General features: G+C 46.5%; 2 protein-coding genes and 1 long non-coding RNA gene across 5 annotated transcripts; 2 read left to right on the top strand and 1 right to left on the bottom strand.

Moving 5' to 3' along the window:
* Nucleotides 1-5,056: 5,056 nt before the first annotated feature.
* Nucleotides 5,057-59,666, top strand: VANGL1 (VANGL planar cell polarity protein 1). Of its 2 annotated transcripts, none has more exons than XM_025872508.2 (8): nucleotides 5,057-5,185; nucleotides 14,171-14,374; nucleotides 21,703-21,835; nucleotides 25,727-26,334; nucleotides 45,639-45,772; nucleotides 47,625-47,757; nucleotides 48,506-48,740; nucleotides 52,588-59,666. In XM_025872508.2, the coding sequence occupies exons 2-8, from the start codon at nucleotides 14,304-14,306 to the stop codon at nucleotides 52,846-52,848; spliced, it is 1,575 nt and encodes a 524-aa protein (XP_025728293.1). In that variant the 5' UTR covers nucleotides 5,057-5,185; nucleotides 14,171-14,303; the 3' UTR covers nucleotides 52,849-59,666. The 2 variants fall into 2 exon arrangements, with proteins under 2 accessions (XP_025728293.1, XP_025728294.1); XM_025872509.2 differs by lacking the exon at nucleotides 5,057-5,185 and adding an exon at nucleotides 5,776-6,119.
* A 7,288-nt stretch (nucleotides 59,667-66,954) lies between these two features.
* Nucleotides 66,955-134,609, bottom strand: CASQ2 (calsequestrin 2). 2 transcript variants are annotated; one of them, XM_025872607.2, is made up of 11 exons: nucleotides 134,179-134,609; nucleotides 110,016-110,100; nucleotides 107,223-107,323; nucleotides 106,106-106,217; nucleotides 93,898-93,971; nucleotides 88,227-88,357; nucleotides 86,571-86,616; nucleotides 79,975-80,029; nucleotides 71,152-71,252; nucleotides 69,007-69,081; nucleotides 66,955-67,404 (listed from the first exon to the last, which is right to left on the bottom strand). In XM_025872607.2, exons 1-11 carry the CDS (start codon nucleotides 134,410-134,412, stop codon nucleotides 67,189-67,191), a joined length of 1,230 nt encoding a protein of 409 aa, XP_025728392.1. In that variant the 5' UTR covers nucleotides 134,413-134,609; the 3' UTR covers nucleotides 66,955-67,188. The 2 variants fall into 2 exon arrangements, with proteins under 2 accessions (XP_025728392.1, XP_073752180.1); XM_073896079.1 differs by lacking the exons at nucleotides 106,106-106,217; nucleotides 107,223-107,323.
* Nucleotides 104,725-123,828, top strand: LOC141373396 (uncharacterized). The gene is made up of 3 exons (XR_012379309.1): nucleotides 104,725-104,773; nucleotides 117,252-117,366; nucleotides 123,740-123,828. It is a non-coding gene; the product is annotated as an uncharacterized lncRNA (long non-coding RNA).
* Nucleotides 134,610-143,219: the final 8,610 nt, after the last annotated feature.

The following is a 143,219-nucleotide window of genomic DNA, read 5'->3' as shown; positions in this document are numbered from 1 at the left end:
CTTCGTGGAGAATACCCGGATGCCCTTGACCTCTGACACCCACCCTGTGCGCTCACCTCTGTCTCCACCTGTGCAAGACTTGTCCTTCCACCTGTCTTCCAGGTTAGCTTTTCTTTCTGAAATTTCAAAATCTAAGATATCTTCTCCTGGGTCTATAAACAGGCTTGAGGGCTTCCGCTGTCGAAACAACACAAAAGTGGCACCTGCTCACCTCTGCCTGTCCCTGTCTTATCTCTCTGCCTCTCAGTCTGCATTTCTGCACCCGCTTCTTGCTCCTTTATCTACTGCATTGCCAACTCATCTCCAGAAACTGTATGCAGCCAGTCTCCTCCCAGTACTAAACCCACACCACCAGAAAGCAGGATAGCTTCCGGATTAAAGATGGGGTATCTGTGGTCAGCCAGTCTGGGTTCAGAGCCCAGCCTCACCTCTTAGCTGCTGTGTGATCTTCTGCAACTTATGCCACTTTCCTGTGCTTGAGTCTTCTTCTCCGTAAAATGCAGATGATATAATACCTAAACGGTGAGGAATAAATAAGACCTGTAATATACAAAGTTCTATTACTGTTTACACCTACACATCCCCACGGCACCGACATTCAACATGCCTAAAACGGACCTTCCCTTCCCTCCTTGAATTTCTTCCTCCGGGTTCCCCACCTGCCTAGGATGGTGGCATCTGTCATTCGGGTTCCCTGTGTCTCACCAGCCCCTGACTGGGTCTTCCTGCCTTCACTCCTTCCTCCGAAAATCACGCTGCATGCCTCAAACCACCTCATCTTACTCCCAATTACCTATCAGATAAAGTCCAAACTTCCTGATTCACCACGTAAAGCCTTCAGAACCATGGCCTCTGCCCCCTCTCTCAAGCTGTGTCCACCCCTCTCCCACCCACCCCAGCCCTGCTTCTTCCCTTAGGCACACCCCTTCCCACACTGCTTGCAGGTGCATGCCGCTCCAACATCCAGCCCTTCCCGTCCTTGCCCCATGACACCACCGGCACCGGAGTACCTCCAGATCTGCAGTCCCACACTGCACCCTCCCTGCCCTGCTCTCCACCAGCTCGTCAGCGCTGTATGCTGCCATCTGATACGACCTCCTGGACATGCTCTGTCACACTTCTGTGCCTTTGCCCAGAACGTTTCCTCCCTCTTTACCGGCCAAGTACTCATCCTCCAACTTCTGCTCCCAGGGTCACGGCCAGGGGAAGCCATGCTGCTTCTGCAGGCTGAGCTGGCTCTTCTTTCTGTACACCCACAGTTCCCATCCCATGTCTGGGTCCATCACAGGGCTCTCGTATTGGCTGCAAGGCTGTAAGTAGCAGCCTCGTCCAGCAGCTGAGCTCCTGCAGGAGAGTGAGGTGCACACACACACATCCCTTATCTCCTGTCCTACTTTGTTTCCTCCTTAGGGCTTGTTACCATCTGCCCCCAGTACACATGGTGTTCATTTGTCCCTCTCTCTCTCCCCTCTAGAATATACACTTTGGGAGGGCGGAAGCTTTTGTCTGCCTAGAATAGTGACCAGCACATAGTAAGTACTCAGGAAATATTTGTTGCGTTATCTGTGTATCCCTGGTAGTTCATACATTGCCTGGCTTGTAGTAGGTACCAAGTGCATGTTTTTGAATGAATGGACGGGTGAATGAGTGCTTTATCGTGTTGCTAGCCTGTTTAAAAAAGTTCAAACACTAGAGTTGGACTCAAAATTCTCTACCTTCTAATCGGGCCACTCCGTTTTGAATGCTCTGTGTCTTAGTGTGAGTGCTTATCTTGAGCCTAACTGCTCTTCCACTGCCCTTGACCATATCTCAGACACTGGTCTCCCCACACCCCTACCCATACTCCAAACAGAAATACTATTTACCCATTTATTCAACTCATATTTATTAAGCACTTGAGATAAACCAATCTCTGTTCCAGCCATGCCATCTATCTCTGTTCATTCTACTTCTTTCTTTCCTCAAGGTAAGGACAAGTTGACCATGACTGACCATCCAGGCCCCTGTGACTCTCTCCTTCAACACTAATGACCCACATTTTAGCACCCCATCACTGGCATTATTAACCTAAATAATATGTGGCTTTTACATATGTGGCCTTCACAGAACATTTCCCTTTAAAGAATCAGCACTTTATAACATTTCAAACATTTTGGATGGAAATCCTTCTAATTTTTTTTTTCCAATTTTCCTGTCTTCTTAGAGTACTATATACCGAATATCCACGTAACCTTTATAACTCACGCTCATTGCTATTATTCTGTGATGTGACAGTGTGCCAAGAGAGGTAACTGGCATTTAGGAATTGAACAAGCTTCCCTTTGCAGGCCCTGGGGTCTCCTGAGGTCACCTCCTGCTCTCTGTTGTTAAGTGTCTAATCAACCGTGGGTTTAGAAATCAGATGATGAATTTATTAGAATGGTTTGTAAACAAAGTGTAAACAGCATCTAAGTGAGGGTGTGAGAGATTCTCCTACCTATAAAGTCTGTCCACTTCAAAGCATGGAATTTGTACAGTCTATTTTGTTGATTAGAGGCCTTGCTCATGTAACTGCTGTTTTTCAGGTATATTCAGAATCCTTAAGGTTGGGTAAGTGACTTCTTAAAAAGTGTGTCTTTAGTGCATTTAACATTTTGCATATTTTCTCCTATTGTTAACTATCTTGATGTGCGTGTCATAACTTTTCAATTAGATTGTTCCCTGATTAGATTATTAACTTCCCAAAGGCAAGTGGTATTTTATAGTCATTCATTCATTTGCTAGGCTTTTTTTTTTTTTAAGCAACTACTATGTGGAAAGATCTTTGATGGAAAAAAGATAAATAAGATGTGGTAGCTACACATTATTGGGCAGTGCGATAACCAATACAAGGTAAGAAGGTGAGTATAGAAACCCAGAGTGCTGTGTGAATTCAAATAGGGGAGAGGAATGTTTTCTGCTTGTGAGAACCAGGGAAGGCTTTGGGAAGAGATGGCATTTGAGTCGGATGTTGTCAGACAGGGAGAATTTTAGTGAGTAGCATTCTACGCATGAGAATGGGCAGGAAGGGAGAAATACACGCATGAATTTGTGAAACATATATAGTCATGCTGGAGTCTTGAGAGCACCCAACACAGTACTGCACTTCCCTAGTTGAGTTTGGAACAGATGGAGAAGTGAAACAATGGAGTGGCAGATGGAACCCACAATTTTACCTTCATTACTAATTCAGGTTATGCTGGAGAACTCAACTTTAGGCAAGAGCTAAATAAGCCTGACCCACTTGCTGATAGAAAATGGGAGCCAGGGCAGGTCTCCAGGTTATACAGACCATCCTTTAGCTCCTGACAAGTTTTCTAGCTCTTACCTTTTACACGTGGATACTTGAGGTTGTCAAATGAAAACACAGAGTAGATGGCTTTTAAATGTGAATTTATTGTCTTAAAATAGAGTTTATTTTGCACTACCCCCTTTCCCACAAAAGCACATGGTAAGGTAGCTAGATTTCATAAACTATACTGAATTATAGTCACTTCCCATCAAGATTTAGTGAGGATCTGTGTATTTCATGGGGGTTACTCAGGAGCATCATAACCAGGAATGGAAATCCCTGGCCTGTTGTAACCTTGAAGGATCCACATTTTCAAGATGAAAGACACACGTTTTTATAAAGCTCTGTATTTCTGCACCTGAGCACGACGGATAGACCACTGGCTTTACCCTTAGGAAGCTGGCTACCGAGTCAGCAGCACCTGGCCTCTGGAGACAGGTAACAGGTGGGTGAGGGGTGGGCAGGTGTCCTGGGTTGCCAAGGGTGAGCAGTGAAACCTGGTGGTAGGCTGGGGGTGGGGGTCAAGGTTGGCACATTGAACATGTGATGTCCTCTGAAGAAGTGCGATATATGGGAGAGGCCATGGGGACTACAGGGATGCGAGAGAGAGGTGGTGAGGGGACAGTGACAGCTTTGGGGGCTAAAGTTCCCCAACTAAGGCTAGCTCAGGGTGGGCGTGTGTTTCCCTGCACCAGCTGCCCACAGTACTTGGTTAGACATGTCTCTACAAGAGAGCTCATCATGTAAGCAGCTTTGGGTTCCAGCCAGATTCCAGACTCTCCACAGAGATCTCTAGCCCTACCCACACAAGACAACTAAGTAAGAAGAATGCAAATATTCAGAGAAACAGTTGACAACTGTTCAGTGCCTATTGGGCACCAGCCACTGTCCATAATCTTCACCATGATCCTGCAAGTTTGCCATTCTCATCCTCTCACTTTTTGGACAGGGAAACAGAGACTCAGAGATGGAAGCCGACCTGAATGAATCAGGACTGAAACCTGGGGCTGCCTGCCCGCCTTCAGAGGTGTGCTCTTCCAGCAGTTTCCAGAAAAACGGGGGCGGCGGGGGGAGCGGTGGCAGTGATGGCTCTCTTAGAGGAGGACAAGGGAGAGGGTTGGCTGTGGGGGGTCTAGGTGCGTGTGGTTATTTGTGGGGTCATTTACCGGGCTGTTTGTGAGTTTAAGTGTGAGTAATGCACATTGGTTGAGGTGTGGGTGTATATGGATATTTGTAGTTCAGGTCTTGGAATGTGTGTATATGAGTGTGTGTGTGGGGGGGGGGGTTAGTCCCTGGGCCGAATGAATGTATGTGGGTCTCTAGTGAGGGCAAACAGGCTTGGATTTTGTGTATGATTGTGAGTGTGTGAGTGTGTGTGTGTGCGCGCGCGCGCTTGAGGGTACAAGTATGTTGGTGTGCAGGGCGGGTCAATCCGGGCCATGTGTTAACTATGTGTGAATGAGTGTGTGTGTGTGTGTGTGTGTGTGTGTGTGCGAGGTCAGTCCCTGGGGTCTGTGTGTGCATGAATGTGCACGAGCGGGTGTGACTGTGAGCGTGCCGCGGGTGTGGAGAGACGGGGGGCCTGGTGGGGGCGGAGGGGGGCGGGGAGACGCCGGCCGGCCCCGCCCTCCGCTGCAGGTAGGCCGGGCCCGCGGCGGGGCCGGCAGCGCTCGCTGCTCTTGGCTCGCGGCCGCGCCGGGCTCGCAGGGCTGGGCTCGGGCTGCGGGGCGGCGCCGGGACAGGAAGCGGAAAGCGGCAGTGCAGCGGCGGCGGCGGCGGGGCTCTGCCTCTGAGGAGAGCCCAGCGCAGGCCGCAGAGCCGGGGCCGCTGTGAGCCGAGAGCGCGGGCCGCGGAGCCCGCACGGCCGGCGCAGAGGTGAGTCCCGCGAGAGGCCGGGCGCGGGGTGCATACCTCCCGCGGAGAGACGCCCCCGCAGCGGAGCCCCCGTGCCCCCACCCCGGACTGGGACCCCGGGTCCCCGCCCTCCTCGCCTCCAGCCGGGAGCCTGCTCCCCGCCCACGCCCCGCACCCCGATCGTGCCTCCCGGGATCCCACTCCTCTCCCAAGCCCGCGAGGTGCGCCCCTCTTGCCCCGGCCCCTGCCCGGCGTTCGCTGCTGCGCCCCACTCCCCGGGCACTCCCTCCCCACGCCTCGGACGCCGCCTTCTGCCCTATCCGCACTTTGGGGTGCGCCCCGGGGTGCGCGTTCCGGCCGGCCGGCGGGGAGGGGCCGACGTTCCCGGGGCACCCGGGTGGCCTTACCGGCCCTGCGGGCGGAGGCCGGGCCACCCTCTGCTCCCCGGGAACCGGGCGCGCACCGCGGTTCCCACTCCACCGCGGGGCTCGACCCGGTAACCGCCAGCCTCCGGAGCCGCCCGGCCCTGGGCCAGAAACCGGCACAGAGCCGGCCTGTGTTCACACCTCGCTTACAAAATTGAGCCGGCCCGGCAGGCCTTGGGGGGGAGAGTCCGGTTGCGCCCGGGAGAGCGCAACAGGCAGGTAGGAGTTTACTTTCAAAAAACGCCGGGGTGGAGCAGAAGGCGTCCGGCAAGTCTCTGCCCGAGGTGTCCCAGTTGGAGGAAATCACCGCGCCGGGGCAGCCTTCGCCACGGGCAGGATCTCATTTCCTCCTGCAGTCTTTGAACTGTCCCAAGCAACGCGCCCAGAGAAGTGTGAAGCTTTATAAAAATTTAAACGCGTCGCCGGTGGAGGCAGGCGTGGGGCGGAGCCGTGGCCTGGCGGCCCGGAGATGAGCTGGTGAGCCTCGGAGCTGAGAAATCTCTTGCTCGGTTTTCACATCTTCAAACCAGGTATAATGGCCCAGCCGAGAACGTGGTGTGAGCCCGTTTAGCTCCTCGTTAAGCGATGTCAGAGCGCTTTATTGTGATGATTGTGTGGCTGTCGCGTGCATTTTGTGAAACCCTTGGACCGGTCTCTGGTTGGAAATGCATGTATTATTAGACCTTTATGCCAAAAGCTAGCAAGCTGTAAAGAATCTGGCATTTTCTCTGATATGTTTATAAATTTTACAGAGTTGCTGGAAAATATTATAGCTTGTGTCACCCATCAACAATGCTAATTAGCATTCCTCTTCCTGGGGGTGGGTTGTTTGAGTACACAGCTCCTAGGCTTTTTCAGTGATATGGCAGAAACTGTCTAAAACCAGGGAGAAGTAATTAGTCATTTTATGTAACCACTAATTAGAGTTTTTATAGTTGAATTAAATTAGTGTGATATAGCTGGGGCTTTGATTTCTGGGAGGAAACTGTTTTATTCTGCAGTTCAGAGAAATAACACTCTTCACCAACCCATGGGCATTTAGCATTCCTAAACATTGGTGTCTCTCAGGGTAATTAGTGAAACATCGAGTGTGAAGTTTTCACTGTTACAGCCTTGGCAGTGTGACTTGGTTGCAACTTAATTTGTAAGTAAAATGGGAGAAGAATTTGGAGAATGGCATATTTGTAAGGACAGCTTGCCATGCAGGACATTTTTATTGTCTTAGGTGTTTGAGCAATGGGACAGAACCATAAAGGAAAGTTTCCATACAAGCCCCGATTCCGTGTCACCCCAGTCTGCTGAAGAATAAACAGGTGTTGAGTGAGAAAGGTGTTCTTCCCTCCACCCCTCTAACGCACACAAACACACACCCTGTTTGTTACCCCAGACCTCACATCACATGCATGCTTATCACATTGTATTTTAATAGGCAGTGTCTACCTTTGGGCTGAGAACTCCCTACAACTGTTTCAGATTCTTTTCTCCCAGACTCCCCACAATGCTTGGGCCACTGAACCTGTGAGCCAAAGGTGAAATTGCAAAATTCTTTGTGGGTTACATGTGGTTTGGGACAATTTGTGATTGTTGCCTCCCCTCCGATGTGTAAGTAAACAGTTCTGGTAGTTGCTACATTGCTCTCCATTTTCCATAGTTTCAAGCCCTGGTTCCTTCACTTACTGTGACCTTGCTTTCCTTAACTGTAACTTGACGTGAATACTTGTTATCCCTTATATGGCTTGTTCTGAGGATGAAGTGAGCTATTACATGCAAATGATTTAAACAGCCCACAACACATAGGAAGCACACGATGAACTGTAGTCTGTTTTATTATTAGTGCCATGCTCTCTCTCTTAAAGTGAATTAGCTGTGGCTAGGGGACTAGCTGTGTAACGGGCATGAGATGTGGGCATCGTGCTGTGCCATTTTCCAGAAGGTGGACAAGACAGGTTTAAGTGGACTTGGGCCTGGACCATGTTTTTGCTAGTGGCTTTGGTCTCGCCTGAAGCTTGATGAAAAGGTGCGTGCTGCTCTCCCCATCGGGGTCTTTTATTGGACAGCGATCATTGGACTTGGCACCATGGGATTTACAGAGGAGGTAGTACTTGTAAAATCGATTTTTTGAAGCTTAAAAATCTAGCAGGGGATAAGGGGGTCACTTGAAAACAGATCTCCATCACAGAACCCCAGACATGTTAACCATTCACAGCTCTTCAGAAATCTATACCCAGCTGCTGGGGGGTGTTTCAGAGGTAATTAGGGCCTGGAGCCAAGAGCAGTTATTCTAGGAAGGCAAGTTGAAATCATTGGCAAAACAGGTAAAATGAGGTTGACCTTTTATTTGCTTGTGTACAGTGGCCCAGGATCATTCACTTATAAGAGGTCTATTGTAATGCAAGTATCTTTGGGTTTGTCACAAATGCCACAAGCCCTCTGATCCCCACATAGTGGCCAACCTGGTTGATGTTTTATGGTGTATAGACCCCAAGTTCCGCAAAATGTTTTACAAAGCTTGCCATCCTTCTTCCCACCCTCCCTTATAACCCCAGGGTCCTCCAAATAAATGCAATAAAACACAGTTTTTTTCTGATCTGTCTGATATTCACTTCCAATCTGGGACTAGTAAAAGGAGGCCCAAGGAACAGAATGGAAATCACTAGATTAGCTACAGTTAATGGTACTCATTCAGGGTAGAGTAGCACTGACCAAACAGTGTATGTTAAGTGTAATGCAAGGGACACGGAGGTGTTGTGCTATACCAAGATAGTCTTCCTAACTGGAGGAATTTTACTTTACTGATAAATAATAGTGCCTAACCGTTGTGCCTTCTGTGTGCGAGGCACTGTTCTAAATGACTGTGAATTTTCTCGTTTGATACCCACCACGAGCCGATAAGGAAAATAGAATTCTGTTGTTAGAGTTAGGGAGACGGTACAGCAAATTTAAGTAACTTGATTTGAGGTTATACAGCTGATACATACCAGAGCCAGGATTTGAAGGGTGACAGCATTAACTCCAGAACTTGTGTTCATTGCTTCTCCTCTGTCGAAGAAGAGCTGACCTCGAACAGAATTACTTCAGTTTACATGTTCCCCTTGAGTGCCATGTAACCAAAAAGGGGTACCTTGAGAAAAATGTGCACTGCAACACATAATAAAGATAATAATTAGTGGGAAAAAATAATTAATGTAGTAAACCCTTTAGCATTGTATGTATGATAAACAGTAACATGCACAGTCTACATAAGCACGACTGTACCATAAACTTCTTTCCCTTGGAAGTACCTCCGCTGCGGAAGGAGCAGAACGAACGGCTCTTTAAATGCAGTGTGCGTCTCTCTACCCCTCGCGAGGTAACTTTCTACCTTCCAAACCAGAGTTCCCTTAATTACTTAATAGCTGTCGGCAGAGCCGTTGATGCTTTTATAATTTCCTTTTCGTCAAGGTTAACTTAACGTTTACCACTGTCATTACCATAGCATGTTATTTCCCCCATATGATTTTCCGAACACTGTGTTTTTCTTTTAAGTAGTAGTCAGGTCTGTTTTATGTGGGTGAACTTAACTTTGGGGAAAGATTCTCTTTGAGGCCACTGATCTTCGCTTTAAGAAAGTGTGGCAAGCGGGGTTCCCTCTCACCTTCTTGCCTGGGGCCCCCAGAATTGAAGATGCTGCCATGCAGGCAAAAGCGCACCTGTCTCAGCACTGCCCTCTTGGCCTTTGGGAGATGTGAATTGACCAGCTCCGGCCCCATCCTGGCGTTTGGCCCCAGCTTCCCCCCAAGCAGGGCCTGTAGCTGCTAATACACCAGGTGCTGCAGGGGTGAATGGCAGGAAGGCAGGGGGAGGCGGCTGGGCAGGGTGCCCTGGGCAGCAGCCGAACTGAGACTGCTGCTGACTTTTACTTAGTGTGTCTGGAATAGAAACTTCGCTGCTGAGTGAGACTGTCATGTGAGCCGAAAGCCGGTGGTTCTGACATCGCTCCTAACCTCATCTCTGCGTTGCTGTCCTCTCCTGGCGAACTGAGAATGGAAGATGGGCAGCCTCTAAGGTTCCCTCCCCAGCGGATATGTGGCCTCCCCAGCCTGAGGTCTGCCACCAGAACCCCTTCCTTGGCCCACGTTTATTGGGTGCCTGTTAACGTTCTAGGAGCCGGACAGACCGCACTGAACGTGGTCCCTGCCCTCTGGGAGCTGACCGTCTCTCTGGGAGCCAGACGTGAAGTCATCACGCCCCTGTGGAACTGGAAATCGTGCTCTAAAGGAAAAGTACAGGGTGCTGTGAAGGGGCCTCCCGCAGACTGGAGGATCCGGAAGGGCCTCTTGAAAGAAGCAGGATTTAGTTGAGAGGGATGGGTACGAGTTGGACTAAAGAGGGCATGTGGGCAGGATCGTCATTATACTGGGCTCTGCGGCTACAAAGAGCCCGGTGCCTCGAAGGGCCTGGCGCCCGAGAAGGAGAGTACAGTTGGCCAGGTGGGCAGGGCCCTGCGGACCAAATGGAGGATTTTGTGTTTTATTCCAACTGTCGTGGGACACCATGGAAGGGTTTTAAGCAGAGAAGTGACATTCACATTGTGATATGGAAGATCACCCTGGAAGCTGCCCAGCTGCCCGGTGTGGGTCATCTCCGGAGTTAGGATGAGAGAGGAGGGCGAGTTCCAGATTCCAGGATCCATATTTACACCTTTATATGAACTGTCCCGTTCAGGCCAGTGCACCAACCTATCTATCTATCAGCCCGGGGAACCTGATTCCTTTTCATTACTTTATTATCTTCCTGATAAGGCATCCCTCTGACCTTATTTGAGTTCTGCTAATTTCTTGTGCATACAGCCAACTGTCTCATCAACATATCATTGCAGTGATAAGCTTCACGATGGGGGCATCTGTTAACTCTTTCCACGCTCTTTCATTGGCCCTTAAAATGAGCCCTCTCTGGATTTTGCCAGGTGGCTTCCCGTTGCTCATGCTGAATCCTTCCTCGGATCCCGGTCAGGAGTTGACAGCATGACTTAGGGGAAGGAGCCTGAGCCTCAGCCTAGACCGGAGACCGGATTCCATGGGGAAACCTGCAGGCTTTGTAATAGGCCCTGCCCTCTGTCCAGGGAGCCTAGGGGAGGTGGGTGGCTGAGCACCAGGAGAGTGAGGGGAGGCCCCTGAGGACAGATGACACTTAGTGGCAGTGGGATGTGTGGGAATCACGGGAGAGAGAGAGAGAATCAGAAATGGCACGGGGCTGCGTGGACTGGTTTGATGGGATGACTATACCCCCCTGGCAGAGGACACTGGAAAGATAGTCCAGGACTCCAGAGAGCACTCGTGGGGATGTTGATAATCCCAGGGGGAACAAGAGGCAGCTGGGTGGGAGATGCGCACTGGGGATTTATTCTTTCAGTATTCCTTGAGTACCTATTACGTGCAGAATATCCTACGGTAGGTAAACGGTAGCTCCCGTCTCCAAGGGGCTTATGCTGGAGTAAATCCATGGATGGGATGGAGAAGAAACAACGGGCGAGTTTTGAGCCCTAAGGGATAACTTGATGGGGGAGAGGGAGGGAGTGTTGGGAGCTACCGCTCTCAGTTGGGAGATACTCACTGACAGTGGTAGCATCAGCGCTGTCCTGTCTTAGCGGATGGCCGGCAGCGGAAAGCTCTGGGAAGACAGGGCGCCGTGTGCGTTCCCTTGTCACTGCTGTGTCCCAGCATTGCTTAGCGTGCTCTCCTTTGGCTGCTTGCTAAATACAGAGAGAGATGACTGCAGAGCTGAGATCAGAAGGTCTAGGGAAAGGAGGACAAGGGTGTGACCTTTGGATTTGGCCCACTTAGAGCTGTTTCAGCGGAGTGTTGAGAGAGAACTGGGGTGACCGTTGAGAGGGAGGGGATGGCAGCATATACACACCACCCCTTTGAGGAGTACAAGGTAGGACTTGTGGGAGAACCCGCACCTGGGTGCTGGTAGAGCCTCTCCCCAGGGGGCACTTGGGAGCCCGTGATTTCCTTTGAGGGGACGTGTCTGGGGTTGTTTTAATGGATGGCCAGAGATTTTAATGAGGACTTGGAATGATGTCCTCTTGCAGAGGGGGAAGGGGAATGTAGCCTGGGTTACCATGTGCCTTACGTAGGGAGCCTGGTTTATTGCTCTCACTGACCTAGGAAGAGCTCATGTTAAATGGCCTCATTTTATGGGGGGCGGGGCAACAGTGGCTCAGCAATGTCGCAACCACGAAGCATGAATAGCACCAGGCCAGGTCTGCAGGGCCTGGGTCATCTGCCTCTGAGACACCCCAGCAGCATTTAGCCAGAATTAGCTGGAAGTGGGGCCGGGAAGGGGGATGATGGGAGAGCCGGACCAAGGGCCTTCAGGGAAAGAGGCTCATGCTGGGCAGGTGTGGGGATCTTGGCTCACCTCCTGATGTAGGTGTCAGCCAGGTACAAAACAGATGAACAAGCAGCAAAGCCCAGAGCAGAAAGGCGGTGAGAATCGAGGGCGCTGGCAACTTGCTGAAATTGCTGGTTGAAAACGGTGGGGGTGGAGTTGGGATCAAAGAGGATGAGTGGCTCTTGCAGTCTTCTAGGAAAGTGGAAGTGGTCCAGGAGCAAAACTCAGCATTCTGAAAAAAATGCCACCACATTGGTTTGCACAGTCAGCCCACAGCCTAGGGGCTTCATTTGCATTTCCAGGCGGGAAACTGCCTTGCTTGGTTGCATGGCTAGTGAGCAACCCCCCGGGGGCTGAGATACGCCCCGTGCTGTCTGCACAGGGGCTGCCGGAGCAGGGCCAGTGGGGCCCCAGCTCTGCCCCTGCTCCTGTCCAAGGTTTCCTCTTGCTGAGAACGACGAGGAGGGACATCAGCTTTCAGAGCCTGAACGGGGAGTCCTGTAGCCACAACTCTCACTTACCCACTGCCCCTGGCGCCCAGGCTGGGCTCGCCTGCAGCCGGAGCCCCCTTGTTTCTCCCAGCAGCCCTGGGACTCACACTTTACAGTGCAGGTTTTCAGAGCACTAGTAATCTGACCAAGGTTACATAACCAAATACGTGGGGAAAACCGGGGATTGGAACCCAGCTTCAGATCCTGTCTGTGTTTCCCTTCTCAGATCAACCCTGTGATTTATCCCAGTTTGACAGATGAGGAGTCTGAGGCTGCAGAAGGCAAGTGGCTTCTCCTGGGTCGGATCAGACGGCGAAGCGTTCTGGCTAGACCCCACTGCTCGCCTGGGGCTCTTGATGGCAGAGGAGGAAGGGAACCATGAGTCACGAAACCCAGGACAAGGGAGGCTAGCTCCCGTGGTCACAGCGCCTGGAAGTGACTGCACCTCACTTCCAGGCAGAATGAACGCTAAGGGCAAAGGCCTCTTAAGTGGTACTTGAGGCCGGGAGCTGTGTTGGTGCGTGGAGGTGACCAGGAGATCTGGCTCCAGGCCTGCAGGTTGCTGCAGTGGGGGGTTCAGGGAGCCTCGGCCCCCTCCCAGGAGGGGTAGGGCTGTGGCATTTGTGGCTCCTTTGTTCTTTCACACTTACGTCACTGGCTCTGTTTGCAGTTTCAGCCCCCAGGGGAGGAGGGGGGACACTGGAAGGAGCAACCCTGATGGGCGGACACCAGCACTGGGGTGCAGGATGCCGGGAGAGACAAACTTGTGCTTCTCAGGCCTTTAAAAGTGAAGGGTTTTTTAGCACGTGGGCCTCAGGAAAGTACTTGGAAGTGTTTCCAGTTTATTTTTATTGCAAAGCAACATCTAATGGAAATGGGAGGGGGGTAAAGACCCAGGAGCCTGCAAAGAATAAACCACCTGCTTCCCTTCCTTTTCTGATGTTTCCTCTTAATCGCCGTGTTTACATAAGCCTTTTATATGATTGTAACTATAGGATCAGGGCCTGTCTCCAGTCCCGTAGTCTGCTTTTTAAAATTTACTATTATGTTGTAAAATTTCCCTTCTTCCCGATTATTTTAAACAGCTCTATGCTATCTCTCTGGGCGGAGGAATCGTGTTTTCCTTACCTAGTCCACCGCTTTGGGGGCAGTTAGGTTATTTCGCGCTTTCTCCCGCTGTAAACAATGCCGTAACAGTTTTTCTTAAAAAAAAAAAAAAAAAATTTAGTTCCCTAAGAGAAATCTCAGGACTTTGGATTCCTGGTTTAAAGAGATAGAGAACTTTTTTTTTTTTTTTTTATTGTCTTTCGGAAACTATGAGCAAAATCCCTTACAAACTGCTTGCCTGGGTATTGTTCTTGTAACAGGCAAACTGGCGGTGGGGGCTGGGCACTGTGTGGGCTGTCGGGTGGGAAGCCACTTCCTCCAGCCTGGACCCATGCAGCGGGGCTGTGTCCGGGAAATGGCCAAGGGCCGGGTCTCTCCCACGTCTGGGAGGCCCAGCCACTGTGGTAGGGGTTTAGCCTGCCTAGCACCTCCCTGTCTCCCTCCCAGACACCTGGGGAAGCACTTAGCATTCAGATGCTCCTTCCCTGCTCACTTGTTCTGTAACAGAGACCCCAGAGGGGAGGTGGCTACTGTCATTTATCTTCTAGAATCTTTGGGTTGCCTTTGAAAGTTGATGATCTTTTTTTTTTCCTCCCTGCTTTTCCTAGAATTTGTTCCCGTCGAAGAGTGGCTGCTGGATCTCCAGACCCTTTTTGGCTTTAGGAGTCTAGTGGGTGGAAATTCTCTACCTCTGAGGAGAAACGGTGCTGCTCCTTCCTCAAGAGTGAGCTCCCCATTGCTATGGATACCGAATCCACATATTCTGGATATTCTTACTATTCCAGTCATTCGAAAAAATCTCACAGACAAGGGTATGTAAGCTCTTGATTGTTCCACATTTCCTTTTGGGGGAAACTCGCAGGTCGGTCCAGCTTTCTCGACTCACTTTGCAAGTCGTAAAGCCGGGTGGTGGGGCTGTCGATGATGGAGGATCGGTCCACAGCTGCAGGAGAAGCCGGGCTTTAAGAGCATTTAACAAGCGCTGGGAGTAACTATACCACCAATTTACATTTTATAGCTGCCATCACAGTCGATGACCTTAATTTCTCACAATTGATTTTAAATTAAAGTTTCTCCCTGCAGTGGAAATGTTTGTCATTTCTAAATACTTCTCATGGATGACAGTTCTCCCAAAGCTTTACCAAGAATGTAAATGAAAGTTTAAAAGAAAGTGTTGATTTGTTGCTTTGTACCTCAGATTGCTGACTCATTACCCATTAGGCGTTTGCCCTGAGGTTTATACACTAGGTGGTGGAATTGGCCCAGTGCCATATTTCTCTCTGAAGAAAACCCGCCATCCGGGGTGATGGGGGCCAGGCTCCCCTCCTCTGTGCAGCATGCCCAGGTCTGCACTGGTGTTCGTAGGGCCTGCTCTACTACAGACCTACGGAATGTTTGGTGAGTAAAGGAGCGAGGGAATGAATGGATGGAGAGGTTAAGGAGCCAGTTGGTGAAGTTGTAGTGCTGCCTCTTACTTAGCCTCCTCATCCGTGAAATGGGTACAGCCGTCTCACAGGGCTGTGGAGAGGATTCAGGAAGATTGTGCATATAAAGCATTTAACACGGCCCACAGGTAAGAGGTCACTAACCAGTGACTGTATTAATGCTATTAACGGCTGTGGCATTTCAGCACCGCATTCAAAGGTCCCAGCTGGCCACAGCCCAAAGGCCCAGCTGCGGTCACAGCCCCACGAGGGCTGGGAACAGTGGTTGTAAGTGGCGTTTCCCTGACCAAGCAGTTCCTCACATGGGTAGCTGAATGCAGAGCAGGACTTTGTTTTGTAATGCAGCAATAAAGTTGGTCCGAGGGTTGTGGGTTATTGTTAAGCTGTAATGCAGCAATAAGATGTGTCGAGCTAATTGACTTATTTATGTGAGCCCGTCTGGGTGTACGCAGGCAGCCAGAGGTCTGGAAGGGTATTCTCCGAGCTGCCTGCAGTGGTCACCCACAGCAAAGGGGCCAGACACGAGATGGTGACGGATGAGAAGTTTTGTTTTTGCTTTATCTTTCTGTATCTGTTCAGCCTTCCACAAGGGTGTGGCTTGTAATTAAAAATCTGAACGGAATAAAAGAATGTAAAACAACCATTTACACAGATTGTTTAATGACCTGAGAAATCATGTTTATGAGGCCATGACATAAAAAACAAGAGTGAAAACTTTGTGCCTTATAATAGTTCTATATTTTTATGAGAAGATGAATGGTAACATTGTTGGCCATGCCTGTCCTGTCTCTGAGTATAGGATTATTAAGATAATGGGTGGGTTTTTTGTTTTTTGTTTTTGAAACCTCCATTATTTTCTAAGTTTTCACGTATTGGTCTTAAAATCATAAAAATGTGGGGAAAGGATGTGAACGGGCTCTTCTCGGAGCCTGGGTCAGCCTTTCTGGCAGCGTGCTGAACAGAAGCCTGCTGAGGGAGGCCTCAGGTGACAGGCAGAGCCCAGGTCTCTGGAAAGTCAGAACCCCTCTGGTGATCAAAGATTCCTCACAAATTTCAACCAGCGGGTGAACATGTCAGTTTCATTCTAAAACACCAGAAGTAGCCATTTGGAATCATCCAGTTGGAGAAAGCCATGCCCTTGTCAGCGTGCCAAGCTTCTCTTTTCCACACAGCAGTGACAGAAGTAGGAATTTGGGGTGCTGCTGGTGCTTGGGGATAAATCAGGGATGACGCATTACAGGATTCTGAGGAGGAACCATCTCTGGTCTCCTCTGCCTCACATGGGTCCTAACTATTCTATGTCAGGGCCCCAGGCTGTGCTCCATTCTTTTCTCAGGCCTCTTGGGGCCCCCAGAAATTGATCCAGCAGGGTTCTTATGGTGACTTTAAGAGACAATAATTCCCAATTAAAACGGCGTGCGGAACTCTTAGTGCCTTCTTGGACCCATGTGGAAAGTACCTGGCAAATGATAGTACAAGCTGAGCCTTTTAATAAAGTAATCAAGGAGTGTTACTGAATGCCTACTCAGAAAAGCTCTGGGTGGAAGGGATGGCCATCAGAGATTCTGTGGGTTCTTGAGGACAAAACAACACCCACATGCGGTGAATTCTCTGAGGGCCTTGTAAGGCGAGGTAGTGAACTACGGGGCAAAGCTCACAGTCTGTAGATGGTGCATGCTGGGGAGCACTGTGTCAGGGCATTAAGAATATTAAGCGGTAAGAATGCACCTCACCGGTGTGTAAGCAGGCCCTAGCCTCAGTCAAGGGTACGGTATCCCCCAGGAGGGTCCCCATGAAGGCTGTTCTGCTCAGGGGTTTGTCAGGAATTTGAATGGAAAAGTAGGAAAGTGGAAGGACCTTGCTTTTTGGTAATTGTAGCAGGCCTCTCACCCAGAGAGGAATAATGAAGTGCACCAAATTTGATATGCCCAGTGACACCGTCATCAGCTTTGGGGGGCTGGCTGGGATCCAAACAGATGACAACTGACTTTTTTCCAACAAAGAGGTCAGCGGTCTGGTTTTGTGATGTCGGATCTCTCCAGAGGGTGTCCAGTTAGTCAACTTGCTGGGAAAATGGCGCGGACTTCAGCTGACTTCACCTTACCTTTTGAGCCTGGAGTAGCAGTTTTTGCATCACATACGGCAGTGTCCTGTGATGCTAAGGAACACTTGGCAGGCACCTGCGAGGACCCTCAGTCCCTGGCCTCCAATCTCACGGCAGTCCTAGAGCCGTGGGGAGGTGGTGTCCCCATTCAGCAGGTGATAAAATGGGAGGTACAGAGAGGCAGTGTGATTGCCTGACCTTATGAGGCTAGCAGGTACCCTTAGCAGGCTTCGGGCCTGACTTGTTGGCCCTTTGGAAGCCCAGGATTCCCCCCCCTCCCCCGGGGCTGTGCTAAATGGAGAACAGCAGGGGTATCCTGTAGGGGGGCTGGGGGGCGGGGAGGACTCATGTGACTAATGTGCTGAAATGCCCAAAAGAGGGCAGCCGGAGTGCCGAGAGAATTGGCGCTTGTGTTCCCAGGCGGCCTCGGAGTCGGTTTGCCCTGTGCCCGGCCCTCCCACCCGGTCCCTGCAGAGCCAGCGGAAGCAGCCAGACAGCCCCGCCATCAGCAGGGCAAGGACAGGTAGTGGGTGGTGCTAGAGAAGGAAAGGGAGGGGTGACTGGTGGGGCCGGCTTTCCCCAAATAGAAGTAGACCAACAACAGAAACAGAGCTAAATGGTCTTCCCAGGAAATGCAGACTGTAATGGGAAGGGAACAGGAATTGATGGGGCTTCTGGCTGGAACCAGGGGGTTTTACAGCAGCCCCCAAGGGCCCAGCTCTGGAATCGCCTAAATAGATGCGTTTACACACACACACACACACACACACACACACACACAGACACACACACACACACACACACGCAGGTACAGACACCTGCCCGGGCCTCCTGCCTGCTGTTGCTTGCTCTTCCCACCCTCTCGCCTGCACACAAACAAGCACAGATACACTGGTCTGTACCCTTCCGGGCAGATGTTGCATGAAGACAGACTCCAAGGTAAAGATAGAGCGGTTCCTGTGGCTGACATGCCTGCCCGGCAGGGGCACCAGCGATCCCGACCACTCAGGCAGAGCTGGAAACACTCCCCAGTGTGCATGGGTTTGTGACAGCCCTTTTGTGGTTTGATAGCCGTACCCCCACCCCCCCCATGTCTCCTGTTTCCACTCTTAGATCCCATGAACAGGTTGTCTTCACCACTGGGAAGCCCCCTCCCAGAGTCCACTTGGCACTTGCTTGGAGTCCCAGTGTTGGGAGCTGTCAAGATGAACATGTGGGCTCCTTGTGCAGTGAAGCAGCCATCCTGTGGTCCGAGCTCTGCCCCCTGGACAACACGGAATGGCAGTGTTTTTGTTGGACTTCTCTATTTAGTACTGGCTCAGACGCCTTCCCGCAGCAGTAATTCACAACCCGTGATTTTTATAAAAGTTGTGTGAGAGGTCTTGCTCCTTTGAGAACAGGGACCGGCACAAGGCTGATGCTGATGCTGATGCTGAGCCCTGATGCTGAGCCCTGATGCTGATGCTGATGCTGAGCCCTGACGCATGCTGGCCTGAGCCTCCTCCCCAGCCTCATCCACTTAATGCTATTTTAATGAAGAAGCTTTTCTACACCTCAGCATTGTGTGGCTGAGCATAATGCTCCCGTTATTGAGCCCCTGCTGTATACAGGCATTTCATAGACAGCCAGACCTCCAAGCACTCAAGTGGAAGAACCTTGGGGAAAGTTTCCTGGACCACCTGCATCCTGATCACCTGGGGTGCTGGTGAAAATGCAGATTCCTGTTATCTCCCTTCCAGAATTCCCTAGGAGTGGGGCCAGCTAATCTGCACTTAAATCCCCACCCCAGGTGGTGTCTCTGCACACTCAGGTGTGAGCAGCACTGGTTTCTGGTTTCTGGCTCTGGGGGATGAGAAGACCTTCCCTTCCCGGGGTTATCAGATAATAGGCTCCTATCTGGCTTACCAGATGTCACCAAGGGAATGGTTCAGGCTATTGTGTCTTCTTTGGATGCCGTTGGGCCCTTTAAAAGCCCGGTGGGGTGGGCCAGGGGTCAGAGTGATGGCTGGCCCTGGAGAGGCAGTTTCCAGCCCTGGGTGTGTCCCCCACCTGCTTTCTGCCTTGGCCGTGTTCAGGCTCCAGCGCTTGGCATTCAGTGAAAGAATTTTGGTTTCCAGTGGAATTTGTGCTGTCACAGGATTTGACCCATGGGACTAGTGAATAGATAGATGGGGTTAGGGGAGCACATGACTTGGCTGATGACAAAAAGAGTTGATAGCTGGGGGAACAGTTAGGGGTGATGGAGACACAAGATAGAAGAGGAGGCTCCTGGGTCTGGCCGATGGAGGCCCTGGGAAGCAGGGGTTCTAGACTTCGTCCACACAGATCATCCCGAAGATGGCCCAGGCACCTGGGAAGCCTCTCCCAAATTGTTTATTGTTTCTCACACTGAGACCTTTTGAAGTGATTGTCTTTGGCAGCCCAGAGCTTTGGACTCATTGCATTGTGCTGTCCCAAGTTCACAGTGCATCTGTGACTGCCAACGGTAGCCCCACAGGCCGATTTCAGAGCTCCAGCGGTTCAGCTAGAGGGTGTCAGGACGAGCGTTAGAAACATTCAGGCTGCCGAATCTTCCCCAGTTGCTCTTCAGATCAGCGCAGCACAGCGGGTGTAAATCAAGGTGGTGGGGGCAGACCTGGGGTCACATCCTGCTCTACCACTTACTACGACTTTGGCAAATCAGTCAACCTCTGTGAGCCTTGGTTTCTTCATCTCTAAAATGGGGACAAGACTCCTGTCCTCATAGAGTTATTGTCCGGATCGAATGAAATTAATATCATAGAGCACCTAATAAAGTGCTCTCTAAATTGGAGTGGGAAGTGGAATGATTGGCATTGATAGATACATCTCTAGTTAAAACAGATTTTCTGCTGCCCCCCGCCCCCCCCCCCCCAGTTACCTGGTTAAACTAAAACACCCAAGTCGATCGGAACACATGTATTTCTAGACTCTAATTTAACAATAGATCAGGATGATAAGTGATGCTCTAGAAATTAGAGATGCTCCCAACTGAAAGTTCCTGGGATCAAGGATGCCTCCCTGCTCTTTGAACGAACTAACCAATGCTTATCCTGGAGAGGGGCTCTTAAGGTCGGAGTTTGCCCATAGGAAGACTGCATGTGATTTTATTGGCTAAGTAGCAGGTTATTAGGAGACATGCCGTGGAGGGGAAGGAGTTGGACTGTGTGTTAATAGTTCCTTGTACATCTCCTCCGAGGCCCCTGTACCGAGCTCTGCATACATTATCTATGTGGTATTATCATTATCCCCATTTCACAGAGAGGAAACTGAGGTTTTCAGAAGTTGAATAACTTGTGCAAGGTCACACATCTAATAGGGGCGGAACTGAGATCTGACTGTTGTCCCCGAAGTCTGTGTGTGCAGTGCTCTGTCCTGCCCAGGGTTGGCGGTGGCCCCGGGCGGGGAGGGGCGGGGGGGACTTGGGAATGAAAGCAGGTGTTTGAAGGGAGGACTGGTGTCAAGGCAGTCTCTAAGACAGGGGACATTGACAGACAGGCTCCTTCTCTGGGGGCTCCTGGACTGACTGTTCACAGCTGGGGCACAGGAGTGCCAGTTTCCATCGGTGGTTAATGGCTAGGTTGTGACTTCTGAGCTTCCCACAGCGATTGATTCCTTTCGTAATTTCAAGATTGACCCCGTGGCAGGGTGCTTTCGCAGTTACCCTGGAAGACCACCCAGGCAGTTCATCTGGGGTAAAATGAGGCAGCAGCCTGCTTTCCTTAGGAAGCCTGAAAATACAGACACACGCACACACGCACCTCTTGGTGTCATTTGTCCTGGCTTTTATTGTTCCTCTGGGTGCCTTTGAATTCAGCCAGAATCTGTGGGAATGACTTTCAGTTTGAATTTGTAGGAGTGAGAGGTAAATGCTTCTTTGTACTGGTTTAGAATTTCCTTTCTTCTCAACTTATCCAAAGGTGTAGGGTGACAATGTGTCCCAGATTTTTTTGGACAGACCAAGTGTAAATATTTTGCAGTGTTGTCCCCACAAGAAAGCCCTAGAAAATAAATTTAGGCATATTATAACCAAATCAAGTCAGGAATTTTACAGTAAAATGTGCCTCAGCTACAGAAATTCTAAAATTCATAATTTTAGGCTTTGAAAAAAATCTTTTTTTTTTTAAGATTTTATTTATTTATCTGACAGAGAGAGACAGCGAGAGAGGGAACACAAGCAGGGGGAGTAGGAGAGGGAGAAGCAGGCTTCCCGCCGAGCAGGGAGCCCGATGTGGGGCTCGATCCCAGGAACCTGGGATCATGACCTGAGCCGAAGGCAGACGCTTAATGACTGAGCCACCCAGGCGCCCCTGAAAAAATCTATTTTTAACTCCACTGTTGAGGGAGGAGTGACAGTCTTTGTTTTAGGTCTTGGAATGGCAGAAAGAAAATACTAAGTAGGGGGTAAAAATTTGCTTACTCCTTGCAGGGGTGGCTTCGATGGGTATTGGCACCGTGTGTGTGTATATGCGTGTGTAGAATTTTTCTAACTCAAAATGAAATGTATAATACATTTCAATGAGAGGTGATTCACACAGTATGAATGTGCTAGCTGATTATCATTTTTTTTCAGGGAGAGAAATAGAGAGAGACACAAATCACCCCGGAATAAAGATGGCAGAGGGTCAGAAAAATCTGTCACCATTCAAGCTCCCACCGGAGAGCCCCTGTTGGCAAATGATTCTACTCGGACGGAGGAAGTTCAGGTAAGGATCAAAGGCAGTCTGTAAGCACACTGCCCCTTGATCAAGACTCTTTTCAGTAAATGTTTTCCTAAGTCTTGTTGCAGTAGGTTCTCTTGGGTTTTTATCTTTATTTTTCTAGCATGGTAATGAGTTTCTCTATGTCTCGTGGTTTCTTGTTGGTCTAAGGACAGCCTGTTCTGCCATTGGCTACCTCGGGGGTCCTTCTGAACTGTGATTGGTTGGCCTGCTTTGAACAGTGTTGGAAAGAAGCCCGCCGGGCTGATGACAGGGCAGAGAAAGGGAAAGTTACAGGCTGTCGTCTCCAGGGATGTGTTCCAAAGTGGAACAGGAAGCCAGGGAAGGAAACTCTTCTCCAGAAGCCTCAAGGGCTGTGGGGAACAAGAGGTTAAGACAGCCCAGACTGACCACTGCGAGGTATATGAAGTAAATCGGGGGTCTGTACACTGAGATGCCTGACAGGAAAACTGGTTGAATGAAATAGGCCCTAGCCCACAGAGAAGGGGCCAGAACATATCGGGCAAGCTTGGGGGGTGAGCAGCAACCTGGGTGGCACATCGTTGTCGGGGCTGTGGCATGCAGCGTTGGGGTCTGTAGCAAACTAGAGAATGCATCTCCTCTGTCAGAGGAATGGCAGCTCCCCAGCTCCAGACTCTTATTACCGCTCAGGAATGCGGGAATTCAGTGCTCCTGGATCTAGTGGTATTTAAGAAAAGCTGGAAATTAGGATTTTATGTGAAATCACCCAATTTTTAAATATTGGCAATGTGTGTTAATCTTTAAAAGACACTGTGTGGGTTCTTCTTGCTGAGTCCTAACTGGCGGCCCACCTGATCTAAATAAACATCTGAGTTGTCCTCAGAAACGTGTGCATACCCTCCACAGCTCTTGAAATATATGCGTGGCTAGCCATGGCCCCATATAAACCTATGTATGCTCACACCTGCAGGTACACAGACATACGCATTTATAAGCAGATAGATGGACTAAAATTGGAATTCCTCAGAGCACACAAGGTGCTCTTGGGACCCAAAGCTCAGCTGTGGGATGAAGGTGGAGTTTGTCCAGTGATGAGTACATGTCGTTAGTCCTTACCCTTGCACTACCTGCCATAGCTCTGGGAGGGCCAAAGGGATGGTTGGATGGTTGGGGCTAATCCTGAGATTTGGACCACCTTGAAGTGCTGCAGGGGGTCAGTCTTCTTCTAGATGCGGATTCAGAGGTGCAGGGGGCCCACTGTGAAGGCATTTCTTTGCAGCTTCTCTGCGTCTTGTAGCCCACCGGGAAGCTGTATTGGGAAGCTGTTGGTGTTTATGCCAAGTTGATGTGAGGAGAAAAGCATAGAAATGGGCATTTGGAGGCTGTGTTTCTCAGTAGCTCTGTGACTGTGGGCAGTCCGGACCTTTGTGGGCCTCAGGCTCTTGGGTATCAGATTAGAAGATCGTAGATCCTTTCTGTTCTAAGAACCCCAAGCTTAAGAGGACCCTTTGGACATTACATTTTTTAGGCCCAGATGTACATCCATTCTCAAAATGTAAAGGGGATTTAGTTAGCAACTCTTGGGTGGGAAAAAGGGTGAAGAGCTAAATCATAGCAGTGCAGTGGTCAACAAAATGACCACGAGATACTAGTAATTATTACTTCCACATTGATTAGCACCTGAATATGAGGCCCAATACAAAACATGGCATCTGGTATTGGCCCTATACTCTTCCAGAGTGTTACAAAGTAAAGTATTTTATGAACTTACCTTCCATTACGAGTACTGTCGATCTTTGAATTTGTGGCTATTTTTTCCCCTATTGGTGATTTTTTTTTGTTTAATTGAAGTAAATTTACCCACAGAGACATGAACAGATCTAAAGTGTACAGTTTGAGAAGTTCAAACAGCTGAATAAACCCATGTAACTCACATTGTCAAAATATATATGTATATTTTTTTATTACTCTACAAAGTTCTCTTATGTTCTTCCCAGTCAGTTCCCGTCCCCATCCCCACCTTTCCAAGATAAAAACCCTGTTTTGATCTCTCACTGTAGATTAGTTCTGCCTGTTTTAGAACTCAATGTAATTGGGATCATATTCTTTTGTTTCGGACTTTTCTCCGTCAGCATAATGACTTTGAGACTTATCCATGTTTTGGTGAGTTTTTAGCAATTCATCCTTTTTTATTTTTGCTGAGGAGATTCTGTTGTATGCATTTATGACCCGTTCTCCTGGTGGATAGATACCTGAGGTGTGCCATTTGGGGCTGTCATGAACAAAGCTGTTAAGAACATTCTGACACAGGTTTTCTTGCAGACATATGTTTACATTTATTTTGGATAAAAACCTGGGAGTGGAATTTGCCGGATCATACAGTTGAGCATATATTTGAATTTATATGACGCTGCCAGACCCATTTTCAAGAGCGATTGTACTATTTTATACTTCCCTCAGCCGTGTGTGAGAGTCTTGGTGGCTTCTGTCTGTTGTCCTGCAGAGTCGTTTCTTTCATGGTGTGTGACACTTGTCACTTTCCAAGTTGAAGAACTCTTTGTTCCTAGGTCAAGACCTTTGCCACCGCCACCATTCCTTGCTGTAGCCTATACATTCATAAATCATATTTTTCTGATCATTACTAGATTTAAGGTTATTATTTGTGGGATCCCTGTCTTGCTGATTCAGCTGTCAACTTAAACTGCATTTTTCTAAGTTGGTGTCTTCCACATGAATTTCACCCGGCTTGCCCCTACATCAGACTGTTTTTTCCAAGCTAAATCATATACACAAATCTCTGAGGCAAAACCTCTGTGGACCCCGTGTGGCTTTTCATTGCCTTCTTGTTCTCTTGTTGCTTCGTAGTGGAGTCAGGGTTGCCGGCAAAACAGCAGAATTGTTTAAAAACCCTAAGAACTGGATCTTGTTCATTAAAGGGACTGATCGGTCCTACTGGAAACTACCTCAGAGGTTATAAAGAGAGAGACAGGAAGAAAGTCAAAGACACATTGCAATAGCCTGGGAGTTCTGTGCCCTCGATGTTCAGTGTGTCATGAGAACGTGTGTTTTCGGGGAGGAATTTTTGAGCTGTCCTGGCCAGTGGTATTTGAATTTGCTTAGCTTGCTCAGTGAGAAACATGGTCAAGGAGTGCTTGACACTGATAATTATAAAAACAAACAAACAAACAAAAAACCAGCTATGGGTCAGCTGTGATTTATACGTACAGCTTTTCAGAGCTGCTGGAGGGTATTGTAATGCCCCACTTCCAGAAGTTGGACTTTGTCAGCCTTTTTAACCCAACCATGAACTAAGAAGAGAACAGCAGAGTCCTCTTCCACCTCGCAGCGGGATTGCTTACTGCAGGGCCCAGGGCCTCTCAGGAGATTCCAACATGGGGGATGATCATCAACATTAGAGTAATGAAGCCCCCCAACACACCCACCAAAAGGTTAGACTGTGTTTTCTCTGTTTGAAAAGGTGAATATAACATACAGCTTGAAAGGGACGCCTGGGTGGCTCAGTCATTAAGCATCTGCCTTCGGCTCAGGTCATGATCCCAGGGTCCTGGGATCGAGTCCCACATCGGGCTGGGCTCCTTGCTCAGTGAGGAGCCTGCTTCTCCCTCTCCCTCTGTTGCTCCCCCTGCTTGTGCGCTCTCTCTCTCTCTCTCTCTCTGACAAATAAATAAATAAAAATCTTAAACAAACAAACATATAGCTTGAAAAACTTCAGCAAAGCTCGTCAAGGTTCACAGTTCCTGTATTTGAAGGGTTCAGCTTCCACGTTCTAGGCTTGCCCATGGGTGTGGTTTGGTTCAGGGAGGCGGGCCCTCCATGTCCGAGGGCTGGCTTCGTGGCTTTTACCAATGCCCTGCCGCCTGTGACTCTTCGCGCTCACTGTCCTCTCTCCATCAGGATGACAACTGGGGAGAGACCACGACGGCCATCACAGGCACCTCAGAGCACAGCATTTCGCAGGAGGACATTGCCAGGATCAGCAAGGACATGGAGGACAGTGTGGGGCTGGATTGCAAGCGCTACCTGGGCCTCACTGTGGCCTCGGTCCTTGGACTTCTAGTGTTCCTCACCCCCATCGCCTTCATCCTTTTACCCCCCATCCTGTGGAGGGACGAGCTGGAGCCTTGTGGCACCATTTGCGAGGGACTCTTCATTTCCGTGGCGTTCAAGCTCCTCATTCTGCTCATCGGGACCTGGGCGCTCTTCTTCCGCAAGCAGAGGGCCGACGTGCCGCGGGTGTTTGTGTTCCGTGCCCTTTTGTTGGTCCTCATCTTTCTTTTTGTGGTTTCCTATTGGCTGTTTTACGGGGTCCGCATCTTGGACTCACGGGACCGGAACTACCAGGGCATCGTGCAGTACGCCGTGTCCCTGGTGGACGCCCTCCTCTTCATCCATTACCTGGCCATCGTCCTGCTGGAGCTCAGGCAGCTGCAGCCCATGTTCACGCTGCAGGTGGTCCGCTCCACCGACGGCGAGTCCCGGTTCTACAGCCTGGGACACCTGAGGTAAGGGGCACGTTCGAGAGGCAGAAGGGATCGCTGACTGACATCGTGCTGGCGGATAGCACGTGAGGGGTGACGACAGGTGCCAGGTGCCGGGACCAGGGTCTGACTCCCTTCAGGTTTTGGGAGGAGCTGTGTGTGTGTGTGTGTGTGTGTGTGTGTGTGGAAGGAGGGGGTGTGTCCGTGTCCATTGACTTTCCTGACTGCTGGGTGAGGTGACACCATTGCTGGCTTCATCCAGGTTGGAGTCTTATTGGGCCAGCTCTCAAGCTTGGCAGCTCCCAAAAGTGGTGGAGGGGGGTGCATTGTGATGGCTGCTGGCCTTGCCCCTGAAATTGGCCTTTGAACAGTACACAAAGTGACCAGCCCCTCCAGTTTGCTCAAAATGCTACATCTGGTTTACACCCTTGTCCTGGTAGGATTGCTCATCCCTCCTTTTTTTTTCCCCTACTCTCAGAGGTGTCCTGGTTTAGGCACTAAATTATGTGGCCACCCTGGTGACCCTCAGTAAAGAATCAAGTGCAGTTTAGAGACCCCGAACTTTTGGAGAGTTGAGTGTTTTGGAAATGTATACACGTGATAAAGTTAGAAATATATCAAGATGTCATACTTTAAATCTATGCATATCATCTATTTTGTGGGTAACTAAAAAAGTTAACTAAAAAAAGGTAACTAAAAAATAAAAAATCATATTTTATTTTATTTATTTTTATTTATCCTGAGGTAAGCACTTTGTATAGATTGTCATGTTTAGTCTTCACAGAACCGTTTGATTTAGGTAGTATTCATCCCAGTATTACAGAGGAGGAAATGGAGCACTAGGGGATTTAAACAATTTGTAGAAAATAACATGGCAGGCCTCGTTTAGGATTTACCCAGTTGTCATGAAGCTGGGCTTCAGTTAATGCCCCCATCATGGCCTCTCTCACTTTGTTTCTCTCGAGGGTTGGGTTTTTTGGTTTGGGTTTTTTTTTTTTTTTTTGGCCATTAACGTTATTTCCATTTTATTTTATTTGTTTGCTATTACAAGCACAACTGTTATGATCAGGATTGTTCTTGTTCAGGATTCCTGGTGCACATGGGCAGGAGTTTCTCTAGATGGTCTTACTTAATATTTCCTGGACCCTTTTTCTGTCTGTTTTCTGCCACAAATTGAGGAGGGGGCCAAGGACAGGGGCTGGGTCTCACTCTCATTGGATCCCCAGTGCCTGGCCTGAAGCACGGCATGCAGTTGGCACTCACGTGGCTATCGGTGAGTGGATCACCTGGGATGACTGGCTTTGCCATCTCGTTGGGCTCTCCTGCCTCCTCCACCGATCCGCGCCGATGTGTGTAACCTGCTTGACACACGGTGAGCACTTAGTTAATTGTGGCCATTACGGCCTGTGATCATGTAGCTGGCAAAGCAGCCAAGACTGGCAAGGGCACCCTACTGGGTATCAGAACAATGGGCTTTGTCATATTTTTGGCTGGGACACAGGAAGGTGGCCCAGCCCTGGTTCGGAGTTGGGTCACACTGCCAACCATCTCGGTGTTGTCACGCCCCCTCTTTCATTCCTCTGGCCGAGCTTGTACCCCCTGAGGACCGGGTGGTTTAGCACTAGAAGCGGCTGCCATCCTGACCGGTCCTTGGAGGGACTCGGTGTCTGAGTCACACACTCCGCCCAGCAGAATCATATGTCTCCGAGTCCTTTGCAGATGCCTGTGGGGCTCTGAAGGCAAGGAAGTCCCTGCTGCTCATTCAGCTCTGCTTTCTTCACCCCTCCCCCCGTTTTTGGTGGAGAATGACCAGCAGACTTGCATTAAAAATCTGCCACAGGGACACCTGGGTGGCTCAGTCATGTCATTAAGCATCTGCCTTCGGCTCAGGTCATGATCCCGGGGTCCTGGGATCGAGCCCCGCATCGGGCTCCCTGCTCAGCGGGGAGCCTGCTTCTCCCTCTGCCTGCCACTCCCCCTGCTTGTGCTCTCTCTCTCTCTCTCTCTCTCTCTCTCTGACAAATAAATAAATAAAATCTTTTTAAAAAAATCTGCCACGTCCAGAGCCCAGCATTGGGGCCACCCGAGGCACAACGCTGGCTGCCTTCAGAGCTCTGTCTGGAACTCCTGGGACTCCCTGTCCTTTGGTGAGAGACCAGTGCCCTGCTGTGCTTGGACAGTTGCCCTCACAGGCCTGGGTGCGGGTGACAGGAGCACCGGAGGACCAGGCAGTGGCCGTGATAGAGCCAGTGGGAAGCGGCCTATCCCAGGACTGGACTGGTTTTGCTCAAGCTGAAGGGGGTGGAGAGAAATCTAGCTCTGGTTGCAGTAGAGACGAGTGATATTTGGGACTCTTAATGTCAGTGGCCAAGACGCTGGCCTCCACCCTCATTGGCGTGAACCCCATCTGTGGGGTGGAAAAGCAAAGGGCATTGTCTCCCCTTGGGTTGTCCAGGTGGTGGGGCTGATTACCCACCCCCAGCCCCACGGCTCCCACTTGGCCCCTCCTCCAAGGCTGGACGGGAGCAGGGATGGGGAGGGGACAAACCAAACAGCCCGGGTGCAGTACCCTGTGCTGTGTTCAGAAGATTGACAGTAGCCTTGGCACCTCACCACACAGCTATGCTGCTGGGGGAGGGGTGGGGGGGAGACCTGGGGGGGGAGGGGAGGACCGACTGCGCCGTATGGCCCACAGGCTTGCTACACACCTTTCATGCCTGTCCTTCGCCGTGACCAACAACTGACCAGCTTGACTTGCTAACCCTGAAGCCACTAACCCCAGCTCCTGGGGAGACCCCAGCGTAGCACCTTTCCGGCAGCCCTGGGGAGGTGGGGGGGAGAGCATGTCCAGGTGGTGCCCCGTATCTTCCTCTTGGCTTCTCTCGAGGACCCTTTGTTTTCCTCCTTTCCCTGCTCTCAGGAAGGCCCCCTTGGTTCCTCCCATGGAGGGAGACCCTGCTTATGGGGTGGAGAGATGGCCGGGGAAGGGGAGGCGCCTTTGCTCTCAAATAGAGCCCTTGGGCAGGGCTGGCTGCCCATAGGACAGTCAGGCCATGTGAACTGGAGCGGGCTTGGCATCTGTCCCTGCTGGCACTGGGTGGGCTCAGTACCCTGCCGCTTCTGGGGCTAAATCGGCTCTAAACCCAGCGGTGGCTACAAGAATCACAGGGCCAGAAATATAACTTCTAAACCTTTCTGTAGAGCGTGGAAACAGGAGGGATGGGGGAATCCGAAGAGACAAAGAGCGAGTCGGGGGATCAGAATAGCAAGTCCTCCTCAGCTGACTGGCGGGCCGTTCCCATTTTCCTTTATGGAAAGCCTTCCCTGTGGCACTGACCTGATGCACTTAGGCGAGGAGCGATGGTGAGTGCTTTTTTGGGAGTGTTCTCAAAGATGACCTTATGGAATCGACTGAGCTATTTTTGAAGGTTGTCAAAAGAATGCCTATTCTTTAGTTTCTTAAAGAAAAGATGCTTCTTGTTAGCTCTCATAAAAGGTACAGTGGTTCTGCTTGTTGGCAGGAATGGAGTTAGGGGCTTATTTGAAAACTTTGAGAAAAACAAAAGGTTATTGTGGTACAAAAAGTGAGATACTGTAAATAGATTAAGGTACTTCCTAACCTTTCTGCCCAGTGCCTGGGGGATGACAGAGGGCTTTTCAGATGTCCCATGTCATTTACCTCTCCTGCCCTGTCAGGGCGGGGCAGGTGGTACAGGGCGGCTGCCCTTTGCAGAGGAGAGCCCTAGCCGCAGGTTGGGGGACTGCATGCTTCCTGGGGGTTGCACCGCTCCCCTGTGCCTCTGGACAGATGTGTTCATGTTCCTATCACTGCTTTCAGAACACTTGAAGGAACTTGTCAGCATGTTTGAGTTGCGTACCATGTGCCAGGCTGGGTGCTAGCTATTTTGTTAAATACATGATTCTCACATGTTTAACTCCCAACTTGAGGCCTGGAAAGGAGAGAATATAGAGGATTGTCAGAGATGGCTGGCTTGCACTGTGTAGCCATTCCTTAGCCTGTTGGTTTAAGAAAAAAAACAACACCTGGACCTTAAAACCACAGCAGTAGGGTGCGCCTGGGTGGCTCAGTCGGTTAAGCATCTGCTTTCGGCTCTAGATCATGATGCCGGGGTCCTGGGATCGAGTCCCAGGTTAGGCTCCCTGCTCAGCGGGGAGTCTGCTTTTCCCTCTCCCTCTGCCCCTCCAGCTTGTGCTCTCTGTCAAATAAATAAATAAAATAATAAAAAACACAGCAGTAGGTTTGAGCCTTTGGTCAAAACTTCTTTTCTGTGTGTCGCATCATGTCCCCAAAGGACCTCTTTTAACTATTGCTGTATGAACCCCCCCCCCCCCCCGCCAAATGTAGTCATGTAGGGCAACCTTTTATTTTTTTAGTATTCTCATGGGCTGGTCTCAGCTGGGAGGCTCTTTTGCTGGTCTGACCAACATTTTCTGTGTGATGGCAGTCACGTGGTGAGGCTGCTGGGGCTGGGCTTCTTTCTCTTCCTACATATTCTACAATTCTCTCCCTCCCCGGAGTGCCCTTCAGGGGAGTAGTTTCTTCATTAGGGTAGGTAGACTTCTTCTCAGGGCTCCCAAGAATACAAAAGCCCTCTAAATAAGGCCTGTGCCTGGAACCGGCCCAGCACGACTTCCACCAGAGCCCCAGCCCAGATGTACAGAAGAGGGCTGCACAAGGCAGGGAGCTGGGAGGGTTGGTTCACTGGGGTCCACGACCTAGCAGACTTCCGTGACCACCTCAGCTCTCATACCTGCAATCTGCTTGTTCCACCAGCGGGCTTTCACTGTTTGGGTTTCTAAGCATGCTTCATTCTTTGACACTGAGAGTATCTTAAAAATTGGGGCTGACCCTGCACCTTTTTGTCAAAGGTCTGGCTACTGACACAGAACCACCTGTGTGTTAGAAGAAATGATTCTTGGATTGCTTTTCAAACAGTGCAAGTTTATGATCATGGATCATAACTGTTGTGATCCCCCCCCCCCAATTCATAGGTGGAAATGAGAAACATCTTATTGGATAATGGTGAAAGGATGATCCTTGTTATAAAATGGCAAGGAACTTGGCTGAGCTGTGTTCCTGTTCTAGTGTTCTGTGGCAGGTAGAATTTGTGAGTGAGGGATGGAATTGGATATTTGGCTGAGATATTTATTTTTATTTGTATTTTTTGAGAGAGAGCACGTGCATGTGCATGGGGGTGGGGGTTGGAGGCATAGGGAAAGAGAGAATCTTAAACAGGCTCCATACCCGGGGTGAGCCAGTCACAGGGCTCTCAGTTCCACAACCCTGAGATCATGACCTGAGCCGAAATCAAGAACTGGATGCTTAACCGACTGAGCCACCCAGGCACCCCATAGCTGAGGAATTTCTGAGCAAAGTGTTGAAGATGCACCCATTGGGTGCATCCAATACCCAAAAGATGCAGCTTGGGTCCTCCATAACTGCTTCTATAAAATGTGAGAGGAGGGAGATGGGTTGCAGAAGGAATGGTTAAGCAAAAGGGAATCCATACTTGAAGATTTGGAAAATTCTCAGCCTCGCCATATTGCAAACAATGACTAAGTGTGTACTGAAGAGAACACCAAGGGTGTGGTCACACATCTGTTTGATTTTTTTTAAGTTTATTTATGTATGTATTTATTTATTTTTAAAGATTTTATTTATTTGACAGAGAGGGAACACAAGCAGGGGGAGCAGGAGAGGGAGAAGCAGGCTTCCCGCAGAGCAGGGAGCCCGATCTCTGCAGAGAGCCCGATGCTGGGCTCAACCCCAGGACCCCAGGATCATGACTTGGGCTGAAGGCAGACGCCCAATGACTGAGCCACCCAGGCGCACCTGTATTTATTTATTTATTTAAGTAATCCCCACACCCATCGTGGGGCTCAAACTCAGAACCCCAAGATCAAGAGTCGCACACTCCACCGCCTGAGCCAGCCAGGCGCCAGCTATTTGATTTAATCAGGATTTAATCAGCCATTCTAGCAGAAGCCAAGAATAAAGATGGGAAGATGAGATGGTACCAGTACAGCACCCCTGTCACCTGGGGCTAAAGGAAACGGGGGGTGGGGGGTGGAAGGGAGGCTATGAGCATGCGTTATCCTTCAAGCAAAGGGAAGAATGACCCCAAAGGTGATCCAGAGATCATTAGGCCACCCCTCCCACCACAGGCCCAGGGGCCAGGTTGCTTCCTCACTGGCTTCAGAGGATGGGTCCCCCACCTTGGTTTCGGTGGGCCAGGCAGCCATTGCCGAGAGCTGCCTGGGCAGCGCCACCCCCAAAGCCCCGAGGACACAGCATTGGACCAAAGAGGATTATCCTGAAGATCAAGATCTTAAGATCTAATGGGATTGGCCTTGCTAGGTTTTGGACTTGTTTGGGGCCCATCACCCCTTTCCTTCTAGTTTCTCCCTTTTAGAATGGGAATGCCTATCATACGTCTGTCTCATGATTATATTGGAAGCACATAAGTTGTCTGGTAACGTAGGTTCGCAGCTGGAGAGGGATCTTAACCTCAGTCTTGATCTTACCTTGAGTCTTGGCACTTAGATGAGACTTTGCACTTAGAGCTGCTGCTGGCATGAGTCAAGACCTTCAGGGCTATTAGGATGGAATTGGTCTATTTTGCACGGGAGAAAGACATGAATTTTAGGGGTCAGGGGATGGAATGTTATGGACTGAATTGTGGTCACCCAAAATTCATAGGTTGAAGCTCTAAACCCCAGGTGGCTGTCTTTGGAGATGGGGTATCTGAGGAAGTAGTTAAGGTTCAGTGAGGTCCTAGATCTGATAAAATCCATGTCCTTCTGAGAAGAGACACCAGAGAGCTTGCACACACTCTGTCTCTCCCCCGGTGCCTGTGGACCAAGGAAAGGCCATGTGTGGATACCATGAGAAGGTCGTCATCTGCAAACCAGCAACAGGGCTCTCACCAGAGAATCAGCCAAACCTTGATCTTGGATTTCTAGGCTTCAGGACTGGAAGAAAATAAGTTTCTGTTGTTTCAGCCACTCAGTCTATGGTATTTTGTTAGGGCAGCCCAAGCTAAGACAGGAACAGTACCTACTGGTGACTCTTGAGCCCAGAGCCCTGGGAGACCGTGGGATCATTGAGTGCAGTTCAACCCTGATGAAGCAGAGCTCATATTAGGCCCTCTCCAGCTCACACCTATGTCCTCCCAGGTTGAGTGGGAGCCTGGCTTCTCTCAAATGCCCTTCAGTTTTCTAGGTAGAAGTGAAAAAGGGAGCGACTCCTGGAGAGACTAAGGTTACTCCAGTAATTTCGGGATAGATCCAGCTCCCCTTGAAATCTTACGTCTGTGATTCTGGGTCGAGTGATAGCCACGCCAGTGATGACACCGCCGATCAGATTGGACTGTTGTGCTGGGCTGTGGGCCCTCCCTCCCACGTTCAAGACTAGCACGGGTGGTTTGGGGAGGACCCAGAGCCATCGGCTGTGAAGTGGGGGAGTGTTTTTAGATGACCACCAGAGGTTTGGGTTCGTGTCACTTAATAATCATGGTTTCATACACAATTTCATTTTTAGAAATGCGTGTTTTGTTTAACTGCTTTTCAGTAAAGACGTTTGCCGGTCTTCACTCCAAGTGCCTCAAAAAGCAAAGGCTAAAATCGAGAAAGCGCTGAAGGGTAGAGCGGAAAGGTTTCTGCTCGGATCTGCTTTGCTGTGGGAGAACCTTGAGGGCGGGCACAGAGCTGCCGTTTGTGGTTTGGCCGCATGGTGCCTGTTGAGAGTGGCTGTAATGAGAGCGGAAGGTGCAGGACACTGCAGCCCGTGTTTGCACAGCTGTCTGCTGGCAGCCACCGTGGCTGGGAAGGCTTCCCTCACCCGGCGTGTGCCCCTAAGCCTTGCTCCAAGGAGGAGAGGAGCCACCCCTCACAGAGCGCAGCCACTGATGGCCAGAGAGCTCGTGGTTGCGGAGCTGGTTTAGATGGCCTTCCTGCGGGGCCCCGGGTGGCTGGGAGGGGTGGATCCTGCACCCTGGATGGTGTGCCGTTCCTTTTCCTGCAGGACTCACACTGCGGACAGGGCCTGGCATTCCGCGTGTCTCCCCGCAGATGGATGGGTGTGATCTGATGTAGTGTGTAAGCTGTGCTGATCCTCAAGAATACGGACGGATGGCGGTCTGCTGTCCCTGTCCTGCAAAGCCACTGCCCAGCTCTGCTCTGTGCCCGTTCTGGCTCAGTCCCGGCCAACCGAGGTCCCACTGGCCAGGCTGGCTGCCCTCAGACTCCGGACTCTCCATGCTGTGCTCCTCTGGTTCCCCCCAAGACCAGAGGTACTACTGGTGAGAAATGTGAGGCCGGATGAGAGAATGCCAGTCAAGCATTCCAGGGGGTTCCGGAGGCACCTTAGTTCCTATCTCAGTCTCGGTCTCGGCCTTAAGCAGGCGATTGTCTTTGATGTTTATCTGGTGTGATTCAGCACAGTCATTGGAAGCGTCGAGAAAGCTCGTTTCCATCCCAGGTAGGGCAGGTGCGGCCCGAGCTGGACAGTGCAGGGAGGTGGCCGCATGGCGGGTCTGGGCCCTGGCCTGGAAGTGAGGCTGCAGGTGCTCCAGGCCAACTGTGGCAATAGCCAAACCTGTCGCTTACAGGGAAGCGTGTCTCACATGTCTGCCAGCATCTCTCTGCTGTGGGAAAGGCCGTCAGGTGGACAGCCGGCCATGGCGGGATCACCTGCTCAGAAGGAGGCTGCCTCAGGGTCGTCCCCACACTCAGAACCGCCCGGTGGATAGTGGATCGCGGCGTTTCAGCCAGAAAGGATGACACGTGAGACAGCTCTCTGTTCTTTAGTCCCTGAGACCAGAAGAACCAGGCCGGTGCATGTAGCTGTTAGCTCCTTCTCGGCCTCAGAGACTCCCCAGGCGAGACAGAGCATGGGGGCTCCCCTGGACATGTTCTCCGTGTGGTATGACTGACATTAGAGGGCATTTTCCAGTGTTATCCTTCACCGGGGACAGTAAAGTGCATAGGGAGGTGCTCCAGTGCTCCCCCCAGGCTGCACTTTCGAGGCCAATCCACGGTGACCAACCCTTGTTGATTCTACCTTCTTTGAGCTGCGAGGGTCGATATTCCCAGCTTCTAGTCTCTCTGCTGTTGGGGATGCCATGCAGGGCTTGTCTGTAGCCCCATATTTGGTGCTTGGGCCAGGGACACATCACAGCCTGTGAATATTGGTTCAGAGAACTAGGTCACGCTGCAGCTTCCATGGAGCTGGGGAACCCGCGGGCCGGGGCCCCCTGGGAATCTATGCAGCCTAGAGAAGGGCCTCCGCAGGCCTCCCCAGCAGGATAGGGCCCCAGCTGTGTGTGTCCTCTGTTGGGGTAGACAGTCTGCCTCACGTCCCAAGATCTCGAGCAGCAATGTGTGTCCCTCCTGGCCTGCTGTGACAGAGTCCCCAAAAATCCAACCTCCCCCCACCCTAGATCTTTCTACCGTCTAATCCAGATCTGTCAGTAAACACAAGGCTTTCCTCATTTTTGCCCCTCCCTGTCCTCAAGTTCCAAGGTGATCATTGCCTGTTATCTGTGTGGGACTCGTGGAAGCCACATCCCCAAAGGCAGTTGCAAGAGCAACATTTTAATTAAAAGGCAGGAGGGCCTGGAGACGCAAACACTCGTGTGCCGGGCTCCCGGTGGAGGTGGCAGCTGGCGTTCAGGGGCGAATTATACTCACGTCTCTCGGACTCACATGAACATTGCTGCAGGTTGTCCTGACTCCTGGTCACCCCGAAGTCACTTGATCTCTCCGTCCAGGGGACAGTGAAGCCCACACATCCAGGTTGCAGTCTTGCTGACTCTTCCAGGGAGAGGTCAGTCAGATAAAACCGGGTCCATCAGCCGGCTCGCCTTCGCTGGGAGTTTTCACAAAAAGCTGAACCATTTTAGTTTTCTCAAAGACCCTGGCTTCAGGCCTAAAATGCAGTCACTGGAGCAGGCACGCTTTGAAGAGTGCGAGGGAGGGAAGCCTTGGCACCCAGGCAACCATTACCGTTGGCATCCTTTGGGTCTTCATGGCCCGCCCACCCTCCACCCACTCACCTCTGTCACCCTCTCAGCCTCCCTCCCCTTTACCTGCTTCCATCCTTCTTGCCCTAAATACACGTGTGTTCGTTTCCTAAAGCTGCTGTAGCAGAGGACCACAGACTGGGTGGCTTGAAACAGTGTTCTCCGGGCGCCTGGGTGGCTCAGTCGTTAAGCGCCTGCCTTCGGCTCAGGTCATGTTCCCAGGGTCCTGGGATGGAGCCCCGCATCGGGCTCCCTACTCTGCAGGAAGCCTGCTTCTCCCTCTCCCACTCCCCCTGCTTGTGTTCCTGCTCTCGCTAACTCTCTCTCTGTCAAATAAACAAATAAAACATTAAAACAAAACAAAAGAAAACAAAACACAAAAACCGTGTTCTCTCTCAGTTTTGGAAATGAGGAGTCTAAGATCTAGGTAGTGGCAGGGCCATGCGCCCTCTGGAGGGTCTAGGGAAGAATCCTCCCTTGTCCTCCTGGCTTTTGGTGGTTGCCGGCCGTCCTCGGCGCGCCTTGGTTTGTGGCTGCATCACCGCGATCTCTGCTCTGTCACCACACGGCGTTCTCCGCCTGTGTCTCCTTTTCTTAATAGACACCAGCATGACCTTAACTTCGCATAATCACATCTGCGGAGATCCCATTCTGCAGTTGTGGGTATGCGTGTGGGGGGGATTTGGGGAGACGCTCTTCACTGCACTATAGCAGGTTCTCACAGCTGTTCTGTGACTCAGCAGTGCGGCCCCGTCGCTCTTACTGAAGGTGTTGAGGAGGATTGTTTCACACCAGCCTGCTTCTGCCCACCCTGCTTCCTCTGCCTGGAAGTGGCTTGTATTACAGCCTGTGTCCACGTGGTGTGGCTATCATTCATTGTTTAAGACTTAACTCGAAAACTCAGCTTCGCCTCCCCAGCAGATCTTCCCCTGAAGCCCCCACCCCTACCCCGGTCACGTGTTCTGTCCCAGCCTGGGGGTCACCACACCAGTGGGATCTTAAGCCTCTCGAGGTTCTGTTCACATCTGTATCTGAGTCCTTGTGATTTAGCAGGTGCTCTTAATTCATACTGGCCTGTGAATGGCGTTGGAGAGACGGGTTGTTAAGATTTTTGGGTGTCAGCATCCTTCGGTGGCTCACGGGATAATGAGTATTTGTCCTAAAAGAAGGCCTTTGCAGATTTTACTGTGACTAGAACGGTCTCTTCAGTGCTTTCCCGTCAGCACACACCGAGGTGATCAGAATCATGGTCAGTGGCATTTACATGGGGTGTTAACATGTATGAGATGCTTCCACATTTTTCACGCATGAAGAAAGCTGTTTTTTGTTGGCAGAGCTAAAGAGGGCAAGTGAATATTTGAAAAGACATGGCTACAACCTGAATGAGACTTCCCCTCCCTGCCCTGTCAGGGAGGGCCTTTCTCACTGCCCTGGGAGACAATACAGGCTGCAAGGTGTGAGGGTCTCAGACTGCCTGAGCTCTGAAGCCTGAATATTTCTGGTTTTAATAGCATTTTTTTTAAGATTTTATTTATTTATTTGAGAGCGAGTAGGGAGAAGAGCCGAGGGAGAGGGACAAACACTCTTGTACTGAGCTCGGAGCCTGACACAGGGCTCGATCTCACGACCCTGAGATCATGACCTGAGCCGAAATCAAGAGTTGGATGCTTAACCAACTGAGCCACCCAGGTGCCCCTTAATAGCATGTATTAATTGCGGAGGCCACAGCCAAGTCCAGGGAAAAGTGAATGAAACAGGCAACTCTTTGTGTGTGTGTGCATGTAGGCATGTATGTATTTGTACACAGGTACACACACTTTTCTAGGCCTCAGTGCCCTTTTTTGCACAGTAAGAGAGTTAAGAGCGGGGAGATTTATGGCCACAATTGTTTCCTTCAAGTATTTGATGAGGTTTCACAAGAAGGGGGGTTTGGGTACAGAAGGAAGCGGTGGGTGGACCACTGGGCAGAACTTAGAGAAAGGTCATTTCAGGGCCGAGAGTGAATTTTCTTTTCACAGAGAGGTCGGTTGCTATCTGGGGTGTTATAAAGAGAATTGGTATGTGGATTGGGAGTTTGGCCTAGCTGGACTCTGGTTTCTTTGCCACTCGTGTCTCTGCTTGGGTAAGCGCTACGGTTCTCTTCGTTCTGTGAAGAGAAAATTCTGTGATTCAGTGTAAGCGGAGTTGAGGTCATGCTTTTATGCGCAGAGACTGTATGAATAATCTAGCCAGCAGCCAGCCTCCTCCCTTGCTGCCAAACGCTCGTGCTCCTTAGTAATATGACAGTTTGGAGTTGCCCGATGCCTTGTAGTTTATAAACGCGTCCCCTGCCATAATTTCGTTTGCTCTTCTGGACATCTGCATGCAGCAGTAGGTACTCTCTGTCCATCATGGACCAAGAAACAGGACCAGAGAGGGCAGTGACTTCTACAGGGCTACACAGGAGCAGGAACAGATCTGCAATCTAGGCCTTCTGACTCTGAGGCTGGTCCTTTTTTACCAGGCCTGTTTTTTAGGAGGCTGCATAAAAACAGAGTGGCATCACTGTAGGGTCTAAGTCACTAAGAAAGCAGTGAGGAGGGCATCTTCCCTGGCTCATTTCCTGTGGCAGTGCCCTCATGGTGGGCGCAGGGTGGGGAGGACAGAGCAGGGGCACTTGGGGACAGAAGGGCCTCCCCAGCATACACCGTAAGCTCATGGTGCTGCCATATGCGAGCCATTTGCTTTGGGCCACGTACTTGGGAATACAGCATCTCATTTCATCATTAATACATACCTTTAAAACACTCCCTCCTTGGGAGCAAGAAAGTAGAGGGTGGACTCCTGAGTCTCCAGTATTTTTCCCAACCTCAATGCCAACTGACTTTGAAGTCTCAGAAGGTCATAGAATTTGGATTTGCCCCCATCGATGTTTCAGCTCAGAAGTTCACTGCCACAGGTGATACCAGGCTCCAACCAGCACCTGACATATTTGGATCTCGCCGTCTGTCCGTGGAATTTCTGACCAGCTACCCACACCAGCCCCAGTCATTTCGTTGACCTTTCTGTAATACATTTTATAGAGTTGAGTATTTTGGAGCCCACTTAGGTTTATAGCAGGGCTTTCTGTATTGTTCTTCCCATCCTATGGACAAAGAAACAGAGGTTTAGAGAACTGAATTAATTTGTTCAAGGTCAAAGAATAAATGATAGAGCCAAGAGTCATGCTCTCTGGGGCCAAAGCCTGGTGCCATTTGCTTTGCTCTGTGCATACTTTCTCCCACAACAGATATGCACAGGACAGCAGGAAGCATGGATATGGAGAACATCCATTCGGTTTTGGTTTTCAGAATTCATCTTTCAGAAACATGTTTTTCGTGTTTTTATGAACTCAAATGTGAACTCTGTTTGGAGGTGCTTCTCTTGGCTGTAAGACAAGCACAAGTCCCTCACCTCCGTGGCCATGGTGGTTATGTGACAGTTGTCAACAACACTGGAAATGTTTTCGTGGTTGATAAGACACAAAAGGCCACAACCCTTCTCGTTCCACTGTCTTTGTCCTGAAAAGAGAATAAGCCAGTCAGGCAGTGTGGTCAGCCGTGAGTTTCACATTGAAAAGTGGCTGTTGAGACACATGAAGAAGTGCTCCACATCGCTCGGCATCAGGGAAATCCAAATCAAAACCTCAATGAGATACCACCTCACACCCGTCAGAATGGCTAAAATGAACAAGTCAGGAAACGACAGATGTTGGCGGGGATGTGGAGAAAGGGGAACCCTCCTACACTGTTGGTGGGAATGCAAGCTGGTGCAACCACTCTGGAAAACAGTATGGAGGTTCCTCAAACAGTCGAACATAGAGCTACCATACGACCCAGCAATTGCCCTACTGGGTATTTACCCCAAAGATACAAATGTAGTGATCTGAAGGGGCACGTGCACCTCAATGTTTATAGCAGCAATGTCCACAATAGCCAAACTGTGGAAAGAGCCTAGATGTCCATCAACAGATGAATGGATAAAGAAGAGGTGGTGTGTGTATATACACACACACAATGGAATATTATGCAGCCATCAAAAAAACCCCACAAAATCTTGCCATTTGCAACGACGTGGATGGAACTCGAGGGTATTATGCTAAGCGAAATAAGTCAATCAGAGAAAGGTAAGTATCATATGATCTCAGGGCTATGAGGAATTTGAGAAACAAGATAGAGGATCATAGGAGAAGGGAGGGAAAAATGAAACAAGACGAAACCAGAGAGGGAGACAAACCATAAGAGACTCTTAATCTCAGGAAACAAACTGAGGGTCGCTGGAGGGGTGGGGGGTGGGAGGGATGGGGTGGCTGGGTGATGGACACTGGGGAGGGTATGTGCTATGGTGAGCGCTGTGAATTGTGTAAGACTGATGAATCACAGGCCTGTACCCCTGAAACAAATAATACATTGTATGTTAATTTTTAAAAAAAGACAAAAAAATAACAAAAAAAAAGAAGAAGAGGAAAAGTGGCTGTTGAATTTCCTCACACGTGTGCTGATCCATGGCTGGCCTGTCTTGTCTACGAGTTCAAGTGGGATCAGCCTTGGCCAGGCAGAGCTGAGGGGCTTGCTTTCGCACGGCCAGTAACATCGGCTTCTTCTGACCCTGAATATTGCCTCATCCATGTTGCCTTTCATGTGTGTTATCTGGGAGTCCTGTCTGCACAGAGTTCTGTTAGAGCCGCATGTATCACCATGCTGTTTTCCCCAAGTCTATGTGATCTGTGAAGGGGTATTTCCCTGGATGGTGAGATGGGGGGGAGGGGTATCCTGGAACGCAGTATTAATTGAGCCCGGTGTTCTCTATCTTGGGAGAGTGCTCCTTGCCGTGGGTTTTTGGTGGGGCCACGTCTATAATCTTTACATCAGGCTCCACCTGCCTTAATATAGGGTTTCCATGTGAGGATTGTTTCGTCAGATTACTATTTCTCAGAGTAGGATGGTGATAAGAGAGACGGCAGGTTTCTCACCAGCTTAATTTTTCTTGCTTCCCTCCTTCCCCAGAGATGATCTGGTCTAGAGACCGGGACTAGTTGAAGGATTTGCTTTTCCCCATCCCTGAGGCCCTTTTTGCCTTGGAAACTCCATGGCTTTAGGAAATGCATGCTTGGGACTGATCCTATACCTGTTAGAATTCTAGGGTTTCCTACATGAGCAAGTTGAGCCAATGAGTATTATGTACTCAGGGGAAGTCGTAGGAGGTGTCCCTTGTGCACAGGGGACTTTCATGGCCTTGCCTTAGAGGGAGAATAGCATGCTTGAAGACCTCTCGAGTCCCGTGGCGGTGGGGGGGGGGGGGCTGTTGATGCTGTGCATTTAGGTGCAGACAAGTGGGGTCCAGAGAGTTAGAAAGGGCTTCCTAAAAGAAATTGGGCCTGCTTTGGCCTTGGAAGACAGCACGTTTGGAAGGTGGCAAAGAACTGAGGCAGGAAGATACTGACATTGGCCGAGGAGAAGGGTGCTTTTGCATCCTGGCATTGTGGGCCGTGGCTGAAGATGCTGGGTGCCCACATCTGAGGATGTCCCCTCAGTGGGTGCTGAGTTGCTCTTTTACTGGAGAGCCAAATAATGTATTAGTAGCGTGTTACTTTGAACCTACAGTCAGGATCCAGGACAGAAATGAAAAAGACTTTAGGCTCTGGATTGATGTAGACCTCAGACTCCCATGCCACAGTGGGTGTCACTTAGCTGGAGCAGAGTTCTTCACTTGGGTCCCTCGAAGCTCTTTTCCCTGTTTATACCCAAGCTGGGGGTGTATGGGAACAGAGGCAGGTAGGCCAACGGCCCCTGGGAAGGACTCTGATGGCCATAGTCAGGGGGAATGTGGAAAGGATGTGGGGAAACAGCCGAGTGCTCAGACTGCCCTGCTGCACGGGACAGGTGGCCTTTGTCTCCCATGGGGACCGACATCTTCACTGGGCTGCCTGCGTGGTACAGCTCAGAATTAATGCGTGAAGCATTCGTCCTGAGTCACCAACAAGGCTTCAGTCATGTATAGCTTACTCTCTTTAAAAACGTGAAAAAAGGCATATTGGATTTTAATCCAAATTTCACAACCTTTTTTTTTTTTTTTTTTTTAAGCTGGGTACTTCAGTTATGCGTTGTTTTCTGTTGCGTGGAGCTTCTCATGGCCTGTGGGTGTTGCGCAGATGGTTTTTCGTAGGTGAGGGCTTGCAGCCCTCTTAGAGGCATTTCTAAACTCTCTGGGAGAGTCCCTCAGCTCCTGCATTAGTTTGTCAGCCGGGGGGTGGGGGGACTGGCCAGGTGACCATGGCTGCTTCTGGGAAGTTCCTGTGTCCTTGGGGAGAGGACAGTGCTGGAGGAAGCGAGCACTGCCTGGCTTTTCCCCCTTGTTCAGTCCCCCTGAGCGAAGGCTCTCGAAGGCTGTGAGATGCACACACGTAGCATCGGCAGCCCCTGCCGCATCTTCCCTGCCCCATCCCTGAGCACTCTCTGGGGCCACAGGGGCTTTGGCACGAGTGGGCTTCGAGGGGGGCTGCGGACTTGCCCCAGTGTGGAGAGCATCTGCCTGCAGCCTGTGCTGGAAGGGGGCTGGGTGTGGGGTGTGCACCCCGGCAAGGAAGGCCTGCCAGAGCTGGGCATGGGCAGACGCCCTGTGTCCAGACAGCACAGTGCATTGTCTGTGGTTTTGGGGTGGAGAGGTTGGGAAATAGGGCCACCGGGCTCCCATTCAGCTCTCCCTTACCTGCCTAGCAGGCCCTAGCTGAGCTACTGGGATCCCCTGGGCTCCTCTTTGCAGCCTGGCTGAATGGAAGAGCCAGACCCAGCAACCACAAGAGGGTTTGCTTTGAAGACGGGCCTGAGAATAACCTCTGAGGTGCTTTTAATTTTTTAAATTTTGATCCGGGAAATCATTCTCTGCTGGAATCCAGGAGCCGAGAGATGTTTCCATGTCCATATGGGAGCGTGGGAGGAAATATTTGCACCCCAGCATGTCTGTTGTGCATGAACTGGGACATCTCAGGGTGGCGGGGCGTCTTATCTCACCAGGCCCAGAGCCTCCAGAGAGGCCCGGGGCGGGAGGGGGATGGGTGCTTACGAGGGCAAGTTTTTGTGTGTGCGCATGCGTGTCATCAGGCCTGGAGAGTCTCTGGATAGACGGGGACGGTGGAGAAGAAGTGCTTGCCCCACTTTGGAAAATACCAGAGTCAGAGGTCAAGGAGGAGACTGCTGATTGGAAGCCCCTGGGCAGACCTGCACGGAAACGAAGGCTCTCGAAGGCTGTGAGACGCACACACGTAGCATCGGCAGCCCCTGCCCCATCTTCCTGCCCCATCCCTGAGCACTCCCCGGGGCCACCGGGGCTTTGGCACCGGCGGGCTTCGAGGGGGGCCGCAGACTTGCCCCAGTGTGGAGAGCGTCTGTCTGTAGCCGAGGGGACTTCGGCACAAAGACCTATGGCCCAAAACGTCAACTCAGGGACCACTTCCCTTGCTCGGGGGGGCTGCTCTTGTACCCACCCGAGTCTGGGCGTTCTGAAGCTCTTCTGTATGCTCCCCCAGCCCATGTGTATTCCAGTTAGCTGCGGTGGAGCTTCGGGTTTCTGCCTGCCTGGCTCAGGAGCAGCTCCTTGCACTCCCAGGGCTGGGCGGATGGGGGCGCTCCAGTGTGGGAGTGATGACAAGTGAGTAACTGAATGACGAGGGCTTTCAAAATGTGGGTTTGCTCTTAGGACTCCTCTACTTCCATCATACAGGATTAGTCTTGCCAGATTCCCCCCGCCTCCTGTGAGTGTACGTATCGAGGCTGATACTCAGCAGCAACTGAGCGCAGATCATGGATTTGAGGCACTGTTGGGATATAAGTGAGAAAGCTGGACCATGACTCTGCTCTCAAGGAGGTTAGCTGATTGACTTCTAGATCGTTTTTAGACTTCTAGACTTCGAGCTGAGCAGTGGGTTGACAGAGTGTCCCGCTGATAAGTTAGAGGCTGCGTTGTCTTGGTGTGAAGTGAGAATCCCTGAGCCACGTGGAGAGTTACGGTGGTCATCCAGGCACAGAGGGCAGCCCTGTCCTGGCACCCAGACTGTTGTAAGTAATCCTTGTCACCGCACCCACTTAGCAGGGGTTGGGAAGAACATAAAGGGCAAGATAAAAAGAAATTTGTGGGGTCGGTGTCGGTACATACACTGTCCCATAGCGGCCACACATCGCAGGGAAAGAGCACAGGTTGGAGGCTTGAAACTCCAGACTGGAGTTCTCCTGTTCGGTAGACGCGTGCTATGTGCCGGTCAGAGATTTTCGAACCTCACTTGTCTGACCTTGAATGATTGTGGAAGTCAGACAAGATGATACATGAAAACCCATGCTGTATTAGCACAGGTTTCTCTTTGAAGTGGTGAGTGGCCTGCATCCATGACCAAGAGCAAGTTCTTTTGCCGCCAGTCGGGAGTATGGGCGCCCTCCCACCCCCACCCTCCCACCTGGTGGTGTTACCTCTTCTCTCTTCCTCTGCTGCTGTCCGAGGGGCCAAACAGGTGACAGGGTAGAGGTTGCAGGACATTAGAGCAGAGAGAGTCCCCTCTGTACACCCCTGTCATCCAAGAGACAGAAGGCCTCACAGACCAATAAAGACCAAGGTCTCAGCTGAGGGCTCGGGAAGGGGTCTTGCTTCCTCTGAAAGAGGGAGCTCCAGCTGGCCTGGGGCCGAGAGGACAGACCCCAGAGGAGGGGTCAGGAGTCACCAGTGTCTGCAGCCAGCATCTCTCACGTGCCCTCTGCCCTGTGTGGTTGGTTGCCGCTCGTCTTGATCCGTGGAGAACCCAAGTCCCAGCCTTCCCTACAGCCGGGGCCGTGAGGCCTATGGGGAGACCCTGCCCTGGGACCTGAGAACCTGAATCTACACCCTGTTCTTTTGCCCATTAGCCCTGCCACCGTCTCGAAGTCTCTTGACCATTTGGGGATCCTCAGTGTCCTCTTTTGTAAACTGGGGAAAATAGGAAAGTTCTGTGCAGCCTGAACAAATCTGAGTTACAACTGATTCCTTTCTCAGCTATTGGCTAGATGGGGTGTGGTTCATGGCGCAGCCTGGGAGAAGGCCAAGAAGCCACTTGATGACTGAACTCAGTCTCACCTTTAAATTCTCATCCTGCTCCGACAAATGGTGTGGTAAAATCCAGGGGCCCGCCATGATGGGAGGTTACCCGTGGTGCTCTGCCGTTCTCCAAAAGAGGATTTTTTTGGTCACTTGGGACCTGCTTCTTCAGTGAAAAAGCATTGCATTAATTTTGCCTTCTCTTCTCAGTATCCAGCGAGCAGCATTGGTGGTTCTGGAAAATTACTATAAAGATTTCACCATCTATAACCCCAATCTCCTAACAGCCTCCAAATTCCGAGCAGCCAAGCACATGGCCGGGCTGAAAGTCTACAATGTAGATGGTACGTGCCTTGAAATGGTGTCTCTGGTTGGTGGGTGTGGGGGGCACAGTTCGGGGCAGCTCTTTAGCTTAAACTTTATGGTCCATTTGGTTCTTCTTCCCCTCAGTGTCCATCTTTATCGTACATTCTGAATTCAGAACAACTCTTCTCTCTTCTCTTCCTTTTTCTTTCTTTTCTTTCTTTTTTTTTTTAAGATTTTATTTATTTATTTGACAGAGAGAGAAAGAGAGACACAGCGAGAGAGGGAACATGAGCAGGGGGAGTGGGAGAGGGAGAAGCAGGCCTCCCGCTGAGCAGGGAGCCAGACATGGGGCTCGATCCCAGGACCCTGGGATCACGACCTGAGCCGAAGGCAGACGCTTAATGACTGAGCCACCCAGGCGCCCCCCTTCCTTCCTTCCTTCCTTCCTTTCTTTCTTTCTTTCTTTCTTTCTTTCTTTCTTTCTTTCTTTCTTTCTTTCTTTCTTTCTTTCTTTCTTTCATTCTTTCTTTCTTTCTTTCTTTCTTTCTTTCTTTCTTTCTTTCTTTCTTTCTTTCTTTCTTTCTTTTTCTTTCTTTCTTCCTCTTTCTTTCAGCAAACATACTTTCAGAAGAATGTTGATTTACAGTCTACACATGTGGGAGGTTCATTTATTTTGGAATTTTCTGATTGAAAACAATAGTGATGTGTGTTTCCTGCCTCCTGCTGGGAACATCTATGGAAAGCTGCTTTTCAAATTTTGGATAAGTTACTCAAAGACTCAGCTCCCCAGATCCATGAAGTCAGTAACTCTCAGTAGTTCAGGCATCTGGTGAGATACTTAAAGAGATTTCTCAGTCCTGGCTAGGACCTGGGGCTGAGTGGGTGGCAGGAGGCCAGAGGCCAGGCTGAGAACGTCAGAGCTGTGTTTCAGACTATCAGATAGTTAAGTGCAAGGAACAAGACACAGTGTCATTTCTTGCTGGATGCCTTGGGTCAGGGCAAGAGCTTTGTGGACCCTCAAAGAGGATCATATTGTTAGCAAGTCAAGTGATTTATGGATGGTGTCAATTTTTCATGGCCATATCCTCCCCATTTTGGCGGGGGTGGACGGGGGTGCACTTTATGAGATGTGCGCTCAGTTGGGGTTCCCAGAGGATTGGTAAATTTCACCTGTGATCTGAAAACTTACTGAAAATTCCCACTAGCGAAACCAAGTCATTAACCAAGTAGTTGATACAGAAGAAAGCATGTGATCTGCCTTGACCTTCTGAAAAGTTAAGGCAATCTGTGGTCAGGGGAACAGAGTGGGGAGTTCTAAGTCTGCATTTCACAAACGGGCCATATTGCAAGTCCTCAAGTATTTTTTTTTTTTTTTATTCAGTGTTGTGACTACCATGACATTCCAGCATGGCTTGTTGTCCTGTGCATAATCAGTGTCTCCTTACCCCTTGACTTTCTTTTTTCTCTGTCCTTGTTGTGCCCATCGCTCTCATTCTCTCTCATTGTCCTGTTGCTGAAATGTGATGCTCCAGCTACCCTTATGGCCAAAGTGAAACTTGATGTAACAGATGGTGAGTAACATCTTCAGCATTCTCTCTGTGTGTTATTTTTGGCCAACATTTTCATTGTCCGGCATTCTTCATCTCCTTCTGCATTCTTTTTCCATTTCCACTGATCAGATTGCGTTTGGGGGAGATTTCCTTTCTCTCATGAGCATAGCGAATGTGAGGCAGGAGTGCTGTTCACCCTTCTGGAAGTTTCTTTTGAGATTGGTGGATATGCTTCTCAGGGGGTGGGTAGACGGTATCGACAGACCGTGGTACTCGTTTCCCGCTGTTTTGCAGTCCCGTAGCATTAAAACTATTCTTCCTCCACTGTCCTTCCCTGAAGGCCCCAGTAACAATGCCACTGGTCAGTCCCGGGCCATGATCGCTGCAGCTGCTCGGCGCAGAGACTCAAGCCACAACGAGTTGTATTATGAAGAGGCAGAGCACGAGCGGCGGGTGAAGAAGCGGAGAGCGAGGTCTGTTGTCCCCCCCGCCCTGACACTTAACACCCTGTCATAGTGGACTTTCTACTTTTTAAATTTTTTTTTTAACCGCTAGAATGAAATCTGAGTGTATAAACGTGAGCCGCTCAAGCCTCAGGAGTGTATCGTGCTCCGTTGTTTCTCATGCACCAGCGTGACCAGGAAGGCTTATTAAAGCGCAGATCTGACGTTCTGGGCCCCACCTGCAAAAATGACTTACTCACCTGGAGTTGGGCCTCAGAATTTGCATGTCTTCCAAATTCCCAGTTGATGCTAAAGCTGTTGGCCCACGGCCCACGCACGCTGGATCGAGGGGGATGCAGCTCTGCTTCTGTAGCACCAGCCCCCTCTCAGTGCGTGCAGAGCCTTTTGTGGCCAGATGTTGAGGAATCTTCGAGCTCTTTTCATCTAAGCCTTCGTTGTAGAGATGGAAGGATTGAAGTGAGTCCACCAAGCTCCTTAGTGGCAGAATTGAAAACAGAGGTCAATCTCCTAGGCCCAGGGCTCCTTCCCCCTCACCCCTGTAGCCCCCCTGCCTTCCTTTCTCCCTCCGCCCCCCCCCCCCCTGCCCCGGCCTCTTGGAGTGACCGCTACGGAGGTGAGCCTTGGGTGAGCTGGTGGCAGGCTGGGACACAGAGGCGGGCAGGAGGCCTCCCAGGCCCTGAATGACCACGCCGTTGTCCAGCCTGGCAGCAGCCACCATCCTGATGACCGTCTCATTGCCCACCCTTCCCCCCCCCAGGCTGGTGGTTGCGGTGGAGGAAGCCTTCATCCACATCCAGCGCCTCCAGGCCGAAGAGCAGCAGAAAGCTCCGGGGGAGGTGATGGACCCGCGGGAGGCGGCGCAGGCCATCTTCCCCTCCATGGCCCGGGCTCTGCAGAAGTACCTGCGCACCACGCGGCAGCAGCATTACCACAGCATGGAGAGCATCCTGCAGCACCTGGCCTTCTGCATCACCAACAGCATGACCCCCAAGGTGCGGCCCGGCACCGAGCTCGGCAGGCCCTGTTTGCAGCTGTGCCCAGGCGCAATGGACTCAAAGGCTCTCTAAAGCCCCGACTCACGAGAATTACCAGTTCCCACTTACTTTATATGATTTTGGTGCGGTTGTTTTTTGAAATTGCTTTTCGAGAGCCTCTAGCTTCAAGCAGAGGAAAGACTTTCACAGTAGAGGTAGCAGTTAGGGGCACTCTGGGCTCTGGAGCTGTGCTGATGCATATTCCAGCCTGGCTCCTCCCCCAATGAGCTGGTCACCTCGGGCACATCGCTATCACTTTCCTGCTCTGTAAATGGCAGCTTGCTGTAATACCTACCTCATTGGGTTGTGGTGGGAACTCAAAGAGTTCATGTGAAGTGCTTAAAACAGTGCCTGCCATATGGTAATGTCTGAGTAAATGGCTGTTCTTAGTGGCAGAAAGGATATCATCACCCCGTTAGGCATTTTGGACTTCATGGGGTTAGTTTTACTTGAGTGGTCTCTTGAATTACAAAATGAGCACACTTTAGGGAGATTGCAGGAAACAGCCATGTAGCTAAGAGAGGGGTGGGGCCGAGGAAGCAGAGTAGAGTGAGGGTTAGCAAATGACCTGTCATCACACAGATGGGGCTTCAGATCCTGGCTCCACCAGTTGATTAGGTTGTGACTTTGTAGAGGTCACGCTATATTTGTTTCCTCTTTTATAAAATGGGGATAATCGTCGCATCTCCCTGATAGGGTTGTTACGTGAAAATTATATTCAGTATGGCAACATGACATGTGGATCACATGGCAGGGAGTAAACGAGCTTGGTGTGTAGTGCACGTGGAGTGGCTTTTGGTATAAGGACCCATGTTCCTGTGCTGCCCTGTACGCGTACAGCATATGGTTGTGTTGTCTCCAGTAACAGCCCTTAGGAGAGCAATACAGAAACACTCACTTGGAATCCGTAAAGGTTTTCATATGCTTTGGCTCACTAATCCCTCTCCTAGAATCAGATACATGCACAAATAATACCAAAGGTGATTTTTGCAAAGTAATCTGGGATAACTCCAAACTGGACATAACTTAAAAATAGAACAGTGGCTTATAAATTAGGGTACATCACCTATTAAAAGTAGAAGAATCTTCGTTAGAATATGAAGTTACAAAAAACAGAATGCAAAAAAGTATGGAGAGCGTGTTGCCAATGAGTACAGTGTATCTGCATGTGTGAAGTGGTAGCTCGTACCACATAGAACAGAAGCCATAGTTTTCCTTTTCTCAAGATCTTTTGGTTTCCTGATTGCTTTCATTTTCGTTCAAAAAAACGTATACTTTTCTGAATTAAAAGTAATTGATACTTTCTCTTTGTATAGAAATCTAGGCACTAAAGAAAAATATAATGGGGGCCCCTGGGTGGTGCAGTCGGTTAAGCATCCTTCTCTTGCTTTCGGCTCAGGTCGTGTTCTCAGGGTCATGGGATTGAGCCCCGTGTCAGGCTCCACGCTCAGCACAGAGTCTGCTTGGGATTCTGTCTCTCCCTCTCCCCTTCTCCCCCATGCTCACACACGTGCTCACTCTCTCAAATAAATAAATGAATCTTTAAACAAAAGCAAAGGAAAAGGAAAATATGTGCAAAGGGAAGTTTCCATTCTCCTCCCCTAAACAGTTCTTGGTGATGAGTTGGTGTGTATGCTTTCAGAGGTGTGTGTGTGTGTGTTTAAAGCAGAAGTGGGAAAAAAGTAAACCACAAACGGGAGTTCATACCACATACACAACTTGGAAACTTACTTTCTTCACTTAAAACTACCTCTGCACTGTTTTTCCCTGTCAGTACTTCCAGATCTCTGTCATACAGATCTAATTCATTCTCTTTAATAGCTGCATCTCATCCCGCTGAATACCATGATTTGTGTAACCAGTGCTTACGACGCACATTTGGATTAACATCTTTCAGTAGTTTAAACCAGGGCTTGGCTGTTTTTGTTAATCAAGTTTTATTGGAACACAACCACACCCTTTTATTTCCATATCATCTATGGCTGCTTTCTCTCTACACAGGCTGAGTTGAGCAGTCATGACAGAATGTGGCTTGTGAAGCTGAAAATGTTTATGTTAGAGAAAAGTTTGCCAACCCCTGGTCTAAACAGTGTTGCAGCAAGTATGTTTTTCACATACATCTTTGTGCATCTGTGCAAGTATTTCCAAAGGAGAAATTTCTGGTAGAGGAACAGCTAGATCAAAGGTATAGAGCCTGCCAAATTGTCCTTCCAAGGGATGTTACTCTTTTAAACACTTCTGCCTCTGGGATACGATTCTGTTTATTTCCCCCACACACTTGACATATTGGGTGTTACCATTCTTTTTACTCATTGCCCACATAAGAGGCAAAAAAAAAAAAAAATTGTTATTTGAATTCATGTTTCTTGAATTATTAATGTGGTAGAGCATCTTTTTGTTATGTTAATTTTCTATTAATATTTATTCTATAAATTATCTTATTAATTTCAGTTTCTCATTGCTGAGTTGTTTCTTTTTCTTATGATTCATAAGAACTATTTTTGTCTTAGAAGTGTGTTTAGCCATGGCTCTGCTTTCTGCCTTAAGATCTTTTCGTTTCCTGGTTGCTTTCATTTTCGTTTAAAAAAATGTATATATGCTCACAGATAGAATATATGCTTACAGAGCAGAAATCATGTAGTTGGCGGCAGCAGTGAGGTGTGGATGGAAGGGGATACCTTGTAGAAACTGGCCTTGACCTGTGTCTAGGACCAGAGTGACAGATCCCAGTATATCCTGTCTGAATCACTGGCTCCCACTTTCTTCCCTTTTCTTACAGCTAAGTCAGCGTATTTATTGATTTAGTGCACACGCCATTGAGCTCCTATTATGTCCAGGCACATTGGAAATTCAGATTTAAAAAATAGTTCCTGCCCGCCAGGGGGTTAAATTCCAGTGCGGGGGACAGACACTCATGTCCACAGCGATCGTTAGGAAAGTAAAGGTCACCCGGGAGTCAGGCCAGTGATGATAAGCACTCAGAGGAGGGTGTGTTAATCTGCCCAGAGGTTCAGGGGGTGGTCTGAGGAGAATTGAAGGCCCAGGAGGAATAATGCATGTGGACGCCATGAGTGGGTGGGGGGTCCAAGACCTCCCACAAGCTAAGCACTGCAGGAGCAGGGGACTTGTGAGAGGGATGGGGATGTGGGCTCTGGCATCCCTCGGACCTGCCCTATGCCCACTTGATCCCACAGGAAATCACCATTGCCCACAATGGTTGGGCTTACCTTGTGCCAGTAGATGGTTAGAGGCAGCCGTGTCATCCTCGCCTCGGCCCTGTGAGGAGCTCTTACTGTCCCCATTTACAGACCGGACAAATGACTTGTCCAAAGCCACATGGCCCGTGAGTGGCGGAGCATGCATTTTTGTGCGTGCGTGCAAGTATATCCTTTTACTTGTTCAGCTTCTGGTTCCCAAGTGCCTCTCTGTGCCCGGCCCTTGCCCTGAGAAGCTTTCGGTGTGGGAGCAAGCAGGCCTACCACAGGTACAAGTGGTGACGTGCTGTGCGGCCGTGCCATGGCCGGGCTAGTGCCTCGGCAATGGCCTCCGGGCAGACAGAGGTGCCAGGCACCCCACCTACCCCCGCCTCTGGTTGGAAGTTGGCAGAGGGGAGTGAGAAAGTCCAAGGAGGCTTCCCTCCCCAACAAGGACTCCATTGGGAGGGTCTGCTGGGAATACGGCCTGATTAGCTCTGTCTTGGTTTGTTGGGAAACATTTTCATCCGCATAAGATGGGTGTGCCCCTGACATCACTGTCCTTAGCACGGGGTATTTCTTCTCTCATGGCCTTTGTCCTCCTTTTTCAGGCCTTTCTAGAACGTTACCTCAGCGCGGGCCCTACCCTGCAGTATGACAAGGAGCGCTGGCTCTCTACGCAGTGGAGACTGGTTAGTGATGAGGCTGTGACTAACGGATTGCGGGATGGAATCGTTTTCGTCCTGAAATGCTTGGACTTCAGCCTCGTGGTCAATGTGAAGAAAATTCCATTCATCATCCTCTCGGAAGAGTTCATAGACCCCAAATCTCACAAATTTGTCCTTCGCCTACAGTCTGAGACATCAGTTTAAAAGTTTTATATTTGTGGCTTTATTACAAAAAAAAAAAAAGAATATATAGAGATATATATATATGTATACCAGAAGGGCATCTTTTTTTATTATTATTCTTCATTGCTGACTGAAACTGGCAGATAATAGACCAGTATCCTTTGACCATCCGCACTTTACTTGGAAGGAAGCAGGGGATGTCCACCCTGGCAAAAAGCGACTGATAACATCTGACTTTTGTGGATGGGACTTCTCACGAAGCCGTTCCCTGGCGTTTCTGTGACAGCTGTAAACCAAAGTAGAGCAGGTGGCTCTCGGGAGCCTCGCCTTACGGCAGCTAGTCCCTGCCTTTCGTCCAGGGCCATGCCCTCCTGTTGCTTCTGGCCTGCCCCCTCGTCGACCTCCAGGGGGACGCGTCTTCATTCTGTTCCAGGAAACCAGACACGGCATGTCCACATAGGTGCTTGTGTCCATGAATGTCCAGTACCACATCACCCACAGGAGCCGCGCGCCCTTCCGCAAATGCCTGCCTTCATCTTTGTTCTTTGTTGCCTTAGGTTCTGCTGAGAGAGGTCACAGCAAAAAATGTGCACTAGCAGTTGACAGTTCTAAATGATTTCATTTTGTTTTCTCCCCCAAAGAGAAAACCTACCTGTCCTGTTTCTGACCGTTGGCCTAGGTTTGAGCAGGTGGCCCTTTCCTGACCCTGTGATGGCGCACCCGTCTCCCTCCATCCGCCCTCCCCTGCACGCACCACACCCCCACCTGGCTGGTGGTCCTGGCCAGGAAAGCCCAGCCTGCAGAGCTGCCCCGGACCCGGCTCTCCATGTGTGCTCACGGGCTCTGTGCACTGTCTCCCGTGGGTGCCATGGATTGTTTGCATAGGGAAGCATAGCATGCCAACCAGGTCGAACACAGGGACAGCAAGCCTGCCAGATTGTCCCTTTTCGGCTGCAGCGGGAGCCCCTCCCCTCCCAGTTCTCCTTCCTACTGCTCACAGGGACCCAGGGCGGGGGGGGGGGGGGGGGGGAGCTGACGCCGCGACTCAGGGACTGGCAGGTGCAGCTTGGAGTCTCTGATTTCCCAGGGAGAGAAGTCCTCACAAGCCTTCGTGGCCAAGCTGCCCTGCCAAGGGAGACCAAACAGTGCCCACTGCAGGGACAGCTACTGCTGTCTGGTCCCTGATTTCTGACCACCATCACTGTGCAACTCATGACCTCTGCCACTTACTACCAGGGAAGGGGCTGCTTTGGCGCTGGTGTTGGAAGTCCTTGTAGTTACTGGTAAAGTGGGGGAGAGGGAATGGGTAAGCAGCAGAGCTTGGGGAAAGGAAAGGTAGGGAGCCGATCTTAGGATTCTGGGGGGCGGGTGGCAAAGCTGCGGGGAAGCTCCTGTCTGTGCCTCCATTTGCCTTCCTGTATCCACGGCCAGCCTTTACAGAGTATTCGCCCTTGCTTTTCCCACGGATCGGGGGTAGCCAATCACCTCGCTTTAGACAAGGAGGACCCTGTCAGAATGCTCTTTGTGTTCGCGAGGACCCTTCCTGGTTTGTGCATTCCAAAAGTGGTGCAGTGTTTGTGTATCATTTTTTTAAATCCAAATGGGCTTTGGATATTTTTAATACACCTGTACCTGCAAAAGTAAACAGCACTCTTGACCCAACAGCCTGCAGCTCAAAAAGATGTGTTGGAACAGAAGAAAGGAGGAGTCAGTACCAGTCAGTATGGCGTGGAGCCAAGATGCGCTATGTTAACTACGTGGTTCTGTTTGTGGAAAACACATACCATGTAACCACGGTGCTTTTGTTCTTTTTAGTTTTTGAACTGGACGTTCCTTATGCTGATGATGTCTTTCTCAGGAAATATATTTTGGGAGATAGGGCAAGGGATGGTGAAAGCGTATGGGACTTTGGTTGGGTCACGGTTGTCATGCCCCAGACTAAGTGTCTCAGAGGCTTCTGCAGCAGGAGCCCAGCAGCTGGAGATGCTCTAAGTACTTCCTGTAGGTCATATGCAGAACATTTTGTTCATGAAGACACTATTCATCTGCATTCTAAAATACTGTGCTTCCAAACCCTGTCTTAAGTTACCAGGCCAGAAGGGGTTAAGATAGAGTCATTGCCTTGGTGCCTGTGTTCCTCAGCGGGGTGAAGAAAGGTTTAAATCAAGGAATTTATTTTCTCTCTACCCCCTTCTCTTTCCCCCAGTCTTTGCATAGGAGAATGTCAGACTTTCTGAAATTGTTTCGGTTTTAAGTTGGATATCGATTTTTTTACACTGACTTTGTATTGAGTCCCTTTTGAAAGAATAACAAAATAAAATGCAGGATCTTTGTATAAAGCCTTTGCATTTTCAAGATCTTAATAACTTGAGTTACTGGTGCAGTGGGAACAATGTAAATGGCATTAAAAAGATTTAGGGTTTCAGAAAAAGCTGCATCGCCCGGTCGAACACGATGCGTTTTTATTGCAGTCGTTGGAACCAACAGGCTGTTCTTTTTTAAAAGAGGGTGAGCTGCCCCAGGGCTAGTAAAATATGTGAGACTTCACAGTGGAGGACCAAGATTTCATTTGCCTTAAATGTTTATAGATTTTCTATAACTTTCCAACCTAAGTTATTAAAACGTGAATGTTAAATGTTCGGAGTAGAAGACCCTAGTGACGAGCGCATCCCCTGGTGGTGTTTTAACCGGTGGTTAACTTTGGTTCCTCAGTGTATACTTCTGAAGGTGATGATAATTCTTAATCATCCACGAACTGAATGTTAAAACGTCTGCACGCTTAGAGTTGGAAAGAACTTTAAGGTTTTATAGTTTCCCCATCCTTTGCATTTTCAGTGAAGTCAAAACACATGGTACTTTTGCTAAAGTCCATCCTAAGGTAAGCCCTTGAGAAAATGCTTGAGCAGGGTTTTGCCCGGCTGTCATCATCCCCCTTCTCCCTCTCTGTCCTTCCCTTTCGAATCTACCGACAGATAGAATTCTGTTCAGAAGTGGGTGGAGGTATGTGGCCCCCCAGGGGGGGGGTGTGCGTGCTGCATTGGGGTTCTTTGCTGGAGTTGGAGCGCCTTTTCCGTGGGGAGGTAGTGGCTGGGCTGGTGTTGGCGGGGGGGGGGGGATGAGATGAGGTGTCCCCCTCCCCTTTCACCATACTTGCGGCTTCTCTTCGTTCTGCATGCATGTATTTCGGAAAGGGCTGTAGCTCTGTGGCAAGCCCCCTGCCTGTCGGGATGGCAGACGTCCTTACCCTGCCCCTCCTCATCCCACCCCCCACCTACACCTGTGAAACCAAGAGAATCGGGTCCTTGGTTCGCACTCCCTCTGGCTGGGTCCTGCGAAGTCAGGCTCCTTCAACGGGGACGCATACTTGGTGGTGGGTATGCGTTTCCATATGTGTGTGCATGGCTCTGAGTGTAATTACCCCAGGGACGGCACGTTTGTATGTTAGCGATCTGAACATCTGTGTCGTCTGTCGCTGGTGGGTGTCCTGTCAACAGGTAACGTACGCATGTGTTCGTATGGATGAGTGTCTGTGTTTCTACCCTGTGCCCTATGGTGGAGAGATTTCCTAATGGCCCCCATCTTTTGGAAGGCTGCCAGTTTACTTCTCCCTTGGCTCCTTTATTCCTTTCCCTCCCTGACACTGGCTTCTCCCCAGGAGTAAATGGCTTTAGCATAGAAGAGTCTTCTGGAAAGCTTGACATCCTGCGGGCAATCCATTAGACTCTTTCTTGCCTTAGGACCCTGTGACGTGAAAACAGCAAGAAACAGAAAGGTCAAGCTCTGTGATAATGACTGCTCCAACTTTACTACCCTGGAAGCCTTACTGTATATTTCTCAGCATAACTTAAAAATTGAGCTTCATAAAAAAAAACATAACACTGATGACTAAAAGTAGCACAGAAATGTTAACGTAATATTTAAGTAGTCCAGCAGAGATCCTTCCTGCGATTGTAAAGTGATGTAAGTATTTCTGGTAGCGTTTATGCTTTATGGATCTTGTTACAAGAAAATAATAATAAATCACTACTGTGAATTTACTATGTAACCTTGTGGTCATATTCCATCATAAATAAAAGGTGAATTGTTCTGAAGCCCATATTACAGTTCTTGAATGGTATTCAGTGCCGTAGTGAACCGAGGTAGTTTAGACACTACCGTGAAGTTGCCATTTTGCACTTTATCCAAGTGGATGCTGAGACAATTAGATTGCAGGTCATCGTATTCTGGTCAAATGAGGAAGAGAAGGGTACCAATACACATTTACCCAGCATTGTGTGTTTGGGTGCTGTTCTAGAACGGGAAGTCCTATGAGGCAGGAAGTCCTGTGTTCTCTCAGTTGAACAGGTGAGAAAGATGACAATCAGAGAGGGAGGGACTTGTCCCAGGTCTCATGGCTAGTGAATGGGATTTCAGATCTAGCGTGTGATTCCAGCCCCTCGCTCACTGTACCCTCAGGTGCGATCTGAATGATCTGGCATTTTGGAACGTGGAGAAGGAACGTGAGGACACTTAACCTGGACTCAGAACCTGGGGTGAGGGTTCCTCCGAGGTGGTTGGTGGGGTCCCTTCTGTCCTTGCATTTTGCACCAGAGCTGTGGCCCCTGGGGAACCTCTCCATTGTGCAGGCGGATTTCTCGGGATTTCTAATGGAAAGAACTTGAGAATGCCCCTCCCCCAGAAAACCAGCCCCGCTAGCACCGCCATACCTGCTGATAGACCCAGGGGCTGTGGTTCGGCAGGCATCCTTTGCTTTTGCCCCTCTGGCCCTCCGCCCCACCCCTGCTGGCTTGGGCAGGCGGGCATCTCAGGCCTTGGGCGCAGGAAGCTGGCCAGGGACAGACCTGGCCTCTTCCGAAGCTGAGGAAGCCTCTTGCTGGTGCTCTGCTTCCCCGGTTAGGGTGGGAGAGGGACCACCTGCAGGCCCCGCCCCGGGGGGTCTGGAACGGGGGTCCCCTGGCCTCCCTCCTTGACCTGTGTGTTCTCAGCAAGCACTTGCATCCCATTGTTTCCCCCCACATTTGCCCTCATGAGTCTTAACAGAACAGACATAAAACAGAAGCCTGAAAACACGGACTTCCTCTTCTCCGAGGTCTTTAAAGTTTTGTTCTGTTGTGCACAAACTACCTTTTTCTCTCTGCTGTTCAACTTTCTGTGGAGCACAGGAAAACGGAGATGATACATCTCCGTGATACATGGCTCCTCATTTGGAATCAGGACAGATTTTCAAAGGGTAGAAAAGAAATGATAAAATGAATAAAATAGAATTTGGGGACTCTGTGAATCTCCCTTGCCAGGCCCTGTCCCATTTCTACTTAGACAACCCAAATTGCTTTGTTTCACCTGTAAAATAAATCTCTTGAATGGGTTGTTTTCGAGTCCCCCCAGTAAAACAACAGATCTCTAACATCTGAAGCAGTACCGTGAAAGGTCGCTTCCAATATGACACTAAGAATCTACAATTTATATGTCTCACAGCTTGAAAACACCAATGTTCTGTCTTAGTGGGATAAAAGTACTTACTCATCTTAAGCCTGGGGAACAAATGTGACAAACCCCAGACTTTTATATTGAGTGTCTTTTGGCACTGAAATAATATTTTCATAAAAATATTTGTCTGGTTTTGTGTTCGCTTATATTTATCGGGGCTTTCCCTTGTACCGTGAGCTTTCATTCCAAAGGAGCTGATCATTTAGGAGCTGTTAAGCAACCCTCCCCCCCAAGCCCAAAGCCTAGGAAAGCTTAATCTCTGAGGCCCAGCGACTGTTGCTCAGGGAATTAGCAATGGGACCCAGGCAGCTGGTCTGTGGGTGACAAGTCTAGTTTAACTCGCGTCATAGGGAATTTAGACAGTTGCACATTGTCACCATTCCAGGGCCCAGGTAAAAAGAGGTGGCAGTGGTTTTTCATTTGCCAGTGACCCTCAGTCACAGAAATAATGTTCACTTAATACTTTTCATCATTTTTTTATATTGTTCATTCTTAAGAAGAGAAAAAGGAACGTAAAGTTCCGACGGTGGTGGTAATTCCTTATTTTTATGATGGATTCATTGTGGGTTTTAGTTCTATAGCAGACTCCCCTGAGACCCCTGAATTATGACATTAGCCAAATGTGATTTCCAAGCAGTTGTATATGAACACAACTATTGTGGAGAGTGCAGGACGCTAGCCAGAATGAGGACGGGTGGATACTGGCTCACTGGGGTGGTCAACATAACTCGCCTTGTGAATAACCAGTTCCTCAACCAAGATGCTAGAGAGAAGGCCAAGGACACCTGAATCAGGTCTTCTTCAGAGAAGTTCATTGGACAATTGCTTTTGTGTTGAAAGAACTTTTCACTTCTGGAATTCGAACCCAGAAAGTTCAGTGACAAAACCATCTGTCTCTATCTGAAGGAATCAGCACTGTTTGTGCAAAGATGTGACCAGAGGTCTTTGTGGTCTTTCTTAGTAGTTAATAGTGCACTTTGTAACCAGGAGGGGCAGTTCTGCTCATCAGTCTCTACTTGGGTCACCATATATGTAGGAGAAAGTCTTGAGTATGAATACCGGCATAAGTGGGTAGCAGGCTCTGTTGAGGCATTTCAAACATCTAAATGAATGACTCTACCAGCAACCATCTGCGCAAGCACGTTTACGAACGTTCATAAGGTGTTTGCTATGAAATGTCTTCTCATAGTAATGTCCATCAATAACAATGTTAGCATTTACAACTGTGTACCTGGCAGCCAAGTTACTTGGTCCCCTTTTGGGTCTCCCGTCCCAATTAACTGTAAAACATTTTACATGTTACATTTTTTTTATACTGTACAACTTGAAAAATAAACTGAAATCCCAATTTGTATTTTGCTTCTTTTTTCATGTGATTATTTCAATCTAAAAAGTTGTTTGCTTTTTTTAGGGAGTGTTTTCACTCTTGCATAATTTTGATACCCGCTTAAAGGCGTCAAGGGGCGCCTGGGGCGGGGGCGCTGAGTCAGTTAAGCGTTTGACTCTTGGTTTCCGCTCGTGTCACGATCTCAGGGTCCTGGGATTGAGACCTGCGCTGGGCTCCGCGTTTAGCAGGGAGTCCGCTTGAGATTCTCTCTCCCTCTGCCCCTCCCATTCATTCTGTCTCTCCCTCTCTCTCAAGTAAATAAATAAATCTTTTTTTAAAAAAAGACAATCTGTCAAGTTTCTATGAAAACCAAGATAATTATGATAGATTGAATCAGAAAGTGGATTGTCATTGTAACGAAAACTGTTGTAATCATTTTATGCTGAGAGAGTGCTCAGAGAATGTTTTAAATGAATAGATTACTGAAAATTAAAATCTTAGGCTCTACAAATGAAGATGAAATGGGCTTTTTGAATAAATCAGCAAGTGAATAAAGATCTTTGAATCAAGTAAGGAGGAAGAAAAGTGTCAGACCCTGGATTTGTGAGGGGGTGAATACTGGATTGTTTTGGTGAGTGGCTTGGTAATTCAATTTTAAGTATTGACTGATTTAAAAATAGTTTTTAAATCAGTTTTAAATAGTTTTAAAAGTTCAAGTTCCTTTTATTTAAAAGGAACTTGAAAATATGACAAATGTTGGGGTGGGATGGGGGCATCTGGCTGGCTCAGTCGGTACAGCATGCGACTCTTGACCTCAGGGTCATGAGTTCAAGCCCTACATTGGGTGTGGAGCCTACTTAAAATTAATTTAAAAAAAAGAAATGTTGGAACTTGCCTTCTGCTACACTCAGCTGTTTTTTTTTTTTTTTTTTATCTGATAGCACATAAATTCTTACCTATTCCATGGACAGGGGCTAGAGAAAGCAATTGATTTGAAGATTCATTGTATAGATTATCGATAAGCTCTGTTTCTCTGCGCTATCAGCCACGATGTGCATTATTTATATCTGCACAAGCAAACCCTGCCAGGGAAAAGATTCGAGTAATCTGCAGACATAAACCAAGGACTCTTCTCTTTCTCATTCATTACCTGTCATACAGCTAGAGTGTTTTGGAAGAGTTTTCAGATGACCAGATGATAAACGATCAGATTATGGAAGTGGAGTGAGGATAGCAGGATGGCACCAATTAAGTCACTGCCTGCCCACCCAGTGCCGGAGATGGGCCCCCAGCAGTGGCATAGCAAAGGCCAGTATCCCAGCTTCCAGAGAGACTTGGCAATTCTCTGTTGGTGTCAACATGTCATGCAAGCATCTTCTAGTCCTTCAGGTTAATGTGGACATGGAAAAAAAAAAAAACAACTACTCGACCTTTGGGCGTGTTCTCTGTACTGACATCTGAATGTGTAACAGGTTCTGAGAAGTGGTAATAGTTCAGACAAAATGATGATGACCCAAGGTACTTTAAACATTTTCCTTTTCTAGATGTTTGCTCAGGCCTCTGATCTCACCCACTCATTTTGCCTTCTGGAATCCGTATGTGCTAAACAAGCCTCAAGCGTCCATTGATTGAATGTTTGAGTGAATGAGGGAATGAGGATGGCACACTCAGCACGGAAGCTACCACCTATAACCTAAACATATATGATTATTTTAGGGGGGATCACTGAGATTTTGCAGGATCCTAGGGTTAATAGTAAGAATTGTAGCATCACTACTCTGAAGAGTTCAGATTGGTAAAATACCAGATTAATTCAAAAGAGGTTTTTAATTTACCTTGCAAACATTTGGGCCTGCAGATACATTAAAATAAATGAACGGGCACTTGGGTGGCTGTGGGCATTCTGTTCCCAGAGAGTAGGGCCTGGGACTTCTGCTGTCATCCCCATGCTGCTTTGCTTGCCATCATGATGCCTATATTTCTAGGAGACTTTGCTGACCTGAGTAAAGAACACCGCGCATTAGAAACTCCTCACAGAGCCAAAGAGATTTTGTGCTCCATTTTTTTTTTTTATAATCCCAATTTGCTGTTCTAAGCAGATCTGAACAGATGATACCATTGCCAAAAAGGTCCTGATTGACTTATGATAATCACTAGCATATTTTTAATGGTACTAATAGCTTTTGATAATCACTAGCACATTCTTAATGGTATTAATCACTGTTAAATTTGCTTTACATAGGGCTTAGTGAGTACTTAGTCAAACAAGTTTACTAAGAACCTCTCAGAATTTAGGCACTGAGAAGTAGAACAGAATCCACTAAAGTCTTTTCCCTAAGCTTGCTTTCAGACTAATAGGGGGAAGAAGATGTACATGTGTGATAAATTGTAATTTCTGTAAGAGAGCTTTGTACACAGTACAGTGAGGGCTCAGCGGGTGAGGTGGCCAATTCCCCTGGGGTATGACTGGAAGAGTCACAGAATGTACCTTACTTCACACTTCAGGTAATATAGTGGGGAGTTTGCCAGGCAGGCACAGATGGGAAAGGACAGACATTCTAGTAGATGGAATAGCACGAGCCAAGGCTTGGTGGTGTTCAGCAGCCAGGCAGCTTCTACCGACTTCTGGTTCTAAGAGTAGAGGAGGCAGGTGGCTGGGAGGCATTGTGAGAGATGAGGCTGGAAAGGTGGACAAAAGGCAGCTTACGCAGACCTTGAGTGCCCCGCGAAGGAAATTGGCTTTTAGCAATTACATTCTACACCTGACCCCCTAGCCTGGTGCCAGGGGTGCTGACCCAATTTCTGCTAAAATAACAGCTGGGTGCTATAATCCCAAATGAGGCATGTGGACACCCTAATTCCAAGACAGATCCTCCATGTACGCAGCAGAAATTGCCCCATTCAGTCCGATGCTTTCCTAATCCAAGAGCCCAGGCATCGCCAGCATTAGCATCAGCCCTACTCAGACTTTGCTCTCGTCACAGGGAGGAGAGACACTTCAAGGACTTCCGGTTTTACAAGGCCTATCCCATTGTTCCTCCTCCCCAGCTTCCCACCACACGGCCCAGCTCTGCATTCGGCAGTCAACAACCTTTCCGTTCATAGCTCACTCTTTGGCCTCTTTGTCTTAAAAAAAAAATTTTTTTAACACCTACTGGGAATAGAAAACCATTGAAGAATTCTAAGCATGTGTGTGACATGATCAGCTTCTCATTTTAGAAAGATCACTTGATTGCAGCATGCAGTCTGGATGGGAGATAGGAGAGCAGCTGGAACCTTGCAGCAAGCCGGTTGAGAGACCATAAAGCCTCAGTTACACAGGAAGTGTGGGCGCAGAGGGGAGCACAGCCCCTGCTCCCTATTCAATGCAGAAGCAAGACACGGCGTAATGGCTCTAAGGCTTCTGGCTTGAGCATGTCAGAGGGGGGATGTCTCCTCCCTGCTCCTCCACTTCTATGAAGAAGGATCTTTTCCTGACCGCTGCTGGCCTTTTGCCTAAACCTTACTCCCATCCAGAGATAGAGTGAGTTACCTGGTTAGTGGACAACAGCCCTTTGTCCGTGTTTCTTGGGGTGAAGTTCTTGGGGTGAAGTGATTATTGAAGGTCCGGTTTTTTTCTCCTCCCTTCCATCCTTGCCCACTAAGCAGCAAGAGCCTGGGTCCACTCTACAAGTCTGATTCCCTTGGCTGGCCTGCAATTGGAGGTAGGAAGCTGGGAAGCCCAATTTCCTCATCTCTAGTCTCCAAATTGCTGTTTTTCTATGATAATGGAGATTATTAATTATTATTATTAATTATTAATGTTGCACTGTTGACTTCTTGACCTAATTTTGGGGAGATCTTTAAACCCCAAAGCCGTGTTTGTCTGAGGTCCCTATGGGAGCTCCAGATGAAGCTGTTCAGGAGAGACAGTTGGGGTGAGGGCTTTGGAAACACGAGAGCCTGGCTAGAGACAGATGATGTTGGTAACCATGGGCTGGGTGAGATGACTGGGGGAGTGGATGAGCTTTGGTCTCTGCCCTGGCTTTGTGTCAGTCCCTGGTGACCATTTCTAAAATACAGATGGTCAGGCCCCAGCTCTGGAGGTGGCATGTCACGGTATCTGGGCTGGTGAGAGTCATCTGTGTTTTCTAAATAAGCTCAGCAGACAGTGTTCTGATGCTCACTGAGCAAGGCTGAGACACCCTGGTGAGAGTGGGAAGTTGGAGGGCAGAGCCCCAGGACCCATCTGCACTTAGGAAGCGTGTATGTGTCTGCATGTATCAGAGATTGTTGATCAAAAGCTACTTAGTAATGATCTATGACAAGTGACATTATTACCAGTGTGGGCTTCTTGCATTATAGGAACTAGGGCCTAGACAGTACACAGCCTTATTGTGGAGAAGACAAGCTTGTCTCTAGTTATGTTATTTTTTAAAAATACACTGAGGGGGGTGCCCCTCGGTAGCCCAATCAGTTGGGCATCTGACTCTTGGTTTTGGCTCAGGTTGTGATCTCCGGGTCCTGGGATCAGGCCCCACATCGGGCTCCATGCTCAGCAAGGCCTCCGCTTCTCCCTTTCCCTCTCCTCCTCCCCCCTCTCAAATAAACAAACAAACAAATAAATGAAATCTTTTTAAAAATACACTGAAAATGTGCATTTTTTAAAAGATTTTTATTTATTTGACAGAGCTAAAGAACACAAGCAGGGGGAACAATAGAAGGAGAGGGAGAAGCAGACTCCCCACCGAGCAGGGAGCCCGGTGCAGGGCTCGATCCCGGGACCCTGGGATCATGACCTGAGCTGAAGGCACATGCTTAACCATCTGAGCCATCCAAGCGCCCCATGATTATAACTTCTTGATAACACAGTGGTTTTGTTTTGTTTTTTTTTTCCCAACAGGATGGCCAGACCTTGCAGTTCTAATTAGCCTCCATTTCCAATGTGGGATAAGGTGATTATGCCCTCCAGAGGAAAAGAGAAAGAGTATCTTGGCGTAAGCCATGAAAAGGATTATGGGAAATTCACTTGAGTCCATCTCAGGACTCTATCTGAGGAAAAGAAATGGAATCCTTTGATTGATGAAGGAATTTAATTTCATCTAAATCCTTGATTTAGTATAAAAATGGGGTTACAATTATACTCCTTTAAAGTGTTTGTGTGACCCTGGGAAAATTACTTGGGCCCTCTGCATCTTAGTCTCCTCATCTGTAAAATGGGGATAATAACAAGACTTACTTCATAAGAGCTTTGTAAGGATTAAATGACATAATACATGTAAAGCACATAGCCTAGTGCTCCAGGCACATGCCAAACATTCAATAAATACGAGCTTAAAAAGGTTTAGACCAATAACTAAACAGCACTACTACTCACAAATAGTACTAGCTTACCACTCTGTGCTTCTGACATGGGAGTACCACAACATGATTTAACTTGATGTGTATTACTCAGGCCTCCAGGAACAAGGGAATTTTCCTGGGCTGGAGAATAGACACTTTCATGACAGACCACATTCCTTGGCTATTTGAAAGATTAGCTTCAAAGATTGCTTTGAAAATGTACCTCCCAAGAGCTTATTAGAGGTGTGTTTGGATCTGGCTAGATGGCAGCATAGTCCAGCTTGGGAATTGTCTGCCTGGCTTTGTGAGGGGGAGAAATAAAAATAAGGAGGCCTTGTAAGCATTGTTATCCAACAGTACTGGGGAATTCTAGGTACTCTGCTTAATCAATTATTCACCCATCAATTCAATAAATGAATATCTACTTTGTGCTGGACAAAGTGCTAGCTGCTGAGGATACAAAGATAAATAAATCCCTTGCCTCCAACAAGCCTACAATTTAGCGAAAGGACAGACAGGTAAACATGTACTACAATTTAAAGGACAATTTCCACAATTGGGGGTATGCGCAAAATGCCATGGTTGCAGAGGGGAAGGGGGCCCCTTCGGATCACATAGACAATTGGATACGTGGTGATATCGCTCTTCCAATCTGGGACACCATGAAGAGAAGGAGAATTTAGTGGAGAAGGTAATGAGTTGGGGTTTTGCTCTGTTGTTTGAATTGCTTGTGCAACCTCCAAACCAAGATGAACGAGTGGATCTAAAACTAAGGGAGTGGTCAAGGTTGGAGCCCCAGACTTGGAGGTCATTAGCGCACAAGTGGTAGCTGATGGGCATGGATGATGGTACCTTGGAAGAATGTTAAAGTAGAGAGATACTGTGAAACACTATCATTCAAAGGGCCAGCGGAGGAAGAGGGGCCAGAAAGGAAAACAGAAGGAACAGAGAGGTAGGAGAGGAACCAAGAGCGAATGAGCAGGATTGGAAAAACCAAGAGAGGATTTTTAAGATAGTCTCAATATTTTCAAAGTATAAGTTTAATGACAGAATTAATTGGCTACTATTCCATAAAAGGATTACTCTATTTCCGAAGAATTTGCACAGTGTCTTACACGTGTTAAAAGGTTGAGAAAATAAATTAGAACATGATAATGCAAACTTAATGCTAAAACTACCGAGCACAACGTAACTTCTAGATCGTTTGGAAGGCACTTTGGGATTTTCTCAGTGCCTCAGGGCACCGTTATGAACTCTAGCTATTGTCCTGCTCAAGTGTGGGAGGGCTGACGAATGGAGCATTGATTGACCTCTGGATAAACCAAATTTCACTCCCAGTGGGAGGGCTCACTAGCAGCAACAGAAAAGTGTATCCAGATCCCAGCGCAGGCTAGGAAGCCAGCTGACTCAATCAGGGGCATGAACCCAGCAGAAAAGATTAAAAAGCTTTAATCCTTCCAGTTTCCCCCACTCCCTTGCATATAATGTGAGACTTGTCAGTAAAGGGAAGTTCAGAAAGCAAATCAACCTCCCATCCCATATCCTAATGTCCTAGAAATGATTGTTACGTCTGTACACATGGGTTTCAAGGCCTCCCGATAGCTGTCCAAATACTTGGATCTGAGTTCATAATGGTGTGACATACACTTGAAATAATAAGTTTAATAGAGCCAAGAGAACCCGATTTAGAAACTTGTTTCTAAGACTGAGCCTTTCCTAAGAGGGAACCTCTTGCCTTAAGGAGGGATCGTCACTGATGTTCTAGGCACGCGGGCTAAATGAATTAATCTTCGGTCTCCCTGGGCTCTGACTGTAAGGTCACTCTATGCTTTCAGTTTGCCAGCTATCAATTCTGTTACTGTCACATCAAAGACAACAAGTAAACTTGAGTCGGGGTTTCAGGGGATTATTGTCCCCAGACCGCCAGATTCCGGCACTGCCATGACCACTGATGGTCTGGCAAAGAACGAGAGCTTTTCTGAGACAATCAAGACAGTCCACATGGGAATAATTCTCCAATTGTCCTTGCTGAGTGGGATTACTGGGTTTAGAGGCATTTTTGCTGAATGGTACAGCTCCCGATGAGAAGGGGGTGGGAGAAGGGATGGGAAAGGGGAAGGAGCTGATGGGAGTGGGCCGGCGCTGCTTGCCACCCCCCCCCCCCCCCCCGTCTGAATGGTAGTGGGCCGCTGTGATTGTGCTTTCATCCACCATTCAGAGTCAGGCTACTCATCATCATCATCGCTGTCGTCATTAGACTCCTCGTCAGAATCATTGCCATCGTCATCTTCATTCTCATCATCATCCTCGTCATCCCCATCTTCATTGTCATCATCTTCAGTGTTTATCTTTCCGGAAAGCACATCCTCGATCCAGTCCTCCAGCTCCTCGGCCGTGGGCAGGTCATCATCATCAGGGATCTCCATCCAGACACTGTCAGCCTGCAGCGAGGGACCGAGTGAGCAAGTGCTGGAAGGCCCAGCCAGACCAGAGGGTTCCAAGCAGCCGGGCCCGGCCATCAGGAACATGTGCACACTGTTTCGTGGGAATGCCTCAGTGCAGAATGCTATGTGTAGCAGCCCGCTCGTGCAATGTCAAGGGAAACGTGTCTTCCATTGTGTGTGCACGTGTGTGTGTGCAATTTTCCCCCAGAGGTCTCTGGAGAAGGAGAGTGGGTATGGAGGCAAGGCTGTGGAGGGTTGGCAGGGGAATGGGCGAGGCCCAGCACACTAGGCCCAGCAGCTGCCCCAACCAGAGATGCCACCCCCCCGACCACTCACCCCGAATTTCATCCTTGCCTTCCCACCCTAGATTGGTTCCTCCAGATCAAAGCACTGCCTGGAAGAGACCCTCCCCACCCTAACCTGCCTGCCTCCTGATCCCCACCATTAGGTTGATACCGTGGAAAGTGCTGGGAGGTGGGAGGTAGCCCAGGATTGGGGCAGTTCCCAGGGGGACTGAAATCAAGTATTATTGTGAATCATAACTATATTTGCACTGTTTTTTCTTTTCCTTCTGATTTCATGAGCGTATCTACAAGATACCTATATACCTATATAATAACAACAAACATGTACATGACATTCTGGTAGGATAGCCATGAAACTATCACCAATGTTTCCCTCTGGGAATGGGACTAGGAAAGGGATCAGGGCAGTGGGAAATACTTTTGCTGTTCACCTTAGAGTCTACTGTTTTACTTACAAATGTTTTAACTGGAGTAAATTTTAGAAAGTATTAATTATTATTATTAGTTTAAAATGCAGTGTACAGAATAAATAAACGTAGAATTCCCCAGGGGACCGAAAGCCTACCAACAGGATAACAGGACATGCTAACTGGCCCCATTCGCAAGCATTTCCACCACAATTAATTATGGCTCTAATGACTTCTCTGGGACCATCTCTTTCTGTCCGTTATTTGCTCATTATCTATTGTATCTGTCTCCCCTTCTGTTTTGTTACGGTGGAGTTGTATCAGCCACAGAGAGCGAGGTCTAAAATTCCTCATGCTCTGCCAGTCCACCACACCAGCTTTTCCCACCCTCACTCAGTTCAAGTGTGTCTGCATGGTGAGGAGGGGCCCCTCCTCCTCCTTCATGATCTTCCTCCTGCCCCCTCCCTGGCAGCACCCCCTCCCCTCCCCACAGTCACCCATTGTGCAATAGCAGCTTCCCACGTGGGTTCTTTTGTGTAAAAAAGAATTTGTTGTTGGGCTTTAGGAGAAAATACAGGACAGTTTACTTGGATGGAAAGTTCCAAATAGTAAAACGGGACGGGCTGGCCCCATAAGCAAGGAAACGTGCCTATGCCTTTCCCAGGAAGTGCCCATGGAAGACAATCCTGAAGCCATGGATTGGGACTGGCTCAGAGACTAGGCTGGGGTCACACTGGCAAGTTTCCTGAGCTTGGGCAGGGCCGAGGGTCCTGCTCATTGCAGGGGAGGCTAGACTCCTATACATGGCATCACAGTCTGGGCTGCATGGCAGAAAACAGGACAAGCTGAGGGTGACTGGTGAGCAAGCATTCATGGGGTATACTCACATCTGTCACATTCACCACCCCAATCTGTGGCTTGAATAGATCAATCTTGAAGGTCTTCTCCCAATAGGCAACGAGCTGAAGCAATGAACAATGAGATTAGACAGCCGACAGAGGGCATTCCTGGTCAAAGCCACGTTTTGTGGCTGGATCCACCTGCCATCCCATCATAGGTCACCATTGCTTAAAGTTCTTCAAAACAGCTGTGGGCACTTCAGAAACTGAAGGCTTGGCCTCAGCCCTCAAGCACTTGATAAGTATGAAAAAAGGAGTTCATAACACCAACTATGAAAACATGTAATATAAAAGCTTCTACAGCTGTAAGGAAGAATATTATAGAGATGGTCCAATGTCGGTTCCCAAATGACTGTTTGGGAATTTTATAGTTTATGTGTGGTGAGAGAGCCATTTTCCTCCACCTCTCTTTCAATCTCCCATTTAAAAATCCCTTACCCTGATCCACTCAGATCCACGGATCCACGAGGTGGCTGGGAAGACTGGGAAGTGTCATGCAAATAAAGGGTTTTTTGGGGTTTTTTTTTTTGTTTTTTTCCGTTCACTAGGCTTGGAATCCACAGGAACTAATCTCTGACTGGGGCGAGACTAAAGGAGTCAGGGGCCATGGGGCTAAGCAATGCAAATGTTCAGTGGCAGAAAGTCTCCAAGGCAAATATATGGCCTGATGGGGACCAGAGATAGTAGGAACCTGGAAATCTGAACAATCTGAAGATTTCTCTTTTGTAAAAACCAAGGCAAACAAACAAATAGAATAGATTGGGACAACTGCAGACCATCTGCAAGCTTGCATAACAAAACAGTCCAGGTAAACTCAAAATACTGCCAGGCAGAGGCTAACTAAAAAGTTATAGTAGGGGCCGCCTGGGTGGTCCAGTCGGTTAAGCGTCTGCCTTTGGCTCAGGTCATGATCCCAGGGTCCTGGGATGGAGTCCTGCATCGGGCTCCCTGCTCAGCAGGGAGCCTGCTTCTCCCTCTCCCTCTGCCCCTTGTTCATGCACTCTCTCAAATAAATAACATCTTTTAAAAAAAAAAGTTATAGTATTTAGGGTCTTATGAGGTCATGACTTTGTTATGATTACCCAGAATAATGACATTGGCTTCAGATGCCATGAAAGTCTCTGCCTCTGACTTATTCTGTATATAAGATTGGATTTCAGGACCCTTGAAATCATTAAACTCCCTCAATTTTGACTATTTAATCATGATGTGATCAGTCAGGTCCTACGCAACAAATGCTAATTCCCGGAAGAAGAGAAGTTATCATTTATAACCAAATGATAACTAAACTTGTACTGATTACCAGCAGTTAGCTCAAGCTAAAGTCTATTGACTGACTAGTAGATAAATCTTTGGCATCAGACAGACCTGGGTTGGAATATCATATCTCCCACTTAGTAGCTTTAACCTTGACAGCAGTTATTGTTTTATTTGTCAGATAGGGATTCTGACAGTTCCTACTTCACAGGGTTGGTGGGAGGGTTCGATGAGATGGTGCCTGTGAAGAATTTACTATAGTTACAGGCATACAATATATTAGCTACATCCATTGTCATCACCACTGGGCTCCTGTACCATACAAATTCTGTTTATTCTCTTTAAAATTAAGTATATAATCAAGGCTTTCTGGCTATTGATCGCTGGCACTAGCAAGAGTTTGGACTTTAAGTTTCTTACACATTCAGCGTGCTAGGACCTGGGAGAACACAATGCATTCGAGACAGGGTCTCTGCCCTCCGAGAGGCTACTCCTTCCTTCCATGAAGTTCTTCAGTCTATGCAAAATGGTCAAGTGTGATTTTTATTACTTATCAACTCAGGTTGCCTGAGAATGATGGTCCCCTCCCAGAACATGAAAGAGGCTGTAGCAAGGGAGGTAGTGGGACAAGGGACAGAAATGGAAGTGCTAGCAGAAGAATATCATCACCCAGCTCACTTGTGTGGGTGGCTCAGATCCCTGGTCTCTAGGGAGTGAGAATGGTGGGTGTCAGCACCAGCACCAGCTATATGTTGCCCCACAATGTTGCCAAGGTCTTCCATGTTGCATAGGGGTGGTCACTGTGTTTCTGCACATGCTTCTCCTATTTCACACCCTCCTTCATGCTTCCGGGTCTCACACTGAACACACACTCACCAGAGGAAAGTCATCCGGGTCAATCCACACGATGCTCAGGTCAGGGTTGTCGGTGTTGTCCCTGGCAACCTGTTTCAGGATTTCCAGGAACTCGTAGCCATCTGAAGCAGGATTCGAGAAATCTGAGTAACCCCTGCACATACATGGCTTCCAGCATGAGGAGCAGGGAGTGGTTTTTCCACGAGGGTTTCTTAGGCCATTTGGTGCATACCCTCAATTATAGGATTATTCTATAAAATGGGTCAGATGAGAACTCCAGCCACAAAGCAGCTTACTCAAAGGAAGCAATAAAAATTTTAAATAAAAAAATATTAAAAGTTCACAGGGAAGTGGCTGGTTCTTAACTCAAAGCCCGGCTCAATTTGCTGATCTGCATGTGAAAACTGACCGGTCTTGAGTCAGCCAGGTGCAATCCCAGATCAGAAGAACCCCTGCCTGGTCCTCAGTGTTCTGTGCCCTCTCTTGAAACCAATAATTTGCTATCCCTCAGAGCTCTACAAACCAAGAACATGTAGCCTGGACACTTAGTCTTCTGCAACCCGGAATTTCTAAAACCTTCAAACGAAGCTTCTGATTTATAGCTGGTTTCATAGCTTTGAGATAGTAAATGGCGTTTCCCTCCCTCTCTCACCATTTCCTGGTATGGTCTGCCCTCCCTCTCCTCAGGCATCAGCATTTATGGCCCCCAGGGGAGGGGTGATTCATAAGAAAAGCAGAGACAAGCCTTGTGAGCCTCAAGAACACAATTTTTTTTTAATTAAAAAAAAATTAAAGCCTAAACCTTTAAGGACTGGGAGCATAAAATTTATACCATAAACACAAAGTTTTGGAAGAACGTTTAGTAAGAGAAAGCACACCCTAAACCCTCAGCATCCCCACCCCACTCCGAGCTAAAAACAAAGATTCTGGAAAGTCCCTGAGAAGAAGCTCTGTGCCTGTGTGTTAAGTGTGTGTGCGTGTGTGTGTGTGCGCACAGAGGCACGCCAGTGTGCACATGTGTGTCCACATACAGAAACGCCACCGTTCCAGGGGATCTCAGAGCATAGGGCATCCATGCTTTGTTTCAGAATGAAACTCTGGGAAATGGAAAGGCCCCAGAATCTCTTGGAGAACACCTCGGTGCTGGAGCATGAGGGCAGAAAAGTCTGCCAGGAGGCCCCACCGGTTCTCTGTTGCTCTGAAGAACATGGGTGAAGCCACAGTTGGGATGGACAGGACCAGTGGTGACCTGCTGGGAACAAGGGCTAGAGGCCACACAGAACCACAGCAGACTCCGACCAGATGTATCCCCCACCTGTCTATGCCTGAGAAGCAGCGAGACACCGGACCTTTAGGGATCGTGGGGTGAGAGTGGGGGCCATCCATGGGACCAGACCCAGTTCCCACTGGGTACGTTACAGGTTTGATTCTAGAGTGTAAAGTTACATTTCTGGCTTGACTGAACGTGTGGCCTGAAATGTACACCTTCTCTACCAGGAACTTCACCACCTGCCTCGGAATTCCGTCCGGCAACTGCCCTTTTGTTATAAAGGTTTCTTCTTTTGCCCAGGGTCCCCACCACTATGAGCCCTTCTGTTTAACAAGTCTCTCCTCTCCCCAGGAGCTCTAGCCTTTGTTTGGCTACTTGCGGCCCCTGGGTAAAGGTTTTTCTCTGCATTTCCTCATTCCTGTACATTCCAGGCGGAATGCATGCCATTCTTGGCAGTTCTGCTTTGAGTGGGTGTAGTCACTTCCAATGTCGCCAACACGGACTGCTAACTGTAGATCCAGACTGGGCCCCCTCAGGCCTTGCTACCTGGAAAGCAGAGCTACTGCTCGGAAAGAAGAGGCCACAGCCCCTTCCTGCAGAGATGTCCTCTGCCTGCGTGATTTTTCCATCTCTTTCTGAATTACAGGTTTCCTCTGATATCCAAAAGTAGAACATTCCTAAGAACCAAAATATTGTAAAGTGAAGAAGCAATAACATGTCATAAAATAAAAAATCCTCTTCGGACTTCTTTTCATCAGCAAAAACAGGTACTAATGTAGGTATTCTGTAAAAGCGAAGTGATGTAATGAGAACGTCGTGAGAGCGAGGGAAAGCTGTGTATCACGAGTCACCGTGTATGATGGACACTTGGGGTGAATAGGGGCACAGGCTTTGGAGTTCATTATCATTGTGGGGATTGGGTGGAGTTGAGGTTGGGGGATATTACTCCTGCCGCCTCTGGGTCCCCCTTCTCTGGGCAGAACAGGGCATCTGTGGGTTATGTATTATAAAGCATAGACCACAATAGGGAATTCTCTAAAACACTTTCCACGACTACTTTCAGTAAGCCAGAAGGAAGAACTCTGGAAGGTGAGAACCAAATTTAAAAGTGAACTTGACAAATCAGAAATTCATGAAGAGGATAAAATTCAACGACACAGACCCTGAGTCACGTAGAAAGTAAATCTGAGGTGCAAAAGACAGACTCGCGTAAAGGGAGGGAAGAAGTCGTCTAGGCACCATATTGTAAAGGGACAAAGGTGTCCTCAGTACTATAGCTGAACACGCAAGACAGCACTATAGGTTTCTGATGGAAAACCCCACAGAATGTTGGAACTAATGAAAAGGAAAGCTACATACAGGAACCTTTTCTACTCTACGTGCTAGAGCAGATTTGGAGATAAAAAGGAAAAGATAGAAGGAATAAAAATTGGGTTCTGCTAGAAAAATCTCAATGAGTGGCAGTTTTTATGTAAACAAGAGAAGTCAAAATTTTCGCTTAGTGCTTAATTTTAGGAATACAAAAGGTTTTTGTGTCTACAGAGAAGTAAGGAAAACTCAAAAAACATTCACGGAATACATCGATAAATGAGGCTGTCATTAAGGCAAGAGAAACCTCATCCAGATCCAAGGACAGCTTTTCGACTTTCAGGATGACAAATTCCATAATGGACATAATCCTTCTGCATTCCTGGGTATTTTCAAGAACAGAACAGGGGCGAGCAACCCAGCATGACACTTAAACACACAGACCCGTGGGGCAAACAACCTTGGTCCAAATCCTGGTTCTGCCATTTTGAGTGTGACTTCGGGCAAGTTATTTAAGTCTTGGTTCCTCATCTGTAAAATTGGAATGATGATAATAAAAGTACCTATTTCATAAGGTTGGCTGTAGGTTACATGAGTTAGTACTTCTAAATCCCTAGACACAGAGTAAGCTTTAGCCATCATTCCTAAAGGATCTGGATTTTTCTGCCTGAATACAAGGAACCTGGCCATTCATCTCTCCTTTTAGGGCATGGGTAATAAATACAATGATCTGGGCACAAGCAGTGTTATCGATACAGTCTTGGCCCCACACGGTAGAGAAGACAGGCTCGTAGGAAGTCACGCCAGGAGATGGTATGTCATGGGGTGGTTCCTTCTGGCCCCTGCTCATGATTCTGTGGACTGAAGGCCTCAGGGATGGCTGTGCCAGCAGATGTGACTATGAGAACCTTGCTTCATATGTGGGTTAGAATTAGTTTTAATTCCTTTGTTTTAAAGGCATTAAGCTAACTTGGATATTCCTGATTCAAGGTTCACAAGCCTGACAGATTATCTCCCCTTATATTCCCAGCCTTGGATGTAGACCTGCTGGAATGGATTCTCCTGCATCTGGGAAAGCTGAGTTAAGGCAGCTAAACTGGTCTCCCAGGTATTTAGTTGCTAAAAATTGCGAGTTTACAAGTTCAATTTCCTCTTAGGGAGAGCTTCTGTTTCTTTGTAAAACAGGTGCCCAGGCAGGTGTCTTGGAAAAGGGAAACAGCCACTGTGGACTCTCCCTTTTGGACCAGGAAGGCAGGTGCAGGAAGCCATATTTCACTTTTATAATTCAGTGTAAAGCCCAAGATGAGTCCACAATTGCAATTGCATGAATGAATGGATGGATTTGAAACGGATAAATGTTTCCTTTATCAGTGATGCACTAAGCTTAGAGGCCTTTAAGATTGTGGCCATGTATCTTTCAGAAGGAAAAGTCCATAATTAAAAAAAAAAAGCTAGATTAAAAAAAAAAAGGAGGAAATATTATTCCGTGATTTGGGGGCTAGCAATTATTTAGCCACCGAAACTAGAGGACTTGTCAGAGCATTTAATCTTCACATCTAGTCCCGATGGAGTCAGGAAGATTTTCGTTTTTCCATTTCAAAGAGGATGGAGTTGAGACACGGGAGAGTATGTGGCTTGCCCGGCATCACATGGGAGCAAGTGGCAGAGCTAGGATTCTCAGGTCTTCGGTCAGCACGTCTAGAACCATCAAGTGGCAGAGCTAGGATTCTAACTCAGTTCTTTGGTCTGCTCGTCTAGAACCATCTCCACAATCACTTTCCCTCCTAGGTCTTGGCCCTCCTACCAACGCTCTTGCCATCTTCCTTCCTCAAGGTTGTGCTTGAGATTTGTGAGCTGAGTGGGAAAGCTTCCATAGGAGGGAAGCAAGGGGCTCAAGAAGGCAGTGAGGGGGCAGCACCCTCTGGAGGACGGAGCCCCCCCACCCCTTCTATCCGTGCCGCTGAGCACCATCCTCCTCCCGGCCACACTGTGTTGCGTTGGTTAACTCAGCGAAGTCCCTAAGTGACTGGAGTCTCAGAGATCGACCTAAATAAAGAAGAGGGACCCAGTGTGCTGTGTGGACCAGGACTCGCTCCCTGCCACACGGGCTTGGGACCTGAAGTCCCACGACCCAGGGCTGAGGGCTGCTGTGGAGCCAGGTTTCCCACGGCGAGCAAGAGGCCTCTGGGAATCACATCTCTGTGGGAGGGGAAACCGGTGATTATGCTCTCCTCCTTCCCAGGCAGGGAGGATCTGGTGACAATGAGGCTGCACCAAGCCCTGGGGGACCAGTTCCAGGCCAGTCACAGCCCTGTCAGGAGCCAGGGCCGGGTCCGGGAGGGATGTGGGTATCTCAGGGCGCAGCCTACGGCCTGGGAGCCTGGGCTTGAATCCCAGTTCCACCACTTATTAACTATGTGACCTGGTGACATTATTTAACTTCTCCATAACCCTGTTTCCTCATCTGTACGTCAGGGAAGACCATAAGGAGGGTACCTAGCACAGACGGTTGTTGTGAAGGTTACATGCACGGTTAGCACTCAGCAAGAACCAAAAAATGTTAAGTTTGATAAACCAGATTTACATTGGGAAGCTCAAATAAGCAGTCAGCACTCCTACTTGAGACAACTGATCTCAAAAACATTTTCCAAGAACCCCAGGCGGTTGCAATCCGGTTGGAACGGGGCTTGGAGACGTTCATTGCAGGGCCAGTCCACGCGGGCACACGGCAGTCCGTCCTTGCATTTCCAGCTTGTTAGTGCTAAAATTCCCTGGGCCCTTGGAGGATATCCATCCTGCATGCGCTCATGTAGAAACGCCGCTCCGCGAACCTTTCAGCAGGTGTTATAAAGAAGATGTCAGCCTGATGCAGACACATCTGGGGGCGGCAGAGGAGCGGTGTTCATTTTCAAACCTGTCAAACAGCGGCTCCGGGGGCATCCTGAGCGCTGGAGCCGGGGAGGCTCTGCAGGAGGAAGACCGAGCGGCACGCAGGGCCTGGGGCGAGAGCAGAGCTCCGGACTCGTCCTTCCAGGGCCCAGAGAGCCGCCTGCAGCCTGGGGAGCAAAGCTCGCAGCTGGCAGTGTCGGACGGCTCGGAGAAGCGCCCTCGGGGGACCCAGGTCACTCGGCTAGTCGGCTCTAATTCCAAATCTGGGAACATCCGTGGACAGCAGGGAGGACGGCTGCCTCCTCTTCCTTAATTGGCTCTCAAGCTTCCAGGTGGCTGCCCTCTCTCCTCACTTCCCGCGTTCTCCTGCTCTCCCTGCGCCGCACCGCACCCCCCCCCGCCCCCAATAGAGCGTAGCATCGCTGCGCATGCTCAGAGCCGGCCCGGCGGCCGGACTGCAGGGCAGGTAGCGCGCTCAGCTGCTCACTTGTGAATTGGGACTAAAGCGAGCAGCCCCCACACGGGGTTCTGTCCCATAAGCATACAACAAGTGATCCTGACCATCTTCATCATCATCAGGGCGAGGTCAGAGGTCAAGAAAGCCTACTGGAATTTGAATCCCAGCAAGCGATTTGGGCCGTTTAACCCGTAAGACCCATTTTTCTCCTCTGAGCTGGGGTGGTAATAATCACGCACTTATCACAGAGTGGCTTTAGGGACCAAATGAGATCCTCTCAGTACAGCACAGTTCCTCGAGACTGTTAGCTCTTTGAGGAGAGCTGTACGGACGTCCCGGATGGATGACCTTCTTTCTTTGGCCAGTGGGCAGGGGCCTGGTTGGAGCAATCAGCCATGTCCAGCTTAGTAGCAAGAGCAAAGGTATATGAGGAACCGCTGTCTGGGTGCGAATGCAGTTCCTGGTGCTGCAGCCAGGCCCCTCCGCCCCGGGTCACACATCAGTGACCTCCGGGTAATGACTGACTAGCTACGGCGTCGGGAGTTTCACAGAAAAGCCTTTCCCTTTCCTAGCCCTGAGTGCGCCAGGCCCTCCCTGGATGAAAAAAAATATGCTTCGATCCCCTACGCCATGCCCCCCTCCCCCACCTTCAGTACGTTTCTTCCAGCTTCCCAGGAGCAAGCCCCAGCTTGGGCTCCTCTGGGGAAAAACACAGCTTCAGGCCCAAGGATATTTGTGCAGGGAGGAGGTGGAAGGAGTTTCAGGAGCTTGATTCATTACAGCAGCAATCTCCGTCAAACAGGTTCCTGCAACTTCGCGGAGGCCTATTTGTTCCATTGTTCCAGAGAGCCAGACAGGCTTCCCCACAATCCTGGAAGGGGGCAGGTGGGGCGGAGGGAGGAAGCCCGCCGGGGTCTGGCCAGCAGGCTGCTGCTGCTGGCAGTTTCATCTCTGTTCACACAACACCAGGGATCCGACTCTGATTATAGCTTGTAAACCCTGGGCAATTGGCTTCCTTCGCTATTTTCGCCTGCAGGGGCAGAGGGGTGGCCAGAAACTGCTGGAACCATACTGGCATTTTTTTCAGACAAAGACTAGATATCCTTGAAGAGTTCTGCCAACTCTGCAAGTCAATGATGGGAAAACTGAGACCTCAGTGAGCGTTCAAAAACCTTAATAAAAACAAAGGGGAAGGAAACCCTCAGATACTTTGGAGCATCAGTTTGGTTTTGATACAATGGAACATTGTTTGGCCCTAAAAAGGAGTGAATTACGGATACACAGTACATAGTGGATGAACCTTGAACACAGTATGCGCAGTGAGAGGGGCTAGGCACAAAACGCCACAGATTACATAATTCCATCCGCATGAAATATCCCCATTAATCAAATCCATAGAGATAGAAAGTAGATTAGTGGTTGCCAGGGACTGGGGGAGGGGGGGGAATAGGTGTGACTGCCAACGGGCATGGGGTTACTTCTGAGGTGACGAATATGGCCTACAGTTAGTGCACAACTGTGTGAATATACTAAAATTACCACCGAATCGCACACTTTAGAAAGGCGAATACTGTCATGTGTGGATTATGTCTCAAGTTTAAAAACTGTATGATAACAGCATTTAGGCTTCTGTCTGTAAGAACTATGGAGGCTGATAATGTATTAACAACAACAAAAAAACGGGCATGGTGGCCAAGTGTTGGGGCTCAGTCTTGGTCAGTCATCCCCTCATCTGATCGCCTCCTGACAGCCGTTTTTTGAGTACCTACTATGTGTCAAGGCGCTGTGCAAGAACCAGGTATGTATTGATGACCAAGGCAACCTGGGGCTCCTTCATGACCTATCCTTCACTCCTTGTGCCCTCTTGGGAAGTTTGCTCAACTTCTTGAAGCTTCCTCGTCTGTCCCTATGAGTGTACAACACGTCTCAGGCCAATACCACAGTTCTGCTGTACCTGGGGCAGTGGTTCCTAAGCCTGACGGTGCCTTAACACTTGCCTCCGAGCTCCGTGAAATTACAGGTTTCTGAAGGGCCTGTTATACTCAGCTCCAGGCGGCTTTGGTGCTTGTGGTTCTCTGTGCTTTCAGGTTTGGAGACCCTTGCCCAGGCACCTCATGGCCCAAGGCCTGGCTGCTGAGCCATCCTAAGTGCAGTTCCTTGCCCTCTATGTGTGCAGTCTGGATCATGCCACGTCTCCCCAATACACACCTCAGAATGCCCACTTACGCTTTCCCTTTGGGGACTCTTTATGTCACACAGCATTGCCAAAGGGACCTAGCATTTTACGGCCAGAAATATTTGATTTTTTCCCCTGCACTTCCCTCTCTACTGATGCTAAAAAGAGTGCGGCCAGGAAAAAGTCGTCCAGGTTCCAAAATAAAACAAAGCTACTCATCCATTTATAGGGTCATTTTGCACTTCAGAAATGAACTGCTAGTTTTGTCCAGGTCTCACTATTTGAGGGAGTATTTGCTATTAAGTTTCCCAAGCACAGACCGTATTTTACAAACCAAAGCATACATTGGTTGTAATTGTAATGGAGGATTGTTATTTATATAGGCTAGATCACAATATGGTTAAATAAACTTTTAATGTGGACAAAAGTTCTCTCTCTCTATCTCTCTCTTACACACACACACACACCCTGCAAAGCTAGGATGTTTTTATATTCTCCCCAGTACTCAGTGCTTCCTCCTACTTTGGACAGCTAAGCAGACTAGAACGAGGTTCTGATCCATCGGCATCTCTTCCGCCTGTGCACAACTGACAAGGGATTCGTGCCTAACTGGCGACCACCAGGGGGTGCCCAATGTCTTGCAGTGGCCTTGCAGACAGGAAGTGAGGCAAGAGCAAGGGAATGAGGGCTGGCAAAGGGGAGAAATCAGATCTTGTGTCAAGGGACAGATTGGGGGTTTCCTACCTGGGTCACTCCTCTCTGCAAAGGCCACAATGTGGATCCCGTTCAAATCATCTTCCTGGAGGAGAGAAGAATCCAGAGGTTACGCTCCCAGGTGGAGAGATAGAAAGGAACAAGTCAGGGACAGACACAGAGGCTGGCAAGGAAATGGGCAGCGGGGAGGCGGCAGAGGGGCAGTGCACACAGCGGGCAGGGGAACAGAGGGGTGCGCAGTAAGGAAGGAAATATTGATGAGCAACTGGGAGAAATGCGTGCTGTTTGACACGTGGGTTTGCAAGACAGGAAAACACCCACTACACACAAGACATCAGCACCGAATGGGCCTCACTCCCGTGGGCTGTGGGGTCCAGGAGAGCAGCAGTAAAAGGCAAAAGGAAGAAGAACATGAGCCTGGTGCATCAGGAGCTCCGAGGGCAACAATCACTCTGAATATAGCTCAATAAACGCAATTGGCAGTCTGTGTTTCGAGAATTCACCACCAGCAACCAGCCATCAGGGGAACTTCTGAATGCTGTCAACGGATCCTGAAACTGTCCCCAGACTGGCAGCAGACAGGAATCTTCTAGGTAAATTAGAACGTGGGTCTGTTCTGTTCACACAAGAATCGTATACAAGCATAGGGCTTCTCCGTGAACACACCTCCTACTGAAGAACCTGTGTAGTCAGTAAGGGGCACCTTGCTGACTGTGACTTCCAGGGTCCTTCCTTGGGGTCCTTTCTGCTAGGGTCCAAGCCTTGCTGAAGGCCTCTAACGCATTTCTGTGAGTGTGAGAGGCTATGGGAAGAGTGGATTTGGGGGCTAGGGAAAGTTGAGGGTGGACAACCTGTGGGTGATGGGGACAAGTGGGTGTGGCTATGGAGGCCGGGGGCAAGGCCAAGAATCTGGAGAGTATTTCACATCTCAGCGCAAGCAAACGGCATCGCATGGTTCTATGTCCTGGACAGAAAGGACCATACACCTGTGTCTCCTTTGCATCAATTTATCCCGCAGAAGGAAGAGCAGGAGCTTTGGAGGAGGCTCTGTTATAGGCAAATGTGATTCCCCCCAAAAAAAAACGTGGAGAGGAAGATGCGTAAGAATCAGGTACCAGGGACAAATCTGAATGACTACTGATTATCGCTGACACAGGGAAAGGGAGTCACCGGGTACCCTGGATGTCATATCAGAATCATCCTATGGAAAAAAACTCCAGGCGTCTCAACCTTCCCATGATCCCTGTTTCCATTTCAATTGATTTTAATGCTGGTACAGTCCTATCTAAATGCTAATTTTTCCCCTTTGAGTTTGGAATGGACACAACCTCCAAAAATTCTGAGATTAAATGGAAAATATTATTATTAAAAACAAGAGAGTGGGCACAGGTTTGGTCAGATGCTCTGGGGAATTGAATTTTACAGATATATATGTGTGTGCGCAGGTTTATCACACAAATCCGACAGCAACCAGAAGGGGAGTCTGAGGTTTCACTGTTTTACATTTGCTATTATCACCAAACAGAATATCCTGATCAGTTCTCATTAGGCTGCCCCGTGTCTCTGTCTCCTGCCATCAGCTGGAAGTGTGCAGTGTTAACTCTGTGAAACAGGCTTCATTTCTGTGTGCCCTTCTAGGACGCCTTTGGAAATTGGTTTTGGAATTAAGAATCCATATTTGTTTGCTAAGAGGCTGCTCATAATGTGGCTGTCACTCCCCAGGCCCAAGATGGTGCCTGGATGGAGGGCTGTAATCAAGGCAAAGGGCCCCTCTCTTTGTGGGGATCAGCACACAAACCTGTACTGAACACTTGCAAAGGAGCAGGTGCATGCTTGGTGCCAGGTATTTCCAGTGATAAACTCACAGAGCAAGAATCCATGGGCAAGGGTTACTCACTGAGAATCCAATGTGCACGGGTGAGGAAGAGCCAAGCTGACCATACGTGGGACTGAGACCACCCGGGGGCTTTCTCTGAACCCCACAACCTTTGCTCCAGATCACCCATTCGGTCTTTGGATCACATTGCCTTGGAAACTATCTTTTTAATAGCACGAATCCTTCCTTCTCAACCAGATGGCAAGCTCTCTGAGGGAAAGGATTATGCCTTAAAATAACAACGATGATTACAAAGGCCACAATAGTATCTGCCCCCTGCCATTCTTTGTATCAGTACTTTGTAAGTACATTATTTCTAAATCTCAAATGAAAGTCTTATTCCTATTTAGTGCTTAAAGAATTGAAGTGACTTACCTAACGCCAGAGAACTAGTAAGTGACATAACTGGGATTCAAGCCCGTTCTGTCTGGCCCCACGTGCTTTTTATTTGTCACTGAAGAGTTCCAGAATAAGCCACTGTGGCATAAAAATTATTTTGAGCTGAAAGCATCTGAATCCCTGAATGCCTTATCTACCAAACAGAAAGTCCCAAAAGAACTCAACTGTCATAAACCCACCCCCAAGAGCAGCTCTAATTTCTCTTCTCAGACAGACATTTTCACGGCACTAGCAAATCTCCCATCTATTCCCCAAGGGCCCATTTCTCTTTCCAAAGAAGTCATTTGTTTTTCCATAAGACCCCTTTCTCCTCAACCTTCTAACAAGTCATTTGTTTTCCCAAAAGTGCCTCCTGCCTCTCCCATTTCCAATTAAGATGGTATATAAGCCCCTTCTTGAGTCACATTTCCTTGTAAACTCCCTTGCATAAATAGGTCATTAAATTTGTTCTTTGCCCATGCTAATCTGTATTTTGTTAGTTTAATTTGCAGCCCTTCAATACTGAACCTAAGAGGGTAGAAGAAACAATTTTCCTCCTTGATATCACCCATAGCAACAGAATGAATCTGTTGTCCCCTGCAGGGTTTGTAGATATTTCAAACTCAGATTAATGACTCTTAAGTTAAAGGAGGCCGATGAGGGGTCTTTATGTAAAGTGACTGAGCCCCAGATCGCCCAAAGAACTGGAGACTTAGGAATTACTTTGGCGAACACCCTACTCTGAATTCTCTTTCACTTTGTATGTCCATCTGTCATAGTATAAGCATACTGGAGTGGCGTTATATGTTTTGAGACTTGTTTCATTTTCTCAACCCTGAACTCCTCAGGACACAACAGCAATGTTCATTTTTATAACCCCCATGCTTAGCACAAAGTAATAGGTTCTTATTAATGCACACTGACTTAAAAAAAAGAATATGGTGATAAAAATCTTACACACTAGTTGAAGGAAATAGAAAATATGAGAAATGCCAAAAAGAAACCACACATCAGTTACCCACCAACCAGATATATTACCACTGTTCCTGTTTTGCTCTGTTTCCTTCCAGGTTCTGTTGAATGTTTGTTCTCTTGAATGAAGTGATGCAAAGAAAAAAACATGCACTTAAAACTGCAGACTCCCTGGTGCGATGGAATGTTCCAGGGGCTTATCTGGGGGCTTCTGGCCCCCTTTTGGAAGTACTATTTTGTTATTACCACAGAAGAGAGGGTTCTTCCTGAAGGAACTGCTGACTCCCATCCCCATGGGCTTTTGCCCAGGACTCTGACCACCTGCCAGGATGGAGAGCTGGTTGGAAGGTAGTGTATCGAAGGGGAAGGACAGGTCAGCACTCAGTTCATATCACCTTGCCCCACCTTGACATTCTTTGAATATTCTAAATGAGCAAGTAGCTATTCAGTTTACACATAGCAAGTATTGCTAACCACCAATTTCTTTAGTAATAATCAAGTATGTGTTTTTTTATGGTTTGCTGCTTTAAAATCCCACACAACTGGGGAAAGAGAAAGGTCAATAGTTGCTTTAGCTCAACTTAGTTTTCCTATCTAAATATTTTGCTGTGTCTGGGGAAGTGGGTGTTGAAGATAAAGACTTCCCAGTTCATAACTGGTCACTTTCCCCAGCTTCTGTGGTTTAATTTGCTGCAGCCAAGTGGTCCATGGAGATGCTGCTCTTTGGAGCAATGCTTTCCTAGGTGGCAAAGGTAGATGGGGAAGGCACATGGGAAGTGGCTCCCCAGAGATCCCTCTGACAGATTGATTTCTGCTTCTCCTTTTTGAGGATGGAAAGATGCTCCTGTCTTCCCTCCCTCACTGGAGACTTGGGACGGGTTAGGTCTGGTTACAGCTTCTGGGGAAGTCACATGGGTATTCCAGGATGGTGTCCAGGAAAGAATTAAACCAGTCTAGTTGCCCTTTTCTCTACCAGGTTAAATTTAATACACAGCCCTTTCCTGATTAGAAAACCATTGAATATATAGTAACGTGGAAAATATGAGCCATCATTGTTATATTATAGCAAAAGGCTATAACTTCTTTTTTTCTGTAAGTGAAAAGAAAGCAGAAAATGAGTTCCAGTGCATCCAGAGAGTGAACTTTCTTTCTGAACATCTGCCTGTGATATATGAGAAGGAGCATTTCTACTGGGCAGTGTGGGGGGCTAGGGGTGTTTGTGGTCCGGGGGAGGGGGCAGGACATAGGCTCTCCCACCATGGCATATTGTGTCTCGGATGTGATATTGCTGTGTCAATAAGAAAAGGCCTGAAGGAAGGGCCTCTCTTAGGGATGAAGAAATAAAAAGAACTAAGAAACAGAGGCATAGAACAGAACAGTGACAATCACTCTCAATTTAAAATGGTACCCTGTGTCATGAAAGACAAAGAAAGACCAAGAACTTATCCCAGATTAAAGGCTACAGAAGCATAACAACGAACAACAAGTGTGAGATCCAAGATCAGATCCTGGGCCAGGAAAAAAATTCTGTGTGTGTGCACAAAGAGAAGAGAACTCTCCCTGGGGCTCCCGCCGGCTTCTCCGGGATCAGTTGCATTACTGCACTGGATGCCTCGCGGCGCCCATCTCCGCCACATGTTTGTTTGTTTGTTTGGCAGAAATTATTTTAATAAGCAATTTTGTGACACTTAGTGTCTGAACAACAGTACTTCGTTCACCAGGTAGACAAAGTTCTACATTGAGCAGGAAAATGACCCCTTGCCCACTTTCCCCTGGAATGCAGCAGAGTCCTGGCATTAGTGGGACACTGGTCAATTTTAATAAGGTCCATAGATGAAATCAAGTTATACTAATTTCCTGATTTTGATAAGTATACTGTGGTTATGAGAGACGTGCCCTGTTTTTAGAAAACATCTGAAGTATACAGGGGTAAGGGGAGTTGTGTCTGCTACTTACTCTCAAATAATTCAGGGGAAAAAAATGTTTATATCCATTATCTGTCAAGAGGTTTGTGATCACGCAAAGAAGGTAAAATGTTAACATTTGGGGAATCTGGTAAAAAGATCATGGAATTCTTTACATTATTTTTTGTAAGTCTGAAATTAAGTAAAAGTAAAGATATTTTTTAAAGGAATATTATTTTTAAAGCACTGCTACACTCTTTTTAAATATAGTAACAAGACCTTTTAAAGATTAAATTTTTGAAAGGTTTCAATGTTAGGAAAATATGTTGCCATTGTACTGGGTTGTTCTTCAAAAGTCCAATCCTCCAGACTGGATTACTTGCTCTTCAGTGTCTTATGAAAGGTTTGTTCTGCCTTCGGACATACAAATAAGTTACCAGCCAGTAAGACATCAAGTGTTAGGTTACTTCATGTTCATCTGTCATTTTAGACTCTGAATCAAAGAATAAATAAATAAATGCTTCCATGTTAATTCCTTTCTTCCCTCTCCCAGCCCTTGACAAAATGACGCCTTATGGGGATATGGCTTACTCTGGGGAACTATACTGAAGAGAATATGAGATTTGGCTCCAAATGATCTAAATGTAAGTCCCAAGATCAAATGCTTATTAGTTATGTATCCCTGAGTAATTAACTTAATCTGTATGATCACCAGTTTCCCCATGTAAAATGAGGTTAAATAATACTTGTTCTACATCACTTTTTAGAACTCTTGAAACATCCAGGTTAAAAGGATACATGAAATGCTTTGAAAAATGCTCCACAGACTTTGGTTGTTATTGGTTATGGAATTTTGTATAAACCTGACATGGGATGGGAGGTTGTATCTCCATGGCCCTCTTTCTATACAATTTGACCTGCCTGACACATTGTCTATGGCGTAGATCTAGGGGATAATCTCAGCGCCTTCCACGGCCTTGAGTTGCTATTTATGAAAATAGCTACCATTGACTGACCAAACACCTACCAGGTTCTGGGCTCTTCGCAGCCACTCATCCTAACAAAAAACCCTGATTTGAGAAGCAGAAACTAACTAAAGCTCAGAAAGATGACATGATTTGATACAGGATGCAGAGCTACTAGGTAACAGATTCTGGATGTGAACCCAAGTCTCTATGACTCCACAGCCTCAGCTCCTTCCATTATGTTACCCTGGGTCTCTGGTAGTCAGTGAACAAAAGCCAGTAGTCACTGTGGGGAATGAACTCAAAGATGGAGTAATTTTGCCTTAGGGGTAGTACCAAAGAGGCTTAAATAAAATCCATGGAGAACTGGGCTTTAATTGAGCATGACGTTGTCCACGTTTCAAATACTCCACCATCTAGACATCCACTCCAGCAAAATAAAATGTGGTTTAAGTTTGGGGACTCAAAGGGATACTCCTCTTGGGCAATATACTGGTGTCTACAAGGCAGAAAGAATTTGCCATTTCTTACCCATGTTTCAAACATATCTTCAGGACGCAGGCGACGTAGAGTGGGTCTGAAAAACACAAAGATGAGCTTCCTTGAGTAGCGATTACCAAGGCAGACACTGCAGGCTCAGCATAGCAAAATGTAAAATGAGATTCTGGTTCATTTGCAAGGGCATAAAGAGCTCTCGAAATCTCCCCTAAGTAGATGGAACTGTTCTACTCTGTTGCATCATACAGGGAGCTGGGCTTGAAGCTCCCAACCTTTTCACAGACCCATTTGATCCAAGGATTATACAAAGCTTATTAGAGGGGCTCCTGGGTGACTCAGTCAGTTAGGCATCCAACTCTTGAGCTCAGCTCACGTCTTGATCTCACAGTCATGAGTTCAAGCCCTGTGTTGGGCTCCACATTAAGTGTGGAGCCAAATAAATAAATAAATAAATAAATAAATAAACAAACAAAGTCTATTATAACCAATGGGTCAGAGGGTGCAGGGTCAGCTCATTCCTGGGGCAAGAAGCCATTGCCTTCCTCATAGACAGGGGCCATTCCTGAGAGCCCAGAGCAAGGCCCAGACCGAGGACATCTGGGAAACAGAAGTCGTGGTTTTCCCAGCCCAAGACTGCATTGTCTTATCGTCAGGATCATCATTCAAAAGCTCTTTAGGGATGTTTGGAGGAACAGGTAAAATTATATTTTCTCATGGTTTTTTCTTTCTGAATGTTGGCAAATTGTGTTAGACACATTGAGATTTGCTTCTCCAAATGCTGCCTCCCTATGGGGACTGGGACAACCAGGTGATGGAATCATAGTGCTCCAGGTTCAGTGGACGTATGTGAGCATGTGTTGGAGAGGGTGGATGGCGTGGCGAGGTGGTAAGCCCACTACCATGTTCCATGTTTCAATATCGTCCCTCTGTCAAGAGCAGGGGTCAGCCAACCACAGCTGGTGGGCCAAATCCAGCCAGTGCCTCCTGTGTTTATAAATAAGTTTTTATTGAGATACAGTCACACCCATTTGTTTACATACTGTCTATAGCTGCTTTCACACTACAACAGCAGAGCTGAGTATTGCAACAGAAACCATCTGGCCCACAGAACCTGAAATATTTATTCTCTGGCCTTTTACGGAAAAAGTTTGCTGATCCATGCTAGAGCTACTCTAAGTGGTATCAAATATTCCTCTCCCAGAAGTTCTATGTATAAAAACGTTCATCCATGGCTAAATTATTTAACTACTCTGAGCCCAGTTCCTTGATCTTTAACATTGGGATAATAATAATGCTCCATAATGTTGAATATTAGATAAAATAGGTTCCATAAGCACTTGGCATGGCATTTGGCATATAAGAGGTTGGCAGTAAATCCCTGTTGTTATTATTGTAGAATTTGACCTGTAACTTACTCTGACTTGGAGGGGATTTGCTGATGGCGGGCACTTGGTCTACCTTGTTTGCCAGTGTAAACCTATATTCAGAAAAAGTAGCGATATCCCTGCCCAACTGATCAATGACCAACAAAGCCATACTACTGATTTCAGTTCTGCTGGGGTAGTAACTCCAGGTTGTTGCTCTTGGGAGACCTAAAAATGTTAGGACTGCGAGGTTCTTCTCCATCCCCCAGACCCTGGACCACATCCCCTCACCCACCCACCAACCCCTGAGTGCCATGTGGGGCACCTTTGGTGCTCTTTCACAAACTCCACGATCTCCTCTTCTGTGTAAGGTTTGTCAGGGATGGCAATGGACTCATCCATAAATGGCTCATAGAAGTCAACCTCATTCATCTTCAAGGACAATTTCTTTGCAACCTGTAACAATTAGAAATACGAAAATAGTTTCCTTGAATGCTAGTCTAGAGTAGCAATGGGTTGCCCATCTATAAGGAGTGTGTGTGTTTTCTGGCAAAGATATGACAGTATACCTACAGTTTTAACTTAAATGTTGAAGTGGTAGAAACTCATTGCCTAAGCCCTAGTTCGACCAATCAAAGAAGGACAGATAGGAAGGAAAAACCCTCTCTGGCAAATGAGGTCCAAGCAGGAGCGGAGAGCAGTAGGAATGAAAAGGGTGAACTCTAATTGTACAATCATCATCACTCCATTATATGTGCCAGGGCTGGAGAAAGAAGGAAATGTCAGCAGAGCAAGCTCAGTGTTCTGAGATGCATGGATTTAATTGAACCAATTTTGATAGCACCGGCAGTTGACAGAAACCATTTACAGCATACCAGTACTCAAAATCAGAGGTCAACCCATTAATCTGTCCTCGATCAGCTCCTAACCCCTACTTGTGATTTAGGTTGAAGCAGGGTTATCTCTCAGTTCTGGCTTGTCTGATGATTTCTCAGACTCTGGGAACTGTCTGCTTTGTTACCAGCCAGAAGGTGACCAACATCCTGCTTTTTCCAGAGCGGAGGGGTTTCGCAGGGTTCAGACTCTTAGTGCTAGAATAGGATAGTCCCCAGCAAGCCAGGATGAGTGGCTCACCCTCTACCAGATAAAAAGCTCGGGGAGCCAGCTTGCAGCCTGGAAGACGTCTGCTCTCTTGATTAAAGTGGCCACATAGTTTGCTGTTGGGGCAGAATGGGTGCTGTGTTTGCCTGCAGGGCTGCTGAGCTCAAGCCTCTTTTTGTGAAATGATTTGAGAGGCTTGGAATGTGCAACGCTTTGTAGAAAACCAAATGCCATTCTTTTCGTGTTTGAGCTGTGGTCCAAGAAAGCACAGGGATGAACAGTGGTTCCCTTGAAACTAAAGAAGAATTGCCTAAGAGCTGACACCCTGCGGTGGTAACCAACGGTGTGGAGGCCCAGGGCAGCCGTGACTAATTGGGGAGGGGGAGGAACGGGGTATTACATAAGCCGTTACACAAGGAAGGCCATTCTGAGCAAACACTGGTGTCCCTATGGCTTTTGTCATCAGTTGCTATTAATTCCAGGTCACTATATTCCAAAAGACATTTCTTACAGTACTTCAGGGAAAGAAACTCCAGCATCCTATCCGGAGCTAAAGAAAACAGGCCATGTTTTGAGCTACAGTCAGTCAGAAGAGATTTATGGTCATGTTGATTTGGTTTTGAGGGACAGAGAACTGTGGCGTCTTTTCTTACTTTCCCCCCCTCTTTGACAGCGTGCGGGTGGGGAGCCTGGGAAGGAACCAGACACCATACAACCAGTGTCTGGGTTTTTACGTCGTTCTTCACAAAGCCAGGCCCATCAGAGAATGGGCTTACAATGACACTGGATTCTGGGTTTCTGACCTCACTGACTACATATTTTAGGAACCAGAAAACTGTGCTTAAAGGAAGTGGGGAGTGACCTGATGAAGGAAACCAGTAATAGGAGTAAGCACACGGAGTGCTCACTCTGTGTCGGGCTCGAGTGCAATTGATCACTTTATGCATCCTCACTTGGCTTGCTGTAAGAACCATTATTATTACTTATTTTACAGATAATGAACCAAAGGCCCAGTCTGTGTATGCAGTTTGTCAAGATCTCATATGTGGAGGGGATAGAGTCAGAATTGAAACCCAGGCAGTGGAGTGTTCTAAACTATCACCTTGAATAGCGATCTCTTTTCACTCTCAACTTCCGAAGTGTGTGTGTGTGTGTGTGTGTGTGTGTGTGTGTGTGTGTGTGGTCCCTGAATGCCAGTGCCTGGGTCTCCAATGTTAAGACCACAAATGTAAAGCTGGATTGTGATATTCTTAAGTTGAAGTCCTGGGAAACCCCTCCAAAAATTTCCAGAGACCTATTCACTATATTCCCACCACCATCATGGAGTGCCCTCGGCCTATATCCCAGAAAAGCCCTTTCTTTCATTTTTCTCAGCTGTATCTTGGCCAGTCAGCATGCCCTCCTTAGCCCTCTGACTCTCTGGTTCCATTTGATTCAGAGATGTTGTGGCTTGGTTTAGGACCAGGATGCACATAGATCAGTGCTGGTCCCAAACCTACGGGCCAGGTAAAACTCCCCAGGGACTCCTCTGGAAATGCGTGTTTCTGGGCCTGGTCACAACATAAAGAAACACAAATTTCATCTTAGATGTGGGGCCCAGGAATCCATGATTTTAAAAGCTCTTTGGGGGATACCACTATGGACAATGGTTCAGCAGCCCCGACATCTCAGTGTCTTTATGGTTCTCTAACTCATATATCAAATATAACATATTTATTGGTTTCTTTACTTAACTCTCTGTCTTCCAATCTTCTCCTTACCCCTCCCCCACTGCACTAAACTCTAAATCCCACAGGGGCAGGGATCTGTTTTGCTCCATGTTGCATCTCTGGCATCTAAAAGAGCTTCTGGCACACAAAAGGCACTTAGTAAATATTCTCTGAATGAGCAAATGAATAAATAAATGAAAGATACTTCTGTCGTATGTCTTCCCTACTTGTAGAAAGAGAACTCATAAACCCAATCTTGTGTTCCTCAGTAGATTCTTTTCCTAGATTCCCTAATGTTTTCAGGAGCTTCACAATCTTTGCTGTCTGGAAGAGGAGACTTACAATCTTGTTATTTTTGAGTCTTCTCTTGGCTTTCTCTCCTTCACCTCAACAGTGACCAAGTCTTCTTGTCATCTCCATGTCTGCCAGTTGAGTTTTCATCTTTGGACTGTATTAGTGCCTCCTTGGCCCTGGCCTCTCCTGACTTCACACCTCTACAAGGCACCTCCCCTACCCCTTGTCCCTCTGGGCTTCCCTCAGTCTCAAGGAAAGATTCTTCCAACTCCCTCTTCTGCACCAGCGCCCCCTGCTGGACACCACTGAGGCTTCCTTGGACTCTGGCTCCCCCCTCCCCCACAACTGACCGGTGCAACTTTTCAAGTCCCAAATGGCATTGAGTCCTCTAAGTGTGACTGCTCTTCTTTCTGTGTTCCATGTAGAGCTAGAGAGTGTGTCTTTCTCCTTTTAACTGTTATAAAATCCCACAAGGGGCACTTATGACTCAGTGTCTTACAGAGTTTGGAGTGAAGAGGCTTCTGAGTTTTTAATTATAGCCTGACCTCACCTTCTTCACGGGCCACAAACACGAAGACATATGGTTGGGCTGGAAGGCACGTCTGAAAACAGATACCACCCTGAACTCAGCACTGGGCCACCTTCGAAGAACTGAGGCGTTGTTGCTTGGCCAAGCCTGTCTGCCTGGTTGTGTTCTCTCAGATGAGTTCTTAACACCCAGGAGCCACCTCAGTCACTGCTGGCCCGTCATAATGGAACGTCAGTGATGTATTCAGCTTAGGATTCCCTGGTACCTCCCCTTCTCTACTAAAGTTCTCACCCAACCTCCACTCTCCTGGGCTTAGATGGCTGCCTTTTATGCACAACAGGACTAGCTAACATTTACTGAATGCGCACCATATCCCAGGCTCCAGCTAAGAGCTTCACGTGTATTGTTTCTTTCTCTGGTGTACAGTAGTATAGAGCACTGACCTGAGATTATATATTAAGCTTCACTATTCACTCACTATATGACCATGGGTAAATCACTTAATCTCTTGGTGCCTTGGTTTCATTCTCTGTAGATTAAGAATACCAATTCCTCCTTTACAGGCACATTGAGATGATTGAAAGAGCTATGTAAAGCTCTCAGCACAAAGCATAGCATGTAAAAAGTACTTAATAAGTGATAGTTATTATTGCTTTTGGTATTCTTGCTCAAGATCTCTCTTGACTCTAATCCAACCAATTAAGGTAAATTTTCTTCAAGTTTAGATTATATTACTCAGATTATAGACTCTCTTCTGGATTATTTTCAATCCAGAGTTTTTAGACCAGGGCCATATCCATAGAGGTGGTTTAATGTACATATGTACAAGGATGGAATACAGTCTCTTTTTGTTGTACTCCTTCCCTGCTCCAGCACCTACAGGCTTCCTTTTGTTTTTCACAGAATACTTGAACTCCCCATGGTAAAAAGGCCCATGAGCCCTGCTCTCCAACTGCCTTACTCCTCAGTAGGTCACCCCTTGATGAACTTTTACTTGAATGTAATCAGGATTTAGTTTTTCCTAGACTTATTTGTTCTAGTAAATATGGTGACTGAAGGTTTTTAGTTGGGGTGTGTGTGTGTGTGTGAGAGAGAGAGAGAGAGAGCTAGAGAGAGTCTTATGTGTGCAGGTGTGGATATGAGTGTGAATGAGTGTGTACTGAGTGTCATATAAGTGTGGGTGTGGGTTTGAGTGTGAGTGTGTGTGAGGAGATGTGTGTTATGTGTGTGTCCTGTTTGTTATGTGCTTGTGTTTGTCATTTGTGTTGTATGTGTGGTGGGTGTTTTACATGTGTGTTGTGTATGCGTTTTTTGTGTGTTATTTGTGTCTCCTATGTGAATGTGGGTGTATGGGGATGTATGACTTGTCATAATGGAACGTCAGTGATGTATTCAGCTTAGGCTTGCCTGTACCTCCCCTTCTCTACTAAAGTTCTCACCCAACCTCCATTCTCCTGGTCTTAGATGGCTACAAACTGAATATCTCAAGGGCAGGTACAGAGTCTTCTACTTAAGTGTGTGGTACCAAGGAAGGGGCATAAATGTGGGGCATAGACTGGGATCTCAGCACTACCATTAATTCACTGGAGACCTTGGATATTACTTAATCTTTATAAATCTATTTTGTCATATGGGACATGTGACTTCTTAGCTCCCAAATTTGTTTAAAGGATTAGAGGTCATATACATACAATGTTTCAATTTGTACCCAACACACAGAAAGCACTCGGTAAATAGTAGCCATTTTAGTGGTAACTGGAATTAGAGTGGAGTACTCCACCCACAGTGAACCCAAATAAATTACCCATTGATTCAAGGCCCTTCATATATGATGTTCTTTGGCTTACAAAAGCACGTGCCACATCCAGAAAGAAAGAAAAATTGAATTGCAGATGAGTACATTAATGACATCTCTTGAAGATAATAGGTAACACACAGATGCACTCCAGGCATCAGATGACCAAGGATCCTCCCCATTCCATCCCCCATCCTAACCCAACAGAGGGGGAAGTATGCGCCCCTGGGAAGGGAGAGAATAGCTCTAAAGACAAGGAAGCACACACCAGTGTCCTGGCACACTCTTCTCATACACACCCATTCTTAGTGTTCAAGGTGGTTAAAAGTGGTTCATCATTTTTCATTAGCTGTTTTCAGAAATGTGCTTACTTCCTCTGAATTAATCATCTTTGTATTCATCTCCCATTCAAAAGTGGCTTATTGCTGTGTTTCTAGCATTTCTGGAGAAAATGTTAAGGGATGGAAGATGGAAAATGTTTCTAAAAGTTAAAAAAGTACTGGAAAGTTCAAATTTTAACGCTTTGTGCCTACAAAAGTATTCAAATTGGGGTTTCATAGATACTTACCCCTTTGTCAAAGGTAGCAAAAAATTTGATGTAAGGTTGGAAGTGTTCAGCTGCCTCTTCAAAAGCCTTGTAATCTGAGAGGAAAAAATAGATCGAAGAAAGAGAACTTTTTAAGATGCACGCTAAAGACATTTTTATTTTTAAATAATGTAGAGAGAGTGGGGAGCCAATTAATCCTGACTGGATAATTATTTAGTAGATATTGTTTAGATAGAAAATTATTTAGTGCTATTTAAACCCACAGTTTCCCCCAAGGAGTTTGAATTGACTGGTATTCAACGGAGCTAGAGAAGAACACTTTACCACAGTTTTATGTGTTTTCAGAAATTGGTAGATGGGAAGGAGAAAGTGAAGGAAACTGAGAGAGGGAGAAAAATAGAATATTAGACTCTAAATCCAAGGAAAAACTTACTCCACTCAGACTCACCATTAGTTGTAAGTGTGTTAGCACAGCTTCCTATAAATGACCACTAAGTGAGAAGGAAATTCACCTTACTATGTAAAGCAAACTCAATCAAAAATGATATCATAAAAGTACTTTAAACTTCTTAGCAGAAGTCCCCCTTTTGGTAAACCCTCATTTTTCTTTCCCTCTTTTTAAGTTTTCATTTTTATTCTCATTCCTTAAGAAGATGATTTAAAATTAATCAAGCCTATGCTTGACACTGGTCCCAAACCTGAATCCAAACTGGTCAAGTTAAGCATGAGACATATGAGCATGGCCATGCTGTGCCTTACCACATCTTGCCAACTACCTGGTGAAAACACTGGTATTTAAGCCTTAGAGGTGAGGTGATGGGAATGGGGATGGTGGTGATGGTGGTGGTAGTGGCGGTGGTTCTGCATAACATCTATAATCCTTAAAGTTGGTGATCATTGGATTCATTCTTAAGAAGATTAACCTTTTCCCATTTTATGGAGTTCCCTATCTCTTAATCATTAGAGGCATAAGCTTTTGCTAGAGTGCCAGGAGCATGCAGAATTTTCTAATATTCAATCAAAAACATTTCAAGACTAATACTGGCTCAGAGGACACCAACATGAGTAAGACAAAGACACTGATCTCAAAGGCACACAACCCAGAGGATGGTATGGACCCTTAGAGAACCACAATATAATGTGATAGTTGCTAGAATAGAGGTAATTACAATAAACATAGATGAGAGGGGGTTGAAAAATTTACAAGAATGCCTGTACATACCGATACACATTCACACAAACTTATCCCCATAAAAGTAATTGAGTAATCAGAAAATATATCAGATAGCCTGAGAGTTGAGGTAGACAACTGGATAGATGGGGCAGATGATGAGTGAGAGGTTTCGAATGAATAGAGAGAAGGTGGGAGAGAATGGAAGGGTTAACCATACCTGAGTCATTTAGGTCTAGCTAAAGCTCCAGAGGGCTCCAGCTGAATCCTCTGTATCCTCTCTCCCTGACCCACTTGTCCCTGATGAATCTCTCCCCACCTCCTTGAACTCCTCCCCTGCTGGAAAGGATGGCCTACACCTGTGTCCAGAGAATTCCCTTCTTCACCTAAGGAACAAATCTGTATCCCTTTTAAGGTGAAAATGGGTAGAGCAAGGTGATCCCCCAGGGTGGTGCTTCAAACTGTGGTTGAGCCTTTAGTGGTTGCCCAAACAGTGGTTGTCTTCTAGGGTACCTGGTCTAATCTCCTGCTCTGTTTGATCTCGTGTGATCCCAGGTTTTTCCTACCCTCACATCCTGTGCTGATGCTGACCAGCTCCCTCTTGGCTCTTCCAGTCTGACCCTCAGTTTCTCCCTTCTGGAATAGGTTCCTGAACATTCAACCTTCGACCTCCAGCTTACTGCAGACTGCATTTCCTCACCTTTCTTCCCATCTCTCAGGGTTTTCCATACTGGATACTGGCCCTCCACCTCCAGATTTCCCCCAGTTTGGCATTCTTACCTATCAGCTGAGTTCCTGCAGGAAGTTCCTGTCACCCTCTCTCAACACTAGCTCCATAGCTACGTGCTCAAGCTGGATGTGAACCTTCATACCCAACTTCCTTGGAAGATGTAGCCCCCCAGTTCTTCCAAGTCTTTTCTAATTTGATCCCAAATCTCTTAGGAGCCTTTTCTCCCAAACCAATCCAGCCTACCTATGAGTTCAAGGCCTCCAATTCTCCACTATCCTTCCATTGTTCTTGCTCTACAGGATAGCTTGGGATCATTTCGCAAAGCCAATGCCTCTGTACCTTTAAACTTCCTTAACCAATCACCCTCAAACTACAGCAGAAATACAGGATTCTTCATGACTGCTTCCCTGAGTACCTTACCAACTCCCGACCCACAGGCCCTGTGCTGTTTTGGAGGGCAAGAAGAAACAGAGAGACATGCATTGCCTGATAGAACATCATGATGTTTTCAGTCAGTGTGTAACAGCTGACTGAAAATACATCTTTTGTGGTGATAAAACTTTCTACATGTTTTCTACAACCATTCAAAATTTCACAGTAGTTAATATATCTGAAGTATAAACTTTTTGTATTGTATAACAGTTATTTTCTGCCTGAGATGTCAGCAAGCATGACAGCTAGAGAGATCCTTGGAGAGGCAGCTCCCCTGACTTCCTCACCAGGTCTTCTCAGTTGGTGTGATTGTGACTATGGGTCCAAGATAGTTCGTCATCAGTGATGTTTTTTGGTTTGTGATACTGTAAAATATTCAAGGTTTTTTCTTTGTTTGTTCCTATTGTCTACTCACATAAATGGAATGAATGTATGATTGCTATTTTTTATCATGTTCATCATCATAATCAGTATGACTAACATGATCTGGTATTAGACTTTCTTAAAGACAAAGTTTGTCAATTTAAAGATAAAAATTCAACCTTAAAAAGGAAGTTGAAATGGCTCGCTAGTGATTTTATTATTTAAATCTCCAGAAAAAAATGGCAAGACCAGTAGAACTCTATCTGTGTATTCTTAAGGAAATGCTTCCTTATTATTTTTGAAATATATAAGATGGAAAACTTTGAGTGAATTTGAAATCTATTCAAATTATCATAAGAGGAGGGGGCGGAGCAAGATGGCGGAGGAGTAGGAGACCTGGATTTCGTCTGGTCTCAGGAATTCGGCTGAATAGGGATCAAACCATTCTGAACACCTACGAACTCAACAGGAGATCGAAGAGGAGAGTAGCAACAACTCTCTGAACAGGGAAGCGACCCCTTACTGGAAGGTAGGACGTGTGGAGAAGTGAATCCGAGGCGATATTCGGGAGGATAGACGGCGGGGGAGGGGCCTCCATCGGCCGCTTCTGGCAAGTGATAGAGCCGCGGAGCACAAAATCGGAACTTTGAGAAGTCGGCTCCGTGGAGGGACGTCGCTGCAGTGGCTAAGCGGGGGGTGGAACCCTCCCGGGACAGTGAGGTCTCGGGACCCTCGGGGTCATAGAAAGACCGGGGGTGCCTGAGTGCGCCAGAGCTCCCAGGTATCGGAGCGGGGAAGCCGGCTGCAGAGACAGAGCAGAGTCGCGGGCTCTCAGCTCGGGGTTGCCATAAACTGTGATCCGCAGCCCAGTCGGGCCACTGCTCCTCCAGCAGGGACCCAACAAGTGGCAGATCCGGGAAGACTCCCCTTCCTCCCCCGGGAGGAGCGGCGCGGGAACGCACCGCAGGGATCTGCTGGGTTTGGAGACTCCACACGGGGTCGGGTGCCAGAGATAGAAATGCTGGGTCACAGGCCGGGTGAGCACGGAGTGCGGCCGGAGACCGGGGAGACGGGAGTGACTGCTTTTCTCTGGGGGCGCACTGAGGAGCGGGGCCCCGAGTTCTCAGCTCCTCCGGGCGGAGATTGGGAGGCCACCATTTTCACCCTGGTCCTCCAAAGCTGTACCGAGAGCTTACAGGGAACAAAAGCTCCTGAGAGCAAACCTGAGCAGCTTGCTTAGCCCGGACTCACAAGGGCGGGGCGATTCCGCCTCCGGCAAAGACATTTGGGAACCACGGCAACAGGCGCCTCCCCCAGAAGATCAGCACCAACAGCCAGCAAGCCAAGACCAAGTTTACCGATCAAGGAGAACGGGAGAACTCCAGCGCTAGGGGAATACTGCACATAGAATTCATGGCTTTTTTACCATAATTCATTAGTTTTTCAAAGTTAATTTTTTTAACTGCTTTTTTTTGAATTTTTTTCCCTTTTTCAAACAACATCTTATCAATCCCTTTTTTAAAAAAAACATTTTTTATTTTTCATTTTTAGAGTCATATTTTTATCCCTTCATAGTAGTTACCCTTATTTTTGGCATATATATATATAAGTTGTTCTCTCTTTAAAATTTTGAGATACAATTTCTTCTAACAGATCAAAATATACCCTAAATCACTAGTGTATGGCTCTGTTCTAGTCTCCTGCCTGATCACATTCTCTCCCTTTTTTTTTCTTTTCTTTCTTTTTTCTTTTTCTTTTTAAGTCTTCTTCTTTCTTTTTAAAAACAACTTCTTATCTTATCAAGTCCTTTATAAAATCTTTTATAATTTTCATCTTTACGGTCATCTGCCAACCCTTCATTGTATCAACCCTTAATTTGTACATATATAAGTCTTTCTTCCTTTAAAATTTTAGCAGGCACTTTCTTCTAACAGACCAAAATATGCCCAAAAGCTAGTGTGTGGCACTGATCTACGCACTAGCCTGATCATATTTGATCATATTCTGTTTTATTTTTGTTTTGTTCTGTTTTTGTTTGTTTTTATCTTTTTCTTTTTCCTTTTTTTTTCTCTTCTTTCTTTCCCTTTCTTGTCCCCTGGTTTCAGGTCTTTTCTGATTTGTATAGAGTATATTTGCTGGAGACGTTGTTAACCTGTTAGCATTCTGTTCTCTCATTCATCTATTCTCCTCTGGACAAAATGACAAGATGAAAAAAATCACCTCAGCAAAAAGAACAAGAGGTAGTACCGTCTGCCAGGGACCTACTCAATACTGACATTAGTACAATGTCGGACCTAGAGTTCAGAATCATGACTTTAAAGATACTAGCTGGGCTTGAAAAAAGCATGGAAGTTATTAGAGAAACCCTTTCTGGAGAAATAAAAGAACTAAAATCTAACCAAGTCGAAATCAAAAAGGCTATTAATGAGGTGCAATCAAAAATGGGGGCACTAACTGCAGGATAAATGAGGCAGAAGAGAGAATCAGTGATATAGAAGACCAAATGATGGAAAATAAAGAGGCTGAGAAAAAGAGAGAGAAACAACTACAGGATCACGAGGGCAGAATTTGAGAGATAAGCGATACGATAAGACGAAACAACGTTAGAATAATTGGGATCCCAGAAGAAGAAGAAAGAGAGAGAGGGGCAGAAGGTATATTGGAGCAAATAATAGCAGAGAACTTCCCTAATGTGGGGAAGGAAACAGGCATCAAAATCCAGGAGGCACAGAGAACCCCTCTCAAAATCAATAAAAATAGGTCAACACCCCAACATCTAATAGTAAAACTTATGAGTCTCAGAGACAAAGAGAAAATCCTGAAAGCAGCTCGGGAGAAGAGATATGTAACCTACAATGGTAGAAACATTAGATTGGCAACAGACCTATCCACAGAGACCTGGCAGGCCAGAAAGGACTGGCATGATATCTTCAGAGCACTAAACAAGAAAAATATGCAGCCAAGAATACTAGATCCAGCTAGGCTGTCATTGAAAATAGAAGGAGAGATAAAAAGCTTCCAGGACAAACAAAAACTAAAGGAATTTGCAAACACGAAACCAGCCCTACAAGAAATATTGAAAGAGGTCCTCTAGGCAAAAAGAGAGCCTAAAAGCAGCATAGATCAGAAAGGAACACAGACAATATACAGTCATAGTCACCTTACAGGCAATACAATGGCACTAAATTCATACCTTTCAATAGTTACCCTGAATGTAAATGGGCTAAATGCCCCAATCAAAAGACACAGGCTATCAGATTGGATTAAAAAACAAGACCCATCAATATGCTGTCTGCAAGAGACTCATTTTAGACGCAAAGACACCCCCAGATTGAAAGTGAGGGGGTGGAAAACCATTTACCATGCTAATGGACACCAAAAGAAAGCTGGGGTGGCAATCCTTATATCAGACAAACTAGATTTTAAAACAAAGACTGTAATGAGATGAGGAAGGACACTATATCCTACTTAAAGGGTCTATCCAACAAGAAGATCTAACAATTGTAAATATCTATGCCCCGAACATGGGAGCAGCCAATTATATAAGGCAATTAATAACAAAAGCAAAGAAACACATTGACAACAATACAATAATAGTGGGGGACTTTAACACCCCCCTGACTGAAATGGACAGATCATCTAAGCAAAAGATCAACAAGGAAATAAAGACTTTAAATGACACACTGGACCAAATGGACTTCACAGACATATTCAGAACATTCCATCCCAAAGCAACGGAATACACATTCTTCTCTAGTGCCCATGGAACATTCTCCAGAATTGATCACATCCTAGGTCACAAATCAGGTCTCAACCGGTACCAAAAGATTGGGATCATTCCCTGCATATTTTCAGACCACAATGCTTTGAAACTAGAACTCAATCACAAGAGGAAAGTCGGAAAGAACTCAAATACATGGAGGCTAAAGAGCATCCTACTAAAGAATGAATGAGTCAACCAGGAAATTAAAGAAGAATTTAAAAAATTCATGGAAACCGATGAAAATGAAAACACAACTGTCCAAAATCTTGGGGATACAGCAAAGGCAGTCCTGAGAGGAAAGTATAGAGCAATACAAGCCTTTCTCAAGAAACAAGGAAGGTCTCAAATACACAACCTAACCCTACACCTAAAGGAGCTGGAGAAAGAACAGCAAATAAAGCCTAAACCCAGCAGGAGAAGAGAAATAATAAAGATCAGAGCAGAAATCAATGAACTAGAAACCAAAAGAACAGTAGAACAGATCAACGAAACTAGGAGCTGGTTCTTTGAAAGAATTAACAAGATTGATAAACCCCTGGCCAGACTGATCAAAAAGAAAAGAGAAATGACCCAAATCCACAAAATCATGAATGAAAGAGGAGAGATCACAACCAACACCAAAGAAATACAAACAATTATAAGAACATATTATGAGCAACTCTATGCCAGCAAATTAGATAACCTGGAAGAAATGGGTGCATTCCTAGAGATGTATCAACTACCAAAACTGAACCAGGAAGAAATAGAAAACCGGAACAGACCTATAACCACTAAGGAAATTGAAGCAGTCATCCAAAATCTCCCAACGAACAAAAGCCCAGGGCCAGATGGGCTCCCAGGGGAATTCTATCAGACATTTCAAGAAGAATTAATACCTGTTCTCCTGAAACTGTTCCAAAAAATAGAAATGGAAGGAAAACTTCCAAACTCATTTTATGAGGCCACCACTACCTTGATCCCAAAACCAGACAAAGACCCCATCAAAAAGGAGAATTACAGACCAATATCCTTGATGAACATGGATGCAAAAATTCTCACCAAAATACTAGCCAATAGGATCCAACAGTACATTAAAAGGATTATTCACCATGACCAAGGGGGATTTATCCCTGGGCTGCAAGGCTGGTTCAACATCCGCAAATCCATCAATGTGATACAATACATTAACAAAAGAAAGAACAAGAATCCTATGATCCTCTCAATAGATGCAGAAAAAGCATTTGACAAAGTACAGCATCCTTTCTTGATCAAAACTCTTCAGAGTATAGGGATAGAGGGTACATACCTCAATATCATAAAAGCCATCTATGAAAAACCTACAGTGGATATCATTCTCAATGGGGAAAAGCTGAGAGCTTTTCCCCTAAGGTCAGGAACGTGGCAGGGATGTCCACTCTCATCACTGCTATTCAACATAGTATTAGAAGTCCTAGCCACAGCAATCAGACAACAAAAAGAAATCAAAGGCATCCAAATCGGCAAAGAGGAAGTCAAACTCTCACTCTTTGCAGATGATATGATACTGTATGTGGAAAACCCAAAAGACTCCACCCCAAAACTGCTAGAACTCATACAGGAATTCAGTAAAGTGGCAGGATATAAAATCAATGCACAGAAATCAGTGGCATTCCTATACACCAACAACAAGACAGAAGAGAGACAAATCAAGGAGTCGATCCCATTTACAATTGCACCCAAAAGCATAAGATACCTGGGAATAAATTTAACCAAGGAGGCAAGGGATCTGTACTCAGAAAACTATAAAATACTCATGAAAGAAATTGAAGAAGACACAAAGAAATGGAAAAACGTTCCATGCTCATGGATTGGAAGAACAAACATTGTGAAGATGTCAGTGCTACCTAGAGCAATCTACACATTCAACGCAATCCCCATCAAAATACCATCCACCTTTTTCAAAGATATGGAACAAATAATCCTAAAATTTGTATGGAACCAGAAGAGACCCCGAATAGCCAGAGGAATATTGAAAAAGGAAAGCAAAGCTGGCGGCATCACAATTCCGGACTTCCAGCTCTATTACAAAGCTGTCATCATCAAGACAGTATGGTACTGGCACAAAAACAGACGCATAGATCAATGGAACAGAATCGAGAGCCCAGAAATGGACCCTCAACTCTATGGTCAACTTATTTTTGACAAAGCAGGAAAGAATGTCCAATGGCAAAAAGACAGTCTCTTCAACAAATGGTGTTGGGAAAATTGGACAGCCACATGCAGAAGAATGAAACCGGACCATTTCCTTACACCACACACAAAAATAGATGGTTGAATGGTTGAAAGACCTACACGTGAGACAGGAGTCCATCAAAATCCTAAAGGAGAACACAGGCACCAACCTCTTCGACCTCAGCCACAGCAACTTCTTCCTAGAAACATCGCCAAAGGCACGGGAAGCCAGGGCAAAAATGAACTATGGGGATTTCATCAAGATAAAAAGCTTTTGCACAGCAAAAGAAACAGTCCACAAAACCAAAGGACAACCGACAGAATGGGAGAAGATACTTGCAAATGACATATCAGATAAAGGGCTAGTATCCAAAATCTATAAAGAACTTATCAAACTCAACACCCAAAGAACAAATGATCCAATCAAGAAATGGGCAGAAGACATGAACAGACATTTTTCCAAAGAAGACATCCAAATGGCCAACAGACACATGAAAAGTGCTCAACATCGCTCGGCATCAGGGAAATCCAAATCAAACCCTCAGTGAGATACCACCTCACACGAGTCAGAATGGCTAAAATTAACAAGTCAGGAAACCACAGATATTGGCGGGGATGTGGAGAAAGGGGAACCCTCCTACACTCTTGGTGGGAATGCAAGCTGGTGCAGCCACTCTGGAAAACAGTATGGAGGTTCCTCAAACAGTTGAAAATAGAGCTACCATACGATCCAGCAATTGCACTTCTGGGTATTTACCACAAAGATACAAATGTAGGGATCCGAAGGGGTACGTGCACCCCAATGTTTATAGCAGCAATGTCCACAATAGCCAAACTGTGGAAAGAGCCAAGATGTCCATCGACAGATGAATGGATAAAGAAGAGGTGGTATATATACACAATGGAATATTATGCAGCCATCAAAAGGAATGAGATCTTGCCATTTGCAACGACGTGGATGGAACTGGAGGGTGTTATGCTGGGTGAAATAAGTCAATCAGAGAAAGACATGTATCATATGACCTCACTGATATGAGGAATTCTTAATCTCAGGAAACAAACTGAGGGTTGCTGGAGTGGTGGGGGGTGGGGGGATGGGGTGGCTGGGTGATAGACATTGGGTAGGGTATGTGCTATGGTGAGCACTGTGAATTGTACAAGACTGATGAATCATGGATCTGTACTTCTGAAACAAATAATGCAACATATGTTAAGAAAAAAAAAGAAGAAGATAGTAGGAGGGGAAGAATGAAGGGGAGTAAGTCGGAGGGGGAGACGAACCATTAGAGACGATGGACTCTGAAAAACAAACTGAGGGTTTTAGAGGGGAGGGAGGTGGGGGGATGTGTTAGCCTGGTGATGGGTATTAAAGAGGGCACATTCTTCGTGGAGCACTGGGTGTTATACACAAACAATGAATCATGGAACACTACATCAAAAACTAATGATGTAATGTATGGTGATTAACATAACAATAAAAAATTATTTAAAAAATTATCATAAGAATACTTCATTTGTCAGTGAAAACGAAAATAATAGCCATTAGGACTGAAACAATGCTCATGCCCTTGAAGGACAATTTAGAGATCAGATTTCCTAAATTCTGTTCAGTGGTAAGAAAAGACCGCTCATCAATCAAAAGAAAAGCAATTACCATTGCCTTGTCATTTGCCACCATCCACATGTGCAAGCAAAGTCTCTTGTTGACTGTGACCATCAAAAGAGATCATTTAAACCCTTCACCAGGAGTTACGTGTCGTTGTTTTAAAAGCTATAGTTTTAGAAGCAAGTACAACATTCTCAATCAAAAAATCTAAAAATATTTTATTTGGAAGATTTATACAATGCAATATTGATAACTTTTCTATTATCTTGTTTTATTATGATGATGATTATTATTAGTAATAGTATATAAAGAAAGCAAAAAAATGTTTTGTTTTGTTTTTCCACTAAGTCCACATCCCCTCCAGTTTACCCCATGGGCTGGATAAGCATCACCACATTTTGTGTGTGCCACAAACTGTGTGTGCCACGAGCTGAAAAAGTGTGTAAAGTCTTGGAAGTACAAAACAGTCATTAAGTGTGTAAGCTATAAAGTCCGATTGCTAGGATTTAAATCTTGACTCTAGGATTTATTTACTAGCCATGTGATAGGGAGTTAATTTAACTTTTTTGTTCTTTTCATTTCCTCCTCATCAAAACGCTGATAATATGGTAACTGCCTTACAAGCTAGTAGTGAGAAAGAAGGTCAGGCATCAATATGGAGTTCCTGGCATAGACCCTGGTACATGACATGTGTTGATTAAATAGAGCTGTTTTTGTCATTGGCTTAGTAGGGAGGAGAGGAACCAGAAGATGTGCTCTTAATCCCAATCTTTGCCTTGCTTCCCTTCTTGTCTGCTATCCTGAGCTTAATGGAGGGGACAGAAACAGAGGATGAAACAAATTGGGGACAGAAAAGGATAAGTGGAAATAGAAGGAAGTTAAGGAGAAAGAAGAATGGGGCAGGTGGGGCACCCTGAGTAGTCAGCATCTATAAGAAATATAAAAATTGAACCCAAAGGAGGGCTGGGCAAACTTCTCTGGCTAGCCACCTTCCCCCAGCACACTGCTAAGGAAGGTGAGTAGAGGCTTTTATATAGCACAGGAGAAGACACCTAAGTTTGGTCACAGGAGAGAAAAAAAAATAGGTGGCTTGCTGGTGAGAAGACCAAGGGTGGCAGTTGGCACATAGGTAAAGAAACAGCTTTGCAAATAATTTTCAAAATATTTTCAAAATATTCTGTGGAGTTTCCAGAAACATAAGCAGCCCTCCTTTGCACATCCCCCATGTACTCACGCTACCAGATCCTCTTTTGTGGTTATGCCACAGCTGAGGGTCCAGAAAAAGGCTTACCTCATTGGGCCATGCTGCCAAAGTTATTTAAAAAGACATCTTCAAGGAGTTAGCCTGCTTAGTCCCTCCTCATCCTGACTCCCACTCTCCACCCTCTCACCCCAATATGGATTGTGGTGATGCTTTCTCATGCCCACCCAAAACCTGGCCACAAAGCGTTCAAAGGGATTACACCCAAGGGTGAGGCTGTGCTATTGTGGGCAGCCTTGGTTGTTGGCTGTGGGGTTGGCCAGCAATTTTCCACATTGTGTGGCAACTGCTGAGCCCTGCCCATCCACATTTTCTTCTAATCCTGTCCAACTGACTGAAAAGCTCTCCAATTGGTGACCACAGGAGCTGCCAACATCAGGGAGAGAGCCTACTCTTTACCTTTTCTAGGGGAGAGTCCCACTGGTAGGTGGGCAAATGGAAAAGGGGAAGGAAGACTTTTCTCTCTTCTGTAAAACACAACCCCCACAAGACCAGAGAACATGGCCCAACCTTTATGCTCTTCCAGTATCTGTGCCTGCTTTGCATACTTTTGGCAGATGTGTCCCATTACACAAGGTGCAAGGACAATTCTTCCTCTATTCCACCCAGCACCGGATATGCTGATGGTCCCTCGTCTTTATGGGCAACATTCTAACATATCTGGTTGGGAATCTAGCCTTTAGACTCACAAGTGGGGCTGACAGACAACTTACACTCTGAGTCCTCACTCTTGAAAAAGCCAATGAGTTTGATCTGGTCCTCAATGCGTTCGAAGGCTTGGACTTCCAGTTTGCTATTGATGATCTCCACGGGATCTTCAATTAGCTGGAATGCCACACACACGCACATGAAATATGTTCCAATAAGAGAACTGTTCCCTCCACTGCGGGGACATCAGGCACACATGTAGGACACTTTGGCAGGAAGCTGTGGACCCCATCCTCCCCCAGAGTGCACAGCAGCAGTGCCTTCTGAGGAGCTGGCTTAACTCAAGGGGTAGGCCGAGACTAGGCAATTCTATTTCTCTTGTCCATTACTGGTTTAGAAATGGCATGTGACCCAATTCTGGCCAATGACTCTTCAGGGTAGATTTGCTGAAAGCTTTGGGGAAATTCTCCTTTCCTTTTAAGAGAACAATGGAAGCCAGATCCTCTCCCCCACCCCTCACCCCCGATTGCATATGAATGAGGAGATGTGACATATCAGCTCCAATCACTGGTTATCTTAAAACCAATGTGAAGAGTCAGCTTGAGGAAAAAGCCAACACACTGAAAAGAGCACCATCTGTGATTTATCAGTCAGTCTAAAATCTGCCCTCCCTCTGCTCTTCCATTTGTGCTTTTTGTGTCAGGTAGTTGAGCATGGTTTCTGTTATGGGCATCTAAAAGCCTTCACTTAGCTGATAGAGATGGGCCCAGAATTTTCTGTTGCCTCCCTCACTTTTTTTAGGGCTTGCAGGGATGGGTTCATGAGAGAACCGAGCAGAGTCTACGGGTGCTTTTTTGCAGGAGGTGGCCTTCAACTCACTTCTGACTCACTCTTTCTGGGTTTTTGAGGCTGTGAGGAAAAGGCACCAGGCCCCTCTGTGCTAGCTGGTACTCCCTCTGGTCACTAATAAAATAGTTTCTAAGGTAACTTAAGGACCAGCTTCCCAGTAGAAGAAAATAGCACTGTGGAGTAGGCACTCCTTGGTTTTTTTGTGAAGCCCGAGAAATCTGTCTTAGACCAGGACAGATTATCCAGCTTCTCTGTTCTTACTTTGGGATTTCACTTCCCCCTATATCTGAACCCAAACAGCTCCACGCAGGGCCACTGTGCATAAATGCTTACATCCAGGAGAAATTCCACCAGGACATCAGCTGCAAACTCGCCATCAAACTCAATTGTGCGATCACCCTTAAGAATATACAGACTTCCTTCTTCGTCAAAACCTGGAAGAAACAAAAAGTCCCCAAGAAAAGATCATCCTGATGCAAGAAGAGCCATCCTATGGGCTGAGGTCTGGATCAGGATCCCTGGATGACAGTGGGGTCAGGATCAGTGGGGCTAGCATTCAACCTAGGATCTTGAAACCACTCCTGTAAAGGGCTCCCAAAGTACACATTTAAATTGAAATCCTCAAGAACCAACAACTCCACCTGGACTTCAATCTGAAAGAAAAATCTATTCTCTACCCTACCATTGCTTTAATTTTCCAAAAATACTGCCAGCCCTATTCTCCCTGCCAAAAGTTTCAATGCCCCCCTGCCCACTTGACTCCTTAGCCAGGCATTCCAGTCCTTCCACAACCTAACGCCAGTCCCACCCTTCACATTCTCCCCTGGGTAGACTTGCTATCTTAATTCCCTGTGCAACTTCCTTGCTTCTTGCCCCAGGGCTGATGTGAAAGGGTGTGTAAAGGAAAAGTCACAGATGTTCTCCTAGTTCCCCAAATTTGTAGTCACTTCTACCCCCATTCCCCCATCCTGGTCAGTTCCTTTGAGTCTCAGCTTAGGACTCATTTTTCCCAAGAAGGCCACCCTCTTGCCACTACTGCTCTTCTCTTGGCTCCATTTACAGTACTCACTGGAACAGTAAGCTCTCCAAAGGCAGAACCACTGTCCCCTTGGCACCCCAGGATCTTGCACAGAGCCTGAACACGTTAGGCACCCCATAAATGTCCATGGCGAGGATGAACGGCTTACTTTTCTATCGCAGCTGAATTCTGCACATCTTCTTTTCCCAGTTAGCTGATAATGCCACAAGGGAAGGTTCTGCATTTTTCTACCCTCCATTGCTCCTGGCGTAATACTGTGTGCTTTAACAAATGTTTGCTGGAAAACTGTGTTTCCCCCCAGGAATGCTAAATAACTGAGGCTGGCATTTAGTCCAACTGCATGGCATCCTTAATTCCTTAGACTAATTGTTTCCAAGCTCTCTATTAGCTAGAGAATGCTTTCTCCAAATGAACTCTCCTGCAAAACCTCTAGGGAAAAGGAGGCTGGCCCACTGCCTGCTGTGAAGGGTACATGTGAAGAGCCCGGGCACACCCTGGAGCACCATTTGTAAACCCAAAGGACTGATGTACCAGGTATCCTTGAGGCCAGCAGTGACCGATCATGAAGGGTACCTTGGGAACATCAGCCGATGTCCCAATGTTGGATTTTGCTCTAAATGAGATCAGTTAGGAGGCTTTTGTAGTAGTTCAGGCATAGCCTGATGGAGATGAAACTCAGGCAAATGGAAGAGAGGATGAAGATGAAGGCATAAGCCCACAAAATACAACTGTCCTGTAAACTCCGAGAACCAAATAGTTCAAAAGAACCTGCCCCAATTCCTCCAGGCTGAGCTTTTGGGAAAATGTTCATGTAGATTTTTCAAGCTCCATCCACTAGGAGAATATCCACTGGTCCATTCTTATGATAGCTTGCCCAGCTTGTCCCCCCACTAAATTTTTAGATCACTGGAATACTAGTGTTTTCTTCTAACTAAATTTACTGGAAATTCTCCCAAATTCAGCTTCCCATGAAAACAATAGGAAAGAAAACTAGGGAACCAATAGGTTCTGGAGGAAGAGAAACAAGGCACTGAATTGCTTTTGACTAGGGAAAGAATTTAACATACTTTGTTCTCCTGCTCAAAGGGAAAACATATTCCCTAATTTGTCTCCAGGGAAAAGATACCACAGACATTCTTAATAATTCATTATCATTTTACAGTCATGACTTCTTTGTGTCTAACCTAGATACAGTCTCAAAAAATTTAAATCTTAAAAAAATAAAGGTAGTCTTCTTGAATATAAAATAGAGGACAATTGTTTGTAATGCCCTAAGATAATGAACTTGCATGTACCTGACGCCACTACTAATCTTTTTTTTCCCCCTGTGTTTACTACTCCAAATCCAATTAACCTTTCTTCAAAGGTCCTGTTTTATAACCTCCTGCTATTTTTAAATAGCCATTCATCACTGGTCATGCAGAAAAGGCAAAACGGCCAGTACCTGTGTGTGGGTGTTTGGAAAGCAGAGGAGCTCCCCATATTCTCTCTCCCTGGGATTTGGGGGGTGAGAGTCTTAAAGTGCACTTGCACTTAAGCATGACATAATGGACACAAGAGATCACAACATGCACTGTGCGGTCACTTCACCATGCCTCATCTAAATCCTACCCCTCGCCCTCAATGATAATGCCCAGCTGGGGTTTAGCTTTACATTTAGAAACCACTGGGACCTCAGAGTCACTACTATTCATGCTATCTTGTGTTGTCTGCTTCAGCCAAGAGGTAAGGAAATAATAGGTGATGGGAGAAGAGATTTTTCTCTCCCCCAGAGAGATCACCATGGCAGTGAGATAAAGAGGCTAGGCTTTTAAACCGCTCTAGGAGCCAAAAAGAAAGGTTTGACTCTGGCGTCAGTTTCTACAATGACACAAAGCTACATTAGATCTTTCATGTGAAATCATTCAATTCAGGCCAATACTGCTTTCATGAAACTCTTCCCCATCCCAAAACTAAGGTGTGCAGAATCATTTTGTATTTATTTAAAAATAGTCCAGTTATCGTGCATGAAGAAATGAAACTGGACTTTGTTTTTTTTTGAAAGACACATTTGTTTTTCCAGGTATACCTCAAAAATTCCTACTTACCCAGTTTCTTGGCAAGCTTGGCTTCTTTCTTGGCATCCACCATCACAAAGCCTATAGCTTTATGTTCCAGGACCTGGGCCACAAGCTGAAGGGAAAGACAAACCAGAGGGTGAGCAGACCAAAGGCAGAAAGATGGTAGGAAAATCATGGGATAATATTATGGTGTGACAACAAAAGGATTTTCCTCCATGTGTCCTCCTAATCTGACCAATTCAAGCAGCAACGAAGGGATTCCATGCTATCCCCCAGGAGGATAGTTTAGCAGAAGGCTGAGAACCAAAGAGAGAAAATGTGGGGATCAGATCTAAGATACAGGATTTGGAAGAATAAATCCACTGTACTCTGCTTTCAGGGTAGATAAACTTGGAATTGGGGGAGAGAAGAATCAAAAAGGGAGTAAAGAGTACTTGAATGACCATGGATACATGACAAGGGGCCCAGAGCCCTTTGCTAGCCACCAACTGCACCTGGAGTCAGGTGGGGACACAAGAGTTCCCAACGCGCCCTGTGTGGTCACTTAGCCGTGCCCCATCTAAATCCTCCCTCTCACCCTTGAAAAAGTTGAGGAATGCCAGGAAAGCTGAGGAAACTGAAAACAAAGAAGACTGGTGTCCCTAATACCCAAGCACTGTTCTTGATCTGTCCCAGCCCCTGGGCTTGTGGAGTAGGAATGTGCACTGGGTGTGTCAGTGCAGATAGACCCAAGATGGCTTCTGAAGTGTTCCCATAGCCCACGGAGAGGAAGAACTCGTGGTACATTGGAACGGAACCCTCAGCCACAATGGGGAAGAGGGTGCAGCAGTGTCCTAGGTGGGACTGATGGCTGGAAGCTACTCTGGGTGGACACCAACATGGATGATGACATCAAACGCAGGACTGGCATCATGTTAACCTCCCTGAAACTCAGATCTAAGGAAGCAGGGAGGCCTAACTGACTGAGGTCTAGGTCTCGCCATTTGGTGAATGGGTGCTTAAATAGAAACAGTGGAGAAGCTACCAGAGAGATCATGAAATATTAATAGCACTTTTCTTTAAACTTTTTTAAAAAGGTAATTGTAGATCACCGTGCAATTCTAAGATGTAATACAGAGATCCCTTGTACATTTTACCTATTTTCCCCCAAAGCAACATCTTGCAAAACTGTAATACAATATCACAAACTAGACATTGGCATTGATACGGTCAAGATACAGAATATATCCATAACCACAAGGACCCCTCATGTTAACCCTTTATAGTCATATCTGCTTGCTCCCACCCTCATTCCCTTCTTAAAAAGATTTCTGCAAACTTTTCACTTCAAGAATGTTACATAAGTTGCATCCTGTAGTATGTAACATTTTGGGATTAGCTTCTTTAACCATCATATTTCTTTGGAGATTCATTGAGATTTTTGTGTATATCAAAAGGTCATTTATTTTTTAAATTGCTGAGTAGTATTTCCATGGTAAGGAGGTACTATGGTTTGGTCAATTATTCATCCATTTAAGGACATCTGGGTTGTTTAAAGTTTTTGGCTATCATGAACAAAGCTGCTACAAACATTAGTGTACAGGTTTTTTGTGAAGATTGGTTTTAATTACTCTTGGAAACATGATCAGGGGTGTGACTGCTGAGTATAGTAATTGCAGGTTTAATATTTAAAGAAACTGCCAAACTGTCTTCCTGAGTAGCTGTGCCACGTTACATTCCCACCAGCAATGTAGTGATGAGTGATTCAGTTCTTCCACATCCTTGCCAGCATTTGGAGTTATCACTATTTTTAATTTTAGCCATTTTAACAGATGTGTAGTGATATTTCATTTTGGTTTTAATTTGCATTTCCCTAATGTCTAATAAAGCTGAACATTTTTTCATGTACTTATTTGACATCTGTATCTTCTTTTCCATGAAATTCTTGTTCAGGTCTTTGCCTCTTTACTAAATGAGTTGCTTTTTTTTTTTTAACATATAATATATTATTTGTTTCAGGGGTACAGGTCTGTGATTCATCAGTCTTACACAATTCACAGCACTCACCATAGCACATACCCTCCCCAATGTCCATCACCCAGCCACCCCATCTCTCCCACCCTTCTCCCCTCCAGCAACCCTCAGTTTGTTTCCTGAGATTAAGAGTCTCTTATGGTTTGTCTTCCACTCCGTTTCCATCTTGTTTCATTTTTCCCTCCCTTCCCCTATGATCCTCTGTCTTGTTTCTCAAATTTTTCATATCAGTGAGATCATATGATACTTATCTTTCTCTAGTTGACTTATTTCGCTTAGCATAATACCCTCGAGTTCCATTCACATTGTTGCAAATTCCAAGATTTCAATTTTTTGATGGCTGCATAATATTCCACTGTAGATATATACCACATCTTCTTTATCCATCCATCTGTTGATGGACATCTAGGCTCTTTCCATAGTTTGCCTATTGTGGACATTGCTGCTCTAAACATTGGGGTGAATGTGCCCCTTCAGATCACTACATTTGTATCTTTGGGGCAAATACCCAGTAGAGCAATTGCTGGGGCATGGGGTAGCTCTATTTCCAATTTCTTGAGGAACCTCCATACTGTTTCCCAGAGTGGCTGCACCAGCTTGGATTCCCACCAACAATGTAGGAGGGTTCCCCTTTCTCCACATCCTCTCCAACATTTGTCGTTTCCTGACGTTAATTTTAGCCGTTCTGACTGGTGTGAGGTGGTATCTCATTGAGGTTTTGATTTGTATTTCCCTGATGCCGAGTGATGTTGAGCACTTTTTCATGTGTAAATGGGTTGCTTTTTGGTTGTTGAGTTTTGAGAGCTTTTTAATATTAGTCCTTTGTCAGAGATGTGGTTCATGAATATTTCTCTCACTCTGTAGCTTATCTTTTTATTTTCTTAATAGGGCCTTTCACAGAAGAAAAGTTTTTAATTTTGATCAAGTCCAATTTATCAGCTTCTCCATTTATGGATTGTGCCTTTGGTGTTAAGTCTAAGAACTCTTTGTTTAGCCCTGTATCTTGAAATTTTCTCCTAATTCATTTTCTAAAAATTTTTTGTGAAAGATTTATTTATTTATTTTAGAGAGAAAGTGCATGCAGGCGTGCATGAGCAAGCAGGGGGAGGGGCAGAGGGAGAGAGAGAATCCTGAAGCAGACTCTCCACTAAGCGGGGAGCCCGATGCAGGGCTCAGTCCCAGGACCCTGAGATCATGACCTGAGCTGAAATCAAGAATCAGAGGCTTAACCAACTGAGCCACCCAGATGCCCTCTTTTTCTAAAATTTGTATAGTTTTAATTTTAATTTTACTTTTAAGTTTATGATTCATTTTGAGCTATATTTTGGTAAGGTGTGAGATTTATGTTGTTCTTTTTTTTTTTTTTGTCCAGCACCATTGTTAAAAAGTCTATCTCTCCTCCATTGAATTGCTTTTGCACCTTTGTCAAAGATCAGTTGACATAATTATGTGGATCTATTGCTGCTTTCTCTCTTCTGTCTGCCAATATCACATGGTCTTGATTACAGTCACTATATAATAGACCTTGAAGGTGAGTAGACTGCCTTTTCCCACACAATTCTTTTTTTTTTTTAAGATTTTATTTTTATGTAATCTCTACACCCAATGTGGGTCTTGAACTCACAACCCTGGGATCAAGAGTTGCATGTTTCCCTGACTGAGCCAGCCAGGCACCTCCCACATGATCTTCTTTTTCAAAATAGCTTTAGCAAGTTTAGTTCCTTTGCATTTCCATATAAACTTCAGAATAATCTTGCGTATAATTACAAAAAATATTTCTAGGATTTTCACAGGAATTGCATTGAATCTTTAAATCTGTATGTTAACTTAGGGAGAATTGACATATTTAATTTGGTGTCTTCCAACTCATGAACATTTAGTTAGATCTTCCTTGACTTCTCTCAACAGCATTATGTAGTTGTTAGCATACAAGTCTTGTGCGTGTTTTGTTGGGTTTCTACTTAAGTATTTAAATGTTTTGAGTGATTTTAATAGTATTGTATTTTAAATTTTGGTGTCCGTGTGTTTATTGCCAGTAAATAGATATATAATTGGTTTGTGCGTGTTTATTTTGTATCTCGCAACCCTGCTCAACTATTATTAATTCTAAGAGGTTTCTGTTTTGTTTTTGTGGATTCCTTTGGATTTTCTATGTAGACAATTCTGTCATTTACAAATATGGACAATCTGTATGCCTTTTATTTTTTTGTGTTTCCTTATTGCACTGACAAGAACTTCCAGCATTATATTGAATAAAGGTAGTAAAAGTGGACCTCTATGCCTTGTTCTCAATCAGGAATTTGTCTACCTTTCCTTTCAGTTTTATCAGTTTTTGTTGCACATATTTTGCCGTTCTGTTCTTTGGTGCATATACCTTTAAGATTTCTTGTTTTCTTGGTGGAGTGAGCCTGGATTGAGCCTGGATCTATTTGGCTCTACAGTCTGTGCTATAAATCCCTCTGCTTCCTCTTCTGTGGTTGCTTCTCTCGTTTTCTCTTCATTCCTATGTTCCCCTCCATTGTTCCCAGCATCTCTGGCTTCTGCCTTGGATTTCCTTTCTTGTTATAACTTCTTTGAGGACTTTCTTTGCCGATTCATTCTTCCCTCCTTAACCTTCTCACATGCTCCCCAGTCCCTTTCTTGCTCTCTGCTCCTAATCACTTATGTTCCTTTAAGGCTAAGCATATTGGTCACAGCACAGAAGCTGCTCTGTGGAGTGCCCCTGGTGACTGGGGGTGGAGGGGAAGGCAACAAATGGCACCACCTGCCCTTAGGTCAGTTTTCTCTCCTTTCCTTGGATTTTGGCCGAGACTAGGGAAGGCTTAAGATGAAAGACATCATCATCAGTGTTTATGTGATGACTCATCTGAGCTTTCCGGCAACGCTTAAACAGGCCAATCTTTCTGCAAAGTCACTTGGCTTTTGTCTATTGCCTTCAATTCATTAGACAAGGTCATTTTTGAAATGTAGACATATAAGCCACTCTGCCCTACTTAGTGCTATCAAAATGTTGATTTAAATGTTCCCTTGTCTATCATTCAAAATTAATGATGGTGAGACCTAATGGCTTTGTGATATCAGTAAGTTTCCCTACTCCTGGAGCATGAGCCTCTAGCAGTGATTCCTAAACTTCAACATGCATTTAAATCACAGGCTAAAATGGAGCTTCCTGGGCCTCAGCAGCAGAAAGTAGAGAACAGAGCTGGGGTAGGGTTCAGAGATGTAAGTTTTTAAAAGCTGCACTACCACACCCCATGATTCTGACACAGCAGATCTCAGGCCACATACCACACTTTGGAAAGCACTGCTATAAATGATGGTCAGTTCATCCAAAAGTGATATGGTATCATGTTTTTCAACTGTGACCCTCAGGCCCATGCTTGGCTCTGTTGACCCCTCTACCTTAGGCACAGGAGAGAAATACTAATAATAGTAAGAATATAAGCGATGAACTCTGAGAATTAAACAGAATTTTACCCCTGACCTCTCCTAGGCCTATACCACCATATTTTGTTGGCCTTTAGGTAGATGCAAAGGCGTGCCTCCTCTAGGCATGGAAAGCATAGCCTCTAGTTACCTTATCCATATTTATATGTGACTTTTGAACCCATATGAGTGAGAGGTGCTATCTCAGACAAGCTCAGTCCTGTTTCTTGGGTTTCCTGTTTAACTAAGCATAGCCAGTCACTGTCCTCAAAACAGACGGATGGACAGAGCTCGCAGTCACAAATGGGCCAGAAAACCCATGCTAGCTGAGACCTGCTCACCTCCTCCTTGGCACCCATAGGCACAGTCCCTGCAGTGTCCTGTCACTCTCGCCTTCCACCCTGATTAGGCCAAAGCCTGCCCACTTGAGCTCTGTCATCACTCTTGTCTGCCCTAGCAAGCACCCTTCATGGGCTGCGCCAAGGGTGGCCAGTGCTGGCAGCAACCCAAGAGAGAGCAGTGAGACTGGGTTGGGGGAGAATGTCTGGGGTGAAAGCCTGGGCCCTCCTGGGCTGAGTCCTGACATGACCCAGGCCCCCCCAGGACCAAGAATCCCCGCTGAGCTGACGGGGCCAGCTGGACATTTTCTGCCTCTCACACTTGGCTCCATCTTGTCTCCACCTTTGCTTTGGTCCTAAATCTCCAGTTCATATGTTGCTTTCTCCACCCTCCTGCAGCCCAGTCTCACTGCATGCTCTCAGTTGCTGCTAGCCTTGGCACTCCTGGCTGCAAAGCCTGCTCCAGGCTCATCTTTCACTCCAGCCTCCTTTCTGTGAATTCCAATAGCCCATGACAGGGACATAGCACTCTGACACTGATTTTGCAGTCATTAAAGTCATGTATAAACCTCTTCTGTACTGTCCATCTTTCTTCCCTAAGGAGAAGGACCCCATTTTGTGCCTCTGGTCTCTCATATAGCTCCTTAGAGACACTCAGCATACTTTGGATGAATGGATGGACTGGCCCAAGCACTTCATAAGTTCAAGGGACTTATGAGCCAAAGTGGGAAGAGGCAATTGTCACTAACTACAGTGATTAAGAGTTACAAATATGAGGAAGAGAAAAACAAAGAGAGTCAATATGTCTCCTGAATTCTCAGAAAACTGGAATACTCTTTTCTGATCTGACTGCAATTTTCTCCTGTTGACTTACAATCTTTCCCCCATTGGTTTTGTTTGTTTGGCTGGTTGGTTACTTCTCAGATGGTCTTGTTTATCGTCCATCCTAGAGAATGAGGTTGTCACTTATTGGTTGGTACATACAGCCCTGGGCGCTGGTGCAGTGCTCATTCTTTCCAGAAACATTAGGATCTGCTTTAGGATTCTAGATGATTCTTTTGAGTATAAACTAACTTTACAAAAAAGAAAAAGGTTATGCTAAGTAATATGCAAAAGTCAGTGTAAATAAGTAGATATTCATAGTATACCCTTTCTCTCTCTCTTTTTATTGCATTATATAGGTATTTATTGCAACATTGTTATCTCTGCAATGACATAATCAAAGTAGATCTCATCTTTAAATGAATAACTGAATCCCACCTTTAAATAGTTTGGCCCAGTGGTTAATAATACAATGCTTGGCATCAGAGACCTGGATTCCTGACTGGATCACAAGTGCTGGGACTCTGCTATAAAATATGGACAATAACAATATCTATTTCATGAAGCTGTTTTGAAGACTAAATGAGATAATGCACATAAAGTTGTTGACACAGTGTTGGCATACAGTAAGTGCTTAATAAATGTTATATATTTTTTTCTTAAGATTATGACAGCTGGGTAAGTTTCCAGACTTTGTGCCAATTCAAAAGGACCAAAGCCTAATGTATTGGAATGGAAAGAAAACAAAAACTATTCATCGGGGACCTGCTATGATCGAGGTATATGCCCAATAGAAGTGTATAAGACAGTGTCAAGGACCCTGTGATTTCATTAAGGAGGAAGCTAATGAAAAATTAACTGGTAGGTACAAAGGGAATAAAGGTAGAAAACAAGGGTTATGGAGAATTAGAGAGAGAGAGAGCTCATGGGTGGGGAGGTCAAATCATGCAGAGCCTAGTGGGCTGTGATTAGCATGGATTTAACTTTCATGCACTCAGAATGAAATTTAAAATCCCTAACACGACCAACAGGGCCCTGTACCGTTTAGCCTGCCTGCCTCTCTAACCTCATTTGGGGCCACTCTGCCTCTTCCTTAATACACTCTTCTTCAGTTCCTCAAACCATCAAGCTCTTTCCTGCCCCAGGAGGTCTTTGCATGGGATGTCCCTGTTCGGCCGTGTCCCCAAGCCCTAGGCTAGGCACCGGCTGCAGGTGCCTGCAGGGAATGCCTGGTCCTACCCACAGAAAGGCACTGAATGCACTCTGCTTCCACATACACCCTTCCTTCTTTCAGGAGACCCTTTTCTCCATATGTCACCAACTCTGACTATCCTTGAAGGCTACACGTAAATGTCAGTTCCTTAAAAGGCATTCCCTGACCCCCAGTCTGAATCAGGTGCCTTTTGTACTCTTGTCCAAGACACGCTGTGCTCTTCCTTTACACTTCTTTCCCAGTTCGTAAGCACACCTTGACTTACACAATCGTTTAGCTATACTTACACATTTGATAGCTGTAAGCTCTCTGTCCATGTCTGTTTTTCTCCCCATGCTCTCCCTTTAGAGTACCTGACCAGAATGGATCTCAAAAAATATTAGTTCCTTGCCCTTAGTATGATCTGATTTGAATTGTGGAATCTATAAACAAAACAAAACAAAACAAAAAACAAAACTGAACTCATAGATACAGAGAACAGATGAGTGGTTGCCAGAAGTGGTGGGGGGTGGGTGAAATGAATGAAGGGAGTCAAAAGGTACAAACTTCCAGCTCTAAGAAAAATAAGTCCTGGGGATGTAATATACAGTATAATGGGTATAGTTAATAATACTGTATTGTGGGAGCCTGGGTGGCTCAGTTGGTTAAGCAACTGCCTTCGGCTCAGGTCATGATCCTGGAGTCCCGGGATTGAGTCCCGCATCGGGCTCCCTGCTCAGCAGGGAGTCTGCTCCTCCCTCTGACTCCCCCCTTCTCGCTCTCTCTATCTATCTCATTCTCTCTCTCAAAATAAATAAATAAAATCTTTAAAAAAATAATAATAATACTGTATTGTATGTCTCACAGTTGCTAAGAGAATAGATCTTAAATGTTCTCATCACACACAAAAAAACTAGTAACTATGTACAGTGATGAATGTGTTAGCTAAACTTACTGTGATAGATCATTTCACAATATACATATGTATCAAATCATTATGTTGTACACCTAAAATTAATACAATGTTGTATGTCAGTAATATCTCAATAAAAGTTGTTTCACTGAGGGGCTCCTGGGTAGCTCAGTCAGTTAAGCCTCTGACTGTTTTTTTTTTTTTGAAGATTTATTTATTTATTTAATTGACAGAGAGAGAGACAGCGAGAGAGGGAACACAAGCAGGGGGAGTGGGAGAGGGAGAAGCAGGCTTCCCACTGAGCAGGGAGCCTGATGTGGGGCTCGATCCCAGGACCGTGGGATCATGACCTGAACTGAAGGCAGTCGCTTAACCAACTGAGCCACCCAGGCACCCCTGCCTCTGTTGATTTCAGCTCAAGTCATGATCTCAGAGCTGTGAGATGGAGCCCCGAGTTGGGCTCTATACTGGGTGCAGAGCCTCCTTAAGATTCTCTCTCTCTCCCTCTGCCCCTCCCACCGCCTTTCTCCCTCACGCTCTAAAATAAATAAATAAATAAATTTGTTTCATTGAATATTTTCATAAAATAAAAAAAAGAGGATTTTGGGCGCCTGGGTGGCTCAGTTGGTTAAGCAACTGCCTTCGGCTCAGGTCATGATCCTGGAGTCCCAGGATCGAGTCCTGCATCGGGCTCCCTGCTCAGTAGGGAGTCTGCTTCTCCCTCTGACCTTCCCCCCGTCTCATGCTCTCTCTCTCATTCTCTCTCAAATAAATAAATAAAATATTTTTTTAAAAAAGAAGATTTTAAAGTCATCTGGTTACACTAACTGATGGAAATGGTATATTACTAAATTCACCTGTAAAATGAAAAAGTGATGAACACTGCCATATTTTTGTCCTGTCATTTAAATCCCAAATTCATAGGATGAACATCCAACACCTGACTTGCAAGAAAATCTACTTTTATAGACCCCGAACCTATCCTGAAAAGTAGAATTGTTACTCTCTTTTGTCTCTGTACACTTGAATGTATTACTATTTCATATTTATGTTGCACATGAAGTAGTCTGTAAATTGTAATTTTAAGGTACTATGTGCCTCTGGTAGGTACCATCTTTACAGCATGGTGTAAAAATTTTTAAATTAAGCAATTTCAATGGAAATTGAGATTTCTGGCTTTCCTTGAAAAATTAGAAGAGCTGGAACCACATCACTACCTTGCAGTAACTAAACACACAATTAGTTTCTCAAGGAAATGAATGAATGCCAGAAGAGACTGCTTGGGAGAGGAGAGGCCCCTTAGACCTTGACCGAGGAGCAGCACATGGATGGGCAGAGGCTAGCAGTGAGGGCGTCTCGGGAAGACAAAATGGCAGAAGTGGAGGTTTGGAGATGCAGATATGCAGGATGGGTATAGAACAGGCTGGCTTACTTGAGCAGAGAGCTTATTTGAGGGTGCTGAATGGAGTGGTGTATTTAAGGCACACAAGAAAAAGAAGGTAAAGGATTTGAATATGAGGACAAGCGGTTCTGAGCTGGGAGTATCTGGGTAGGAGAACAATATGGCTAATTGGAGTTTGAGGAGGGTCCATCTGAGGGCGTAGACCAGACAGACAGGAAGGAGACTGGAAAGGAAAGGTGACCAGTTGAAGCTGATGCCATTGTCTGAATGGAAGACGACTGGTCTCAGACTGAGGTGGCGGCAAGGGGACAGATGTAACATGGGAGGTGACGTTACAAATGGAGAGTCGGTCAGACTGACAGCTCTTCCGTGGCTTTGGAGAGAGCAGGGAGGGAGACCTCACAAAAAGAGGAGGCCAGAGAACAGACTGAAGGACAAAACAGTGACATCAGGGGGGCATGCCAGAACCGGAGGCGAAGTTCTCAGCTTGGATTTAAATGCAATGTGTTCATGGCAGTCGAAGTCCAGTCAAGTGCTGGAGGTGCCAACCTGGCGCTCAGGGGGAGAGGTCCCATACGGAGCAGTGGAGGTGAAAGGTAGGGGCATAAGGGCAGGTGGCATCTTCAGGGAGGCCAGTGTGTGAGAAAACCACAGGGTGGAAGACTGGCCATCTCAGAAGAAACAAGAACAGAAAGAGGAGTGTGCCCTGGAGGCAGGGAGGAGTAGGGGGGCAGAAATCAGAGGAGGACTGGGAACATAGTCAAAGGCATGGCAGGAGAGAAGCTCGAGAAGGAGCAGGTGGTTGGATCAAGTATTGACGGCAGTCACGGACAGTGGGACCACCACGAGGTCTCTCCTCTCAGGACTGGTAAGTCACTGGTGACCTTTTAGAGAAGAGCTGGGCCAAAAGCCAAACCACTGGGAGTTAAGCAGTTGAGTGGGTGGCAAGGACATGTTAGAGCAGGTGTGGATCACTGGTTCAAGAAGTCTGCCCATGAAAGGCAGGAGAGAGTCATCCAGCAGCACTAGGGGGCATGTTCCAAGAGCCATGTGACCACTCCCTGGGCCTTGGGACATCAGATGCAGACCATCAGGGGCCCCGTGTTTGTCCCTTCAAGTGCAGTCCCTTCATGGCACTCCTCAACTCCCGGAATGGACTGAAGAAAGCTACATTGGTACCACATCTCATGGTCAGAGGGAAGGTGGGGAAGGCAGGGGCGGTTCCGTTAAAGGGAACTGAGTGTTGGGGGAGGGGTACCTTCTGCAGGGTCAAGAATCTGCACAAAATCGAGGACTGAGGAGCCTGGGGATAAATGTCACAGATCTTTGCTCAAAGTAAATGTCCCTCAGGCCGGTCATTAAAAATACCCTGGCTACAATCCTGCTTTTTCCATGTAAGCCAAGAAGCACACTGTTTTCACCCACTGTCCCTGATACCATCTGGCGACATGTCAAGTAATTCAACAACTGCGTGTCCTCCCTTGGAACTGGAGAGCTGACGTTTATCCCCGGTAATCTGTCACTTTCTGCCACCCTCAGATGAGGCCCAGGCTATGTATAGCTGGGCATTGGCACGTGATGGCCCCATGCAAGAGGCAGGCGAGGGAGTGGAACACCTATTTTATGAGATGGGAGTAAATACTGAGGCCTCTGGAGGCTGGAATGGGTGGCCTCCGACAGAGCTTTGGGGAAGAGGGAGATTGTTGATTGTTTCTACTGGCGCTCTTAGGCTCTGTCTTTGGTCAATGCCAGGGAAGAGACCCAAGGACCAAAGCCGTGTGTTCTTTCCACCATGTTGAGAAGCAGCATAACAATAATAAAAATAGCACCCATTGGGTGTTTACTATACGCCAGATACTGCTCCAGTCCCTTACATGGATTATCTTACTGGATCTTCTCAAAACCCACAAAAACAGAAGTTTGTAGATGAGGAATTGGAGGCATAGAGAGGTCAACCAACTTGCCTAAGGCCACATAGCACTTCAGTAACATAGCTGGGTTCCAGCCTGACACTGTGGCTCCAGAGTCCAGGCTCTCATCCATTACATTCCACTCTCTGCACCTGGGCTCAGAGAAGCCCCGGGCCAAATCCTGGCTCCACTACTGAGAATCTGAGCAGGTCCCAACTTCTCTGATCTCAATTTTCTAATCTAAAAATGAGATCTAGGGTGCTTGGGTGGCTCAGTCGTTAAGCCTCTGCCTCCAGCTCGGGTCATGATCCCAGGGTCCTGGGATCAAGCCCCACATCAGGCTCCCTGCTCAGCGCGGAGTCTGCTTCTCCCTCTCCCTCTGCCTGCCACACCCCCTACTTGTGCGCTCTCGCACGTGCACTCTGTCAAATAATAAATACATACATACATACATATATAAATAACCTTTAAAAATGAGATCTAATTCTTGCAGAAGTAGCATGGAAGCAAGTGCTTAGGGAATGTTTGTTCCTTCTAAATTCACTTGGGGCAACCCCGTGACACTAACCTGGTGGTTTCAGCATTACCTGGAGGGAAGCCTTGTAAAAACACAGATTCCTGGGCCCACCTCAGTTTTTGATTCAGCAGGTCTGCAGTGGGACCCAAGCATTTGCATTTATGACAAGAAATACATCCTTGGTGATGCTGGTCCCAGGCCCACACACTGAGACCCACTGCTTGACAACTGTCTTTAACACACAATCCCAATCTTTTATCATGTAGCATCTTGTGATGTCCAAACTGGCTGAATGAGAAAGGCCAGGTTTTTTCCTTTTCATACTGAAAGCATTATTGCAATGGCATTTTTTTTTTAATGGCTTTGGCTGACATGGGACCAGGCCATGCCCCTTACCATTTTTCTCAGCAGAGTTCTGTGCCCAAGAGGTGGTGAAAATGTCATTTGGCAGCCCCAAACCTGACTTCTCCTGGTAGCCGCCTCCTCAGCCTGTCTCAAGAGTCCCACAAAGTAGTCACTACGTTCCTGGAGCAAGGGAGAGATCGGCCCTTTTTTAACTAAACCTGCCATAGGTTGGTGCACCTTATAAAAAAAAAAAAAAAGAAAGAAAAAGAAAAAGAAAGAAAGAAAGAAAGAAAGAAAGAAAGAAAGAAAGAAAGAAAGAAAAAAGGAAAAAAAAAGGGGGCGCCTGGGTGGCTCAACTGGTTAAGTGTCTGCCTTTGGCTCAGGTCATGATCTCAGGGTCCTGGGATTGGGCCCTGCGTTGGGCTCCCTGCTTGGGGGAAATCTGCTTCTTCTTCTCCCTCTGCCCCCCTCCCCAACTCGTGCTCTCCCTCTCTCTCAAATAAATAAATAAAATCTTTAAAAAAAAATAAAAGGAAAAGAAAAGAAAAAGGCAGAGGGTGCTTCAGCTGATAGAGAGGCCTCTTAAATGTAAAACAGTGACAAGACCAGGAGCTCTTGACTTGCTGCTCCCGCAGAGTGCCATGAAAAGTAGAAGGGACACCTGTCCCTGCTTGACTGAACTTTATGAAATGTGTGACCAGTATTTATTTTGATGGCATCTGCTAATGACAACAAACCACGGATATCCAGCGGGTGGGGCGAGCTGGAGCTTGTGACATGCTTTTGCGTACACAGAAATCTCAGTAACAGCCCTTTACTGGGCACGATACATGTGCCACTCACTTTACACATCACCTCTTTTCTCTCTGTAAGCCTCTGTCCTGAAGGTATTGTTACAAGGAAGCCTGGAGGAGCCAAGTGACCTGCCTGTGACCATACGCAACCGCAAGGACTGCAACCAGGTGGGTCTCACTCCAGAGCGTGTGCTTCTTTGTCAGGCAATATTGAGCGTCGCATTCACTTTTTCCTGTAAATCTGGGGGGTGCTTTGTTTCCTTCATAAATAAATGTCAGATCCATTTGGTGTCCTGAGCCAAATTGGCTGTGCGTGTCGGTGTGAAGTAGAGGCAGGTGAGTGTGTGAGGGAGTACCTGTTGGCTCGCCTGGTCTGCCTCCCTGCCCAGCACACAGCAGATGGTGAGGAGAGGCCTGCCTGGCGTGGGGCGGCAGGCACTCCTGGAACAGGCTCTGTGGGCACTCAGAAGCGGCTTTGGCCTGCCCGGCCCAGCACACTGCAAGATGGCGCACTGGCCATCTTCCTGCATGGCCGGCCAAACAGAAACAGCTTATCTGGATAAAATCACATTCAGCTGATAGAAGAGGGAGCCTCCCAGGCTCTGTGGTACAGACTCGGTACTTTGGAGGGCTGGCTTTCTTGGTGGAAGAAGTCATTTTAGATGCTAAGGCTGAGCTGTTGATACGAAAATCCTTTAGACCAACCAGTGAAGCTCAAACTACAAGAGAGGGGGCTGCTGTTTTTAAAGAAAAACTGTGTGATTCTGAAACATTTTATTTCTGACTTTTTATCTTACTGCTTTACCTTGTAATAGTCTTACAGTGGTGACTTTCATGGTATCTCAGATCTCCACTTAAAAAATGTATAACATTGGTAGGAGGTCTACCTAATGGATATCATGGCCAGACACCCTGTTCGGAATCCAGTATTAGAGTGAGAGAAGAAAGTTCCAATGGTCTAAAAACTTCTGGATCAACAGTGTGTTTTCCATCTTGTAAAATCTCTATTAATTCTCTAGGTGGAAGGAGAATTAATCTCCTTCCATCAATTCAAGCCATGATCTTCTAATAGCACTTCTGTCTTTCCACCATCTGCCCCTGGGAAGTGCACAGTAAACTCTCATCAGATATTTGGGCGGCACTTGGGCTCTAAGGAGATCTGCAATTTCAGAGTGGGCATGGGTACACATTGTCTGAGAGGGCATTGGCTCTAGGGGAGGACTCTTTCTCAAAGCCAAACCAAAATAAGCCTGACCTCATCTGATTTTACAGAGGGCAGCAGGTGCAAGTTTGGAGGATGCCATTTTTGGGCAGTGAACAGTTGGAAGAAATACCTGAATCCTGTGTGTGTTGCTATTCTCTGCCCACAGCTCCCACATCATTCCATCTGTAGATTTACTTGACTCTAGCAAGTTCATTTTGCCTTCCTCTCTTGGGGCTTAGAAATGCAATCGTAGGGACATTTGCCAGTGCTAATAGGTCTGAAGGCAGGGTCAGCCTTACAGAGCCCAGAGGTTTCTGCTTGTGCTGGATATATCCTTGAGACTGAGTGTCCTGTGGTTTAAAAAAAATCAGTTTCACCCATTTTTCAGTGGGATGAATCAAGGATGACAAAACATCCCTGAATCTGACAGAGTCAACCTAATTTTATGCCTTTCCACTCAATGCTTTTTTTAAATTAATTTAACTTTAAAAAGAGATCCGGGAGAAATATATTTTTGATATAGGCAATAGATTTATAATTACTTGCCTTTCCTTCTCTCTCTTTTCATCCATCCATCCATCCATCCATCCATCCATCCATCCATCCATCCAGGTTTTGCTGGATTTCTTTTAAATCCTAAGTAGGTGTGAAGCATTAGCCCATTTGCTCACACTGGTCATTTCGGTACAACATAGTCCTACTGTACAATTAAATGTTGCTCAAGTGTGGGTGAAAATCCAGAATACAAATTAAAGACACTTGTCCCTTTGTAAGTTGGCACTGCTTACAAACACAAAGCAATCCCTTTCAGCTGTTCCTTGGTGTCATGGAAGGAACATGTCATTTGGAACCAAATAGATATGAGTTCAAATCCTGATTCCTGCTCTGCCATTTTATAGCTTTTTGACCTCGGGCAATTTCTACTTAACTTTTGGGATCATTTCTTTGCATACATTGTGAAAAAATGCTGTAAGAATTAAGTAAAATAATATATATAAAGTGCCCATATTGGGTATCGTTTATGGTAAATTCATAATAAGTGCTATCTCCCTTCTCCTTCTTCTCTTCTGTTCATTTAACATTCACTCAACAAACACTGCTGAGTGCCCACCATGAGCCAGACACTAACGTAGGTGCTGGCATACAGCAATGAAGAGAACATTTTGCCTTTGCCTTTGTGGATTTTACATTCTGTAAGGGTGTCAAACAATGGGCAATGTGTCAGCTGAGCGCTAGGAGAAAAACAGAGTAAGGAAGAGAGGTTAAAAGGAGTGCTCGGAGAGTGGGCTATGGAGGTCAGGGAAATAACTTCTTTCATAAAGTGTCATTTAAGCAAAGAACTAAAGGAAGTGAGTTCTTAGCATTAATAAAAGAACATCTCTTTAGCTATAGGGATCCATGTCATCTGCATTTTGGTTTTTTTTTTAAGATTTTCTAAAAGATTTATTTATCTATTTGAGAGAGAAAGAGAATGAGCACATGAGCCAGGGGGAGGGGCAGAGGAAGAGGGAGGAGAGGGAGAGAGAGACTCTTCAAGCAGACTCCACGCTGAGCTCGGAGCCCGACCCAGGCTTGGTCCCAGGACCTGGGATCATGACCTGAGACGAAACCAAGAGTGAGCCGCTTAACTGACTGAGCCACCTAGGCGCCCCTCATCTGCATCTTGAAGGAAGCAGGTATGAATATGTGATGGATAAATGAAAGAATGAATATTTCTCTTTGGGTGGTCATAGGGTTGTTTCAAGCTATAGAACCCTTACTAGTTTGCTTTAAACAGCTTTCCCATAGTTTCCTGTCAAACACGTTAACACCTTAGTATCCCATATTCTCCAGGGTCTTAGATTTGTCATTTCTTTGTGGAAAAGGGCAATGTGACACAGCAACCAAATAGATGGTTTTTTCCCTTCTGAAGGCCTATCCTGTACCCTGACAAAAGAAGTAGGGTAAGTCTTCCCATGGGCCCAAGCATCCCTTTTTAAGGAGGTCCAAGATGTTAGTCATTAGCTGTGAGAGGGGACAGTGGGAGAATACTAAGAGGCTTGTTTGGTCCTAGAGCAGACCTGAACCCCTACAGCCCCAGAACGAATTTATGCCTGCAGTTCAAACCAGGGGTATGCTAACAGCTCCAACACCATTTGAGAGAGTCAACGGACCAAAGATCAAGTAGTTGCAACACGATTCTGGTTATCTGGAAAAATTCTCTAGAGAAATTTTCTCAAGAGACCACAGCTGTGCTTTGCAAACTTTAACATGCCTATGAATCACTTGGAGGATCCCATTTAAATGTAACGAGCACCCAGGTGATGCCTTTGCCCGTGCTCTGGGGTCCGCATTCTGAGCATCAAGTCTCATGTGTCCACAAGCTTGACTGCACATGAGAATCACCCACGGAGCTTTTAAAAACTGTAGTACCTGGATTCATCCCTTACCCCATCACCAATGAAATCAGTATCTGGGGGGAGGAGACCCAGGTACCAGTATTTTTTTTTAAGTTTTATTTGAGAGAGAGAGAGAGAGAGAGAGAGAGGAAGAGTGCACATGTGAGTGGGGGGTGGGGGGTAGGGCAGAGGAAGTGGGAGAAAGAGAATCGCAAGCAGAATCCCCTCTGAGCAGAGTCTGATGCAGAGCTCAATCTCACGACCCTGAGATCATGACCTGAGACAAAACCAAGAGTTGGAGGCTCAACCACCTGAGCCACGCAGGCGCACCCAGGAGCCAGTATTTTTTTAAAAACTCTTGGTGATTCCAGTATGTAGCCAAGGTTGAGAACTATTACAGTTGGCCAAGAACATGGTCTAAATTTCAAGCAACAGGTAAAGAGAATTAGCATTTGATAAGCACTGGGTATATTTCAGGCACTCGTTTAGGCATTCTACATAGATTAATCTCCTAAATAGTAATCAGCATAACAAAATAATATCTGATTCGTGTACAGCTTCTTATAATTTTGTAAGAAATTTTTATTCATGTGCTTTCATTTAAGTCTTTTAACTCACTGATAGAAACTACATGACTGGTTTAATAGATGCGTGAAATGAGGTGCCTAGCCATGACTTGCTCTGGATCAAGAAGCAAGTGTAAGAGAATTTCAGGCACTCCGAGCTCCAGTTGTCTGCTTTTCCTGAGCATGGCTCCCTCATCTGAAGTTGGATATAAGAGGACGGCCATGCTCAGAAAATGCACGAGAGTCATGTCAATGACATTGGGCATACTGCAGGGTGTAAAGAGGTTGAATCACTCACTCCCAGCCAAAGAGATTTCACTGATATGCAAATTGATTAGGAGACTATGTTCTGAATAGAGAAGGGAGCTCAGTCTGTTAGGGACCTTGGTAGACTGGGAGCAGCAGTATCAAGAGACTTCCTTAAATAGCAACAGAACCCAGAGCCCTACATTGACCAGGATTCTGATTCTTGATTCTGCTACAGATGGTGAAACCAGCCACCCCACCCCCCACAGGGCCTAATGAATAATCTGTGCCAGAATCACCATCAAAAATTATTGAAAAATAATCTGTTTACCAGCACTGGAAAATTGGTCATAACAAGCTGTCTTCCTACTGGTAAACAGGCCATTTCCAATCATTTTATGTGATGATGCTGTATTCAGTATCTAAGAGGGCCTAGGAGAAAGCAGGTTGTATGTGGATGGCAGCAGCTTTTATGTGGTGAGCGGAAGTGAGACCTCCTTAAGCAGGAAGAACAGAAGGTCTCCACAGGTGGATGCTGAGGAGCAGCCTCTGACCTCGCACCCTAGCTGAGGTCTGTTGAAAAATACCAGGAGCACTGGGTCAACCTGCCATGCAACTACCAGGATGGTGTGGCTATTCCTGCAAGACCCCAGGCTGCCTGCCCATCTAAGGGACCTAGCTCATCCTAAACAACCGAAGCGGTGGTCACCGATCACAATGAGGAAAGCACAGCTCGTTCATCATCTGTTCACTGACTCATTCATTCATGTATTCATGCTAACGTGACTCAGAGTCCGGTAAGAACAACGGATATTTGATGAATTGATATTTCTGTTCAGGGATTCACATTACTTATTTTCATGTTCTAAAACATTCCATAACTTGCCTGAGAAGATCCCCCATGGTTTCTCCCAATCCAATAAATGCATATTGGTTACAGGCTGGCCTATTTAGTCGCTCCAACAAAACACATGTACACAGTTAATAGTACCAACTTTGAACATGAGATGTGATATAGAACGCCCAGAGATCCTACAACCGAGGTCCATGCATGTCTCCTTTCTCCTTTTCTTCTAGAGATGTTGGGGTAGCAAGACATTATTTCTATATGAGCATGAAGCTCACTAGGAAAAAGTTTTGGTCCTTTTTCCTTTCTTCTTAGTCAGGCTGGAATGCTGTTTTCCTGGAAGGGGAGTGGTACAGAGGAAAGGAAGTGGGCCTTGGACTTGGGGATAATATCTGTGTGAAGGCAGGCAGGGCAGGAAGAAGTAAACAGTTCCCATACCCGGGTTGGGTGTTTAGCATGCCATTTCCAGGGAGCTCAGGTATTCCTAATGTGGATGCCATATAGCTTATGCACAGCCCGCTCAGACTCCTTCTGCCATCCAAGTACATTTCTGCCACATTGTCACACCCCCAGATCATTCATCCAGCTGTGTTTTTGACTCACAATCAGATTTTGGTCCTTGACCATATGAATTTGATTCCATTTGCTTTTTCCACTTCTTCTATCACCAAGTTTTCTTTGAATTCAGGTTGCCCCCGGGAAGCTTCCAATCCAGAGGGAGAACTTTAACATATGTCTCCGTGGAGAGAAAGAGTAAGTTAGAAGGAGCTGGAAGGAAACTGGAAGCACCCTTCAAAGATAGACTGCACTGTGACTGAGAATGTGGAAGGGGCCTAGCTCATGAATGGCGTGGGCAAAGTGGCTGAGTGTATCAAGCACAGACTCAGCAAAGCCTTGGAGATCAGAAGGAGAGCTGCACATGGGGGGCAGACATCAAGAATCTGTGAGCAAGGGCAAGTCCTTCCTGCTCTCTGGGGCTTAGCTGGCTGTGAATAAGCAACATGGCACCATGTTACCAGTCCTAAGCTCTCTGCAAGTGGCCTGGTGTCCTCAGTCTGTAAAGAGATGGGGTTAGGCTGGGTGGTGTCTAAAATTATCACTGCAGAGGGGAGTGTGGGCTGCAAGTTGCCAATAGTTGTTGCGTACCTTCCATGTGCCTGGAAGGTACGTGACATGCTCTTGCCATGCTAACTCATCGTCACACCACCACTGTCTCCACCTTACAAACAAGGAGCCTGAACGCAGACAGATTTCTTCCTTGGGAACTAGACCCAAGTCTATCTGATTCGGAAGCCCATGTTTTGGAGCATACCACCTCTCAAGCGTTCCAACCTGAAAGAGATCGATGACGTTGGAGGACTCCCTCTGGCAACACATGATAGCAGCAGTGGATTGCACTACAGTTTCAAGGGGGAAGTAGAAGCAAGAAACAAAAGAGCAAGGAGGAATTGAAATCATTGGGCAGATCCCCCTCTTGGGTCTGAGTTCTGTGATGCTAATAGAATTTGGCCACTGCGGTGTAACTCCGTGTACTGTCTTGACAGCATATAAAATTGCAACTCCCTTTATAATGGTATTGACACCTCAGTAGAAAACTGGCGGAAAGGCACAGAAAAATAATTCATGGGAGAAAAAAATGTAAATGGCAGATAATTTTATGGAAAAAATTCCACCTAGCTAAAAAAAAGTCAAAGAATTTCCATTAAAACTATACAACGAAAATCTAAACAAAGATTTTTAAAACTCTGAAAAATGTGTCAACATCCCAAATAGGCCAATTGTCTTAAAAATATGCATGGTCATACAATAGAATGCTAGGCCAGCATTAACATTATGTTTGTCAAGAATATAAAACTCTGTAATGACACAAGAATACTCACAATATATTGAAATGAAAAAAGCAGGAAACAAAACCGTATAAATGGTACAAACCCATTGAAAAATGTATGTTTACATATAGACAGAAAATATGGGAGAGAAATCTCTCAGGATATGAACTGTGTTTCTTTCTGCATCGATTTCTATTGCCTTTCTTTTTCTTTTCCATGTATTCTGACATTTCTCAGTGAGTATGTGCTATTTTGTGGATGAAATGCCCAACCAGGAATCAGGATTACCAGCTGCTTGAGTCCCATCACTACAAAGCCACAACTCTGAAGTAAAGAGTTCAGAACAATCTAGGTGGTTCTCAAGGCAACATTTCATCTGACATGTCATTCATTCAGCAAGCCTCTACAGAACACCTCCACCAAACTATGTACCCTGCATCACCCCTGGTGCCTTCCAGAGCTGGACCACACCACCCCTGGTGCCTTCCAGAGCTGGACCACACCACCCCTGGTGCCTTCTAGAGCTGGACCACACCACCTCTGGTGCCTTCTAGAGCTAGACCCAGCCAAACTGGACAGCAGTTTGAGCTTGGTGCCTCCTGGTGTCATTTTACTGGCCCTTTTTCTGCCCAAGCTTTTAGTGAACTTACATTGTTTCCCTACTTCCCTTCCGCTTATCAAACCTTGTTCTCACTCAGGACTCAAACTTGGTCGGAAGCAGGTACAAGTGATTGGCAACATTTTAAAGGACTTGCCCATAGGGCCTTAACCAAGTAGGGACAAAAACCCTACCCTAAAGGAATGAGGCCCTCATGGCCAAATTTTAGGAAAATCTGGTGAGGAAATACTTGATTGCTCTCAGAATCCTTGCTCTTGCCGTTCCTTCCCCAGCCCTTGCTTATTGCCTGGTAAATTCTACTCATTGTCACAAACCAGTTCTTCCTTGTCATGCCTTCCACATCTCCGCCAGAGAGCCGGGCTTTTGCTCTTTGAGCTCCCAGAGAACCTTAGAACTCGCTTTACTATTACAAAGACCCCCTTGCACTGTAGCTTTTTGTTTGCCCTTCTTCCATAAGGGATCCACAGCAGGATATCTAACAGCTAACTAAACATCACCTCATTTGGTTACAGCAGTATTGCAATGCAGGGGCTAAGACCGCCTTCGCCTGCACTAGTTGAGTGACCCTGGACAACTTACCCTCTTCTGTGCTTCAATATCCCCCTCTGTAAAATGGGGATAGGAACTATGCCTATGTCATAGAAATACTGTAAGGATTCAACACACTAACATACCCAAAGTGCTTAGAACAGTCTCCGTACACAGTAAACATCCAATAAATATTATTATTATTTAATTATTTCTTACACGTATATGATGATTATTTTTCCCTATTTATAGATAAGAGACTCAGAGAAATTAAGTAACCTACCCTATATCATGTGCCCAGGAAAGGCAAAGCCAGAATATAAGCTAGATCTCCTGACTCCAAGTTCTGTGTCTTTCTCCCCCTGATGATGTCCACTTCACTTTTACAGCCTGTGGGACATCACCTATGTCCCATCGGTGTCTGCCAGGCACTCTTGGATCAAAGGTGTCTGAAGGGATGGTGAGCCCAGGGGAAAGTCCCTTCTCAGGTCTACTTGGCCCTAGGTCTTTGGGGGAGATATGTTCTTTTTTTTTTTTTTTTAAAGATTTTATTTATTTATTTGACAGAGAGAGACACAGCGAGAGAAGGAATACAAGCAGGGGGAGTGGGAGAGGGAGAAGCAGGCTTCCCGCCGAGCAGGGAGCCCGATGCGGGGCTCGATCCCAGGACCCCGGGATCATGACCTGAGCCGAAGGCAGACGCTTAACGACTGAGCCACCCAGGCGCCCCAGGGGGGAGATATGTTCTTGAGGGAGTGTGTGTATGTGTTTTAATATGCTGGGGAATCAGAAATGGGAGGTCATTATTGTATTGGCATTTTTTTTTGAGTTCTAGGCTACCAGACAGTGATGAGCATATAGGGTAGAATCCTTATGACTTCAATGAACTTTTTCAGAAAAATGTCTCTCGATAACTGAGTAGGGCAGTTTGAAACAGAGGTGATGATGTGAGCGAGGATTTCAGGGGCTAAGCAGCAGCTATGCTATACACCCTGGTTTTTTCCAGCCTCTGATGTTCCCACATATAGTACAAAGATCTAAAAACTGTCCCTGCTTTCTCTTTGCTTGCAACCCATAGAGGGAACTGAATTTCCACTTCCAGCCCCCAGGATAAGCCTGAGGAAAAATATGATGGTAGTGATGATATTTTTAAAATGCTTAGCTCTTTGTCAACCCAAGCTCTCTGTAACAACCACACCACCCTACAGAAGAGCTCTGAAAATAGGTGTTTGTATGATGATCAGAAGACACTTAGGATTCTGAAGTACTTTTTAAATTACCAAAGATATTTTACTATATTTGAGATGGTTTTCACGGAATTTATTAGAATCTATTTTGGAAGGGGGATTCAAATCTACATGTGTTTGATATATGGTAACTCTGTCAATCGAAGTATTTGATTAAGCTGAGCTTTCTGATGTGCTAGTTAATAAGCTGCTGTGATTTCCAAATAGCCCTGTCCCCAGGTTTATGCCTGGGTTGAGCATGGGGCTGAGAAGGCATCTTGGTGACTACTAGAATTCCTGGCATTCACAGGTGCTCCCGAAGTGTAAGCAACCTTACACTGTCCAGGAGGTGCTGCAGGAATCAGCCTTGGGGCATTCACCAAGGATTATAGAATGGGCCCCTGTGCCAGGCTCACAAACAGGCCATGTAATGCAGATAAAATAAGAACTGACTTCAGCATCTGCCCTGAACACACACCAAGAACTTTCTGAGGAAAAAAAAAAAAAATCCCCGTTAATTAACGTGCAGCTACAGATCTTCACACATGTACTCTGTGCAATGTTGACTGACCCCAAATCACAAGAGGCGAAGATCACTTTGTGATATTCCCCATCTGACCCATGGAGGGAAGCAAGGTCAAATGCCTCCTGTCTCTCCAGGATTGTGGGGAAACTTCAGGGAGCAGAGGCGGGGAGTTAGCACAACGGATGAAACCCACAAATCATCTCTGAATTGCATTTCAGCCAGGCTTCTCCATGATAGCTTTAACATTATCTCAGAAAAAGAGTTGCTTGGGACTATTGCCCTTGAAAAGTCAAGAGGACCATCATGTGACAGAGTTTAAGTCAGAACTGTGCCTTGTACAACACGTCTAATTGCCCTCATTTTCGGAGCCGGGACCCACCCTTTGCTCTTCCCACAGCCCAGCTTTGCAACAAGAATATCTTCAGATGCAAACCAGACTAAAATGCAGCCAGACTTCAGGACAGAGTCTCCGCACCCGCGTTCCCGCGTCCCAGCCGCTGGTCAGCCTGTGCTCACTGGGACAACGTAGTCAGCAGGCCCCCTGCTTACCTCGAGCACAATTTCTTTCAGCTGGAACTGTTTCTGTGCGACTTTGTCGGAAGACACGGACTCGTGGTAGTAGAGGCAAAGCATGCTGTATTTCTTCAAAACCTGCTTGAAGTTCTTCTCAGTGAGACTTACCACGCGGTCCTTGCCATCATACGTGGGGAAGTTGAGCCCCTCTTCTGCCTGGCAGGAGGACAGCAGGTAAAGCCCCACGATGAACAGATGCGTTCTCTTCATCTGGGAAAAGTTTAGTTTTACTTTCCCAGAAAGACTGAGTACGGGAAAGCAGACGGAAGACTCTCAGAGGACTGGTTGAGGGAAGTAGGGAGCAGAGAGGCGGATTTGGTCCCTCCCCTCTGTCCCTTCTGGGCCTGAGGACTGACTCCCCACCGCCTGGGCTCCAACTAGCAGTACTCGTGGGCTCAGGACACATGCGTGCGGAGACTGAGGGCCAGGCTGAGCGGCCAAGCCCCAGATACCTCGCATAGCTTGGCCCAGCCCCTGTCTCATCAGGAACTCCATTTTTAGGATGCAGTTGTTTCAGGCTAAAAATAAATCATGCAATGAATAAAAAAGTTAGATATGACTCTGTTGAGGGATTCGCTGATATAGTCTGTCAGAGTGGCGGAAAGGGAGGAGGCAGGAGGGAAAGCGGGAACGCGTGCACAAGAAATAAGGAGGCCAGCAAGGTCAAGGAAGAGAAAGAAACTCAAGAAGGAGGGAGAGAAAATGAGAGTGGGACAAGCCAACGAAGATGTCTGCATGTACACAGGGCCACCCAGACCACAGATTGGTTCAATTACCATAGGGAGAGAATTCAGCCTGTCCCCTCCTGGCAGGCTGCTTGTTCCCTATGTGCACTGCTCCCGCAGGAGCCAAGTGCAGCCCTGAGGTGAGCTTCACATTCTGCACCTGCCTTTCCCTGCCTCCCATCCTCTCTTCTTAGGAACTGGGCCCTGGCTGGCCGCTGTGCCATGCATGCTCATGTGGCTTTGCCAGGCACTAAGCCAGGGATTTAGGGGCACCCTTCCTGCCAGCCTACCCAGGGCCACAGTTCCTCTTGATTTTGGCTTAGGTTGTGATCCCGAGGGTCCTGGGATTGAGCCCCACATCTGGCTCCATGCTCAGTGGGGAGTCTGCTTGAGTTTTTCTCTCCCTCTGCCCCTCTCCCTGCTCACACACTCTCTCTCTCTAAAGTAAATAAATAAATAAAATCTTAAAATAAAATTTTAAATATTTTAAATAAAAGTTCAACAGTCTTCCTCAGGAACCCTCTTAGATTTTTTGCTACCACCTCTGTACCTCTGTCATTTTTTTTTTACCTTAACCCCTAATGTATCATTTTTGCCCCTTTCCTCTTCATTAAAGACTGACTGGTTCACAAAGCCTAGAAGTTGGACGGAGAGCTCCAGTCCCCATCCGCGTTTTAATGGCTGAATGCACTTTGGAGGGGGTCACTCCCTCTCTCTGGTTCTCAGTTCCCCCTCCCTTGTCAAAAGGGGTAATTATGACTCTATTGTAAGGCTTGGAACATAAAGATGGAAAAGCATTATAGGAAGCAGGTGCCCAGACGTGGTAGCTATCATACTTTCTTTTAATTCTTGCTGGAGATGGTGGAATATGGGTTATTATAATACTTGTCAATTTCTAATAATAATGGTTTGTGAATCCTTTCTTGTCCATTTTCTCCTTGACTCCAGCAGGCAACTGGGACAGAAGTGATATGTTCATTTCACAGGTGAGCTAACTGAGATTCGGAGAGATCAGCAACTTGTCTGAGATTGCCTTACTAACTGCCAGCGTGAGGATTCAGGAGTCTGGTGTTCCTGGCCGCTTTAACTCCAGCTTGGGGTGGTTCCCTGCGAATACCCCTTTTCTTAAGTGGCTCCTCAACCATCTCTTCCATTCAAACAATATTCCAGTCATGTCTTTCTACTCTTTAGAGTGGTCTAAGGCTCTTATAATTCGGACCAAATTTTTGTCTTCCTTTGGCTGGAAAACCAGCTTTGGAAAGACTGAGGACTCTTTCGTGCATAACATTTACAGAGGATTGAAGGAAAAGAGAAGTTTGTCGTCCTACTCAAGGGAGACCAGGCCCCTCCACTGCATCCAGGGGGGCTTATGCTGAGAGGCAGGGTGACAAGAAGCTGTTTGTCAGGACACTTTCATGTCCAGGAAGCCAGGACCTTGGAGAACCCATCACTGAAACCGTGAAAGCCTTTTGTTTTTTTCTAATGGTGAATTCTGTATGCTTTTAAAGATGGAGCCAAAAATAGCCATTCTGAGGTGTGGTTAACTTTCCAGGTCATTGGCAAGCATGAGAGATCTCTGCTTTCTTTAGAAAATTTAAGGGGAACAAGATCTCTAAGTGAAACAATGTATGTGTTTTCTTTTTGAGGTCAGTTTCCCAGAACTGTTCCCATTGTCTCAATCTCATGGGGTTACCTTTATTTAGAATGTGCCCCACTTTTCTTAATTTGTAAGTTTTTAAAAATTTTACTGAAAAACTGGGAAATATTAAAGTCAGAATCTTTGAATTTCCTGACTTAAAACTGATGAAAAGTATCAAGAGAGAGAAAGAAATTTTAAAAATTTAGTTAAGTCTTCAAGACCAACTGTGTATTAACAGAAAAAAGCTCCAGTGTGGAAAGTTCCCGTCCCCAGATCCTGGACTCTACTGGGGGCCTCACAGCCCAGCCCTGAGGACACATGCTGTGGAAATCAGGTTTCTCATCATCCATGGTCTACTTCTTAGGTAACAGCCACTTCTCTGGCTTCGTTTATTTTCCTCTTCTCGTTTTTCCTTTGCTTTCTTGCTCACCAGCTTTAATTAATTCATTTGGTAAACAGGGAATGTTTCTGACATTTCTGAGTCAACTTTGTACCTACCAGATGAGCTGTTTCATTCTGGTTTTAGCTGCTGCCCCAGTCAGTGTATCATGCACACACTCTTAGTGTATGGGATCCTGCTGAAGTATATGTATCCTTATGTGCCTGCAGCAGGTATTTTTGTTTTGTTTTGTTTGAACAGGAAGGGATAAAACAAAATAAACAAATCAATACAAATAGATGCTAATTATTGTCACAACGAAGCCTCTTGTTTTTGCTATCAATTAACAGTTCTCCACTCTGTGCATAGGCACTAAATATGTCCTTTAATCTAACCTAACTCCTTTCATTTTTTTATATATATATAGGTGGCAGAGTGATTTTGCATATATTATTTAATTTTTATTAATTTTAATCTTTACAACAATTCATTTTACAGATCAATCAGGACTTGAAGCCATGGTCTTTCCTTTATCAATTGTATTTTTATTGGGCATCTTCTATGTATCAGACACTTCTGGGTACTGGGGATTAGTTGCTAATCTGAACTCATTTGAGTTTACATCCTCGAGGGGACACTGACAACAATCAAAACAGCAAAATGTCAACGGGGCGGGGGGTGTCTGTGCACGTGCGCACGCACATGAGTATGTACGCACGCGCAAGTGGGTATGCCTGCGCATGCGCACCCCACATGCACGTGTGCGTAACAACGTCAAGTAGAGGCACGTGTTCTGAAGAACAACTGGGAACAAGGGAGAGCCTGTGGGCGTAGGTAAGTGGCGGACCCTTTGGAAGGGTGGTCGAGGAAAGCCTTTTCAGGAGGTAACGTGGGAGCGGAAGGGAGGAGAGGCACGAGTCAGGGAGCAGGCTGCTGAGGAAAGCGAGTCCCAGGGAGAAGAGGTGTGAGCCTCCACGCTGGAGACCGAGGGGACTCCACCACCAGAGCGCTGTACCCCCCTCCTCCTTCCTCCTCGTTGCATCAGTTTTCTCGCTCAGACCGTGTCTCCTAGTGAAACGTGTGGATTGGTTCACACCCGCACTTGGAAGGTCTATAGGGCCGGGAGCCTGTCTGAAGGACCCGGAGGCTGTGACAGTCTGTCGAGGGACCTGGGTTCTGAGCTGGTCTGACGCAGCCCGGGCTGTGCGACCTTGGTCAACAATTCTCACTCACCTCTTGGTCCTCACAGTTCTCATTTGTGGGGACAAGGGCCAGGCTCACTGGTCTCCCTTGGCCTCTTACTGACTCTAAAATGTTTACATTTGTTAACGCCTGTAGATTTTCTTTTACTAGGATGGGCCTTGGCACAGCCCACAGGTTTGAGAAGTTTGGTGAGGTACCTGCAGGAGGAGGGTTCGATGGGCGTGACTCTGGACAAGTCCAGCAACTAGGACTTCACCGCCTCCAAAGGTCCCTTCTTTGGCTAAAATACTCCACCCCGTGGACAAAGCAGAGTATGACATTTTTCTTTCCTGGATCCTGTTCTTCCCTCCCACTGGGCCACTAGCGGGGAAGTCAGCCTGCTGGCCTGGTAGTGAGTCCCAGAAGTGCTTGTGTCTAGAGCCCTACGCTCCCCGGCTTCAGGCCTTCCTCTAGTAGATCAGAACAGGCCTGTTAGCAACCCCAAGAGCCTCCTTTCCTTTTGCCTCTGAATATCAAGCCCCAGGAACTTGCTTCCCAGCACCAGGAAACTCCAAACAGAACCAAGCAGAAAAAGACCAGTGCTAGTTGAAAAAGAGCCCCAACGTACTGAATGGAGCACTGGGTGTTATACGCAAACAATGAATCATGGCACACTACATCAAAAACTAATGATGTAATGTATGGTGATTAACAGAACATAAAAAAAAAAAAGAGCCCCAAAGCTCTACCAGTAAAAGTCCAGGTTTTAACTAATGTCACTTCCTCAGGGAAGCTCTCAGTGTAGCCCGTGGCCTGACTCCCTCCCCTTACACAGTACTTCTCCTTGGAAACATTTCTGCTCTGGGGACTTTTTTTTTTCCCCAGCCAGACAGCCTTATAGGAGCAGGGACAGCATCTGTTCACAGTAATCCTCAAAATCAGCCTGCCCTATCCCAGTTCTCATTAAATATTTATTAAATAAATTTGAAGCACTTAATTTGTGCCAGACCTAATTCTAAAGCACTTTACAAATTTAATTCCTTTGTTCTTCTTAACAACCCTATAAAGTTGGTAATTTTAGTATCCCCATTGAACAGATGGGTAAACTGAGGCACCAGGAGGTTAACTAATTATAGGTGTAATTATCCCCATTTGACAAGATGGGGGGGGAACCGAGAATCAGAGAGAGTGAGTGATCCTCCAGAGTTTATTCAGCCATTAAAAGGCAGAGTGGGGATTGAAACTCTCATCTGTCCAGCCTCTGTACCAGTCTCTTATGAGAATGTATGAAATCATATATTATCTACTTTTTTATTTTTTTAGTTTGGCTTCTGCCACTCAGCATAATTATTTTTTGAGACTCAGTCTTGTTATTACATATATTAAATAGTTCATTTTTATTGCCAACTAGAATTACATTGTATCAGTATACACAATGTGTTTATCCATTCCCTACTGGTAAACATTTGGGTTATTTTCACACATAAAGATCCTGTGAATATTAAATTTAGTTCTGTGATTCGAGTTAATTTTTTAATATGGTGGGCAGTATGGATCAAATTTGGTGGTATGTGTGTGCATATGCGCACGTGTGCGCGTGTAAGGATATCCAATTGGTTTTGCACCACTTCTTGAAAAAACTGTCCTCCACAGAATTGCTTTTGTACCTTTGTCAAAAATTAGTTCTTTATATACCTGTAAGTCTATTTCTGGGCTCTCTACTTTGTTCCTGTGATCTATTTATCTTTTCAAATGTCAGTACCACATAGACTTGATTGTTGTAGCTTTGAAAGTCTTGAAATCAGGTGGCGTTTACCTTCCAACTTTCTTCTGCTTTTTCAAGTTGTTTTTTCTTTCCTAAGTCCTTTTCATTTCCATGTGAACTTTAGAATGAGCTCATCGAGTTGTATTACATATTTATACATTGTGTTGAATGTATAAGTCATTTTGGAGAGAATTGACATCTTTACAATACTGAGTTTTCTGGTACATGAGCAAGGTATATCTCTCCATAGATTCAGGTCTTTAATTTATTCTTTCAGCAGTGTTTTGTAGTTTTCAATATACATGTCTTTCATCTTTTGTCAGATTTATCTGGAACTATTTCATATTTTTGATGATTAAAATGACAAGCTTTTAAAATTTTGATTTCCATTTTTTGTTGATAGTATATATACAATTGATTTTTGTATATTGGTCTTATGTCCTCTAAACTTGCTAAACTGAATTATGAGTTTCTAGAAGCTTTTTTGTGGATTCCTCTGCATTTTCTGCATAGTCCCGTCATCTGCAAAAACAGATCATTTCTTTATTTGAAATTTAGAAGCCACCTGTTTCTTTTGCTTGCTTTATTGCACTGACTGGAACCTTCAGTACAGTGTTGATAGATATGGCGAGATGGATGCCCTTGCCTTGTCGCTGATCTTCTGACAAAAGAATTCAGTCTTTCACTACTAGGTATGACAGTAGCTGTAGATTTTTTATAGATGCCCTTTATTAAGTTGAGGTAGTTCGTTTTTTTTCCTGGTTGGCTGAGGATTTTCGTCAGAAATGGGTGTTGAATATACTTTCTCTGCATCTATTGAAGTGACCATTTGGTTTTTCTTTTTTACTTTGTTGATTTGGTGAATTACCAAATTGATTGATTTTTCAAAGTTAAATCAACTTTGGATTTCTAAGATAAACCCCATTTAGTCATGATATACCGTCCTTTTTATAAATATTGGATTATATGTTCTAAAATTTTGTTTAAAATTTTTGCACCTTTGTTCATGAGGGATATTGGTCTGCACTGCTTTGTGAACATCCAGATTGCCCATTTGGTATTTTCCTTCTGCCCAAAGGACTCCTTTATCATTTCTTATGGTACAGCTCTGTTGATGACAGTTGTTTTAGCTTGTGTCTATCTTAAAATGTCTTCATTTTGCTTTTGTTTTTGAAAGATATTTTCAGTGGATAAAAGCTCTAGGCTAACAGTTTTGTTGTGTTTTTTTTTTTTCAGTACCTCAGAGTTCTTGTTCTGCTGTCATCTTGCTTGCATTGTGCCCTGCAAGAAATTGCTGTCATCCTTATCTTTGTTCCATTGTACACAATTTTCCTTTTTCCCTTGGACTGTCCTTAAGATGATCTTTTAGTCCTTAGTTTTATGCAATTTGATTCCTAGGTGCCTTGGTTTAGTGATTTGGTGATAGAGTTTTCTTCATGTTGCCAGTGCTTGGGGTTTGTTGAGCTCCTTGGAACTTTGGGTTTGTAGTTGCCATCTAATTTGTTACATGTTAGACCACAATTTCTTCAGATATTTTTCCTGTCTCCTCACCTCTGAAGATCTCCACTTATACAAACAGTGTCATTTGGGCTCATAACTCACTGATGCTCCTTCCATTTTCCAAGATTCTTTTTTTTTTTTCCTTTTTTGTGTTCATTTTTTATTTTTTTATATTTTTTTTTAATTTTTTTATTGTTATGTTAATCACCATATATTACATCATTAGTTTTTGATGCAGTGTTCCATGATTCATTGTTTGTTCATAACACCCAGTGCACCATGCAAAACGTGCCCTCCTCAATACCCATCACCAGGCTAACCCATCCCCCCACCCCCCTACCCTCTAGAACCCTCAGTTTGTTTTTCAGAGTCCATCATCTCTCATGGTTCGTCTCCCCCTCTGACATACTCCCCTTTTCTTCCTCTCCTGTTATCTTCTTCTTTTCCTTTTTTCTTAAAATATGTTGCGTTATTTGTTTCAGAAGTACAGATCTGTGATTCAACAGTCTTGCACAATTCACAGCGCTCACCGTAGCACATACCCTCCCCAATGTCTATCACCCAGCCATCCCATCCCTCCCACCCCCAACCACTCCAGTAACACTCAGTTTGTTTCCTGAGATTAAGAATTCCTCATATCAGTGAGGTCATGTGATACATGTCTTTCTCTGATTGACTTATTTCACTCAGCATAACACCCTCCAGTTCCATCCACGTCGTTGCAAATGGCAAGATCTCATTCCGTTTGATGGCTGCATAATATTCCATTGTGTATATATACCACATCTTCTTTATCCATTCATCTGTCGATGGGCATCTTGGCTCTTTCCACAGTTTGGCTATTGTGGACATTGCTGCTATAAACATTGGGGTACATGTACCCCTTCGGGTCCCTACATTTGTATCTTTGTGGTAAATACCCAGTAGTGCAATTGCTGGATCGAACGGTAGCTCTAATTTCAACTGTTTGAGGAACCTCCATACTGTTTTCCAGAGGGGTTGCACCAGCTTGCATTCCCACCAACAGTGTAGGAGGGTTCCCCTTTCTCCACATCCCCGCCAACATCTGTCGTTCCCTGACTTGTTAATTTTAGCCATTCTGACGGGTGTGAGGTGGTATCTCATTGAGGTTTTGATTTGGATTTCCCTGATGCCGAGTGATGTTGAGCACTTTTTCATGTGCCTGTTGGCCATTTGGATGTCTTCTTTGGAGAAATGTCTGTTCATGTCTTCTGCCCATTTCTTGATTGGATTATTTGTTCTTTGGGTGTTGAGTTTGATAAGTTCTTTATAGATTTTGGATACTAGCCCTTTATCTGATATGTCGTTTGCAAATATTTTCTCCCATTCTGTCGGTTGTCTTTTGGTTTTGTGGACTGTTTCTTTTGCTGTGCAAAAGCTTTTCATCTTGATGAAATCCCAATAGTTCATTTTTGCCCGGGCTTCCCTTGCCTTTGGCGATGTTTCTAGGAAGAAGTTGCTGCGGCTAAGGTCGAAAAGGTTGCTACCTGTGTTCTCCTTTAGGATTTGGATGGACTCCTGTCTCACGTTTAGGTCTTTCAACCATTTGGAGTCTATTCTTGTGTGTGGTGTAAGGAAATGGTCCAGTTTCATTCTTCTGCATGTGGCTGTCCAATTTTCCCAACACCATTTGTTGAAGAGACTGTCTTTTTGCCATTGGACATTCTTTCCTGCTTTGTCAAAAATAAGTTGACCATAGAGTTGAGGGTCCATTTCTGGGCTCTCGATTCTGTTCCATTGATCTATGCGTCTGTTTTTGTGCCAGTACCATACTGTCTTGATGATGACAGCTTTGTAATAGAGCTG

This window comes from Callorhinus ursinus, unplaced genomic scaffold (assembly GCF_003265705.2).
Source record: "Callorhinus ursinus isolate GAN/ISIS: 27379988/994484 unplaced genomic scaffold, GSC_fseal_2.0 scaffold9, whole genome shotgun sequence".
NCBI lineage: Eukaryota > Metazoa > Chordata > Mammalia > Carnivora > Otariidae > Callorhinus > Callorhinus ursinus.
Note: the sequence above shows the minus strand (reverse complement) of the source record. Positions and strands in the feature narration are given on the sequence as shown.

Coding starts and splice junctions, on each gene's coding strand:
- VANGL1 (XM_025872508.2), top strand. CDS start 14,304: ATGGATACCGAATCCACATATTCTGGATATTCTTACTATTCCAGTCAT. Junction 14,375..21,702: donor AAAAAATCTCACAGACAAGG/GTATGTAAGCTC, acceptor ATTTTTTTTCAG/GGAGAGAAATAGAGAGAGAC. Junction 21,836..25,726: donor CTCGGACGGAGGAAGTTCAG/GTAAGGATCAAA, acceptor TCTCTCCATCAG/GATGACAACTGGGGAGAGAC.
- CASQ2 (XM_025872607.2), bottom strand. CDS start 134,412: ATGAAGAGAACGCATCTGTTCATCGTGGGGCTTTACCTGCTGTCCTCC. Junction 93,972..106,105: donor CAAGAGTGAGGACTCAGAGT/GTAAGTTGTCTG, acceptor TTTTCCTCTCAG/ATTACAAGGCTTTTGAAGAG. Junction 69,082..71,151: donor ACCCGGATGACTTTCCTCTG/GTGAGTGTGTGT, acceptor TCATTGCTTCAG/CTCGTTGCCTATTGGGAGAA.